The sequence below is a fragment of the Meles meles genome, chromosome 8, assembly GCF_922984935.1.
Source record: "Meles meles chromosome 8, mMelMel3.1 paternal haplotype, whole genome shotgun sequence".
Lineage (NCBI taxonomy): Eukaryota > Metazoa > Chordata > Mammalia > Carnivora > Mustelidae > Meles > Meles meles.
In genome coordinates this window covers 60,141,865-60,249,698 of record NC_060073.1, presented here as the reverse complement: position 1 = coordinate 60,249,698, position 107,834 = coordinate 60,141,865, and the positions used below count along the sequence as shown (strand labels likewise).

General features: G+C 55.1%; 1 protein-coding gene across 3 annotated transcripts; it reads left to right on the top strand.

Moving 5' to 3' along the window:
• Window positions 1-1,046: 1,046 nt before the first annotated feature.
• On the top strand, window positions 1,047-92,461 carry PDE2A (phosphodiesterase 2A). 3 transcript variants are annotated; one of them, XM_046015557.1, is made up of 32 exons: window positions 1,048-1,275; window positions 28,200-28,272; window positions 39,231-39,292; window positions 60,383-60,472; window positions 64,318-64,406; window positions 71,291-71,400; window positions 72,234-72,289; window positions 77,498-77,557; window positions 78,160-78,316; window positions 78,519-78,571; window positions 78,756-78,830; window positions 78,938-78,979; window positions 79,523-79,591; window positions 79,830-79,960; window positions 82,903-83,014; window positions 83,502-83,541; window positions 83,680-83,743; window positions 84,193-84,265; window positions 84,413-84,590; window positions 84,808-84,920; window positions 85,580-85,657; window positions 86,541-86,663; window positions 87,213-87,283; window positions 87,546-87,668; window positions 88,008-88,095; window positions 88,356-88,403; window positions 89,463-89,537; window positions 89,620-89,719; window positions 89,985-90,097; window positions 90,468-90,506; window positions 90,645-90,751; window positions 91,059-92,461. In XM_046015557.1, exons 2-32 carry the CDS (start codon window positions 28,254-28,256, stop codon window positions 91,267-91,269), a joined length of 2,769 nt encoding a protein of 922 aa, XP_045871513.1. In that variant the 5' UTR covers window positions 1,048-1,275; window positions 28,200-28,253; the 3' UTR covers window positions 91,270-92,461. The 3 variants fall into 3 exon arrangements, with proteins under 3 accessions (XP_045871510.1, XP_045871513.1, XP_045871512.1); XM_046015554.1 differs by lacking the exon at window positions 39,231-39,292 and having other exon boundaries at window positions 1,047-1,275; XM_046015556.1 differs by lacking the exon at window positions 1,048-1,275 and having other exon boundaries at window positions 28,118-28,272.
• Window positions 92,462-107,834: the final 15,373 nt, after the last annotated feature.

Below are 107,834 nucleotides of genomic sequence, written 5' to 3'. Positions count from 1 at the left end.
GGGGTCCTTTAAAGACTCACCTGGTATCCTCTCTTACAGAGATGCTCACAAATCCTAGACTGAGTCTAGGGTCCTCTTTGGGCATGACAGACACCGTGCTTCTGTCACACTACCAGTCATATCCTCCCCCCAAGCCCCCCCCCCCCCGTTGACTTGGTGCTTCTCAAGGCAAGGAACAGTCTGAGTCCTATCTAATGAAGTTGGCCAATGGTAGGTGTTTCTGAATGAAGAAGTTAGTGGAGGTGAGTTCAAGCCCCACACTGGCTGTAGAGATTACTTAAAAATAAAGTCTAAAAAAAAAAAAGTGCATGCTTCAGCATCAGGTCCCACAGTGTTCCGACTAAGCAGAGCCACCAAAAGTGGACTCTGTGACAAGGCTCTGAGTCCAAACGCCCTTAGCAAAAGTCCCCAGAGCCCCCTGTGTACCCAGCTCCGTGCTGGGGACACACCCCAGGACTATGATACAAACTCAGTAAGGGAGCCCAGAGGAGCTGGTTTTGCCTGGAGCGGGACCCTTCCATACTTGAGGAGGGCTCAGAAGTGTCCCCTGACCCTGAGGGCCTCCAGAATGGGGTAGTGCAGGGTCTGGATCCCACTCATCTGTCCCTTACCCCTAGCTCCCATTCTAGCCCATGCACAGTGCAAATCCTTCATCCTCCTACCTCTCTGAGCTCCTTTCTCTGCTTCTCTCTCCCTCGTTGTCTCCCCATCTTTACTTTTTTTTCCTTTTCTTTTCTGTCTTTGTTCCTCTGTATGTGTTTTCCCTATGCCTCTCTGATCTCTTTATATTTCCATCTTGATCTCTTTAAGGCTCTGATCCTGCTCTTCTCTCCTTCACGCATTTCCTTCCTGTCTGTTTCTGTCTCTGTCTGTTCCTCTGTGTGTGAATCTTTCTTTTCCTCTCCCAGCCAGAGTCTCTCTCTACCCCTCCCTCCCTCTCTGCCTCTCTGTCTGGGCCTCTCTCTTCCTCCTCCCTCCTCCCTCCCCCTTCTGCATTATCAGACCTGCTCCAACCTCCTCCCAGAGCCAGCCTAGCGGCAGAGGCAGTGGCAGCAGGAGAGGTGGGAGCAACTGGGGCAGCAGCAGCACTGTGTCAGGGTATCAAGTCCAGGCTGAGTTGGGGACAGGCTAACGCTGTCTACTGGGCCAGGCACAGGGCGAGGTGCCACCCTAGTCTGGCTGGGGAGGCAGACGATGAGGAGCGATGGGGCAGGCATGCGGCCACTCCATCCTCTGCAGGAGCCAGCAGTACCCGGCAGCGCGACCGGCTGAGCCGTGAGTACTATGGAGGGGCTGGGGTTTGGGTGAGCCCTTGCAAGACGCACTAGGGACAAGGGTCCTGGGAGTGCCTGTGAAGAGCTGGGGTTGGCGTGGAGCTGAGCCACGTGGGAGGATCGGGGATCGACCCTGCTCCTGGGAGCCCAGTTGCTGGACAATAACCTGGGGGGCCTCTGCACAGGGCTGGGGTGTCTGGCATCAACCTAGGGGGCGATGGGGCTGGGGTCCCATAGAAGGGGCTGGGGGAGGGGTTAGTAATGAACCTGAATTATCCTTCCAGGGGCTGGGGGTGGGGGAGGTCTGCAGGGAGTTCCAAGGAGCTCTGGGGCGGGGACGGGGGTGGGGTGGGGCGGGGGGGGGGGGGGGCACTGAGATTAAACTGATTCAGAACCCTGGAGGAGGATGAGATGTCTAGGACCACGTGTGTGTGTGTGTGTGTGTGTGTGTGTGTGTGTGTGTGTGTGTGAGTGAGAGAGAGAGAGAGAGAAAACAAACATGAATATGAATAAGAGTGGCGCTGGCACAGAACAGGGTCTGGGGCAACTGCCTTTCAAGGGATTGAGATTCACAGCCACCAGTTTAGGCAACTTTACCCCCAAAACACCCACCCTGGAGAGAGCCATGGGGCCTTTGTGGTCCTCCACGTGCTGGCGGGAGGGGGTGGTGGCGGGGCGGGGTTAGTTGTGCAGGTGGGGGGGGGGTGGTTCTGTGGAGGTGGCCCTCCACCATCTGAGGGCTGCCAAGGTGGGTGACAAGTAACGTGTGTTCCCAAGTCCGCAGGGGGGCAGGCCTCTGCCTGCACGTGAAGGTATGTGTGTGCATACTTCTGTGAGGGGCAAGGGGACACGTGGGGTGTGGAGGGGCCTGTGGAGTCCTGGGTGGTGGGATGGGCGGCAACCTGTCCGGATGCCTGAGCCGTGCGGTGAGACCGTGCGAGTTCATCTGTGCACGTGTGGGTGCAGGTTGCGCTGCCTGTCGGCGCAGGTGTGTGTATGTGAGAGTTTGTGCGTTGGCAGGCATGTTAAGATGTGCAAACAGAGTGACCCCTATACCAAGTGCATTGTTTGATTCCAGTACGTTCATGTGTGTGTGCTTATTTGTCCGCATGTGAATACTAGCATTGCGCTGTGTGTGTGTGTGTGTGTGTGTGTGTGTAGACATGGATGTCTGTTAACCTGAGTGTTCGAGTGTGGGTGTGTGAGCATGATGCTGGTGTGTGTAAGTGGATATTGGCGCTTGTGTGGCTGCTGTCCATGTGTGTCCATCTCCGTGTGTGTGTGTGTGTGTGTGTGTGTGTGTGTGTGTGTGTGTATTCATCCCCCTGGGCGTGGGTGGCTGTTGCCTTCCCCTGGTGGTTGAAGACACAGCTGGGACACTGTAGCCCACTGAGGCAGGGTGGGGGTGGCTGAATGTGTGACTACTCTGTGAGCCCAGGACAATTCATACAACAGCCTACGGGGAGAGGCAGGAAAGAAACAGGCAATAATGGTTCTGCCCTCTGGGGCCTCCTAAGCTTCCTAGACATAAAATAGCTTGAGAATAATTAAGCATAAAGATCAGGATCAAGCTAACAGGTGGGGGTGGAGTGGGAGCGCCATAAGCAAAGGCCCTGGGGGGGTGGGGGACGGGCCACGTGCCTGGAGCTGTGAGGAGGCTAAAGGGGGAGGCAGCAGCCTCATTTTGAAGGACTGGGAACTCCAGACCTCTTGGGCTTTACCCTGAGGGTTCTGGGGAGCCCGAGAAGGCTCCGTGTGGTAGAGGGACAGAATCAGGTTTGGGGTTAAGAAAGAAGCCTCAGTGGCACTGTCAAAGTGGAACTGGAAGAGAACGAAGGAGCAGGAAGACCAGGGTGGAGGCCAGGCAGGAGTGGGCATCTAGGAGGTCTGGGACCAGGTGGACCAAGGGGCCGATGACCAGGGCCTTTCTGAAGGGAGAAGTTGGAGGGCCTGGGCAAGAGGGTGGGAAGGGGAATGTTAAGGAGGCTTGGGCTTGGACTTGGGCTCAGGTGGGAGGAGTGGTGCCAGGACCTCAGGGGGTCAGGGTGTTGAGGGAAAAGCCCCTGGAAAGCTCAGGCCAACAAGGGAGCAGGAGAGATCCCCAGCGGGTTTCTAGCCAGGGTGCCAAGTGTTGGAAATCATGGAGTTGCCTCTTCCCAGACAGGGGAACTGAGGCTGTGGATTTGTCCACCTCCTCTGGCTGCAAGGCCAGGGCTGAAACTCCTCAGCAGACATGAACCTCGGTCTCCTTCCTCAGGCCCTGCAGGGGACCTGTTGGTTGCCTGAGCTGGTTCAGCTCAGTGAGAGTTAACTGCCTTTATGTTCCCTGCAGCCCCCAGTTGCCCCTGCCCACCAAGCAGCTCCTGCCACTCTTGCTGCTTCCCACTCTGGCCTCCTGTCCCCAGGGACTGCTGATGGCTTGGCTGGGATCTAGCCAAATAGGGAAGGCAGAGCTCCCAGCAGTACCCGCCTTCTGTCTTAATGGCCTGGGAGTCTCACCCTGAGCCAGGCTGCTGTCAAGTCAGTCTACACTCCCCAGGCTCCTGCTGCTTGTGCCTATACAACCTACCCACTCGGCATGCTCCCATTCTGGCATTGTTGTGTTTACCCATTCATTTATTCCCTCAACAGCAACTGTCCAACGCCTGCTTGCTGCCCACTGAGCTGGTCACTGGGGACACAGAATGGACATGGCCCCAGACTCTGCTCTCAGGGACTCGTGCTCTGATGAGGGAGGCAAGACTGGAAACCTACAGCCTTGTGGTGTGAATGGTGCTGTGCAGAGGGAGCCCCAGGAACTATGGGACCCAACCCCCCAAGCCAGGGCTTCAGAGGAGGAGACACTTGAGCTGTGTGTTGAAGGATGGATAGGAATGGCCCACGTGGGGAAGAGCAGAGGGAACAGCATGTAAAGGTGGGTCAGTGTGAGAACTTGCTGTGTGACCAAGGGACAGAAAGAGTTTGGGTCCTGGGCTCCTCTTCAGGGCCTAAATGCTTGGCTTTGTGTCCCTTCTCCATCCTGGGTCACTATCCTTCCTCCCAAGTAGGTCCAGGCCAGAGCATAATGGTTCAGGAGTGGTATGAACACATCCTGGGCAGAGAGCAGGGAGAGAAAAGCAGTCTTTATCCAACTACAGATGGTAAAACTGAGAGGCAGTCCCTGACCCCTCTCCAAAAATAATGATAAAGAAGTAGGCATAGATAAAAAAGGGAGTGAGGATGGACAACAGAAATTCCTACCAGCACAGAGGGGTGTGGAACCTCCTGGCTTTGGGAGAGTGGGCTGTGGGCATGAGGGTGAAGTCTTCTGGAACAGGAAGGGGAGTAAGGGACTCAGGCCCTCTCTAGCTCTGTCCCTCCTGCAGGTGAGTGAAGTCATCTGGGGAAAGGGGACGGCAGGGGCTGAGAGAGACAGGGGAGGGAGGTGAGGATTCACTCATTCATTTAGTGGATGTGTCCTGAGATGCTGCCCAACCAAACAGGCCAACTCTGCAGGGAGCTGGACACAGCAATGGCCACATGGAGGAAGGCCCATGGCCCCCCCCTACCTCTGCCAGTGTCTAGGGAAGGTCTTTCAGGGGAGGGGTGGTTGGGGCTGCCTTAGAAGGAAGAGTCACTTCTTCAGGCAGAATTGACAGCTCCAGGAAGAGCAAACGCCACGTGCAAAGGTCTTGAGGGGAGAGCAAGCATGGTTTTCTTATGTGAGCACTGAAGGAGGTCAGAGCGGCCTAAGCATGAAGTGCAGGGGTATGGGAGGGCCTGGGCAGAGATGAAGGAGGAGAGAAATGAGAATTGAGGTTAGACTATAGGAAGCACTTTCTTCTTTAGCCAGGGTACCCCCAGCAGCTTTGACCCGTAGGCATCATTGGGAATTTGCAACTTCTTGGTCTCTCCCAGAGACCTGCTGAGGGACTCCTCCTTGCTTGAGAATGAAATGCTCAGTGAGCAGAGCCCCTGAAAATGGGGGAGAGGCAGCAGTTGAAAGTGAGCCCCTTCCAGAAAGTGGCATGCAAATGAATGCAAAGTAATATGCAAATAAGTCAGCTTAGGCTTGGCAGCTTTGTCTGGGAGGATGAGACATCACCCACTTCCATACTTGACTCCCACCCTCTGGGCCCCCAGCCCCCAGCCCCTAGGACAGCCTGAACACCCTCGTCTGCTGCTCTGAATGCCCCAGCTTGTCTGAGCCACAAGGTTGTGGCCTCTAGGTTAGGGGCCACAGGCTCCCTGTCAGCACCCCCTCTTCTCGGGAAGTCGATATATTTAGTAACGGATGTTTTCAACACATTTATCTCCCATTGTTCAGCTGCCCGCTCCCTGGGAAAGGCCAGGTCCCCAGTGACGTGACCCACTTCTCGAATTCCCTGAAGTCACCCTTCTCACTGCCCTCCCTGAGAAATAGGAGGCAGCTGGGGCTTGATGCAGCAGAAAGGATTTAAGTCAGACATCTGGGAGGACGTCCCAACAGTGCGGTTGCTGAAATATGTGGACCCTGAGGTTTCTGGGTTCTCACTTTTTCAACGGCTATCCAGCTCCAAAGCCAGAGGAGGCTTGGAGAATAGAGTAGAAAAGGTAGTGGACAGGTGGAGGGTCAAATATCAGCACCATTTCTTGGCAGCTGTGTGGGCAAGCTACTTAACTTCTCTGAACTCTGTGAATAGTGGACTGGGAATATTAATACTTTCCTGGCTGAATGACTGTGAAGAATCTGGAAGTGGGGAGCTTCGTGGCAGGCATGCAGCAGGTGCTCATAAAGGTTAGCTGTTGCCATTATAAACCACCCACCCTCACCCACACTTTTAGAAAGATTCAGTGGGGGCCTGGAGGGGGAGAGACCAGATCTAAGAGCCCAGAAGCTGTCATCGTGTGGGAGACACAAGGATGTCTGAAATGGAGCCATGGAGGTGGGAATGCTGAGAAGTATTGATGCTCTGTGGGAGGGCCGAGGGCTTTCAGAGACAAGCAACCACCTCCCTCAGCTGCCCTGGCTGGTTAGGGTCTAACCCCCAGAGGAGGCAATGGGGAAAAGGGCTCGGTGAGGAAGGGGTTAAGCCAGCGGCCACACCCATAGAAGGCTGTGAGTCATTCTGGGAGTTGTAGTCTGGCATGAGTTCGCAGTAAGTATACTTAGTCCAGCCGCCTGGCGTCCAAATGCATACTGTGCTGTTGAGGCGGGCTGGGGACAGGCCCTGGAGGGGGCTGGGGGATGCAGGGCCCAAAAGTGGAGCATTGTCAGTCCCTCCCTCAGGACCCCTCAGTCTGCTGTGTGTTGGGCCATGCAGGTGGGGGTAGGGATAAAGGGATTAAGCCATAATTAGGACTCTTCACACATTCATGCAGAAGTTTACAGCTTCCAGAGCACTGTTTTCACATCTATGATCTCATTTAATCCTCACCACAAACCCAAGAGACTGCTGTTTTCTGGATGAAGAAACAGAGGATCCAAGAGGGGAAATAACTTGCCCAAAGGTATTCAGCCAGTGACTGGTGGAGCCAGGCTTGGAGCACATGTCTGCCCGCTCCCAAAGTTCCTGCTCTTTCTGTGGATTGTTCCAGATGGCAAAGGTCAGGCACTGAAGGACAGGCAAGACACAGACAATTAGAAATCTCAACAGAGGAACAAAGACCTTACTCAAGGGACAGAAGGCAAAGCCTGAGCTCCTAGGGATAGGAGGTTAAGAAGTGGATTAGGCAGACCCCAGACAACCAATTCCGGGCTGAGAATTTGGACTGCTTACCATGGCCCACCAGGCTCTTCCAAAGAGTTTGGAGCAGGCGCAGGGCCTGATTAGAGCTGGACTTTGGGAAGATTGATCTTGCAGTCTGGGCTGAATGGTTAGGACTGGAGAAACAACACAAACTGAGACTCCTGAAGTTCACCTGTGGTGCTCCCAGCACTTTGCTCCTCTTCCTCCGCCACACTTCTTCCCAGTTTCTTCCTCCTCTTCCTCTTCCTCTTTTTCCTTCCTCCTCTACCCTTGTCCCCTCCACCCCATCCTGGGGAGTGAGAACTATACCAAAGAGCTGTGCTGTAGCCACCTGTCTCCAGCAGGGGTTGCTGTTCTGCACAGTCAGCTGCCGCCTGGGTTCTCCTCCTGTCTGAAGAGCCAGAGGGAGGGAGGCTGGACAAGGAGTAGAGATGAGGGGTGGAGGAAGGGTAGCCCATTGTTCTCCACTCCCACTGGGCCCAGGGTGAGAGGGCACTGCTGACCTGGTATAGGGAGGAAAGAGGGCTGAGGGGACACCAGACCCCACATGGCAGGCACAGACACATGGAAGGAGATAAGCCAGAGGACAAGATATTTTACCTCCTCCCAGTTCTGGGACAAGTTTAGATTTGGAAGTGGATGTAGGAAGACAATTGCAGTTGGAGTCTGGGTTTCTACTGGATTGTGATTTGCTTGATCCTGAGATGAGGGCTAAGACTGGTTGGTTTGTGTTTCTGTGTGCGTGTGAACCTGAATGTGAGCTTCCCGTTGTGCATGTGTATTTATGGGTCTGAGAGTGTAAGGGTGTGGGGGTCAGTGTTTGTATAAAAGTGTGGACATATTCATATGTGTGAATATGTGAGTGCCCATTTTCCTGCCTGGTTATTGGTAAATGGTAATGTGTGTGTGAGTGTGTGCTCCTCTGTGTACAGTGTTATGCACACATGTTCTAATAAAACTGCCTGTGGGTTTGCGTCTCCGTGCATACGTGTGCCTGTGTTTCAGCGTAAAGGCAGGGATGTGTGAGCGTGTGTGTGAACCCAGCAAAGCCACGCCTAAGGTCTGGATACTCAACATTTTCTCTCCTGAGTCCCATCTGCCTGAAGGTAGAGACAGGGTACGTGTGGACTTGGGCTGGGGGGTGGCTGTCACGTGTGGGACTGGGCTTCCCTTGGAAGACTCTGGGACCCCCTCCTCGTCAGTACAGGCCCTAAAGGAACATAGCGTCTTTGTGTTCAGGCTCAGGTCCAGGGCCATGACATGGAGATGGTGGACAGGCCGTACCGGCACCCCTCTAGCAGAGCTTCAGGGGCTCCCAGCCCAGTTCTTTTCTAGAGATACAAATTCTGAAACCCAGAGAGGGCTAATGATTGACTTAGCATCACTTAGCAGGATTCAGGGTGAGATGGCAAGGCTTGCTGCCCAGAGAGGGGTGTGTCTGGTCTAGAAGGCTTCCTCTCTCCATCCTGCCTCTGGAGCAGATGGGGAGCTCAGAGTAGGGATCCAGTTCGTGGCATGAGGACACCTCCTGCACCTAGGCCTTTCCACTCCTCCAAGGCCTCAGATGCTGCCTTTGAAGTTTGTACCAGAGCCTCTGCCTGCTGTGAGACTCCTCCCGAGCACTTGTGAAGTCTGTCATTCCTGAAGCACGGTGATTCTGTAGAGAGGAGTCCGGCAGGGGAGTGGGACCACAGGGAGGGGCCTCATCTTTGCATCAGATGCTTTTTAAGGTTTTTACTATTCTAACATTCAAGGCTTTCCCTATAATCCTTTCTTGGTGTCTTAGTACTGAATCAGTGCTGGGATAGTAGGGGAGTCCTGGAAACAGCTTAGCTCAATGAGGGGGGGACGGGGCAGTCCCATGGGGAAGGGACTGCCCTAAGGGGGAGGGATGAGCTTCCTGTCCCTGGTGCAGGGAGGTGTGAACAGGGGGTCTGGGCAACCTTGTTAGGGAGACTGTAGATGAGAATCCTGTCCTAGCAGAGAAGTTGGTTTACAAACTCTTTGAAATCCCTTTAAGCTATAGCTGCCATGGAGGAGCCAGAGAAGGACATAGCTTGGCCCAGTGAGCACGGGGAAGTTTGAGCCCCACAGTGCTTTTCTGGTGGCCTGGGCAGTGGGAAACAGGAAGATCCCCTTCCCTGGGAAACTGGAGAGACTCTGTCTTCCTGGAATTTTAAGATTAGTGGCAGGGGGCTGGATTCAAAGACACCAGTGGGCTGGGGGTACGATGGGTAGGAGGCAATGGCCTTGCTGGCAGCACTGGCAGGGAGGGAGCAGACAGGCAGCTACCTTCCTTTGGGATGAGCTGTGGGGGGACTCTCAGGTTAGAGGCCCATGTGAGGCTCAGAACTGGGCTCTGGGTGGGATGGGGGCAGAGGCTTCCTGGTGCTGTGGGCTGAGCAGGGATTGGGTAAAAGAGCAGAGAAGCAGGCAGCCTGGTACCGCATCTTTCCCATGGCAGAGAATTCAGTTATCTTAAAACTCCAAGTCGGGTGCGGTTTGGGGGCTAGAAGGAGAGAACTAATGATCACAGAGTGCCCTTTCTATTTTCCAATTACCTTGTTTAATCACCTCAATAATCCCTCAAGGAGCTTGCACTGTTTTGTAGAGGGGAATCAGATGACACACTAAGGTGGTTTAATTGAAGGCACTTTAATGAAGCAACCGTTGTGGAGATGGGGCAGGATGAAGGGAGAAAACAGGGAATGTCGAGGTACTTTGGACTAACATCCATGAGGCCCAAGGGGCAAGGAGAGTGCTATAGATCTGAGAGCCAGAGCCAGAATAAAGGTATGCCCCCCAGAGCCTGTCAAAGGTGACAAAGAATAGAGGTCTGGAGGGACAAACGGTTGGTGGGAACCCAAAGTCCAGAGAGGGTGCCAACTTGCCCAAGGTCACACAGCTGGTTGGTCTCAGATGGAGCCAGAAGCCAGGCCCTGCTTCTGCACATGGATTTTGTCATGTTCTCTGAAGCTTGGTGGAATCCAGGTACCAAAGTGCTTTCTGCGTGCCTCTACAGGTGCCTTGTGGGCTGCCAAGAGTCTGGAGCTACTTCTGCCACCAACACTCTGCCCCCTACCTGAGCAGCACTGGGGCTGCTAAAGAATGTCATTGGCAGGGTTTGGTGTCCCGGGCCCCCACAGAGCCACATGCTCATGGATCCCACCCCTCCTCAATGATGCCGTCACCTCCCCTGTGCTTGGCACGCTGGCCATGGAGACGGGCTGGACAGCCCTTGTCGTCCCCTTTGTTAGAGGAAGGCAGTGGACATTAGGGGGTGAGCCCAGGGAAGGAGGAAAGCCCACGCTGGGCCCGCTGAACAGGAGACTTCCTCAAGGAGGTAATGCTGGGTTTTAGCCCTGAAAAATGAATGGGAGTTTTACGTGTGAAGGAGGAGAGGAAGTTAATTCTAAACAAAAAGCCAGCACAACAGCAGGAAGTCATGGTGGCAGGCCCCAGGCTGCTGGGCTGCGGGAAGGGCCAGTTGTGGAAGCCCAGTTCACCCAGGGAAGCCAGGGAGGGTGGAAGCAGGGGCATGGTTAGCTTTGGGTTTTTTTGTTTTTTTTTTTTTAAAGATTTTATTTATTCATCTGACAGACAGAGATCACAAGTAGGCAGAGAGAGAGGGAGGAAGCAGGCTCCCTGCCGAGCAGAGAGCCCGACGTGGGGCTCAATCCCAGGACCCTGGGATCATGACCCGAGCCGAAGGCAGAGGCTTTAACCCACTGAGCCACCCAGGCACCCAGCTTTGGGTTTTGAAAGCCCCAAGTGAAGGGTGAATGAAAGGGGCCAGGGAGGAGGCTGGTGTGGAGATGCAGGTAAGAGGCAAGATGGCTGCACTGGACGTGGCTGAGGACAAGTGAGCTGTGTAGACAGGTCGCAGGAGGACTGATAATCTCCACCCCCCAGCTCACCCATCTAAGCGTGTCCCGAGTTCTTCAGTGTCTGACCTCCAAAGCAGGGATGGGTGGCAACGCCAGACTGTCCTCCAGAAGCACTCCTCCCTGCCTCATCCTACCTGTGGCTTCCACACTTGAGTACCCATCCCTGACACCCATAAGCCACCCCTTCAGACTGAAGTCACCAAGAGCAAAGCTCTGTCTCTGCCACCTCATCTCTTGATAACACGACTTGTCCACTGCCAAGTCTAATAAAAGTCCTCCCTTTTAAGACCTTCATCCTGGAGTTTGATCTCAATCCTTTTTGCTATCCAGAGCCTGGGCCTTGGCCTCCCTGGGAGATGAGTCCGTGAGATGGTTCCCTCCTGGTGCTGGCGGGCAGTCATGGGCTTTGGCACAGCCAGCTCATCTGTGTGCCTCCGTGCCAGTGGGGACCCACTTTCAGCCTCCGCTGGGTCTCAGGTCGCTGACTCATTATCAGTGTTAACTGGCATCTCTGGTGCAGGCATCCCCCACCCCCCAGCTAAGTGCTTGACAATTGTTAGGTGCTATTGTGTGCAGCTGGACTCCAACTCCAGCACCCTCCTGCCCCAGGCTTCTCCTGGGTCTAGCTGCCTAAGCCAAGGAACCAAGTGTCCAGGCCACAGACATACAGCTCCAGGCATGGAGAGACAAACAGAAATAAACAAGAGAAAAACTCAGCAGACACAGAAGCCCACATACAGAGAAGCAGACCCTAGTACAAAGACATAGAGAGACCCACCACAAACACGCACATAACACAGACATCAATATACACTGAGAAACAGAGACAGGGTAAATCTAAAAAACTGACCTAATAATGGAATGAAGTGCGACACCTGTGCACATAACCCAGGTATCCACACATGCAACACAGACACGCATTCAGCACACAGAAACACTCACACTTGGCATAAATACGGGCTGCCCACCAGGTGGCCAGACAAAGCTACCTCTGGTTCCCCACCTGTGAAGCATTCTCACCTCTGGGTTATTGCACATGCTGTTCCCTTTGCCTGGAACACTCTTCCTGGATGCCTTCTTCCTTCTCAGGGTTAATTCCTATCCTTCTTTATGTCTTGGCATCCCTTACACACTCCCCAACCTTGGAGCTCTCCCCTGCTCCAAGGCATCACTGACTATTTTCCAACCAGACTTTGACAAGTTTTGGGAAGAAACTTTTGTCTGTGCCTGGTGAGGTGGCAGCTGTGGTTGTGAGTAGGCCATTAGGGCTGAGAAACCGAGCAGAGACAAATTTGGGATGGAGGGGGACAGAGTCAGGAATAACAATGAGGAGCTTTGACTGCTTGGGGCCTGAGTAAGCATTTAATGCATAGGCTGGCATAGCCAGATGTTCTTTGCCTCATTTTTTTTCCCGACTCTGCCTGATTTCTTTTGCGTTTCTTCTAGGCTTGCTGCCCAATCCAGTTCCCTCCTTCCCAAAGCCAGTCCTGCCTCTTGCCACCTCTCTGAGCTCACACACGCTCACTTGCCCTCTTGGCTTGGGTGTACCCTGCCTATACTTCTAAGCCTGGGGAAAACTTCATGATTCAATGCCTAGGGTCAGAGGCACAGCCTCCAGACACAGTCTCCTAACCCAGGCCACTTAGTTTAGTAAAGGGAGGCATAGAGTGGTGTGGTTATGAGCTTAAGTCTTGGGAACTGTCTCCTGGTTCAAATCTCAGCCCTTCTACTTCTTGGCAGCAGGACATGTGTAAGTTCTGCCACCTTTGTTCCCTCATCTGTGAAAGGGGGACACTAATAGGGCCCATCTCATTAGGGCTGCTGCAAGGATTAAATGAGACAAGTGTGTGGTGTACTTGGCATGCAGTTAGGCTCCCACTCCGGGCTGTGTGAGAGCTGAGGGAGAGCTAATGAGATCAAGGATGTGCAAGTGCACCCAGGAGGTGCCTAGTGAGTCCTTGCTAATTGGAACTGAGTGAAGCAAACATGTGTGTGAGTACCTACTATGTGCCCTCCATGGCTGGGTCTTTGCACTTCCCCTCCTCAGTATCTGCATGGCAGCTGATTCTGTACAGCTGTTACCCTATGGGGGGATCAGAAAGTGAGGGTGTAACTTCTTTTTTTTAATTTAAATTTTTACATCATTTTATTGAAGTATAACTTATATACAGTAAAATCACAGTTTAAGGTTTATGATTCAATGAGTTTTAGTAAATATAATATAGAGTCATATAACTGCCATTCCAATCAAGACAAGAGTATTATTGCCTCAAACTTCCCTGTGCCCTTTGCAGTTAATCATCTTTGGGGGTGGGGGGTTGACTTTTTACAGGGCTGTGAGAGGTGCTGGGTTTTTACTTGAGCTAAAAACCTGGACACATAGACTGGAGCTGCTTCTAACATGCTGGGCGATGCCAAGGAAATGCTCACCCTTTCTGGGCCTTTGTTCCTGTGGCCTTTTTATCTCCTGGCAGAGGTAATGAGGCCAGGGAGAGGACAGGATGCACAGGCCACAGTTTCCTAAGGATACACTCTGGGTCTGAGAGTGGGGTCATTTGGAAATGGTGGCCTCGGAAATCCACAGAGTGGGTGACAGGGAGTAGAGAGTTGGTGTTCTCACAAACCTGTCCCTCCTTGGATCAGGTGAGCCCTGTGGCCCTGATGGGAATGACTATTTGTGGGTCCAGACTGGAGCAGGGACCTGGCCAAGATGACTCCACATCTCTCCCTATCGTCCCCTTCCAGGGGGCTCTGAGAATTAGCAATTCCCTGAAAAGAAGGGGGGCACTTTTGTTCCCCAGTTCTGGAACCAAATATTAAAGCAATTATGTAACTAGCAATAAATTACTTAAAGTAGTGACTCACTCAGCTTAATTAGAGCAAGAGCAGGGAGGGATTAAGGTATTTTTAGAGCACACACCTCACTCCCTCCTGGGGGGAAGGGGAGGCCTCTGTGCAAGGTGGGGGTGGAGAAAGGGCTGGGAGCTCATGGAGGCACCCCAGGTGTCTGCAAGGAGATGAAAGCTGATCCTCCACCCCACAGAGGTCTCAACAAAGAGAGGCCAAGTCAGAGCAGTGGCAGGAAGAATTCAGATCAGACTCAAGGAACACTTGCCAGAGATGCTTATTGGAGAACTGGGACAGGTAAACTAGATTATGAACTCTTTGAGGGCAGAGACTAGGTCTGTGACCCGCCTGCCTAGCTGCGTGGCCTTGGGCAGGTTCCTTTGTTACCCCACGCTTCAGTTTCCCTCACCATCAAATGGGCATAACAATATCCACCTTCCTACACATTGTAAGGACCACGTGGGTGAATGTGCATTAAGCAAAGTCCAGTGCTGACTTAACAAGACAAAAATCTCCAAAGCGGCAGGAAGTAAGTCTGTTTTGTTCACTATTTTATCGCAAGCTCTATTCACAGGGCCACACATAGTAGTGTCCAATAAATGCTTGTTGAGTGAATACATATTAGTTTTATTCTCATTCTCCTACTCCAGATGGGTTCCTTGTTTCAAGGTTTGTGGATGATGGACCTAAATGAGAGGAGGGCAGAGGTGTCTTCCAGGTGGAGACTAGCATTTCTCCCCCAAGCTGAGGAAGAGACGATTTAGGACAGAAAAAAAGCGACTTCTAGAGACAGGCCTGGGAGAGGTCAGAACCACGGACAGCTCCGCCCTCCTAACAATGGGCGTGGTCTCCTGGTCGCCTGCGGTGCAGCTAGGATGGAAGGGCCCTCCTAGTTTACCCTCCACAGCTACAGGTGAGAAAAGGAGGAGCCGCTGTTCAGTCAGACTGGAGAGATCAGGACCCTCACTCAGGATCGCAGGGAGTTCCAAGGAGGGAGGATGAGTGCGGGATGGAGCATTCTGAAAAGCTTCCTGGAGGAGGGGAATGGGATTGGCTGGGAAGATTAAGGCAGAGAGAATATTCAGGCATCTGTAAAACAAAGTAATAATTTTGACCCTATAGGTTTTCTAGGTGGATTGAATGAGTTACTTTTTAGGAATGCCTGGCACATTTGCCTGCTTGGAAAGGGCACAGCATATGGGCTCATTTCTTTCCCTCCACCTCTTCTCAGCCCCTGTGACTTGAGGAGGGACACCCCCCTGCCTTACTGGAGACAGCAGGACCTGGATACCTGCTCAGAAGCTCTGAGGTACAGGGTTTCCTATTCCAGCCTTCACTGACGCCAGCTCTGAGACTGGACTGAGCTAGACACACAGTAGGTGCACAGGACAGACTGAGGGAAGGTCTGTACTCCTCCTTCCTATCAGGGCTTTGGAAGGCTGAGGGAAGGACACAGCAGGATTGGGGTGATGGAGTTTAATCTCTGATCCTCTCCCTGGCCCACAACCTCAAGACTCCTGCCCCTAGTGGTGGCTCTGATTAGTTCTGACTAGCTCTCTTCACACCTCGCTGGCCTCCCAGGGCTCCAGCGATGAATTAGTGATGACAGCTTTGCACCATCACTATGACGACCAGGCATGTTCTTAGCCTCCAGTCAGGGTGCAGTGGCAGAGGCCAGAGACCCCTTTGGCTCTGGGCTTTTGTACTGGTGTGTTTGACGGGGACTGGGGCCCAAAGGGGGAAATAGGGGGGAGGCAGCTGGAGATGGAGCAAGGACCAGGGCATGGGGGCTCCATCTGGAGTAGCCTAGCATTCCTTCAGATTGCTAGATCCAAAGGAACCTTGCGGATAGCCTTTTCTCTTCCTCCCTGCTTTCTTTTTCTTTTCATTCCTCCCTCCCTTCCTCCTCCTTTCTTTCCTTCCATTTTCTCTAAGCCTCATCCCTGTGCAAGGCCCTGAGCTGCCCACCTCTTCCCCCTATTCTGGGAATCAGGCCCAGCCCAGCCCTCACCCTTAAGAGCCCAGAGTAAGATGGGGACATAGACACATCCTGGCCTGAGCTTCAGAGAAGGTGTGTGGGAGCCACTGCTGGCTCTGCAAAGAGGGCTGCCTTAGCTCTGCCAGAGCCTATGCAAACAGCTTTGCAGAGGGAGTGATACTTCTGGTCCTGTTGAGTGAGATTTTCCAATGGAGAGACAGAGGATCAGGGGTGAAGAGGTGAACCGTGAGTCCAGAAGTGAAACATAAAGAGGGATGGGGAGTTGACAGAAATCCAGAGCAGCCTACTTGTAGGAGGTGTAGCAGGGAGCAGAGGAGGACTGGAGCCTGGGGAAGGACTCGGGGGCTGTGGTTACAATGAGGAGTTTGCGGTGTGTCCCATAGGGAAAGAGGAGCCCCTGAAGAATTGTTGTTGTTGTGTTTGATTCTGGAAATGGGAAACCTGAGGCACAGAGAGAGAAAGTGACTTGCTCAAGCTTGCTGAGGTCACGAAAGCCAACCAAGGCTATGGGCTCTGCCAGGATCCCAGTAGAACTCAGCTAGGACCTCTTGCCTCAGACTTGCTGGCCAGGACTTTTCCAGGTAACCACTATCTCCAAAAGGTGAGGAGGGCCCATGGATGACTTCGCCCTTAGTTTGAATGAAATTTGCATAGGCAAGAGCTGTGCTATGGCCCTCCCTGCCTCTTGTGTGTTGGTGGTAGTTGGGTAGGGCATCCAGGGAAGGACCTGGGAAGACAGAGGCTTGGCTGAGGCCAGCAAGAGATCAAGGTCAGAAATTGATTAGGGTCAGAAACTTGGGCCATCAGGCTTCCAGCCCAAGCACTGTGCTGCATTCTTTAATTTGCACTCTCAGGGATCTTTGTCTACATGGGGCACCCCCAGGAGGAAAGGGCATCTCTGAGGCCCTCACACTCTCCCTAGGCTCTGCTGTGGCTGGAATTTATCAGGGCAGAGAGAGACAGTTAGCCCCGTTGTCCTGATGAAAACACTGAAGTTTCAGGGCAACAGTGACTCACTCAGGGTTACTGAATAGGTCAGAGCTGAGCTGGGTCTGGCTGCCTGGCCCTTGGCCTGTCTATACTCCTCCACCTCGCAGCTGTCCCCTTGCCTCTCTTCCATCCCACTATGCAGCACTGCTGGGCCTGCCAGCTTTGATGGATGGTCCCACAGCTCAGCCTCCCTCCCATTCCTTTCCGGATGCTGGGCCGTTAGCCTTCTAATCACCAGTTCTGCCTGGTGGCCGCCAAGCCATCCATCTCCCCCCTACAGCTTTACCCAGCACAGGTGGGGTATTTTTGCAGGTGGGGGGAGGGGAAGAGGAGCAGTGCAGCTATTCCCCCTTCTCTGAGGTTGGGCTGGGAGTATGGCGGCAGCCCCTACTCTAGGGGAGTCAAGGGTTAGGAAGCAGCCTACACTCCTTTGCTGGAGTACCAGAAATCCCTCCTCCCAAGGATAGCTACACATGCATACATGCACACATGCTCACAGTGACATTAATAAAACAAAAACTCTCATGTGTCAAAAAACACTGTATGCCAAACACTGTGCCAGAGTTCTGCATGTGTATTCTCATTTATCGTGTTAGCTGGGTACTACTGCTAACTACACTATAGAGATAAGGAAACTGAAGCTCAGAGAGGTTAAGTGACTTCCACAGGTGCACATGGCCAGGAACTGGAGGAGCTGGGATTTGAACCCAAGTTGTATGGCTTACATCTTATTATTAGCAACTCCTTTGCTATACTGACTTACTTATATGTGCACACATGTGCACACAAACACAGGCATGCATGCACACACATCCATGTACGAACACAAGCCTCCATGCTGGCCCCTGTGCCACTCATCTACCCAGACCAGCTTCCAGAGGAGTAGGGAGAGCACTGGGCTGAGGAAGAGATGAGGAGTCTCTGCTCATTTCCCCCAGGCTGCCCCCAGAATCACCCTGGCAGTGACACCAGTCAGCTGGAGGGCTGCATGGAGGAGGCAGCCTCCAGGCATCAGGAAGAGGAGGCTTGGAGGCAACCAATCAATAATGCCTGCAGCTCTGCCTTCCAGGAACTGGGGCTCAAGGGAGTGTGGCGCCGTGGGTCGATGATCTGGCTGCAGCCCAGGCCCAGCAGGCAGGCCCATGTATGCGGAGTGTGGCTGGTGAGCGGTGGCCTGCTGCCCCTGTGCCCCCAGCTCCATGTGCTCTCCCCTTCTCCCTTTCTCTCCCCTTCCTGCTGTTGTCCTACACCTCCCTGTTTCTCCCCTCCCCACCCCCCAGAGTCAGCCCTGCAGCTGAGAATCAAACTGCCAGTTCCCAGGCACCTTTGTGCACCAACGGCTCTGGAGCTCCGCTGCTCCAGAAGCTGCTTCTGGGGTAGTTGCTGGGAGGTGTGGGGAGGGCGAGCAGAAAGGCCAGGGTCGAGAGAGCGGCAGGAGGTGGGGGCAAGCCCTCAGAGCCCTAGGAGACTATTGAAGGAGATAATGAGTGTAAAGTGCTTCACACCACCAGGGGGCACATAGTAGGTGCTTAATTAGACTGCGTCTTGATCCTCCCTCAGGAGTGTGGAGAGAGCAAGGCTGGTGCTGATGGGGGGTTGGGAGCCTCTGGAGGCACATGAGCTCCCAGAGCACCTGTCAGGCGCAGCGGACAGTGTTAACAATTCCTGGAACAATTAGCATTGCGGGGTGGAGGGGGGGATTAGTACCTGACCCCTGACAGGAGGCTAGCCTAGCCCCCATTCTGACATGGGGGGAGGGCATCTGGCACTGGGAGGAATGGTGGCCAGAGCAGGGCTGGAGACCGTCCCCTGCTCCTTCTGGGAAGGGCCCCTGAGCAGGCCCCTGGCAGACAGGCTTCCGTCAGTCACTTTAACTGGCACTGGCCCCCAGAGACCTGGATTCAGGTCCTGATTCAGGCACCTGCTGGCTGGTGGTAGTTAGTTAGGGTGAATCACTCTCCTTTGGGGGTCCTCAGACTTCTCATCTATAACAGCTTACGGTGAAGATCAAATGAGATGTTGCCTGTTAAGTGCCTGCCGCTTCCCTGTTCCCAAGGAGCTGGGCCACTTGGGGTTCCCCAGAGTCTGCCTTTCCTAGTCACACCCCTGACAGGGACAGGTGTGGGCCATCTCTCCACCAGATGCTGTCTGCTCCATCCTGACACAGGGTCCCCAGTGCCCTGACACAGGGTTGTTAAGGAAGAAGGAAGTAAAGGGGGTCCCATCTTAGCTTCTGTCATCTTCTTCACTCTGGTAGGGGAACACGCATGCCTCTCTATACTGGCCGAATGTTCAGGGGAAACACAAGGAGCGGTGGTCTGATCTGACTCAGGTGAGGGTGGGAGGAGCCCTGGACTGGGATTCCCAAAGCCTGCCTTCCCGTCGTTTCAGAGAGTGCCTCACTGTCTGACCTTGGGCAAGACCTGTCCCTGGGGGGTCAGAGAGACATGCGACCTCTGACCAGCCTCTTTTTGAGGGCCTAGATGATTCTGTGTTCTGGGGGAGAGGCTGGGTGAGGGGCTGGTGGTACAAGGCTGGTGCCCACCTACAGGCAGACCCAGGAGGCGGGACCAGCTCAGGACACCTGTGACTTTGGTGCCTTTGTCGTCCTACTGCCATAGGCTTGCCCCTGCAGTGCTCTGCTGTGCCTCCCGAGTCTCTGCTGCCCCGCCTGCCCCCTCCCTTCCGAGTCCTCTTTCCTTTATTATCTAACTCTATTGTCTCGTGCCTCAGGCTTATCTCCTCCTGTCACTCGTCCATCCATCTCTTTCTTCCCCTGTGGCTTCCTCCCGCTCTCTGACACACCCTCTCTGGAGGCGGGCCCTTCTGGGAGTGGATCCTTCCTTGCCAATTGTCTAAACAAGTGGTCTCCACAACTCTGACCAGCTCTGGTCTTCTACCACCTTCCTGTGTCTTCCTCTGCCTTTCGCTGTCTCTGGACTCCCTTTGCTTCTGCAAGTCTCTCTCTGCTCTTATCTCTGGGTTTCTGTCCTTTAGAGCCTGCTAGGTCCTGCCCCTTTGCCTCCGAAACCCCATCGTGTGCCCGGCGAGGGCAGCAGGTCCAGCCCTCCAGCCTGGAGCATGGAGTAGCCCACACACTCTTGCTCACTGGCTGCCTTGGAAGCCCCCGACAATGCCCTCCCGCCCCGCCCTGCGCCAGGGCCCCGTTGCTAGGCCCCGTGGCAGCACCTGGCTTCCATAGCGACGGCTGCTTAGAAACAAAACGCCACATCTCCTGGTCCCACCACAGAGTCTTTGCGAGTCTTTGCGGGGATCGAGCGCCTTGCGATCAATCAGGACAGGAAATGTGGCCGGCTCTAGGCTGCCTCCAGCTCTGGGAGGAGAGAGAAGAGGGAGCCACACACTCTGCCACTGGAGTTTGGGGTGGTTGGGGCAAGAGAAGCTGCCAAGGAGGGAGCATGGAAGGAGGCCCCCTGGGCTCTTCTCCCGAGTCAGCCTGCTACCAGGAGGCATGGTCTGCCACGGGGATTACTGTTCTACTGTTTCTAGCTATGTGACTTTACACAAATGACCTCATGCCCCAGGACCTCAGTTTTATCAACTGTCAAGTCAGGCTAATAATATCATAAGGATTAAATGAGAGAATCAACCAGGTGTGCCTGGCACTTAGAAGGTAGTCCCTGATGGCAGTCCTTCCCTTCTCCTTTAAAGTTGCCTGAGATTTAATTAGCAGAGAGGAGGGCAACGGACAGCCGTGTTAAGAGGGCAGAGGAATGCACCTCGAGTGTGCAGGGGTTCGCTGGGGCCCCTCTCTCTTACCTGGTATTCACAGAGACTAAAGCCCCCAGACCAGCAGGCTCTGAGAGTCATGGAGACCCTAGCCGAGTTCTGGCTTGTCAGGCAATTAGAATAATGGGGTCCTGGACTCCTGCACTCTCAGGACTCCAGGCTCTTGCATGCATAGAATCTAAGAAGCACAGACTCTTGAAATAAAGGGACTTTGATTTTCTTAAAACACAAAGCTCTGGGTGTTCTTGGAACCTCTCAAAGCCACAGACAGGGGCCTCCCTCTAAGATTGTTTCTGGACTGGCAGGGAGTTTTCAGGGCACGGAGCCTTGAGTCCCTGTTGCTTAGACTTTCTTGTGCCTTGGTATCTCTCATGGGCTCAGCTCTGAGCAACTCTGGTGTGTGTTGGGCGGTTGCTGGGGTCAGTGACCGACGGGAGCCTGAGATCCCTTTGGAGCAGGGCCAGCCCAGGAAGAGCCGGCAGAGGAAGCCAGGTGGCTGGTGGGCTGCAGCTGTCCAGGCGAAGCTGGGTGGGAGTCTGGGCAGCCACCCTTGGCCCGGGACCAGCCTGCCCTCCTCTATCTACCCAGGCTTTGAGTCAGGGCTCAGGAGGAAGCATTTCCACATGGCAGTCCTAGGGCTGGAGTCAGAGCATTCTTCATGGTCCCGCAGACGGGAAGGAAGGAGCCTCCAGTGAGGGAGACAGGGTGTGAGTAGGGGTGTGGGGGATGAGGGGGGGTGCTCAGTGAGGGGGGTGGAGATTAATGAAGGGGTGCAGGTTCAATGAGGAGGATGGGAGTTCAGTGAGGGGATGGGGCCTGGTGAGGGGGTGGGGTTCAGTGAAGATGTGGGGCTCAGTGAGGGGCAGGACTCAGGGGTGGAGCTCAGTGAGGGGGTGGGCTTCAGTAGAGGTTGCTGAGGAGTTTCTTTTGTTGTTGTTGTTTAAGATTTCGTTTATTTGACAGAGATCACAAGTAGGCAGAGAGGCAAGCAGAGAGAGAGAGAGAGAGAGGAGGAAGCAGGCTCCCTGCTGATCAGAGAGCCCGATGCGGGGCTCGATCCCAGGACCCCGAGACCATGAGGGACTCGATCCCAGGACCCCGAGACCATGACTGGAACCGAAGGCAGAGGCTTAACCCACTGACCCACCCAGGCGCCCCTGCTAAGGAGTTTCTTAGCACTGCACTGTCTCTGCACCACCCCAGGCTCTGGAGGATGGTGGTTGAGTTTAGGGGAGTCTGAGCACCTTAAACCCATTTGTCTTTCCCTGGTGTAGGCTGAGAGCCAAGAGCTCCTTTTCCCATCTCTTCCCAAAGCTGGAAAGATTGGGAGAGCTGCTGGGAAAGCTGGGATCTGCCTCTCCTTTTGCTCATCTTCCTTCCTGGTTTCCATGGGAATCGTGGCTCAGGATCATCAGGGTTTAACAGGATGGTGCTGTAGGAGGAGTCAGCACCAAGCAGAGCCACCGCACAGAGGAATGAGTTGGCTGCTAAGAAAGTGAGCTCCCTGTCCCTGGGAGTGTGCGAGTAGAGCCTAGATCACCAGTCAGGGTGACTTTAGAAAGGGGCTCAGATGAAGGAAGGCTGTGGGGAGGCCTCTTCCCTGGGACACGTAGGCTTTGTGTGATTGGCCCATATGGCCCAATCTTCCAGACATCCTTGTGCCTGTTGAGGGGGCCACGACACCTCGGGCTCTGCCCCCACATCCACCCTGCATTCTTACTCTGCGCCCGGCCCTGAACTGGACATGTACACGTGGACCTGAATCAGACGCATCTCTTCATGGAGGGGCAACAGGTCCGACTGGGGAGGCACACAGGGAAACAGATACGGTTGGGCAAATCCTATGTAAGGGAGCAGACCAGGCTGGAAGGAAGATTCTACCACTGATTTACGAAGTCAAAGATTTCTTTTTGAGCAGTTCCTCTGGGTTGAGCTTTGTTCTAGGTGCTGGGGTCACAGAGATGAACGAAAAAGAAAGAGTCCTGTTCTCTGGAGGGGGCAGAACAGTGGGAAGGCTGAACACCTGGCAGAGCACAGGGAGATGGCGAGTGCTGGTTGGTGGATCTGGAAGCCGTGACGAGTGTGGCCAGAAGGCAGCATAGGTGTGGCCTACAAGGAAGTCTGTTTGGTGGTGGGGGTTAAGGACCTTGAAGGGCTCCAGCTTTGTCCAGCAGGCAATTGGGAGCCATTGAGTGTGGGAGAGGCTGCAGAAAAGACTACTCCGGCAGGTATGGGCCTTGGGAAGGAGGCACAGTGGTCCCTGAAGGAAGCCCTGGGGCAGACATGCCCACCTATGCCTCTGTGTGTAGGAGTCATGTGAGCATGTGTGTAGGTATAGGAGTGTGTGTGGGGGGGTAGGAGTCTGTGTGTATCTGTGGGAAGATGGTGAGTGTGTGTGATTATGGTGTCCCAGGGAGGCCTTGTGTGGTGGTAGAAGGATCTTGGGGTTTGCAGATGATAAGGAGAAGATACTAAGTCCTAACTTGTGCAAAGGTCCGAGTCCCGTGAACCTCAGCCCAGATGTGAGACTACAGGCCCTAGGCTAGTCTGGGCCAGAATCCTGTGGGTTCCCTTAACCCTCTAGGGTCATGGACCTGGCCATCTGCTACAGATAAATGTGTATACAAATAACATGGAAATGGATGAGACTTCGGCTGACTCCTCCCCATCCCCAAATTCCCCTGGGCTTGAGTTTGCTCGGCCTGTGCTCTTCCCCACTCAGCTGCTCCCGGGGCTCTGGGAGCAGGACCTTTTCATCCAGAGCCAAAATCCATATTTTCCCAGCACCTCCCTGTGGCCGGATCCTTTCTCTGTGAGGGCTACCCCTACATCTGGGGCCATAGCCAAGGGACACAAAGAGCTGACCTGGGCTGGTGGCCTTGGCAGTGCCTCTTGTTGGCTCCATTATTTGGCTCCATTTGAATACATGTATACTCACACACTTGCACACATATTCACACGTAAATGCATGCTTTTGATATGTGGACACTCGTGCACACCTACAACTGTCCACATAAGCCTATGTGTGTACATACACACTTGCACCTGCACACATAGGCCTGTGTGCACACACATACATATACGCACGTTCCATAGACACACACACACACACACACATACACACTCAGCTATACCATGGAAGCATCACACATCCTCACAAAAAAATAAACTGACAAACCTGTAGTCATACTTTCTCCTGCCTTCACCCACACCATGCTCACAGGCCCGGGTGTTAGGCCTTACACACCTGCACACACACACACAGGTACCTAAGGGCAGCTTATACCCATGCTGTCGCCAGGGCTGAAGCATGCAGGACAGGCTATAGATGGACACACAACCTGCAGGGATGTCACCTCTTCCAGGCTCTTCTTGGATTGTCCCTTTGCAGGGCCCCTAGGATGGTAGAGTCCCTCAGCTCCACGCCCAAGTCACGGAAAGACTGAGTCATACACACTGTCTCCTGAGGAGCCTGCTACACTGGGATCTGGTCCTTGTTCACGGTCCTTGGGTCTGGCATGCCCAGGCAGGCCTGTCTGCCCAAGAAAGCTACTCTGTGCCCAACTCGGCCTACCTGGATGCTGCCTCCCTTCACCCGAGCTGCCTGAGCCCTCAGTGAGAACCAGCCTCACTTTTCTGAGCCGTCTGAGAGCCAGACCTTGCCTGAAGTCCCCCAGTATGTCAGGGCAGGCTTCCTTCAGATTTAAACCTGGGCTTCCAGGAGTCTGACCACAGTTAACAGCCACAGGAGGGAGGCATGTCAGACACCAGACAGGCTTGTGGAAGTAGGACTTGTGGGCATGGGGGGTGAGAGCAGATTGGGGGTCTGTTGGGGGTCAGCTGGAGGGATGGCCAGCAGGAAAGTCCGCTCTTCTGGCCCAGGTGAGGAAGTGTTTTGTGAACACGGTGGCCCACAGCGGTGTCAATATCGGGAACAGCAAAGACCTGGTTTCTGGACAGGGCCTGAGGTCTGGGGGGCCTGGTACCCAGGTTGACAAGCTGTGGGCTGAGTCACTTTTTCCTAAAAATACTCAGTAGCTGGGCCACGGGCAGTTAGAGTGGTCCATAAGGTGGGGCGATGAAAAGAAGGGTCTAGAAGGGCTGGGGCAGGCATTTCTGGGGCCGGACTTCCTTGTGACCGAGACGGACAGAGGGTTCAGGGACTGGGAGCATAGAACCCTCAGTCACTGCATTGTTGGGGACAAAAGGAGAGATGGGAAAATCTGTTTTTCTCACATGCTTTTCTTCAAGATGTGGAGCATGAATTTAGGGCACAGATTGGAGCCAGATGGGCCGGGTTTGAATTTTGGCTCCATTACTTACTGTGTGACTGTGGACAAGTTACTTGGTCTCTCTGTGCCTCAGAGTCCTTATCTGTAAAATGTGGCTAATAACAGATCTGACCTTATATTGTTCCTGAGGTGCTGAACTGGGAGGCTCATAGTAAGTGTTGGAAATAAATGTTAAAGCCCCTTGGACACACAGTCCTCCAGCTCCAGATATAAACACTCAGGCCATAAGAGTCAGCCCGTCCCTCGATTTCATGGGACTGAGGTCAGCCAGGAAGAGTATGTATCTGTTCTCAGACCTGGAGGCAAATTAGAATCACCTGGGAACATTTAAAAGTACCTGAGGTGGGGGAGTCCCAGGCATGAGCCCGGGTGAGAACCCAACACAGAATCACAGAATGAAGAACTGGCAGACAGGGATCCATGGGGGAATGAAGGAGTCCTAGCCTTGGACGAAGAGTCACTTCCTGGCAATGAGGGCTTGGGCATGGCCTGCCACTCTGCCATCTGGAGGAGCCTGGGCTGCCTCTTCTGGGAGCGGGCTGGATGGAGACTTTCAAGGATTACATGGCGGGATGTTTTCGAAAAGGTCTCTGTATGCCAAGCATCAAAAGAAGGAAGTTTGTTTATTAAATCTAGTGTATTAAAATTTCACGGATGGGGGCGCCTGGGTGGCACAGCGGGTTAAAGCCTCTGCCTTCAGCTCAGGTCATGATCCCAGGGTCCTGGGATCGAGCCCCGCATCAGGCTCTCTGCTTAGCGGGGAATCTGCTTCCTCCTCTCTCTCTCTGCCTGCCTCTCTGCCTACTTGTAATCTCTATCTGTCAAATAAATAAATCTTAAAAAAAAAAAAAAATTCACGGATGGGGAAAATGAGGTCCAGAGAGGCTCAGTGGCCTGCTCAGAATCCCACAAGTCTGTGGCAGAGTTAGGACTCAAACCCTCCGAGGAATGCTTGAATCTGAAGGATTGATGCAGAGTGAATCTGACTGAGGGAGACATAGAGCATGTACCTGGGGCCCCAGCCACTGAGCTGCAGTATAAGATGGCCAAGGAAGATTTAAGAAATAACCTGTTAGGAGGTGAGTGCTGGGAGGTCCTGCCTAGAGCTGAGAACCCAAGGGATAGTGGCTGTGCTGGGCCAGGGTTGTCACTTGACTGCGGGGTCTGACATGGCTTCCGCTGACGAATAGCTCTGTCCTGTGGCTGTAACAGATAGCCCCTCGGCACCTGTGTTCCAGCCAGGCTGTTAAAACCCAGGACTAACAGGTGCTCAGGATTTGCCAAGCATTTTATACACTGGGCTCAGACTCAGTCCTTCTGTATAGTCTTTACATTGGTCACCCCCTTTACAGAGCAGGAAACTGAGGCCAAGAAAGGAAAGGAGGCCCTTATCTGGGCCAGAACCTTTAAATCACCTTAGCCCATGCTGATTTCTAGGGTATTAAAAAGTAGGCCACATTGCCCCAATCTGAAGATAAAGTAAAATACATTGACTTGGCCTGGATCACTTATTGACAGAAAAGCTTTGCACTCCTCCCCACGTTCCCAGACGTGGCTCCCAGGAAAGACACAAGAATGGGGACCCAGAGGACTAAGGTAGCATCAAGGGAAGGTCTCCTGGAGGATGTGGGCCTCTGGTCCCTCAATGGTAAGCAGGCTGACAAGATCTGGAGGGCATCAGGGGTAGGGTGGCATGGGCCAGGGTCTAGAGGATGAGTCAGTCACCCATTGAGTACAGGAGGAAGTATAAGTTTAAGGAAAGGCGGCAAGAGGTTCAAAGCTGAGAAGATAAGTCAGGGCTAAATTACAGAGGGTCTGCTATGTCAGACTGAGGCCTTGGGCTTTCTGGTGTTTGTGGTAGGGAATCTTTAAAGGTGTCTGAGCAGAAGAAGAAGCATGTTCAGAGCTGGGCCTCAGAAACAGAGGTGGGAGAAATTCCAGCTTGGAGGGCCCCCCCCGGGTTGATGGGACAGAAAGGGCTTGGTCCAGCCTGTGTCAGGGGCCTGGACTGTGTCCAGGACCGGGCTCAGTGACTCAACGTGGAGGAAATCACTCCTTAGGGAGAAAGGCCCCAGATGAATCAGCCCCGAGAGGTGGGGAGGCTGGGGGCTCACTGAGTCACACTCCAAGTGGGGAAGGGGGGTGTTGCCGAGAAGGGGCCTGCAGTGCAGTGGGAAGGATTCAGGTCAGACCACAGCGAGGGCTGTCGGGGGACTCTGGCTGCCTTCCCACCTTTATCGGGCTTAATCCTGGCAGTCTTGTGAAAGAGATGGGAAAACTGAGGCCCAGAAAGGGGAGGGAATCTGATCAAGGTCATGCTGCAAGTCGCTGACAAAGGCCAGGTGTGATCCAAAGCACACCCTCCAGTCCAGACACGTTCTACCACCCCAGCCGATTTCACAGCAAGCGGAGGCTAGGAACTGGGTGGGTCCAGCAGGGAGCCCAGGTGACCCCTCCTCCCTCCGCCTGCCCCTCCACCTTCCTCGCCAGGCAGACGGCAAACTGGGCCGGGCCGCACTGCCGCGGTAGGACAGCAGGGGGCGCAGAAGCGTCGCGGCTACAGCAGGCGCCGGAGCACAAGAGGCCGCTCTGCGGAGAACTGCGCTCTGGACGCGCGGGTCCCACCGGCGAACTGTGGACTGTGTGGCCCCGGGGCCCGCACCCTCTCTGGCTTCCGGGGACGCCTACGCAGACCTGCCTGCCCAGTGCAGGGGGTCCGGGGTCCGGGGGGTCCGGGGCCCCTACCCCACTCTCGAGATGGTGCGCCTGTCCGTGTGTGCGCTCGTGTGTCTGTGCGCACGTGTCCCCCTCACAGATTGGCTACTGCCCCAGGTCTGTCCGTCGCCGGGCGACCTCTGTAATTCTCCCCGACTTGAAGAGGTGCCGGCCTGGGGCTCCTTGCATCGGGTCAGCGGCCCCTTCCCCCTCTACCCTCCGCCTTCCGCCCCTCCTGTCACTGCGCTGGTCTCTGGCTTGGGGCTCTGGCCGGGCCCCAGGACTTTCTAAGTGGGGGGAGGGGACGTGATCGTACAAGAGAGGGGCTCCGAGAGGCGAGGTAGCTATAGGAGAGGCGAGAGGCCTGAGGAGCGAGCGGAAGCTGAGAGCTGGCTACCTGGTAGGGGATCCTAATAGCGGACAAGCTGGAAGAGTCTTGAGAACGGAGAGAAAAGGGAGGTGAGAGCCAGGTGGTGAGGGGGACCTTGGGGGGTCCGCAGGTCGGACAAGCGGAGAGGCGCAGCTCGCGGCAGAGGGAGGGTAGGCGGGGCCGCGCGGTCGGGGGGCGGGGAGTGGGCGGGCCGGGGCGGGGCCGGGGCGGACCCTCGCGCGGACCCGGCGGAGCTGTCGCGGACGCGCTGACCGAGAGCAGCGGCCGGGCCGGCGGGCGGGCGGGCGGCTGCGAGCATGGTCCTGGTGCTGCACCACATCCTCATCGCTGTTGTCCAATTCCTCAGGCGGGGCCAGCAGGTCTTCCTCAAGCCGGACGAGCCGCCGCCGCCGCCGCAGCCATGCGCCGACAGCCTGCAGGTAGGGGGGCCCCCAGCGCTGGGCACGAGGAGGACGGGGTGTCGGGCGAGCGCTCGGCCGGGTCTTCCAAGGGGCGTACGGGCACCAGCTCCGTAGTCCACTCTGCCCCAGAACCCTCCTCAAAGTGGGGCCCCCTCCCCTAGCTCTGAATTCCACTCCTGTGCTGAGACTGCAGCCCATACCCGGAGCCCTTGAATCTCCAGCTCACAGTCCAGACCTCACCCCAGACTCTGAACCCCTTTGGATCTGGGACTCCACTCCAAGCGCTGAACTCCCAGTCCAGAATAGGACCCCAGTCCCCACGGAGAGCTCTGTTCAAACCTGGAACCCCCTGCCTTCCAGATGAGTGTATGACCCTGCCCAAACCCCTGAACACCTGAATACCCACTATATCTATGTATCTATATATCTATATCTATATAGATATATATATCTATAGAGATATATAGATAGATATAGATATATAGATATATAGATACATAGATATATAGATATCTTGGACTCCAGGTACACCCAGAACACCTGAACCCCCAGCTCTCAACCAAGACCTCTGTAAGAGCTGGAGCCTCACCCCAAGCCCCTGCACCTCTACTCCATAGCCTCTTCTGTGCCCCCACGCAGATTCCCACTCAAACATCTGGTCTTCAGTCCTCCCCTGGGACTCTACCCCAGGGTCCAAACACCTCTTTCTATCACAGTCTTTCTCTGCACCCCTTCCACCTGGTTCCTGCTTTCCTACCCTTCCTCCCTACCTCTTTTAGGGGTCTCACCCTCTCCTCTTGTTTGTCTCTGGTGTGGTGGTCCCACTTTATTCTCTGGTTTCTCCTCTGCTTTCTCTGAGTCTTTCTGGGCATCCTCTCTACCCCCCCCCCCCCGTTTCTCTCTTTTGGTCCCTTTTGCCCATATTCATCTCTCTTAGTCTGTCCATCACCCCACCCCCTCCATTTCTCTAGGTCTCTATCTTTGGTCTAGGGTCTCACCCTGTGATCATCCCTTCCCCCTTATATCTGCCTCTGCTTTGGGGTGAGGAATGGGTAGACTCAGAGTATGGGGCCAGTGTCCCCAGGACCTCTGCCTGCCCCATGTTGTCAGGCATGGCATGGTGTGGGCACTGGTGGAAGGGACTAAACATGGAGAGTACAGCTCTTGGGCGGTGCCCAGGGATCTAAGGTAGGTGGGGACTACGCGTGGAGCCCTGGGGTTCATAACTTATAACCCCCCATCCCCACCGTCCTGGTCTTGATTGGGGGCAGCTGGGGGCTTGGGATGGAGGAATCATGGGGGAGTAGACTGCAATCTGGAGCCAGTGACCTGTGGTGGGAGGTTTCCGGGACTGGGTGAGTCTGGGGTATATGTGTGTTTGTGTAGGATGGGCCACGTTTCATGTGTTGGGTGTGCCTCGTGTGTGATCATATGTGACGTGTCATGAAGTATTGTGTGTGGCATCACCAATGCGATAATTTGGGGGGGGACTCATGGGGGTTTCCGGTGAGTGTGAAGATGGTGCGTATGGCATTGCCTGTCGTGTGCAGCTAGGAGGGCTGTGTTGTGAGTGTGGAGTGGATGCTGTATGCACGAGTGTTGTGTGTCCAGGGAACATGTGTGTATGTGGTGTGTCTGTCTCCATGGGGTGGAGTTGCAGGGTCAGCCTGCATGGGGGGTTTTGTGGGTGGTTGCATATGTTCTTGGCTGTTTTGTGTAGCCAGGAAAAGCCACTGTGGGGGCCTGATGGAGGGATTCGTTGGGCATCTTGGTGGAGGGGAGTGGGGGTGGGGGAGCTGTGTGTAGGCCCGAGTGTGTTCGCAGCCTAGGCAGCTCAGAGTCACTGTGGTACACCCTGGGCTTCTTTGGGAAATGTATTTGGACCCAGGGGCTGGTGTTTGAGTGTCAGGTGTCTGTGTGATGGCTGTGTGTGCCCCTCTGGGTAGGGAAGGGTGCAGCAGCTAGGGCCGAGGGGTCCAAGGCCAGGGGCTGGTCGGCTAAGTGTGTGTGTTTGTGTGTGTCTGTGTGTCCATGTGCATGTGGGCAGGAGGAGGCGATGTGCCAGAGGCTTGTCTCTGCCACAGGTCTGCGTGTGTCCACAAATGTGTGACATTAGGTGTGCATGTCATCTATGCAGGGTGTGTCTCCATGTCTGGATAGTGTGTGTGTTGAATTTAATTGGATGTGTGTGTGTCTGTGGTTGGGGAGTTGAGTTGCGGTGTGTGAGGCGTGTGGTGGGAGGTTGAGTGTGTGGTGTGAAGTGTGGGTGTGTGAGCTGTGTGACTTTTCAGTGTGACATGTGGATTATGTGATCTTTTCTCTCTGTGAGTTGTTTATGTGTGGTGTGTGGTGAGGGGTGTGTGAAGGGTGTCGGTGAGCTAGTGGTGTGTGTGTGGAGGGGTAGGCAGTGTTGAGAGCTATGGAGTACGCGTCGGGGGCAAGGAAGTGTGTGCACAAGGTGTGTGGGGGTGAGGAATGAGGTATGTAATGTTTGGGCTGTGTGGAATCCAGCAGGTGTCCCATAAATGTTTGTGGAATGATGTGTGTGTGCAGGGAGGACTTGGCTGCCATCCTGTCCTTTCTTCCCTCCCAGTTAGGTCCCCAGAGATCCCCAGAGACGTTCTGTCATGGCCCACCCCAAGCTAAGCTGCCTCTACCCTTTGCCCTTCATCCTCTTCACGTTGACCAAGGCCTTTGTCTTGGGTTTCCGGTGGAGCAGGCGCTGGACAGGCAGGCGGCGGGTGATGTCGTGGTCTGGGAAGCTTTGTTCTTTTCCTTTGGGTCTGTGTCGTGTTTTGGGCTGGGCTTTGGAGGAGGGCGGAGAAAGGATGCACGTGTTGTAGGCTCACTGTGTTTACTACCCCCTCACAATGTGCCACAGCGGGGAGGGGTTCAGGCCCAAGCCATGGGGCCTGGGTTGTATCCCGAGGGATACCTCCTTGGCTCAAAAGCAGCTTGGACTGGGCATGGCACTGGGTGAATTTGCCAACTGTGAGGTCTTTGTCCAATGGGTGGCCCAGTACCCTTTCTGACTCACATCATTCTGGGGTGCCAAGCAGCCGGGAGCCCCCTTCTGCATGCCAACCTGTCCTTTTCTCTTTTCCGTGTGGCCCTCAGGGAGTGTCCCTGGGCTGGGAGTGAACCAGGAAGGCCTTAATCTATCTCTTCTTGTTGACCTCACATCTGTCCTCACAGAGACCCTTACCTGAAAAAAGAAGTCTGGTCACACTTTGGGGACCCTCTAGTCTGATAGAGGAGATGCCAGTCAGTAGGAGGACCCAGGTCAAACCCTCCAGAGAAAGCAATGGAGAAGACCTAGCAGGGGGCCTGCTGACAGGTATTTGGGAAGAAGAAAGGCCAGGCCTCCTGACAGTTGGAAGGCCCAGACTACCAGAGTCATCAGCGGAGGGGGTTGGGGCATCACCTCAGTATCACCTTCTGAAAGGTTCCCTGCTGTGAGTGAGCTTAAGCTGGGCCTGGAAGGGAGTATTGAGTAAGCAGAGAAGTGTGGCCTGGGGCTGAGGAAGGTTCTGGGTCAACCGGAAAAAAGGATCTTGACGGCAGTTGATCCTTCCCAAGCAGTCCTGTCTGGCTTTGGAGGGCCATCCCCGGGCCTCCAGCCTTCTCAGGCTTTCACATCACCTCTTCCCACCCCCTTGTGTTCAGCCAAAATGACTGTCATCGTCACCATCATCTGTTGTTAGGTGGCTCCTTCCAGATCCCAGGCTCCTTCCACAGGGTCTCATTTAAGAGATGAACTCGTTCGCTTGGCTACAGCATTTACTGTGCACCTACTATGCACCAGGTAGGCCCAGTTTGACACAGCAGGGCCCGAATAGGTTTCCTGGGGCTCCCACCTCCCGTGCTGGAGAAAGCCCATCTTGCCAGCCCAGCCACACTGTCAGCCCCCTAGGCCCTGGGCGCACAACCCTCCGGTCTGTTTCCTTAGCCTGACGTTTGCACGTGGTTCTGGGAGGCTCCAGGCATGCACCCCATGGTCTTGGGCTCTGGCTCCCAATCAGAACGCAAGCTCTTTGGAGACTGGGCCGGGTCTGCCCATCCCGTACGTCCTGAGCTGGGCTCGGCAGAGTCCAGATGGCCACATCGATCATCAGATGGTCATCACCCCCTGTCGGGCTGGCAGCCCATCTGCCATCTAGAGAAACCGAGGCCCAGAGCAGGGAGGGGACTCTAGACAAGTCTTTTCTTTAGACCCTCCTTTCACCAGTGTTACCAGAGACCAGAGGGGTTGGGGGACGTGCCTATGTTTCACAGTAAGGTGACAGGACACAGCAATTCTGTATTTCCCAGAACACAGCTCCACTGGTCACTGGGCTGGGCTCCAGCCCTGCACCATGCTGCTCCCTGGCTGGCCTCCGTGCTGCCTGTGGCGTGTAAACGATTATTAATGACCCCCCTGCCCAGGAGACAGGAAACGTTTCCCAGCCACAGCTGGGGACATGCTCCCGGCCAGCCTCCGCCTTCCACACCCACCCTGCCCCTGGGGTCAACACACATGTTATCTCCACGCTGCCCCAGCTTTCCCTGCTCCTCCTGCCCAGCCCCCGGGCAGCTTTTTCCTTTCCAGATCCATAGACAAGAAGAGACAGAGCTTTCTATCCCATGTCTCTGGCTTACCACTTTCTCCAACTTGATTCAGCTCTACCTTTTTCCCAGCCCCAGACCAGCCAGAAGCAGCCCTTCTCCTGGAGGGCTTTTCTGAATGCACTGCTAGGCCCGCCAGTGGCACTGTCTTGGGCTCTGACCATCAACTCTCCCTCCTGCAGACTTTGTTCCTGCTCTGCTGGTCCTGTGTCTGGGCTGGGGACTTCCTGTGACCTGTCCTCAATTGTTATCTTAAAACTGACACTTGGAGGATTCTCCCAGATGCCTCCTCCAGGAAATCCCCAGCCCAACCTGGGGACTCTGACTTACTCTGAGCATCCCAGCCTGCCTGTCCAGGCCACACACTGTGTACTGCCAGGCCTTCATAGGTGGACATTCAGTGAGTACCTACTACATGCCCCACAGAGACAGGAGGTAAAGATGAGTACGAGGTGGGCTTTAAGGCTCTGTCACACACAGGCCCACGTCTGAGCCACAGTGCATCTGTCCTATGGCCCCTCGGCGGACCTAGGTACCAGGGCTGACAGTGGGCAGATAATGGGGTGGTGGGGGCCCAAAGACTGATGTGGTAGGCAGTCTGGGGAGGGCAATGCTGGAGAGACTGAGGGGCCATGATTGGACAGAGCAGTGACCCCTGATTCAGCCCAGAGTAGGAGGGAGGGCAAGCTGGGGAAGTTCCAGGAGGAAACATATCTAACCTGAGAGCTAAGGGACGAACTAGGAGAAAGTTCTGGACAGAGAGAAAAAGTGAATGGCAAATGTGACAGCTTGCTGGTGACAGAGGGAGAGAAGTGTGGTTCTACAGTTCTGTGGACCCTGGACTGCCCGGGCTCTGAGGCCCAGGGTGGGGTGTGTGTGTGTGTGTGTGTGTGTGTGTGTGTGTGTGTAGCTGGGGACGAGACTGGTGAGGTCAGCAAGGACAAATTGTGTAGGACTTATAAGTGAAGAGATTTGGACTTTTTTCCAGAAGGAACTGGGCACTAGGGGAGAGAGTTGAAAGCAGGGCAGGGACTGCTCAGATCTGCTTGTTAGGAAAGCCTCTGGGTCACGGGGTGGAGAGCACACTGAAGTGGTGAGGCTGGCACAGTATGGTCCAGAGAAGAACAATGAGGCCGGGGCAGGAAGAGGCAGAGGATGGAGGGGAGGAGACAGACCCTCGAGGGTGGAAGAGGGAGCCACTTGGCTGTGGAGGTACAGAGAGAAAGAGAGGAAACGCTGCCCTGGGTGTCTAGGCCAGCTCTCGAGAGAAGACAGGGCATGAGGGCAGATGCCTGGGCCTGTGTCAGGGCCCTCTAAGGTCTGAAAGGTCTCAGGAAGGGTCTCCCAGGTCAGGAGCTTTGAGGCTAAGAAGAGACCAGGAGAACTGGACCCTGTTCTGGGCTCCTGTGTCCTCTCCTGCAGCATGGAGACTCAGGAACTGCCCTGGGTAGAGAGTGTTCGGAATTCAAAAATTGAAACAATCTGTGAAACATAATATTTAATAAAATTCAAATCCAAAATGTGTGATTACATTCCAAAACGAGTTAAAATGTAAATTTATGAAAATGCTAAACCTAACTGATGATTCTAGTATCAATTGTAAGCCTCAGTCGCTTCCCTCCACTTTGGACACAACTCCCCGGAAGCCGCTGACTCAGGTGTGACTGACCCCCACAGCAGCTCCAGGACCTTCCAGACTTGAGTTCAGGGTCCCTCCTGCAGGGAGCCCACCCTCTTTCTGGTGGCTTCAGGTGACAGGCATTTTGCTTTTCCTGTCCGCACCCCCACCAGGGAGTTAGCCCTCTAAATCTCCCATCTCTGGTTGTGTTTATTGAGGGGCCCTGGAGGAGGGAAGCGTTCCAGGAGATGGGGTATCTGCTACAGTGCCCAGTGGAGTGGGGTGGGGTCACAGGGAGACTTGGGGAGAGCCGGGAGGGGGCACGAGGGGAAGGGAGCAAAAATGAAAGAGCAGCACCACTCCAGCATGAACACGGTGTCCTACTGTAAATGTGACGCCGTTTCGGGAACCCCCGGATGTTATGGTCCCATCTTGCAGTCTTGGGGTGGGCATTGCTTGGCTCACACTCTCCATTTTCTGGGCTGCATTTTCTCACCTGGGAAAGGAGGAAGTAGGGGCCTTTTCCACCAAGGCGTGCATGAGCTCTGGCTCTGGGTGTGCATGACTCTAAGAACCCGGCGTTGCCGCTTTGTGGGCTTCTAGCCTTCCCCGACGCTTAGCTCCCAGCCGGAGCCGTGTGGAAGCGTGGTTGTGTGATTCCGACATTCTGGGACTGAAGTTGCTGAGACTCCAGGAGCCGGATAGGCGGGTATTCTGTGAATCCAGGATTCTAGGATTTGATGATTTGATGATTCAATGATTCTAAATGGGGCTGCTGGGAAGAGCTGCAGCCACCTGCCTCGTTAATGTTGATGTTAGGTTATGAAAAACATAACGAGAAGCAATGGAGAGAGCTCGGGTTGGAGGGTGGCCCCGCCCCGGGGGAGTGGGGGAGGGGAGGAGGGGCCCAGCCCGGTGTTGGGGGAAGGAGACCCTCTCCCGCCTGGGGCATGGATGATGGGTGACAGGACGAGGGGGCAATTCTCCCACCACAACAGAAGCCACATCTGTGCACGTGTGAGAGCCACCGCTCCCTAAGCTTGCAAGAGAAGGGTTCATTTCCTTCATGCCCCTGCCTCTGTTCTTCAGCTATTTCAGACCATGGCAGGGAGAGGAGTGCCCTTTCCTCCCAGCCCCTAAAGTCTCTGGGCAGAAGTGTCCACAGACGGCAGAGGAAAGAGGCCTGCTCACCGCCTACCACCACCCCCCCCCCCCACCGCCTAGCCCCGGCCTGAGGGGGAAAACAGGACATGAACACTTCCTGGACACGGACGTGGAAATGCACGAACCCCTGTTTGTGAGGGCCCCGAGCACAAAGGGCCTCCAACTAGGGCAGAGGCCAGGGCAGCCAGAGGAGACGGGTGGGCACTGGCCAGGGACCCATTGGCAACTCTGGTGGGGAGGATCCTTCTTCTGCCCTAGAGGTGGCTGTGGAAAGGGCTTGAGGAAGGGAAGTCCCAGGCCAGGGGGCCTGGAGAATGGATGACCAGTGGGTACTTGCCTTGGGCCCAGGCCCAGGGCCCAGCCTGGCAGGACGCCAGGCCGTTTGCCCAGCGGCTTGCTTGGGTTATGCGTGTGCCTCGGCACCTACACCAGGGTTGGTGGGGGTGGGGAGCCCTGGAGGCAGGAGAGAAGGCTCTTTGGCCTCTGGAGAGCTCATTCTAGCTGGGTGCCTCAGAACCCTGGGACCAGCTGCCTGAGTCTCAGCCTGGTGATCAGATCAGGTGAGGGAGGTCAGGAGCTGGCCCAGCTCACACAGCACAGCAGCTTCCCGACCCCCCCATGCTGGGTGCTCCCCCTTGTCTGCAGCTTCCACCTTTCCCCTGGAACATCTCGGGAACAGGAGCTGAGGCAGGACACCTGTTAGGGGGCAGAGCCCTTATCTGTCCCTCCTCCATCTTTGTCCTCCCGTAGGCCAGAAGGCAAGTAAGGTGATGACAGTGGCTCCCTGCTATCCCCCAGTGTCCATTGTCCACCACCTCCTGTCTTGGCCCGAGGATAGGGTCCCCACCTGCCCGACCCACAAGGAGCCTCCTGGTTCTCCTGTCCCTTCACTCAGCCCCTCTCTCATCCCGCAAGTCTCCCCCTCTGGCTGGCTGTATGTGTCAATCTCTTTCTGAAGATTGTTAGGCTTGGATGAGCCTCAGGAGATCATCAGGTCCCATGCTTTCATTCTCCAGATGAGGAAAGTAGCTCAGAGAGGGGAAGGTCCTGCCACACGGGCACAGCAGACTGTGGCTGAGCCCGTATCACAGAAGCACACTGGCCTCTGTGTCAGGCGGCTACGATGAGGCCTGAGGTTATGATAAGCTGGCAACTTCTCTCTTCAGCCCTGAGCTGTCCTCCCTCTTCTTGGCCCAGATTTCTCTCTTGTCTGCCACTGTGCCAGCTGCCTAGCTGACCCCTACCTTGGGCAAACCCTGCGCTTGGGATACAGAGCAGGTGGAAACCTGTGTCTCATAGTTAGGAGGCTGTCCTGGAACCTGGTGTTCTCTTCTTGCGAAGCACCACACGCCTCCACTCAAAGCCCTCCAGGACCTCTCTGCAGACTGTCTCCCTCTCACTAGCCTCTTTGTGACAACTGGGTTCTGTAATTCTATGTTTCTCCCCTGTGACAGATCATGGGTGAGTCTCCTCCTAGTCCTAAAGCCCTTCCTTCGGTGTCCCTTCCTTCTGTCTCCAGGAGGGGCTCGGCTTCCTGTGGCTGGGGTGGGGAGAGCCCTGAGGTCCCCAGAGGACAGTGGGACAATGGGGAGGCGGTGACAGATGAGACATTATGTCTTTCCCAAAGCAGGCTCCACCCTCCCCTAACCTCCTGGCTGGTGTCTGGGGCACAGCCCTGGCTTGTGGGACCACAAGGGTCCTGGTCTGACCCCATGGCCTTGACTTCTCAGTGTAGAGGTCAGAGGGTCAGAGTCCTGATCGCACTCAGCAGTTCTCTAAGTGGAGGCTGTGGAGCCCAGGTCCCCAGCAGCCCAGCAGCCTTGTGATGGGTGCTGCAGAACCCCAGGGTGGGTGAGCCGGACTGGCCGCCTGTGGGATGGGCAGGAGGGTGGCAAACACTGAGGCAGGGTGGGATTACGGAGGAACCGTGAATGCCTACCTTCCCATGCTGGAAGCTGGCGATGGGGAGCCAAAGAGCACGGGCAGGGGCTTCTCCAGAGAGTGGTAGAGAGGCAGAGGTATTCGGAGAATCACAGCTAGCACTGCCTCCTGTCAGGGGAGGAGGGGCTGGACCGGGGGAGCACAGTGGGTGGACCACTGGAGACCTCGGTGGAAAGGAAGGCTGAGGCCTGTGGACAAAGGGACGGGCTTGGGGTTAGGTATTTAGCTCAGCCCTCGTCATTTCCTCCGCCGGACATGGCTGGGTGAGCAAGGTCATCGCACAGAGGGAAAGAACAGGCCGGGACCAAGGCATAGCAGGCCCTACAGCAGACTCAGGCACGTGGGTGACCTGGTCACACCCTGGGCTGCCATCAGTCCCCCATCAAAGCCCAGCCATGTGGCCACAGTCACCTTGGGGGATGGCTACATCTAGACCATTGCCCCACACACAGACCCAAGCTTCCTAGGTGGCACTCAGGCTGGGCTATAGACCCTGGCTGAGTAGGGAGAGCCCACAGGACACGGGGACACCCAGACACCCTGCCACAGCCATACCACAAGCCTCCGCACGCCAGGTGCAGCTACTGTCACCCCTATGGTGACCCAAGGAGAGCCATAAATTCCAGCAGTCGTGGGCAGGTGTCCAGGGCCTGGGTGAGAAGAGGGGGGCAGGAGGCAGGGAATGCAGAACCTCCCCCCCCACCCCCATGCCAGACTCTGCCCTCCCCCCAGTTCGCTGAGTGCCCAAGGCTGTTTATTTCCTCACAGGGATGGGTGTCTCATCCCTCTCCCCCTCCCCGTCCCCACCACACGCTTCCAAAGCTGCCAAATCAAATCAGCCCCTGCACCCGCGCCAGGCTGGCATGGCGGCCAGCAGCTGACTGGAACGAAGCCAGGCTCAGAATATCCCTCCGCCTGTGCCTGTCCGATGGCTGGGTGTACTTATCGGGTGGGGGTGGGGAGGGGCAGTCAGCCCCTGGGCAGTGCCTTGGAGAGGCTGGGCTTTCTCGATGCCACCTGAGCCGGTAGGCTCCTGGAGAATGAGCGAGTGGCTCCTTGGGGTGGCAGCCAACCTCTGAGGAACTGTGGCCCCCGGATTGTGGGTGGGGGCGGCAGGAGCCCAGAAGACAGGGTGCTAGGAAGGGGCTTCCGGGAGCTCACACATATCATCATGACCACTGCCCTAGCAGGGAGCCCAGCCCAGTGACAGTGTGAACTCGACATTGCAAACCCCATTTTACACATGGGGAAACCGAGGCTTACAGAGGGGTGGTGAAGTTCCCTGGAGAGAAGTGGACATGGAGGGAGCCTCAGAAGGAGTAACAATGTGGTTGTTTCCCCTCCTGAGGAGGCCCCAGCTGAAAGAAGGAGCTCAGCTCTGTTCTCAGAGTAAAAGGCAGAGAATACACCAGTCAGAGGTACCCACCTGAAGTCGGGAGTGATATGGGGGTGGGGGGAGAAAGCAGAGCAAAATCAGGCAAGGCTCCCTGAGAAGATTCCCTGAGGAGGTCCCCCACTGGGAACAGGAACCCCTGGGCCTGCTAGAGGCTTGGTGGTGGCAGGGGGCGGGGGGAGGGCCCTCGGGCAGGCTGGGGAGAAGGGGAGAAGGCCTGGCAGGCCTCAGCTCCTGGCCTTCTTGTCTCTACAGCCAGCCGGGACCTCCTTGCCCAGGAGCCAGTGCCCCCAGGGAGTATTGCCAGCCGACTGGAGGTGAGAGCTCAGGGGAGGGAGAACTGGGTGGGCTTGGAGGGGTGGGGACACAGGCTGGGGGTCAGCCTGAGCATTGTCCCCACCCCTAGGAGGACTGGGACGCTGGAGCTGAATCCCAGCCCCGCCCCCCTCCAGCCTAGGGTCGCCCTGCCCCAAGATCACCTTCTCTGCCCTATTCCTGCCTGGGGCTCTCTCCCCCTGAGGAGAGATGAAGAGAATTTTTCAAACCCCTTTCTAGGGCTCCCCACCCTCACCCAACAGTTCATTGATTCTCTGCCCTAAGTGTTTTCTGAATTCCTCTCCTCCTCTCCATCCCTGCCCCCTGCCCCAATCCTCCTGGATGGCTCACCGGCTGGCTGCTTTCAGTCACCCCACTCTCTCCATGCAGCTGCCAGAAAGCTCTTCCTAACATGCAAACCTGAACTTGTTCCTTTTCTACTCAAAAATCCATGCTTCCCATCCTCCTGCTCCCTCTGCAGCCCCAGCCAGGCCATAGTCCCCCTTTTATCCATCCCGCCTCCTCAGAACCACTCCTGCCGCTCTCTTCTCCCTCAGCTTCCCATATCTTTCTGGGCTCAGCTCTAGCTTCCCCTCCTCTGGGAAGCCCTCCCTGTCCCTCTTGCTCCCTCCTCCGAGCTCTCCTGCCCTGGCAGTCAGATGGAACATTCTGATGTCTGTGTCATTAATACCCTGATTTCTCTGTTATGCTTCTCCATAGGTCTCCTCTCTGAACTGTGAGCTCCTTAGCCTGGGGACTGTGCCTTTTGCATTCCAGAGTCTCCCACTGCCCTCCAAAGGGTGCCTGGTGAGGGCTCAGGGAGTGCATTTCCTTTGAGATGAGGGATGCCCTCTGCAGCCCTGACCATGACTTTGGGGTGCCTCATGGGCATCTGCAGTGCTCAGAGGGGCCTTGAGCAGAAGCAACAGGGTGGGCTGGGGACTGGGAAGACTGGCACAGAGGAGGGTTGTGTGTCAAATTGGACCAACCAGCAGGACCAGCCTGAGCCTACTCTTGGGCCCTGGCCTGGCTGAGAAAAAGGAGGAGGCTCCTCTGGGCCAAAAGCTTTAGACACGCTTCCTTGTTCAATCCTCACAACCTCCCTGGGAAGCAGGGACTGCTATTATTCTCCTTTTATGGCCAGGAAAGCAGAGACACAGTGGGGTCACACAGTGAGTGCACGGGGCAGATCAGAGTGTGGAGCCCACACGTGTCTCGTGCCCAGCCCTCGCCCTCTTGCTGCCCTCCAATGAGATGGGAAAGAAGGCGCCCACACGGGGCCTGGTGCGCGAGGAGTTCAGCCGGGACACGGGGCCAAGTCCTGAGATTGTCCCTGCAGCTGGGAGCTGGGTGCGGGGCAGAGGCGGGGAGCGGGTGGCGCTAGAAAGTCATTATTAATTTATTTATGGTCATGGCATTCCCCACGGGGCAGAGGCTCCCCCCGCCCAGAGCTGGGACAGATGGTGTTCCTGGGAGCCTGCAGCATCTCAGCAGCCACAGCCACCTGCCAGGAAAGCCTGGATTTGTCATCTTCCCAGGAAGCCATGAGGGGAGAGGGCTCTGGAGAAATGGAGACCCTCCTTGGTGCTGGGAACTAGGCCCCAAGGGAAGGAGCCAGGCTTGAGCTCCTTGTATATACCTCTGGGCCCTGCCCCTTTGCCCAGGTCCCTGCCAGCTCAGGTTCGTCCCAACAAGTCCCACCAAGTCCCACCAGGAGGCCTCTGGGGAACATGCCCATTTGATCCCTTTGCTTCTGTTCTCTCCCCACATTTCCTTTGTCTGGTCCTCCTGCTTCCTCCCTCAGAGGGGGAAGGTTTTAGGCTGTGAGGCTAAGCTCTGCTGGGAGAGAGTGCTGAGTGCTCCCCAATACAGAAAGGGCAGGACTGGAGAGAGCAGGGGCTGGGGTCAGGCGGGCATGAGTTCAAGTCCTAGTTCCACCACTTTCTCGGTGTCTGACCTTTGGCCTGTTCCTTAACCAGCCTGGGCCTCAGTTTCTTCACTTGTCAAAGGGGAGAAGAAGATCCAGCATTAGTGGACCTAATCATTGCTATTGGCCGTAATCACAGCAGAGCCGTTGGGACAAGTTACAAAGTATGTGTGAGGCACCTGGCCCAGGGAGGGAGTTGGTCCCCCTTCCTGCTTCCCACAAGGGTGAGCTCCTTGGAGCCAGGCCTGGGCTGACAGGGGTGCAGCACGGGGCTGGGCGAGGGCTCTCGGAGTTTCTGGGGGCACGGCGCGTCCTTCTGGTGCTGGTAGCGCGACAGCTGGGGGAGCAGAGCTGCCAGCTTCCATCCCTGGGGCAGGCATCTGCTCAGCACCCCTCTTGGGATGGCTCCCTGGCCCCTGTGCCGCTGGCCAGCTGGGAGGAGGGCTCTTCAGGCTCAGACTGGAACCCTACTTCAGGGCCAGGTCCGTTGCTCTGACTCCTGAGGGATCAGGGGGTGGCAGTTCAAGTACTGAACTGAGCACGCTGGGTCCGTGCCCTCTCTGCCCGCTCTCGGAAGCGCTAGCTAGGGCAGGGGCTGAGAGAAAGGCGACACAGACGATGGCACGGGTATCCACACTGAGCACACTAATGTCCTGCCCAGCACTGCCTCCTCGCTTGCTGCCCATAGGATAAGAAGAGACCATAGGCCTTGGCATTGCCAGCCCTGCCTGCTGGGCCCCCTCATGTCTGCCCGTTGCTCCCAGATATGGCAGTGCTTACTCCCCATGGTACCCATTCTTCCTGGCCTCCCTGTCTTTGCTTGCACTGTCGCCTTTCTCTGGAACGCCCTTCCCTTCTTTCTCTACGTACTCCCTTCTTAAGTCTCAGATTAAATGTCACCTCCTCTGTGGAGTCCTCTCAGATTGCTCCCTCCACTCAAGTCAAATCAGTCTCTGCTCTTTTCTGGGCACTCACAGCCCCCAAGCTTCCCTGAGCTTACGGTTGGGTGACTTGTTGCCCGTGTGGTTATATATACTTTGTCACATAGTTATAAACACATGGGGGATAGGAACCAAGGCTGAGTCTCCTTTGTCTCTCCTGGGCCCCCGTGAGAGCTGGCACAGGCTTGGTTCATAGTAGGTGCTCAGTGAAGTTTCTTGTTTAAATGAGAATGGCTGTGTGAAGGTTGGAGGGGTTCCAAGAAAGGGGCACTTGCTGGTTTGGGGGCAGTCTTAGAGACTTCCTGGAGGAGGTGACCTTGGAAATTTGAAGGATGGGGAGGGTCAAGGCCATGAACTGAGGCCAGAAATCAGCTGGGTAGTCAGAGAGGTCCATGTGGTCAGCTTCTGTGAGTACCACATGAGGACAACTAGGCCCAGCCCAGGACTGGGAACAAGCAGAGAGAGGAGCCTGGAACAAAGACAGCCCCAGAGGAGAGGATGCAGGAGGCTGTCTTGATGCTGAGAAGCCCCTAGGGTCTCTGACCCTGGGTCCACTTGATCCCACAGTCTGGGGTGAGGCCGAGGCCACCCATGGTGAATAAATGGGTCCAGCGTGGTGGCATAGTGACGGGGGGATAGGGACAGGCAGGAGTTGGGGTGGTCCTATAAGGCAAGATTGCCATGGGGGCTAAGAAGGTCTTTGCAAGTGATAAGAGCAGGGTGTACAAGGGCATGTGGGCGGGATGCCATGTCTCCATGAGAGAAGGCCCAGCATGTCTGTGGAGCCCAGGAAATGGACAGAGGAGTGCGGGGATGAGGCTGGGAGGGCTACTTTCCAGGAGGCAGCACTTCCCGGCCTGTGTTTAAGATTCTTGAATGAGTGCTCCTAACTGGCAGAGGTGCCAGCCCCCTCCTGGATTCTGCACATCAGGATTAAGTGGCCTCAGTGATGCCCCGTGGCCCCAGAAGAGCTGCTGCCGGCAAGTTGGCCACAGCATCTGGCATCTCTGGGGGTCTGGAGTCCCTGCCATTTGGCTGTGCCCAATTATTGGGCTGCAGGGGCTCAGGCTGCACAGGGACTTGGGGCCAGGAAGGTGGTCTCAGCTGCCTCCCAGTCTATCTCTTTGTCTGTCGGTCTGTTCATCTGTCCTCACCCCTGACCAAACAAGGACCAGACGGAGATGGGTGAACACAGGTCCTACAATCAGAGAAGCCTAGTCTAAAGGAGGAGGTGTCAAGTACCAGGGACTCACACCCAGAAAAGACCCAAGCTCAGACTGGGCCAGGCATTGGGCAGACCAAAACCAGGGGGAGGTCCAGCCCCTTTGAGGGCTTGGAATGGTGGCTCAGAGAGAGGCAAAGACTGGCTCAGAGGTGCATAGCAGATCTGAGGCAGTGTTGGGGTCGATGCTGTGAGCCCCAGGACAAGGTTCCTCGGGCGCGCCCCCCTCCCCCGGGCCTGGTCCTTGGCTGTAAACACTGAGAGAACAAGTTCCGTTTCCTGGGAAATATTTATCTCAGGCCGTGTGGGGAGCGTGTGCTGGCCTCCCTGTGTCCTTCCTGCAGGCTGGCCTGGGGCAGGAGGTGAGGGGGCTTGGCAGCCGCCCGTGGGGGGCAGTCTATGTGGCCTGAAGTCGGGGCCAGGAAGGGAGTGTCCCAGGTTCCTCTTGGAGCCAGAATCTGAAGGCTGGAATAGGGGGAAGGGGAAGGGTAGGAGAGAAACCTGTTTTCTCCAAATCCTGCAACACAACCTACCTGGCTCCCATGTTCTTGTCTTTATCCCCAGGCGTGCTGCTGCTTCCCAGTTTCTACCTGCAAGCATTTGCTCCTGTCTGGGGCTCCCACCTGGGTTGCCTTTTTTTCTTTGCCCTCGTATTTGCTGGCTCTCACCTGGCTTCCTCTGGGAAGGCTTCCCTGATTCTCTAACCCCTTAACCCCTTGTCCTCCCCTTCTACCTTCTGTCCTCTTCGGCCTCCCAGCAGCTTCAGACTGAGCCCCATAGACCAGTTAAGGTCTTCTCCCAAAATGTTGGGAGGTAGACAGCCTCTTCAGACTGCCCAAGCGTCCCCTTCCTGGGCACCCTGGGAGTGAAACAGGGCCCAGAGGCCACCTTTCAGTAGAACCACCACAAGCCTAGGCCCATGGGGAATCCAGGTTGATTGAGTGAGGGAAAATTTCACGGGCCCTACAAGAATGGGGTGGGGTGGGCCCAGAGGGCCCAGGGTTCCCGCTGGCTGGCTCTTGGGCTTTGGGGCCTATATCCCAGGCTGGGCCAGGCCTGACTGGGGCCCTGACAACAGGAAATCCTTGAAGGAACAAGCAGGCTAAGGACTCTGAGCACAACAACAGGAAACAGCCTTGACATGGGGCAGCAACTCTGGTGATTGCGCCCAGTGGGGTGGGGGTGGGGGGAAACCGAGACACGGACTGGGGGGCAGTGGGTGTTCTACCAAGTAGGTGTCCCTGCACTTGTGATGCTGTGTGTTATCCAGTGTGCGTCCTCTGTCATGGGATACCGTGTGGGGAGTGAGTGAGTCAGAGTGTGCCACCGAGTGTGTGACACCGAGTGATACTGAGTGTGTGGTGCCACTCAGAGACTATGAGACCGGGGATGTGCCACCAAGTCCATGACACTGTGATCCCGTGTGACATGGACTGTGTGATGCTGAATGATACCGAGTATGCGACACTGAGGGTGTGTCACCATGAGGAGCGAATACGTAAACACAGATGGGTGATATGGTGTGATAACAGGTGTGGTCCTTGGGGCTCAGCCGTCTGACACTGAGTTGTGAAACCAAGTGTGTGCCCCAAGCGTATGGGATCCAGCGACGCTGAGCGCGTTGCCAAGGGTATGACATGGAGTGATGCCAAGTGTGAAACCCTATGCGTGAGGCTGCGGGACACTCTGAGCCTGATGCTGGACTGTGATGCTGTGTGTCATGGCTGATGACGACGTGAAGTAATAATCACACGACACTGTGTATGACGTTGTCCCAGGAAGACCCCCCCAGTGGGTCCAGGCAGGGAAGTGACACGGTCTGATGCATGATTTGGAGATTGCTCTGGCTTCTGAGTTGTTCGGGGTGGGGGGGGCGAGTTGGAGGGGCACAGAGGAGGTGGGCAGACAAGTTGGAGGCCACGGCAGCCACCCTGGCAGGAGATGGTGGTGCCGGGGCTCAGGGGACAGCAGAAGAGTTGAGAGAAATGGATGAACTTCCGAGATATGTGGGAGGTTGAAATGACAGAACATGCTAATGAATGAGCCGATGAGCCAGAGGAAGAAGCAGAGGATGGCTTCCAGGTTTCTGGCTTGAGGGCCAAGTGATGGACGGTGGAGACGTTACTGAGATGGGTGAGGACTGGGGGGAGGCCAGGGTTAGGGGGCTGCGAGAGGGCAAGGAGGCAGAATTGGAGAGATCTGTTTTTGGACAGAAGTCAGACATCCAGGTGAAGGTGTCCTGTGGGCAGCAGAGGTCAAACTGGGGATCTCGTTGGGAGGTGGCGAGTGTGGCTGGGATGACCTAGGGTGAGAGCACGGTGAGAGTAGGGGTGAGGGCTGAGGACCAAGCCCCAGCCGCAGGTCCCCAGACTCCATCATCTAGAGGCCTGGGAGGTGAGGAGGAGCAACCCGGAGACAGGGGAGGAGTGACAGGGGAGATAGGGGATACTGAAGGGTGGAGCCACAGGAGAGGAGAGGGCTGAGAGGGAGGGAGGTGGCTGCGCGTCAGGGAAGGTGGACAGGCGAGACCGTGCTGGACTGGGCCCAGCATTAGCCCAACAGGAACCACGTCAGTGACGGGGTGGGGCCTGAAACCAGCCAGCCTGGGTGGGTGCTGAGTGGGGGGGTGAAGACAGAGCACAGTCAACACTTTGGAGACCTTTGGTCACAAGGAAATGTGGACTAGGGGCGTGGTCACTGGAGGAGGTGTGAGGTCAAGGGAGAGTAAAATTTTTAAATTATAGAATATTTGAAATACACACAACAGTAGAGAGAGTAAAAACTTGCCATATACCCATCACCCAAATCTAACAGTTACCAAGATTCGGGCACATTTAGTTCATCTATCCCTCTCTATCTTACCCAAGCCCCCCCTTTTTTTTTTCATTTTTCTTTCCTGAAGTACTTTATTTTTTGGTTTTTAGTTGTGGTAAAATATACGTAACCTAAAATTTCCCATCTTAACCATTTTGGAGTGTATAGTTCAGTAATGTTAAGTACGTTCACATTCTCCAGAACTTTTTTATTTTGCTAAGCTGAGACTTATATCCTTCAAACAGCTCCCTGTGCCTCCAGCCCCTGGCAACCATGTTCCACTTTCTGTCTAGGAATTTGGCTACTAGGTACCTCAGATATCTGGAACCATACAGTTTTTGTCTTTTTGTGACTCCCTTATTTCACTCAGCAGCTTGTCCTCCAGGTCCGGCCATGCCGCAGCTGTGTCAGAATTTCCTTCCTTTCAGAGGCTCAATACTATCCTATTGTTTGTATAGACCGCATGTTGTTTATCCATTCATCCATCGATGGACACTTGGGCTCCTTCCACCTTTTGGCTATTGTGAATAATGCTGCCATAAATGTAGGGGTACAAGCATCTCTTCAAGATTCTGCTTTCAATTCTTTTAGATATGTACACGGAAGTGGAATTATTGGACCATAGGTAATTTTATTTTTATTTATTTATTTTTAATATTTATTTATTTATTTTGGGAGAGAGAAAGAGAACATGAGTGGGAGGGGCAGAGGAAGAGGGAGAGAGAATCCCAAGCAGACTCCATACTGAGTGTAGAGCCAGTATGTGGCTCGATCTCATGACCCTGAGATCACGATCTGAGCCGAAACCAAGAGTCAGATGCTTAACCAATTGAGCCACCCAGGCACCCTATTTTTAATTTTTGAAGACCCACCATACTGTTTTCCACAGCAGCTGTGCCATTTTACATGCCCACCAACAGTGTACCAGAGTTCCGATTTCTCCACCTCCTTGCCAAGACTTCTTTCCTCTCTCCCTCTTCCCTTCCCTTCCCTTCCCCCACCACCTCCTTCTTTCTCTTTTTCTCTCCCTCCTTCCCTCCTCTTCCTCCCTCCTCTCCCTCCCTCCTTTCCTTCCTTCCTTCCTTTCTTCCTTCCTTCCTTCCTTCCTCCATGGCCATCCTAATGGATGGAAGACTGGAGAAAGGTGATATCTCATTGTGCTTTGATTTGCATTTCCCTAATGATGCGTGATGTTGAGCATTTTTCCATGGGCTTGTTGACCAATTTGTATATCTTCTTTAAAGAAATGCCTATTCGAGTTCTTTGCCCATTTTTAAATGTTTTTTTCTTTTGTGTTGAGTTGTAGGACTTCTTTATATATTCTGGATACTAACCCCTAATCAGATGTACGATTTGCAGATTTCTTTTCTCATCCTGTAGGTTGCTTTGTAGTTTAAAGCAAATCTCAGACACGATGTCATTTCACCAAAGGTGGATTTTGTTTTTCAATGTCAGAAGGTCCTGGGTGATGCTGAAATGTGATGGTGCAACTCACAGCCAACTTGGAAGTGTGCACATGACACTACATGAGGGTGACATTGTGGAGCACTGGAGACATGACATATGACACTGGGGATGAGCCACCCTGAGTGAGGGCACAGGGATAGTACCACTGTGTGTGGTCCCGTGACACTCAGTGATGTATGACACTGTGGAAACCATGAAATGGCTGTGAGTCACTGAGTAGGTGAGTCATGCCACACGAAAGTGACAGCGATCCTGTCTCTGTGTCATCCAGGGGTGATGAGTGCAACACAGACGGGGACACTGGGAGTGAGAGGGGCCGTGGGTGTGCCATGGGCTGTGTGGGGGTGTGTGATCCATGTGGGATCAGCCCCAGCCTCAGCTGCTGGTCACCAGAGCAGAGATAAGGAGGAATGCCTGACATGGACGGAAGTGGGGTCCAGGCCAAGTGTGAGTCGGTGTGAGGCCTCCTCCTTTCTTTGAACCCCCCAGGAAGGTCTTCTGGAAGCAGGATGGTAACACCTTGGCAGAATGAGCTGGGACCAGCTACGAGCAAGGGCTGTGGTGTCTGGCTCTGACATCTAGAAAGTCATTCCATGTCTTGAGCCTCAATCCCCTTAAGAATAAAATGCAGCTGTTGGGGGATGACACGAAAGAGTGCTTTTAAGGGAACACGGTACCTGGCACTGAGCAGTGGCTCGGCGGTCTCTAGGGGAGCAGCAGTCCTCCCAGTGCCCAGGCAGCTAGTGTGATGGGAGCATTGCAGGTGTGCAGAAAGGGTGTGCTGAACGAGTGATGTCTTGTCCTCCTGTGCCCACAGCCTTCCTCTCCACCTCTCTTGTTCCTTCTGTCCCCTGCTTGGCCTGACCCCATGACCTGCTCCCAACCCACCCTCTTCCCAGTTTCCACCATCCTCACCTCTGTCAGTCTCCCACCCAGGCTCCCGCAGAAGCCTTGTTCAATTAGGCCGCTGCAATTTGCTCAAGAAAAAAACCTATAATCTGGTTGATCACACCAGTAGGGGATCTGGTCCAGGTGGGGAGGGTGGGGCTGGGTTGGGAGGTCCACACCCACAGCTGGGGGCACAGGTGTAGTGGTACCCGTCTCTCAGGACCCCCGCCTACTCCCTTGGACTCCATTCAGCAGCCAACAGAGTGCAAAGCTGGGGTTTCCCCAATGGCCTCTACAGAGGTTTTGGGAGGGTCCCTGGCCCTCTCCATGTCTCAGTTTCCCTCTCTGATAATGGGAGTTGGGCTGGGGGTGGGGGAGACGCGTCTCTGAGCATCTGGTCAGCCTAGCTCGCCTCCGAGTGCCAGCATAGTGAGCTCACCCCGACTGTGGCTTCTGTAAGGCCTTCTTTTGGGCTTTGGAGAAGGAGGGTGGATCAAGGGAACAGGGCCCCAGGGGAAGGGGAGGGGATGGGTGTCCTTAGAGCCTCGTCTGGAACCTGGCCACCCCAGTCCAGAGTCAGACAGCCTTTAGTCCCAGGCTGCACACTCGGAGTGGGGCTGAGGAAAGGGAGCTGCTCTTTGGGACTCACTGGCTGGGCCACGGCCTCTAACCTCCCCTGAGACCCGGCACAGGGGCTCCCACAGAAGTAGGGCACTGCCAACACCCAGCCTGGCTTCCCCCACCAGTCCATGTCCCTCAGGGCAGCAGTGGCCAGAGAGCTGGGGTCACCCCTCTCCTAACTCACACAGAAGTGGCCCTGCCCCCAGCTGGGAACCCTCTGGGGCAGAACATTTATGGTGCAAGGGTAGTCCTCCCAGCAGCTCGAGGAGAAGGCACTGTTTTACAGATGGTGAAACAGGGTCTAGGAAGGTTAAAAGATTTGTCCACTGCCACACAGGGGACACATGGCAAGGTAGGGATGTAGCCCTGGTCTGGCATTGGTGGTTGGAGAGGGGAGCGAGGTGCACGGGAGGCCGAGAATCAGACTCCCCACATGTAAGACACCAAGGCTCTCAGCCATACACTCATTCAGAGACAAAACCAGCCCACTTTCAGGGCACACAGGTGGGGGCACAGGTCCCCTACACACGCAGATCACTCAGGCGCAGATGTGGACATAGGGATACTCACACATTCACACTCGCACACACTCTCTCACAGAATCACCGATCCGTGGGTTTTCACCCAGACCTTCTTCTAGCGGCCTACAGGACGTAGTCTGCTGTAGTGCGCGTGGTGGCCTGCAGAGACACGCGTTCCAGATGGCTTGCGGGCAGGCCACACTCGTGCTTAGGGTACCAGCGAAGTGGGAGCTGCCCATAAAGTGAGTGAAAAGATCCGTCTTGATGAGTGTATCAGTTCTGATGTGTGTCCAGAATTTTGCAATCAGAGAAGTCACACAAAAGAGATTTTCATTTCCAAGACAAAATTAATATAAAGCCAGGGTCTGGACTCATCATCTCTTTACCCAGGTTTTAGGGCTCCAAGGGACTTGCTCAGATTCACAGTCCCAAGAGATCTTCTGGGCTCACGTGTTACCCGGCCCTGGACTGTGTATGCATGTGTGTGTGTGAGTGTGAGTGTGTGTGTGTGTGTGTGTGTGTGTGTGTGTGTACGCACGCTGGTGTACCCGCTTGGTGGCTCCCGGATCCTTGGGATGTGAGAGAGGGTAGAAGTTCCAGAGACTCCGGATGTTTGTTCTCTGGCTTCCTGGGCCCTCCAAAGGCAAATAACTTTGGATGCCAGACTGCCCGTCCCGGGCAGGCCGGGTGGGGTGTTGGGTCGTGTAAAGGGCTGGCTGCTCCCTCTGGAGCCCCACTGACGGGGACCTCGCAAGATTTTGCAGAGTGACTGAGACCTGTGGCCTGTGGCCAGCTTTCCATAAGCTTGTAGGTCCCCATCACTTCCCCTCTCTGGGGCTCAGGTTCCCCATCCAAGAAACAGAGGCAGGGAGGAGATGAGACTAGACTGGCTTCCCATGGAGACTGAAATTGAGAGAGAGACATCCCAAGCTTAAGGTGCAGAAGAGAAACAAAAGCGGGATACAGGGGGTGGAGGGGGCCAGTAGGGTCCAGGCTTCAGGGCAGGGCGCGGGGTCCCAGAGCCTGCCGTGTTTCTCACCCACTGCCCCTTCCCTGGAGAAGCCCTCTGCCTCAGAGCCTGGATCTGCTGGGGCCCAGCCCTTGTAGAGCTGCTGAGGGGAGCAGGGCAGGGCTGTGGGGATGAGAGTAGTGAGTGCTAGAGGACAGGGCCAGGCAGAGGAGCTGAGCAGACCAGGGCAGGACCTAGAAGGACAAGAGGGGAGGAGAGGCCCGGAGGTGGAGGAACGTAAGGGTGGGAGGAGTGAGGCTGGGAGAGTTGGGTAGAAGCTAAAGCATGAGAGCTAGTAGGAATAGGCAGTGGCCCCGTTGTGAGATGCTGAGCCCTTGACAGAGAGCTCCCAACAGGCCTGGGAGCTCAGAGCCTACTGTGCCCAGAAGCCATGGCAGTCTTATTCAAAGAAGGATTACAGTTTTAACAAAGCACTGCAGGTAGAGGCTGGGGTAGAGGCCCACAGAGAGGCCCCACAGAGTAGATGGGAGCCCAGAGGCAGGGGCATGCCTGAGATGAACCCAGCCCAGAAGATTCCTCACTCCAACCCCCAATAAAGGAGGACTATTTTTGGGAACAATGAAAGTGCTCACACATTCCTACAGGGGCAGGGAGAAGGAAGGGGGGCAGCCAGGAGCCAGTGCAGAAGGAAAGGGCCGACCCTAGTTTTCCCTCTATCTCTAACTTTGTCTTCAGTGTCTCCCCCTCAGTGGCTGGGGAGGTTTTATAACGCCTGGCCAGCCCAGCCTCCCTGTCCCCAGGGTCCCCTCCTCGTCTTGTGTCTATCCCTTTGCCTCTGAACTTATCTCTGTCCCAGTCTCTTTCTCATACTCCCATCTGCCCCCCCCTTCCCCCGCCCCACCGCCTTGGGATCTGGGGAACAGCTGGGAAGAGCCAGGCCCTGAAGATTGAGCCAAATACAGTCATGGGACCAGCAGTGAGGCTGTGGGAGAAACACATACCAGAGAACAGACAGACAGTAAGAGGGACAAACACAGAGAACCTGGGGGGAGGCTGAGAGGCAGGGAAAGAGCTTAGGACAGAGTCAGGGAGAGCCCGAAGGCAGGCCTCAATGACTGTGGCAGCTGCTCTGTGCTCTCTGAATTGTCCCGGGGGGATGCTCTACCAGGCTCACCCTCCCTCCACCCCCACCAGCACCCCCCAGCTCAGCCCTTCTTCCCTGCCCTCTGGAGGCCCACACTAACCCTAGGCCAGGCTGGTGCCATCCAGTATTCACCTCCCACTCTGGGCACGGTGTCTGGCACAGAAAGAGAGACAAGAAGCCTTGCCCCTGGCCTAGAGGAAGACACCCAGTCCCACCCCACACGTGAGAGGGGCTCAGCCCATCTCCTGGCCAAAACAGGGAATGGGAGGAACTCCAAAAATAAACAGTGCTCAGAAGGGAGGGAGCCTAGTGTGTCTTGAAGGGCCCTGAGCTGGACCGTGGGCCTCCTGACTCCAGGTGAGGCCCTGGGCAAGTCCTTTCCTACCTCTCCTGGCCTTAAGCTACCGCCATCAAGCTGGGGATTAGGCTCCATGAGACCTAGGGCCCTCTAGACACTGGTCCTGCAAGAATTCTCAGGAGGCTTGGGAGGAAGACAGATGACCCGACCCATCCAGGAAGGCCGCCTGGAAGAGGTGACGTCAGTCATGAAAGAAGCTGATAGTGATAGTGTTCCTCTCAGGGAAGAGCCCCTCCATCCTGACATGTTGTCCCCGGCCCCTTCTGTTCTGGGAGATGATCCTAAAGCACTGAAGGACCCTCTGGCCCATGAAGTTGCCTTGGAAAGGCTTCCAAAAGCTCTCAGCAGAAGGCACCCTCATTCCTCAGGCTCCTTCTCCAAAACAGTCACTGTGAGAGACCTGGGAAACGTTGAGAGCTCTCAGCTGTCTTTGTGGCTTGGGAGCCTCCAGAGGTTATGGGGTCCATCCATCTCCTTGGTGATGGAATGTACCCCTCACAGCCCAAAGGCTCGTGGCACTAAGAAGTCCAACTGATTATTTTATAGCTCAGCAAAGATCTGCTGACACCTGTGATGGGCTGGATGAAGCTGGGGACCTGGGGAGGAACAGGACACAACCTCTGGCCTCTAAAAACGCCCAGTCCGTTGGGAGAACCAGAAGGGAACTAGTAGCAATGTATCTGGCATGCCATGCCCTGGTTGGGGGGAGCACAGGACAGTGAGTGTCAGGGTCATATCTGCCTGGGAAAGTTCATGGAGGGAGACCCAGAGAAGGGAGACTGGTCATTCATTCATTTGTTCATTGGTTTGTTCATTCATGTATCCAGCCATTCCTTTGGTCATTATTTCCTGAGAGAGACTTTTCTTGACATTGGCCCAACGGGTCACATCTCTCCATCCTCTTCTGCTCAGGCCACTATGTCTGCCTTTCAGAGACTCCTGGATGGGCTTTGTCCAGCTCTGAACCCATCATGAAGACCATGTGAGGGGCAAGGCTGAGGAAAGTTTGAAGACATTTAAGGTCAAGGAACCCAGAGCTGGAGGCCAAGTGCACCAAGGCCTTACCTCATTGCCCCCATTCTTCTTATCACATCCTTGGGGATAGGGAGCTCACCCCTTCTTCCTTCCCAGACTTCTGTCTTATGGCATGACTGACTCTCAGCGACTTACATCTGCTTCCTTGTGACGACCTCCCTGTGCCCTGAGTCGAGGATGGAGAGGCACCAGGTGATCAGAATGACTGGGACAGCTGTGATGAGGGGGACGGTGGTGATGGGCTTTGGAAGAAGGCTGTGGCATCTAGGAGAATGTGGGTCATGAGGATGGAGGTCACTACTTACCCTGTCCTGTGAATTAGGCAGTTGAAGGTGGGGAAGCCAGGAGCCTGTCCTGCCCGTCTTGGTCTGATGTCCACCTCCCAGGGCAGTCTTGCCCTCCACACATTCAGCTCTTGCCTCCCTCCCTCTGCCTGCTCTGGCTGTCCCTTTATCCTCTCTGTTCCTGACCCCAGAACCTGTGCTAGGGATTGAGAGGTTCCAGGGAGTCAGGAGCCCAGAAAGCTAATTGTTCACACAAGCCTACCTTCTCTCCCCAAATCTGTCCTTCCTCCCATCCTTCATCCATCCCCAAACCTAGCCCCTGAGGAATCCAGGGGGCCTGGAACAATTGGAGGGCGTGTTGGAGGAGGCAGGATCTGGAGTAGAAGCTGAGTCTGACTTAGAAAGGGTGAGGGGCCCGGGAGGATCTGGTTGGCCATACTAGAGGGGAAGAGCCCACAGTTCGGGGGCCAAGCCCATCCGGGAAGTGGGGCACCCACGGGGCGGCGGGGGCGGGCGCCAGGACTGGGCTCAGGTGTATTCTACAGTGCACGTGTCTCCAGTGTGGCTCAGAGGCTGGAGACGCGGCCCTGTTGGAGTAACAACTGAAGCCGGAGTCTGCGAAAGGCGGGAGGAGGGGGGGGAGGGGAAATAATAGCAGGAGGAGAGAGGACGGAGACCAGAGGGGCGAAGGGCGGAGGAGGACGGCGAAGGGCAGGACTTTCCTGGGCTTGAGGACTTGGGCTTGAGGACTGGGCTCCTGAGCTCCAGGTGGCCCTTGTCCATGTCACCCCTGTGTCCCACTTTACTCTCTCCTTCCAGCAGCTCCGCTTCTCCCCTCCTTCAGGACCCTCCGCGAGGAGTCCCTCTCACTAGGCGGAAGCGGCGGGAGCCCCTCGGGCAGCCCGGGGAGGACTGGGCGGGTCTCACCTGAGCAAGGCCCCGCCCCTTCCTCGCCCCACCTATCAAACGGGAGGATCAAAGCAGGCACCTCCCATAATATTGTCCCAAGGTAGTAAGGTGACAGATGGTAACTACACTTACCGAGATGAGCATTTTGTAAGGTATATAATTGCCGAATCGCAGTGTTGTAACCTGAAACTAATGTAATAGTGTATGTCGACTATTCAGCAGTAACGCAAAACAAAACAATGGTCCCAGGGTTCGCAGGAGGATTGGAGGCGGTGTTTGCCCCTGGGTCTCAGAGTGTGGGCCCTGGGCCAGCAACAGCAGCAGCAGCTCTGAACCTGTTGGAAATGGCAATTCTTGGCCTCATCCCGGATGTACTGTACCAGAAACTTGGGGGTGAAGCTAGCAAACTGTATGGTAGCCAACCCTCCAGGGGACGCTGGTGGGCACAGATGGTTGAGAGCCCCTGGTGCCACCCCCCCCACCCCCCCCCACCCCCCCGCGGCACACGGTAGATGTTTGAGAACACTTCCCCCAAGCCTGACAGCCCACTCAAGCCAGGCTCTGACGTTTGCGTTACTGCACCTGCGGCCTGGGTCTCCATCTGCCTGTTCCTTCAGATTAAGTCTCCCAGGGATCACCACACCTCTATTCTCTTACTGCTGGTCCAGCTCAGCCTTGTTAAGGCGGAGGTCTAGGAGTGCAAGATCTAGAGCTCACAGGTAGCTCTTCGTAGAATATCTAAGGTGTGAATGTCTTTTAGACCCAGCTCCTTGAGCAGGTGACAGGCATGGGTGGGAGCGAGGGAGGGAGGAGGGCCTGCCTCTTGTTCTTCTTTATTGACTCTTGACTCTCTACAGGGCTGGCCGTGCTGTGAGGGCTGTGCGAAGTCACAGAGGAAGGTTGGAGTATGGGAGTTCAGGCCACGGTCTGAGGCCCCACCAAAAGTGGGGCTTCCATGCTCTGAGCCTTCAGGAGTTCTGTTAGTCACCCTGACACAGCAGCTCAGCCTGTTAGTCCTGGGCACAGAAATGGATAAGTTCTCCTTTGCCCTAGAAGGGCCCCCATTCTCCAGGAAGATAAGAGACTATATATTGATCACCAAAACAGGGGGCGGGAAGCAAAAGAGTGTAGATGGCATCTGCCCTGGCACCCCCGATTTCTTCCAACATGGCTGTCCTCCTGGGTTTCCCCCATTCTGTGGGTATCCATCTCGGGTCAGGTGCCTTCTCCCCAAGTTCTCAAGGGGACTGGCCTGGAGGTTTGGGAGAGGAGTGGACAGGAGAGATAGGAGTGGGTGGGGGCTGGAGTGTGCAGGAGAGAAATGGGAGAGAAGCCAGTGAGAGGAGAGAGGATTTGGGGTGGGAAATGACTTTGAAACTCATGGAGACATGACAGGAGAGCAGCCTGTGACAGAGATGGGAGGCATGGAGAGAAGAGAGATCCACTTAGAGAGGCTGGAAGAGACAGGGCCTAAGAGAGACACACAGTCAGGAGGGAAGGGAGGAGGCAGAGAGGGGCTCCAACACCCTGAAGATCTTGAACGTTGCCCATGCTTCAGAGAAGGGGATACCAAGGCCCACAGAGAGGCCCCCAGGCCACACAGGAGAACTAGCACACGTAGAGCTGGATAACTCAGTCTGTATGGCCGTCCCTGTAATACAGCTTGAGTCTTGGGGGGGACTTGACCATTGGGTTTGATATTATTACCTACTTCTAGGCCACCAAGAGGCATGATGAGGCTTCCTTCCAGAAAGAGAGGGGTGGGCTCTAGGCCCCAGGCAGTGGGGAGAGCAATAGGAGGGTTTAAAGAGGTGGGAAAAGACACAGAGCCTCATGAAGATAAGATAGGAGGGCAGCTTGTGACAGTGACCCTGACCTTCAAGATGGTCCCTGCATTAGTCCCTGCACAGGAAGCAGCAGAACAACTAAGGCCAAGGTCTCTGGCTTCATATGATCCTAGGCATTAGGAAGGAGTTAGAAGTAATTTAGGCTAGACCCTCCCCTCCTACCTCAACAAGTGCAGAAATGCTGATCTAGCCACAGGACTGGCCCCAGAAGAGCCCTGACTCCTAACAGACTCCCCTTTCTTGGTACCTGGAGAGAAAGCCCAGTGTTGAGGGGCAGGGGGGCGGCAGTGTCTTCGGTGCTGCCTGGCCCTCTCTCCAACCACAGAGCTGTGGGTAGGGAGCCAGAGAAAGCAGGAAGTCACCAGCCAGCTAGCCATTCTCACTGAATTCAACCACAAAACTCTACAACTATCTGTTGCTGAGCTGGAAGGACCCATTTTTACTAATGAGCAAACTGAGACCCAGAAGAGGAAAGGGGCCTGCTAAGGTCACAGTTTCTGTCATCAGTCTGGGACAGTCCTGGAAATTGCCGCTCTTTTCTTTCTTTTTTTTTCAATTTAATTTTTATTTTTTTAATATATATTTTTAAGATTTTATTTATTTATTAGAGATCACAAGTAGGCTGAGAGGCAGGCAGAGAGAGAGAGGAGGAAGCAGGCACCCTGCTGAGCAGAGAGCCAGATGAGGGGCTTGATCCCAGGACCCTGAGATCATGACCTGAGCTGAAGGCAGAGGCTTTAACCCACTGAGCCACCCAGGCGCCCCTTGCCGCTCTTTTCTACACACCACACATTCTCCCCTGAGGTCTGGGAAATTGCCTGGTGGTTATGTTGATATTTATACTGAGGTTTGTTCCAAAAAAACTGAAAGGGCAGGAAATGTGACCTCCTTCACCCCTCTCTGAGCCTGGGCCGCTCTGCGCGCTCATGTGTGTGTGCGCACGTGCACTCATGTCTAAGTATGTATTTGCGTGTGTGTGTTGTACATAGGGTTGTGTTTCTATCTGTATGCGGCCACGTTTGTGTGAGGGTGTGGCATGTATGTTGGACGGAGGCATGCGCGTTCTCAGCTGCTCCCACCGATTTTCCTGGGCTTTGGGATCAGAGCTGTTTCCATTCCTGAGCTGATGCAGTGGAGGTGAAGTTGCTTTGAGGTCTGGGGAAGATTCAGGGCTTGAAGTCCCCTGAGAGGCAGGTATGAGAATGGTCTTCCCAGTGGCTATTCCTGCACCCCACACCCCTACTCCTGGGTCAGGCGGGGCAGGGCCAGGCCAGGAGGGAGATGGACAGAAGGATGCCGGGCAGGGAGCCTCAGGCTTCATGGCCATGTCTGCTTCTAGCTAGCTCTGGCCAAGGCTGTGAAGCCCCTTTCTGCCACCGCCTGGACTCTCCTCGAGTTTCCTTTCCTGTCCCCCTGTCCCCACCTTTATCCTGCCCTTAGTCTGAAAAGTCACAGAAAGCTGACCAATCTGAAGAAAGGCCAGACAGGCACCCACCAATTCCAGTAAAGGACAGGCCAAGGCAGCCCCCAATCCAAGTAAAGGGCAGGTAGAGGAGCCCACCAATGGGAACAAAGGACAGACTATCCTCTCTAAGGCCCTGGGGAGGGAGCTGGGGGCCAGGTGCCCAGCTGGAGGCAGAACCAGGGCTGGAGAGGCGGAGACCTGGGCTGCGAACCAGCTCTGCCTGACTCCGCTGACCATAAATGGGACATTGCTCCTCTTATATCTTGGTCTCCTCATCTGTCAAATGAGGAGACTAAGCTGTCCCAAGCCTCCCCACCCCCACCTCCGGCCCCGCACCAGAGCTCACTCCATCACCTTGGCTGCTCTTCTCCAACTTCCACAATGTACACACATCAGACTCCACCAGAGGCCAAGAGCCCCAGGACTCTGCTTGTCTACCCCCCAGCCCCGCCTCCAGGCAGGAACAGGCTGAAACCAGCACCACCTTCTGAGGAGGCCCCGTCCTGGGAGCCGCAGCTTGAGGACCCTGGGTTGGCAGACTTAATTTTGGGATTATTTGGGACATGAGTTCTTTCTCCCCACTTTTAGTCTGCAGAATTGACCTCAAAAGGCCACTGTAGCCTACCTGTATGTTGTCCGCACAGCTGTCCCCCTGTCCCCACCTTCGTCCTGCCCTTAAGTCTGAAAAGTCACAGAGGGGCACCTGGGTGGCTCAGTCTTTTAGCGTCTGCCTTTGGCTCAGGTCGTGATCCTGGGGTCCTGGGATAAAGCTCAGTGGAGGCCTGCTTCTCTTTCTCCCTCTCCCCCTGCTTGTGTTCCTTCTCTCACTGTGTCTCAAAGCCAGAAGGAAGTGGCTGCCCCTGCGTGAACCTCTGTGCGTGCCTGGAGGGTGGCTTGGGTGTGCTGGGCGCTTCTTTGGAGAAGTGAAGGTCTGTGGCTGTGTGGCCTCACGCATAGGGTGCTGAGCACGTGTGAAGTGTGATCAGGAATGCCTAAGGGTTAAAGGACAATTAACCCAGTGGGGGGATTCTAATGTTCAGAACCAGCAGCTTCTGATGCCCAAGGGCAGAGACCTATCTCTGTGACCAAAATGTGTCTTCATCCTTGAGCAGCAGGAGGGGCTGGTGGGTGCCTGGGGTGTGGGGAGAGCAGTGGGAAGTGAGCATTCGGGGAGAAAGTCCACTGCAGCTGCCCACTCCTGGGAACCCAGGACTCGGTGGCAACGGGGATGAGGGGGAAGACTGAAGCCAAGAAGACACATGGCCAAATGCTGTAGCTGAAGTCTGGACCCCAGGCTTCTCCTGGACCCCAGCACAGGACTCCTCTCAGTGGCCTCTGAAAAATGGGCCCTGAGTCAATTCTTGCCCACCCTTAGGGACAGGCAGCTCACCTCCTCTCTCTCTCCTGGTGGCCTCTTTCTGTGTGGTGTGGCTCTGCCTAGGAAAAAGGTCCTTCTTCTCACTAGGCTGAGGCCAGCCTCCTTCAGACCTGTGGGTCTCCAGCCCATCCCTGGGGCCATAGAGTCATGTCCTGCTGCTCGGGAGAGCCTGAGAGATTGGAGTCAAAGACGGAGACCCATGGGTCTGCTCTGCAGTAGGCTGGGCACCCCCAGATCCTCCAGTCTCAGCCACATGCAGGCCTTGGTTTCTCGTTCCCTCCTTACGTGGGTCACCTGTGAATGAGTCTCATCTTGTCCTTACTTGAGATGAAGTGCACTGGAGATGATCTAATCCACCTGCAGAAGTGGGGGAATGGTCATCTTCCCTATTCGGGTTTACAGATCTTTATTAATATGGCCTGCAGTTCCAGCATTTTAATTATTACCGGCCACACATATACTATGGGTTCATGCGGAGCTTGTGATTCACTAAGACCCTCAACCTCATAACATTTTTATATGAATGGGGTCAAGCCATGTCTCCTTCCTCCTACGGTTAATCATTTTGCTTTTTGAACACAGACCCGGCCATCCACAGAAAAGAACTTCAAGGGCTAGTAGGGAGGGCATGGCTGAGTGGATGGTATGAGTCATGAGCCTGCCTTGGCCCTGGATCCCCTGTTCCATTACCTTTCTTTTTGATCCCTGCGGCTCAGCAAAGTTAATAGAGAAGCATGGACCTTTTTGGTCTCTGTTCCGGCTCTCCAAGGACAGGACTGTTCCTGGGATGGGAAGGCTGTGAGGCTGTCAAGGCTGGCTTCTCCTTCCTCCTCTATCCTGCCAGGGGCTGGCCCAACTGTGTTTCTCCCACCTGTGGGCTCATCGCCTGGACTGTTGCTACTCCCAACCCAGGATTCAGATTGGGGGGTGTTTGGTTGCTTATTTTGCTTTGTTTTAATATGGAAGGTTATGCTTTCCTTACTATGCTAGAATTGTCCTTGGCTAAAGGACAAGAGGTCTGGGGGTGAATCTAGACTTGAACTTTTAATGTACTGTGAGTACTTTGCTAAGCCCCTGACCCTTTTCTGAGCCCCTTTCCCCCGTTACTAAGAAGAGTGGACCTGGATACACTAGGACCATAAGACTTGTTGGATTCTGAGATTTTAAGATCCTGGGATTCAAGTGTCTGAGAGCTTTGGACTCTGGTTTAAGTGGGGAGTTTGTGCTCCTAGCTGTCTGGGCCATTGGGGCTGCCCTGGCCTGCCTGGAAAAAGCCCTCACTGCCCTTTCCTCTCTTCCAGGATGCTTTGCTGAGCCTGGGCTCCGTCATCCACATAGCGGGCTTCCGGCGGGCTGTCAAGGAGGCCCTCTCGGCTGTGCTCCCCAAAGTGGTAGGTGCCTTGGCCCACATTTCCCCCAGCCCCCAAACCCTTGCCCAGCTCCTTGCTGTACCTCACATAAATTTGAGAAGGAAGGAAGAAGCAGGGGCCCTGTACTCAGGGCTTCTGCTATGGAAGTGAAGGTTTTGAGTAAGTGTTCCAAGAGGGTGTCCTGAAAGAGAAGGTCTGAAGCTAAGTACCAGAGAATGAACTTGCGTAGGAATTCTGAAATGTCAGGGGCAGAAGGGAACTTAGAGCTTAATTGGGAAGATTGTGTCTCGAATAATGGAAAGGATTCCCCTGGGATAATAGCGAGAACACAGTGGAGTCAGCTGGGCATTGGGATATGTAGCAGAAGAGGTTGAGGGTAGACATGCCGGAGAACTTCCTTGATGCCAACTCCAGGAGTTGCTAGAGTGAGAGGCACAGCTTTATTGAATGAGTCTGTGAGTGGTGAAGTGTCCTGCCCAGAGATAGGAGGCTAGACAAGATGACCTCTAGAAACCTTTAGGCTTCTCTTTGACCTATCCCAACACCACAGACGGTTGTAGATTGAGGGTAGATGGAGGGCAGCTGCTTAGGCCCATGCTCACCCGGCCCACTTGGTTGTCTGGGCCCAGAGTGCCTTGCTGAGGGGACTGTGTTCCTCGTGAGGGGGGCGGTCTGAACCTGCCAAAGGAGCATGGAAGTCTTCCTGGAGGAGGAGACACCTCAACTGGTCCCCAGAGCCTGGAGTTTCCTCTTCCCTACTCTAGACCCAGCCAAGGGCAGCCTCTGCCAAAATGTGACACCCCTCACCCCGCCACTCCCCACCCCCACCCTTGCAAGTCCACCATATCTGAATCTGCTTGATTAATGAACCTCCAGATGCCCGGCGAGTTGGGGGTGACTCACCCAAGGTCACACAGCACGACAGGGACAAATGGGGCTTGGCACCTAAGCATCCCCATTCTCTCTCCTCAGCTCTGGCTTCTCAAACCTTCTAGAAGTTCAGAGCCCAGGAGGAGGGCTAATGAGTGAGTTTTATTGAGCGTGAAATTGGTAGGAAGTGGGTGGTGTGTTGGCGCCCCAAAATAAATCCTCCCAGAGAAGGATAGGACTGAGGCAACATCTGGCCTGGGATGGAGAAACATCTGGAAAGGAGGGGGTGGGGAGGCTAGCAGGTCAGCATCTGCAAAGCTGTCCTGGGCCCCTCTGTGGCCATGGAGGCTGCCCTGGGAGGGGTAAGGAGAAGGTGCTAAGTTAGGTCTCCACAGGCAGGGTGCTTGGTTGTTGTGCCAGGACAGATGCCCAGCACTGGATTAATTGTATCCCCAGAGCTGGGGGCTTAGAAGTTAGCTTTGGTCCAGGCCATTAGCTTCCTGGGACAGTGGGACATGTCTACCTTAGCTCGTCCAAGAGACCTGTATGAGCTAAAGGACCCCAACTTTGGGGAGCTGTGGTTTAACTGCAGGAAGGGTCTCAGCACACCCCCTCTCCTGGAGGCGTCCCTCCTCCCCCCACCCACTTCCCCCACCCCTGCTGGAGGGGTGGGGACATGGGAAGTGTGATCTGCCCCCGGGGAGGGGTAGATGAGAGGTAGATGAGAGGTCTCAACTACCCACAGGGGATGAGGGGAGGTGGGAGGTCTTCTCTGCCCCCAGAGAATTAGAGGGTCTGGTCTGCCCCCAGGGAGTCAGGGGAGGGTTGATGGGAAGAGTCCACTCTGCCCTTAGGGAGGGGTGAGGAGATGAGAGTGTCTGCCCCCTAAGAAGGGAGGGGAGAGGAGAGCATCTGCTCTGCTCCCAGGGAATGGAGGGGGTGGGGAGATGGAAGGGGTCTGGCTGGGTCCCCAGGGAGTCGGGGGAGATGGGAGACCTGCTCTGCTCCCAGCGAAGAGAGGGATGTGAAGACATCTCTACTCCCCATGGGGTGGGGAGGGGTGTGGGGGGAGGGGGGACACTGGGGGAGGGGTCTCCATACTCCCCCTCGGAGGAGAGCCACCGCACCTGGCCCTCTCATCAGCACCCATTGTGGCAGGCAGCCCCGAATGCAGATGGTGCTGATGTGTCTGCGATGGTTCCCTCCTTCTCTCCAATACACTCAGCTAATTTTAACCCAGAGGGCTGGGAGTGAGGGGGTGGGAGGCAGAGGGACATCCGGAAGCGAGGAGGATCTGTCCTCCCTGCCTCCTCACCCCCAGGGTAGCCACCTCTCTCTCTGTCAGGGCCAGGCTCTCCGTGTGACCCTGGGTGCTGGGGCTGGGGTGTCTCCTAACCTCTTTGGGCTGGATCCCTCAGGCCCCTCCCAGGCTGCTGCAACGACTAGAGGAGCAGACGGAAGCAGGATACAGATGAGAAAGAGGCCTCCCTCGCACTGATTTCTCCATCCCTGAGCTCCCTGCCCCAACCCTTCCCCTGGGGGACAGGGGGCCTCCAGGCCTGGCCAGTGCCTGCCCCTCACACTCGTCCCGGGCCCTGTCATCTCCAGCCTACACCACTGATGTACTGGCTCGGGTTCTCTGGAAGTAGGACTGAAACAACTCATGGGGCTGGGAGGGTGGGGGCAGCCAAAGACCCCCCAAAGTGGCTGGCAAGATTGTGGACTCTCACAGTGGTGGAAGGGCAATGGCTTCGACTGGATTCCACACTTACTGCCACACTTACTGCCGGGGGCCTTCAACACCCAGCTCCAGGGTCACCTCCTCCAGAAGCCCTCCCTGATAGCATCAGCAGAGAGGAGAGCACTCCCTTCCCCTCCCAAGAAAACAGTGTCGTCCCTCAAGACACTTAGCTGGGCATACAGGGGCCCCCAGCTGGGGCAGGGCATCCGCTGGGCAACCCTGGCCTCTGTGTCTCCCTCTGCACTCAGAGTGCGGGGCCTTGGGATGCTCACTGAGGCTGTGCTGAGTTGGGTGTGGAACCCTCGGGTAGCCGGTCCTGCTTGGAGGGGATGTGGCTTTTCACCCATGGGTCACTGAGGGCAACTGCTTCTGCCAAGACATGGCCCAGAACTGAGGCCAAGACAGCTCTGGGCCCTGGGAAAGGCACATTGACAAGTTGAAGACTTGACAAGCTTCGAATAGAACTTTGATCTCACTCTAGGGAAACATCATTCCAAAAGACACACCTGCTCCTATCTTTCAGGGCTCACAGCAGCCTCCCCCCAGCTCTGTTTCTAGACCCTGCTGACCCCAAGGCTATCTCCTGTGCCCCCTACCTCTACTGCCAGTTCCATAAATACTCTGTGCTCTTTACCACATATCTACGACTTGGCCCAGGCCCAAAAGCCATTCTTCTATGCCTCACCCTTTCCCCAAATATGTCTAATTTTCCTAGCAGTTCAGTTTAAGGTCACCTCTTCTAGGAAGTCCTTCTGGCTTGAGTCACAGTGTGTGGTTTCTCATAGAATTGTTTGTGTCTTTGAGGTCTGAGGTCATGGGGGAAGCTTCCAGGGCATTCTAAGCCCCTCCTGCCATACAGCCCTGGATGGACCACTCTGTTGACCACTCTGTTATGGTTCGCTGAGACTGGAGTCACAGCAGGGAAATCTCTTGGGGTGGGGGGTGGGTGGGATTTGTCTGCACCTTCGGCCCTTTAGATTCTCCCCCCAGCACTTCGGATTTGGGGTGATAGACAAGGAAAGCCAGCAGGGTCATGGGCCACTGCCTTCCCAGAACCCCTCCAGGAAGAAAGGGTGCTTACAGGAGATCTTCCACCCTGGCTTCAAGTTAGACCTCACCTGGGGAGTGAAAACAAACAGATGCCTGAGCCCACTGCCAGAGGATCAGTGACCTTGTCACCCAGATATGCATCAGCCCTGGGACAGAGCAGCTGGGAGGGCTCTCTGTAGGATCTCACGAGTGCCTTCTGTCCTAGGAGACTGTCTACACCTACATGCTGGATGGGGAGTCCCGGCTGGTGTGTGAAGACCCCCCTCATGAGTTGCCCCAGGAGGGGAAAGTCCGGTGAGCTATTCTGTACCCTGCTGCCTCTCCTACAGTCAAGGATCTCAGGCCTGGGGGACCTGCCAAAGTCATCTGGTCTGACTTCCCCATCTGCCCTTGACCTCAGCTTCCCTGCCAGCTGGGGTTCCTTGGCTGCGTCACTAACTCCCCATAGAGGAGAGAAACAATGTCTTTTCTCGTCCTGTGTTGCGGTAGTGGACAGCACAGGAAAGTACCCAGTGGTAGGTTTTCTTCTAGAAACCTAGAGAGCTCCTTGGAATTGCTACAGCTTCTTGGAAGGTCGGGGCTAGAGTTTATCATTAGATCCCCAGCAGGCTCTGAGAACTGCCTGGGAGGTCCTCACCAAATCCCAGAATGCTGGGACTTGTAGGAACACATGGTATCAACCCGGTGTCCGCAAGCAGGGAGATCAGAGACAGGTGTCCCACTGTGGGTTCTGAGCCCCAGTGCCTGGGTTCAAATCCCACTTCCCTTTTACTAGCTGTATAACCTAGGGCAAGGTACTCAACCTCTCTGGGCCTCAGGGTTCTTGTTTGTAACTGCCAAAAATGATAGTTACTTACCTCGTAGGGTTGTTGCAAGGATCAAATGAGTTTAACACAAGTGAAGCCCTTAAAAGGCATCTATTAGAAATGCTAAGCATCTGGTTTTGTTTTTGTCAGGATGGAATGTTGGAATCCCTGACCTTAGGCACATTTTGGGATGCCTGGTGTGCTATGGTCCCCTGATACTTCTGAGCCTAAATTGAATTCAGCCTCCTTATCTTCTACCACGAGATGTGTCCCAGGCCACGTACCTGGTGTGCGATAGAGCCAGGCCTGGGACACAGTCTCCTGGCTCCTGGCCATTCAGGGGACAGTCAGGAGAAGTGGAGCTCATCAGATGAGACAGTGTTGACAGGCAGGAGTGCTGGTCCAGAAGAGGTCAGGCCGAAGAGGACATGGTCACTGCCTTCTCAGTACCGCAGGGCCATTGTGGGCCCAGGGAGCACCAGGTCGTAAGCACTGAAGGCTGAGTGGGCACAGTGGGGTGTTACTAGAAGGCAGCACTCTACTCCCCGGTGGGGAGGGCTTTTCCAACAAGCCAAGGCCTCCAGGAATATGGCTTTTTCAGGTAGTAGCTGAAGCCAGCAAGGCACATGGCAAGACCTCCTTTCACGGAGGTCATGGAAAGAATTGCTATTTAGGGCTGCTGGAGACCCTGGTCCTGGGGATGCTGGTGGTCTTGAGGCCCCTGCTGGCACTTTGGACCCTGGATTCCAGGACACTGGCCTCTCTCTCCAGACCTTCCCCCTTGGACAGGCTGGTGCCTCTCCAACAAGCCAGAGCCTTCTCACATCCTGTTCTCCCATTTTGTTCCTCTAGGGGATGGGTGGGGGGTGACCCTCTCCTCTTCCTCTCCTGACAGCTCCTTCCCTCAAGCACTGTGCCATGCCACTCTCTGACTTCTACTGTCCCATCTATAAGATGGCAGGATAGGGCTGGCAGGTCTTCGGAATCTTAAGGAAGAAGAATGCTTATAATACTCCCTTTCCTTCTCGGAGCCAGCAGCCCTACTACTAAGAACGTTGCTTTGTATATGATCTTGCTCCACCCAGCAGGGCTCCTTCCAGTGGCCGGGGAAGGCCTTCCTGGGAGAGGGACGCAGGACCAAGGGCCCAGAAGTCAGGAGGGCTGCATCCTGCTGGGTCTGCCCTCCCTTCCGAGCCCAAGAAAGCTCCCCAGAGTCTTTCTGCTGTGAGGAGGGGTGGGGTGGGAGTCTGCGGTCCAGGCATCTTGGAGAGCTCTCAGATCTTCTGCGCCTCTCAGGATCCCCCAACCATCGCCCACTACCTTCAGATTCAGTAAAGCTTTTGGAAAAGATAAGGGGGGCACAGTGGAGCAGGGAGAGTGGTGGTGGAAGGAATTAAAAGTGAGTATTACAATGCAATTAGCCCAGAGTTCAGTGGAGATGGGGAGGTGAGCGCCTGCTCGGAGACTGGGCTCAGAAATCCCAGGAAGAGGCTAGCAAGGGGCAAGGGGAGGGAGGCAGCCCGCATCCGAGGGGACACAGAGTTCAAAACTCATTCAGGCCAGCAAGGATTAGGGGTAAAGGTTTACGTCAGTCTTCTCTCCTGAAATCTGTGCTTTGCCACACCCCCAACCCCACATCTGGTACTGAGTCCACCTCCAAGGCCGGGGCTAAGACCTAGCTAGGTATGTGGAAGAGGGAAGAGCACCGAAATGGGAGTCAGATGGGCCTGGAGTCTAGCCCGGCCCCCTCCCTGACTCCCTGTGTCACTTCCAAGCACCTGTCTTTTGAAGAGATGAGATCCTGGATACCCAGTGCTCTGCCCAGTGCTTGGCACAAGTCTGAGCTCAGTGGTTGCTGATTGCCCTCCACCCCAAGCCCCAATTTACTCATCAGGGTGAGAAAAATTTTACTTCCCTTCTGGCTTCAGTCTTTTTCTATAAAATAGGTGAGGCTGGGTGCAGGGTCCTTCCAGTGGTGACCCCTGAGATTCTGGCCCCAGTGGGAGACTGGGCAGCTGCTTCATCCAAAGGTGGGGCCCGAGACTCTGGCTGTGCCCAGTGGAGGGGGCACCACTCCAGGAAACCCTGGAGGGCTGGCAGGGCTGGGAAACAGCAGCAGGTGTGAATAGAGGTGGGTCATAAAGACAGATAAGGCTTGGGGAGGAAGAGGACAGGCTCCGTGTGGTGTGAGGACAACAGGGGAGATAGTCCAGGGGGAATGGGAAGACCCCTCGTGCCATTGTGCTCCACCGTGGGCTCACAGGTCCCCAGTTTCATCCCGACAATGTGGTTTGGGTTCCCTACCCCCTCGTGCTGCCTCAGGCCCTCTTCTCAGCAAAGTCCTTCCCAGGACGGCTCCATCTCAACCAGCCACACGTCCCTGATTTCTCTTGGCCAGCAGGAGGCGCTCTAGGAGGCCTGCTCCATATTGCCCCCGTCACTGAGGAAGCTCCAGTTTCCAGAAAAGGTGTTCCCGCCATGGTGGCCTCCCTCAGGGATGGGTCTTTCCACAAGAAGAACCGTGGGCTGGGAGTCCGGGAGACCTGGGATCCAAGAGGGTGTGGCTGAGACCCCACTGCCACCACCCTAGGCCAATAATTTCTCTGGGCCTCTGGGGACTCCTGGGAGACAGCAAGATGGAACACTGCAGTGTGAGGCTGGTCCAGCTCTGAATTCTAGGGGCTGGAGGGGAGGGCCTCCTGGAAGACTGCCTGCAGAAGGGCCTTCTGGGAACACTTCGTCGCCCTCATGTTGGTGCCCCTTCAATCTCCCAGCCTATTTCAGTCCCCCGCCCTGCTGCCTTCCTCCTCTTATTGTGTCTCCTGCCATCTTCAAGCCTCTCATTACCCGCTGCTGGTTGCAGCAAAGTCTGGGGCTTTTCAGCTGCCACGGGGACACCCCCGCTCACAAGAGCCCAGCTGCTTGTCTCCCTCTGCTACCATTTGGGGGTCCCAGGGCCCAGTCTTGAGAAATTTCTTCCTCAGAGCTGACCTGGTCCTCTTTCACTGCAGAATCTGTGTTCCTCTGATTTGTGTCAAGGGACACATGGAATAGTCTGTCCCTGTCTCTGGAGTCTCACATTCTGGGAGAGGGAGAGGAAGAGGAGAGGGTCCAGGTCCTGGCCTGAATCATAATTTATCTCTAAGAGAGATGAAAATTCAGAGTGAGGTTGAGGCCCGCGGAGGTGGGGGGGGTGGGGGTGGGGTGCTCAGTAAAGGTGATGGGGCCTCACCAAAGACGGGGCTCAGAGGAGTGGGAGGGGGCCTGGGCACTCAGCTCTTTCCAGGCCATTGACCCTCCCAACGGAGAGCTTTTTTCTCTACTCTTGCCACTAAACAAATAATTGTTAAAGGGATGGAACTGTCATAAAGTCCACGCCCGTTCCTCTCCCCACTCTGTGCCCATCTGTCTTTATCATAACTGGGGCAGCCATGACCACCCAGGCACCAGACCTGAGTCATTAGCCTTCAACCTGGACAGCTGGCCCCCGGGCGTGGAGTCCCCTCACCCCTCACCATCAGCCTGGCAGCTGGGTAGGAGGACAGAGGAGTCAGCAGGGGAGAGGAGGCAGGGTGGGGGAGGGCCCCTAAGGTGAAGGAGGAACCACTGGGGTGTGAGTATAGACAAAGCCCTCACCCCCACCTGGTTTGAGGAGACTCAGCCTGGGCATTTCCCTTTGCCTTCTAGTTCATGGGTATCTTTAAAACCTCTAGGAGGACAGCAGTTCCAGGAAGGGCTTGCATGGGTGCGGGCTGGGGTGAGCATGGCCCAGCACAGACCTGCCTGGGACTGTGGGATGTGGCCAGGCTGGGGAGGACAGATTGCAGAGCAAGGTGCCAAGGTGAGGGGACTCCTCTGGGTTTAGGCTCCTCAGAGGCCCCAGTGCTCCGGGAGAGATCTGGGCTCAGTCAAGGTTGATCTGCCCCAGCCTCGCCTCTCCTCTGCTGTCCAGGGACCACTGAGACTAGATGCCCTCACTGCCAGGACGTTTCCAGTCTCCCAGATTCTCCCTGTCCAGTGAGAGTTTTATCCAGCAGCTAAACTGATTAGGCTGAAAGCAAACATGACCTTCACCTTCCACTACTCAAGTCTATCCTGGGGCTCCCACTGCCCTCAGGATCATGCCCAGCTCCTCGGGACCCTGTCCAGGCTTGCTCCCTGCTGTCTAGCCACACTAAATTTCTTGCAGTTGGGCCATCGAGCAGCCAAACGTTCTTTCCCTCCTCTGAGCCTCGACACATGCAGGTCCCCCTGCTTGCACATCCCTTCCTGTCTGCCTTGAAAACCTCTGCATGTTCTTTAGGACCCAACTCAGCATTGCCTCCTCCAGGAAGCCTTCTCTGACACTAACGCCATGCAGGACAGTTGTGAGATGCATGGAAGGTGATTCACTCATTGGATGGGGGAGGTGAGGAAGAGGGAGGTAGCTGGGACAGTTTGTGGACAAGCTTACAACAGACCCGGTGGGTGGTTGTGCCTCTTTATGTAGTGGAGAGAACAAGTTCAGATTGGGACTGGGTGCCTTTGACGACATCAGGGACATCCAGGACAGGCTTCCAGGAGGCCTCTGGGTACCGGGGTCTGGAGCTCATGAGAGTGGGACCTGGAGTCAGGAGGCCATGAGCACAGAAGAGAGAGTTTTGTGCAGAAGAAAGGCGGAGGATGGACTCTTTCGTCAGGCTCCCGGGGTGGTGGTGGGGGGGGCACGAGGCAAAGGCAGCTTCTGGTCTGGGCGGGGGGTTGGGAAAGGGGGAGTGAGGTGTCAGGGGGATGTAGCCCCTTGGTTTACAGACCAGCAACATAAGGACCAGCACATCTTGTGGTTGCCCAATAACCATACTGCAGGAGGCCAAGTGGCTGGGTGGGCTAAGTAAGAGGGGGTTTGGCTGAGGGTCATGGAGGCAAGCCCCTGCCTCCAGGAAGCCCCAGTCTTCAGCAATTGAGTCATCAGGAAACATGGCTACATTGCTCTCCTGCCACCCTAGATTCCCATTCCCTATTCCCAGCTGGACAGAGCAGAGCTGGAGCCTAGCTCTCCAGGAGCCTCATGGTCCAGGGTGTGAGGGCTGGAAGGTAGGAGACACCACTAGTTCTTGTAGATTCTGAATCTACAGGAGGCCAGGAGTGAATGGATCCAGCTCAGAATGCTGCATGACCTTTACCAAGAGGTGCAACCTCTTTGCCTTTGATTTCTCTAGAGGCCTCAACCTGATCGGGAGACTTGGAGGCCACCCCGCCTCTCTTATCCTCATCTGGCCTTTGCTTGGCTCCCCTTAGTGACCCCGGATGCCCACACTGGCGTCCCAGCCCCCCCAGGCTTCTCTTCTCTTTAGGTCAGGCAGTTCCTACAAACACAATTAAGTGGAGGCAGCATGAGGGATGAGGAACCCAGGACATTTAATCATCGGGGAGGGACAGTTGGTGAAAAATCAGGCACTTAATTAAGCAGGAAGAGCTAGAGGCCAGAGGAAGGGTAGTATGTGTGGCGAGCGCAGATAGAAGCTCATTCTTCCTACACGACCTCCCCTCCCCACCCCTCCATCACACCTACGCCCATTCATGCCAATCCCTTTGGAAGTTCACCCCCCTCAGGTCTTTAGGAAGGTTCGAGCACATTAGTTAGGAGTATGTGCTCTGGTGCCAAGTGCCTGGGTTCAAATCCCGACTCTATCACTTATTAGCCCCGAGACCTTGGATATGTTCTCAACCTCCACCTGAAAATGGAAATGATGATAATATTGAATTCATGGGATTTCTGGGAATTCCAAGTTAAACCAGACACGTTGTTTGGACTGTGCATGGCACATGGGGAATGTAGTATAAAATTTAATCATGACAACTATCCCTGGAGTCCTCCTGTGCTTAGCACCGCAAGTTGCTGTAGAATGTTTTCTTTTTCTTTTTTCTTTTAATTGAAGTATCATTGACACACAGTGTTACACTAGTTTCAGGTGTATAGAAGGGCTTTCTGAGGGTAGAGATGGTTAGGATTCTACTCTCCTCCATACTCTTTCTCCCTGGGAGGCTCAGAGAGGTAGATCACTTGCCCAAGGTCAAGTCGTAGCCACAACAGGATTTCAGAGCTAGGTAGCCTAGCTCTGAGCCCTTGCTTGACTTGCTCTGGGGGAACTGTGCTGGGCCCCAGGGTTCCAGCAAGGGGCGCCAGAGGCCAGACTGTGGCTGCCTGCCCCTCTATGTGGCGGGTCAGCGTTCCCATCTCTTTTATTTGTGTCCTCCTCGTGTCCACCCTACAGCAGGTCAGATTGTCTAGATCCTTGCAGATGTGCAGGGTCGAGCCGGCTTTGTGTCCTCTGGTTGGGGCCTGCTCCTTTTTGATCCGGGGACTGAGAGCTGGGAGGGTGTCCTTTTCAGAGAGGCTGTGGTCTCCCGGAAGCGGCTGGGCTGCAGCGGACTGGGTCCCACAGACCTGCCCGGGAAGCCGTTGGCCAGGCTGATGGCTCCACTGGCTCCTGACACCCAAGGTAAGGGCCGGGACCTGGGCAGCGGCAGGGAGGGACTGTGGTCCTGCTCCCCAGATCACGTCTGTCTTCTAGCCCTGTCTTCATCTTTGTCTCCTTCTTTCTCTTGCTCTGTGTCTCCAGCAGTTCCTCCATCTAATTCTCTCTGTTGTGCTACTAACCTCTCTGAGGCTCAATTTCCTGATATGTAAAATGGGGATGAGAGAACCTGCCTTGAGGGGGTGTTTTGAGGAGGAGCAAATGAGATAACGCATGTTAAGGGCCTGCCACACACTAGGGCTCAGTGGCCAGTGGCCGCAGTGATCATGTGCTTGTGTCTATTGCTTGATGGGCTGCGTTGTTGTCATGCTCTCTCTGTCACTGTCTCTGTTTTTCTTTCTCTTCCTCTCCACGCCTCCTGTCCGCCATGTCTCTCTGCCTCGTGTCTCAGTCTCTCTAGGTCTCTGTCCTCTGTCTCGATGTGGAAAGTGCACAAGACTGGGAGTCAGGAGACCTGACTTGCTGTGTGATCTTGGGCAAGTCACTTCCCCTTTCTGTACCTCAGTTTCCCAATCTGTAAAATAGGGGTGCTCAGCCTTACCTGCTTCCTGCCCTCTCAGGGTTGCTGGGGGGTGGGGCTCACAGAAGAGTTGTGAAGTGAGGGGGCTTCCTTCCATGCAGGGGACATTGCTGTGGTTTTTCTGTTGCTGCCTCAGGACCCCCTGTCTCTCTGGGTGTCTCTGTGTCTCTGTGCCAGCCTCTCTGTCTGTGTCTTTGTCTCCCTCCCTGGGGCTTGGCTCTGTATCTCTGAGCCTCATTGGCCCTGCAGGACCACCTCATTGCCCTCTCCCCCTCAGTGCTGGTCATGCCGCTCGTGGACAAGGAGGCTGGGGCTGTGGCAGCCGTCATCTTGGTAAGAACAGTGTGGGGTGGGATTGGGGGAGAGAGGAACAAGGGAGGAACAGGGGATGGAGCCTCTCTGGGTGTGTGTGTGTGTGTGTGTGTGTGTGTGTGTGTGTGTGTATGTATGTAGAGCAGCAAGCTGGACTGGAGTGGGGGAAATGGGGATCTGGGAGGAGTCTGGGCTTTTCCCACACCCCAGCTCTCTGTCCTACCTTGAATGGGCAGGACGAAATCATCGGCCCTGTCAGCAACATTCAGAGATATGTACAAGCCTCTCTTGTACTTCTCTGCCCAATTGGAGCTATCTGTGCAACCCTGACCTTGCTTCCTCTTTGGCATCCTCCCTGCTGGGTTGGGGCAGGGGGCTGTGTCCACAGAAGGCCTGACAGACACTGAGGAAGGGTGGATGGATATGTTGCCGACAAAAAGAGCCAGTATGAGAAGGCCCGTCAGATTCCGGTGGCTGGAGCTCAGGAGCACGAGGGGGCCCACTGGGAGGGGCTGCCTGGGAAAGCATCCAGCCCCACCTCTGATGCTGGCGACGATGGGCGGGCTTCCTGGAGGGGGTGATGGAGGGGAAGGGGCTTCAACAGCAAAGGGGGGATGCGCTGCCTGGCGGGGCGGGGCTGTGAATGGGGGGAGCCCGGGGTAGTGGGAAGGTGGGCAGTCCGGCAGGGAACCCGAACCCAGACTCCCCCTGCCCTCTGCTGCCCCTTAGCGGAGCTCACCAGCTTTCTGCTCCACCAGCGGAGCTTGGCTGAGCCTAGCGGGGCTGGTTCAGCCACTCTTTCAGGCTCTTCTCCCATAAATCAAATCCTCCTGTCCTAGGAACCGAGGGTTGGCGCCCCCCAATGGCCATTATTGGGGGACCGGCTTCACCGAGGCAGCCACAGCCCCAATAAGGCTCAGACCTGGGGGCGCGGACAGATGAAGAGGGGGTCCTGTGGGACTCCTCCCGAGCTCATTAAAACGGAATTAAAGGTTTCTGAGGCGCCTGACCTTTCCGGAGCTGCTGGCGGGGGAGGGCAGTGGGAGTGGGGGCCGGCCGCGGGAAGGGGGGGATGAGGAGAGGAAGGAAGGAGTGCTTGGCTTGGTCTCCTCGGCGCCCCATCTGCCTGACTGAGGGAGCCGCCGGCCCCTCGGTTTCTCCCACAAGCTGCTCCCCCACCCCCAGCTTCTGTTCCCGCAGGGGACGGATCTGCTGTTGGCACAGAGTTCCTTCTCAGCGCGGCTTCCCTCCCTCTTTTGGTCCCAATCTGTGCCAGAGCCGGTGGCTTGGAAGAGGCTCAGGGCTGGGGGCAACGTGCAGAAGTGGGCGGTGGGAGGGGGTAACTCGGTGGCCCACCTCTGTTGAGGGAGAAAAGTCTGAGGGTGCCAGAAGAATTTCCTGTGGCGGTCTAGTGAGGGCGAGGTCAGAAGGGAAGCCACTCCAGGAAGAGGAGGACGTTCGGAGTTTGTTCATCTTGCTGGGAAGAGGATGGCTGCCATGACTGCAGCTCAGCTTGGCTCAGGTTGGACCCAGAGTCCAGGTTTCTGCCTTCACCTGCGGGAAGAAAGGCCTGTGTGTATATGTGTGTTGTAGGCTGCGGAAGGGGAGGCGGCCAGCCTTACTCACATTCAGTATACCCTAGAAACCCCTGCTCTGGGCATCCAGGCTGGGTGCTGGGGCAGAGAGCGGAGTGAGACCCATTTGCACCTTCTAGAAGCGGTCTTCTAGACGACTTCTAGAAGTGGTCAGCTTCAGGTGACCACTGGCCAAATGAAATAAATGCAGCTGGCAGGTGCTCTGGTGGCAGAAGCTGGAGCACCAAGGGGTGCCTCATAGTGGAGGTAGCATTTGAGTGGGGCTTTGGGGCATAGGTAGGAGGTTGACAGACAGAGAAGAAGGGAAAGGATATTCTAGGAGTAAACAGCATGAGCCAAGGCAGGGTGGGGAGAAGGGTGGTTGGGAGAAGAGTGATCCTGGTGAGGCTGAGGCTTGGGGTGCACGGTGCTGAGCAAGATGTCACCTGGTCCTCTGGCTGCCAGGAAAAGTTCCCAACAACTAGCTTCCCACCTCCTCAAAGGCCCCGGGCAGCTCTTTTTCTTTTTTTCTTTTTCTTTAAGAGCTCTTGAAAGGTGCTTAAATTATTCAGTCTGCCTCTCCTCCAAGCCTGTGCCTCAGGTAGAAGTGCAATTCCCCAGGACACCCCTCTCCCCGATGCATACACATCTGCTAGGTCCTGTGTCCCCCTGGATCTCACATGCTTCCAGAGGCGGCACAGGCTGCCCCCGACCCCCTAGCTACAACCAGATCCTGATGGCAGAGGGCAGAAGGGTAAAGGGGATGCCACAGGGTGGAGATTTGGGGAGGGCTGATTCACCAGCTCCATCCTCAACAAGCCCCACTCCTTTCTCAGACTCTGCTCTTGGTATCCATTTATCCATCCTTCCATCTGTCCGTCCATCCTCCCACCCATCTATCAGTCAGAGACCCATTTCTCGGGCATTGCCAGGCATGGTGTGCTAGGTGCTGCCAACAGAGCAGTGACTGACCTCTGGCTTCGCAGATCATACAGCCTGGAGGTGTCGGGAGACAGACATCAAACAAGTGAGCCAAACAGGGATAGAATTGCAAATGATGGCAAATACTGGCAAGGAAACAGGGAGCCCGGCAAGGAATATTTGTGCCTGATGGAGACACTGCGGGTGGAGGGCTGTCTGAGGACTGTGCCGACCAGGTGCAGGGCTGCGTGGCTGAGTGCTGGGCATCTGCTGCTCAAGGTGCCTGGGCGGTAGATTCTTCATGTGCAAAGAGTCCTTAGCTCTGTTCTTAGTTCTGGGATGAGAAGTCCCTGGAGAGGGTGGCCCTTGGTCTCTGGCATCGGATGCATGATTTGTGCCCATGCTTCCCTCCGGCCCTGCCAGCCACATTGGCTCCTTACATGAGGACGACGTGTTCATGCGATTAGCCACACTGAACTTGGTGAAGGTGAGAGGTTTGAGGGCTGTGCTGGGTTTCAACCCTCTCTGCAGCCCCAGTGCCCACAACTGAGTGTTCCCACGGGGCCCCAGACACACTCCCTGATTAGCAAGAGTAGGCTGCAATTGTGTGTTCCTGTGGGTGAGCAAAAAGCCATGCATGAGTGCTGGTGATTGTATGTTTGCCTATGGCGGGGGCAGGAGCGTGTGCATGGCTCTTGGCTATGTGAACCCAGGTGTCCTGTGTACGGGTCTGAATGTGTCCATATGGATGGTGTGTATGCTGTGGGTGTGGGTGTGTGGATGCCTTTGAGTTTGGGACTCTACTCCATGTGTGCCCACACGCCTGAGCATCTCCATGGGAAAGTGAGCGTAGGGGCGGGTGCTGAGGCTTTTCAGGAGAATGTGTGTGGGCTTGTACATAGGCTGGGTGGGGATGGGCTGAGGCAGCCCAGGAGCCTCTGCTGGGCTGGGGGGTGGAGTGTCCAAGGGGTACAGGAGATCGTCCCTGTCTCCAGTTTTCTGAAGCTCTCCTTCGGTCTCCCAGCTCTGTGTTGGGACCAGGCTGTGTTGTCAACCCAGGAACTGGTTGTCGCATAGTCCCGGAGGGGTCCCAATCTTCCCTTTTCCTGAGAGATGGGTCCAGGTGGAAGGAACAAGAAGGATAGCCTCCCCCATCTACTAACAGTAAAATACTGACATGTTTGTGTAAGCCATACACAAATCAACCATGCTCCCAGCCTCTTTCAACTCCTTGTCCTGCAGGAGTCCTAGATGGTAGCACTTCGTCCAGGACTTAAGCTGCAACAACCATCTCTGGTCCACAGATGCTAGAGTCTGCCATGGATCCCCAGTACAGTGAAGATAAAGTCCAATTCTTTCGCCTTGGACTCAAGGCTCTTCCCCCTGTGGCACTGTGGATCCTACCCCTGCCCTGTTCCTCCCATCCCCATGCCACCTCTTAGCCAGCCCTGCCAGGACACCCCTGGCTGCAGTGTCCCCTCTCTTCAGGCTCTACCTGTCCTCCCCATAGTTCAGTGCCAGTTCTTGAAGCCTCCATAATGCCCTTCCCCTCGGAGCCCCCACAACCCTGAGGTTCCCACCCACACCATCTGCCCTCTCCTACTTCCTCAGGTCTGAGGTTCTGCACCCCACCCACTGCATCCCCCACTCCATCCCACCCCAGCCAGACTGTGAGCTTTCCGACAACCTGCTGGGCTCCTCCTCTCCATCTGCTCCAGGCAGGGGACCTAGAGCAGAGGCGGATGGGGGCTGCTGCGTGGGGAGGGAGGATGAAGGAGGGACCCCAGTGCAGTCACCATGGGGAGCCCTGCAGGTGGCAAGCAGCCCTGAGTAGGCACAGGAAGCTGGTGACGCAGGGGGGGAGCCTAGCTGGCAGGACCTGCTGTGGGCTCCCAGACTGCCACCACCCCCCACCCCTCAGTTTTCTTACCAAGTGCCCATGCAGGGGTCAGGGAAGAGTGTTCACAAAGTATAGAAGATGCACTAAGGGTATTCCTCATGATTGACACGGGGAAGTTGGATGATAGACGATGGGGGATGGAAGGGCCGAGAATGGATCCTGAGGGGGGAAGGTATGGGCAGACTAGGGGAGGGAGTGATCGGTGCTCTCCCAGACTCTGCCACTTTCTGCTGTGTGACCATGGGCAAGGCAATACAACCTTTCTGGGCCTTGGTTCATGTGCAGGATGGAAGCTTGCCTTCTGGGCTGGTGAGAATCCCATACATGTAAGGCAAGCACTTTATCACTCCATTCATCCATTCTCCCAACCTTCCTCCCAAGTTCTTTAGGCTCGGCAGATGCATCATAAATGCTGAAACTCTTCCCTTACTGCAGACTTAAGGGCAGCTCAAGCCTCAGCTCGGAAAGTATGGAGCTGGGGGCTGAGGCTAATACCACTGATTCCATGATCAGCGCCTAAGGGGCTCCATGGCTGGGAGATGGAAAGGGGTCCAAGCTCACCCCCCCTTTCCCCCACTGGACACCTGGGTTGTGCTGTTAATGGGACAGTGTCTGAAAAGGCAGAGATCAGACAGTTTCTTTCTTTGGATTAGCCCTAGAAGGCTTCCTGGAGGAGGGGATTTTCCTGGAGCCATCTGCTTGGTCAGAAGGATAGGCTTATCGTTGAGGCCCACAGACTGGGGTGTGGATGTGTTGGTGGTGACAGGTGTATGCTGGGCATGGGACAGGAGCCTAGGGGAGGTCACAGGTGGTCCCCCTCTCATATTCCTTCAGGTGCACTGTGGCCAGCTGAGCGACAGTGAAGAGTGGAGCCTGCAGGCGGTGGAGAAGCATGTGAGTGGGGGTAGGGCTGGGTAAGATGGGGGCCGCTGAAGACCTCACCACAACTGGTAGGAAGATGATCTGGCCAGGGAACTGGACAGACCTGGGTTCCTGTCCACCATCTTTGGGTCTTGTGACTTTGAGCAAGTCACTTAACCTCTCTGGGCCTCAGTTTCACATCTGAAAATGAGGATAAGGATAGCACTGACTTGCTTATGGTACAGTGAGATAAGGCAAGTCAGATACCTTGTCAATACTTAGGAAGGACTATGTACTTAATGATCCTGAGACTGTAGGAGTTTGTGACTTTAACAAGGCCTTCCAACTCCCTGAGTGTCAGAGAAGCCGAGAAATCTGACCCCACCCCGTCTAGTAAGAGCCTGGAGGCCAGCCAGGGGGACAAACCCTGTCCCTAGCTGTTCAAGAACTGAAGGATGCTCCTGGGGCACTGGGAGCCCACGGGTGGGTGGAGCGCTAAGGGTTGAATTGTTTGGGACGGGGGTCGGGGCAAGAGCACCGCAGGACAACGGAGCAAAGGCGAAGGTCCCCAGGCGGCGGCCGCGAGCGTCGTACAGGTGGGGCGAGTGACTCGATGACCACTCGGCTTGTCCCAGGCCCTGGTGGCCCTGCGAAGGGTGCAGGCCTTGCAGCAGCGCGGGCTCGGCGCGGCCTCCGAAGCGGTCCAGAATCCCCAGGCGGCGGCGGTGATGGCAGACCAGAAGGGCGGCGTCGCGTACACCGACCAGGACAGGAAGATCCTACAGCTGTGCGGTGAGGACCCGGCGGGGGCGGGGGCGAGGCCCCTGAGCCCGACAGGATCTAACCTGGAAGGGATGGGCTTATGGGGTGGGGCACGCCCGGGATGGGGGGACCCGAGTGGCAAGTGGAAGGGAGGTCTACGGGCCGGCGGCAGGTGCAGCATCCCTGGGGGAGTCAATGAGTCTTCCCTCTGCCCCGCGCCTCCCCACTGCAGGGGAACTCTACGACCTGGACGCCTCTTCCCTGCAGCTCAAAGTCCTCCAATATGTGAGTGCACGTGCTTCTCCCCTGCCCCCGGTGGTCCTCCAGGGACCTAGGGCCCTTCTCAATCAGATTCTAGCGCCCCGCCCTCCCCTCCTCCTACCTGAGGAGCCTTGGAGAGGCGAGAGGGTGGGGAGTGGGGGTGGCCCCAGATCCGCGGTCAGCCGCTCCCTTGGTCCCTGCCTCTCAGCTGCAGCAGGAAACCCAGGCATCTCGCTGCTGCCTCCTGCTGGTGTCCGAGGACAATCTCCAGCTTTCCTGTAAGGTGAGGGCCCAGGTCCACTGTGGATTGGAGCGGGGGGCTGGGACCGGGGTCTCCGAGGGGAACAGCCTTGCCCACCCTTTAACCGGTGCCGCCACTTTGCCCCTCAGGTCATTGGAGATAAAGTGCTACAGGAGGAAACCAGCTTTCCCGTGAGTCCCCCATCCATCCTCAGTGTTGGGAGTCTGTGGGAGGAGTTAGGGCCAGTGAGGGGCTCCAGGGAGCTGGCCAGAGAGACGGGGATCTCTGCTAGAATCACTCGGAACCTGCTGGAATTATCTGGATCTTGGAATCTATTTAGAAATGTTATGAGAGACCACAACCTGTCATCAATGGGATCCATTAGGAGAGATCTCTTACAATCTATAGAAAGGCTTACTTGGGACCAGTTCACTTCTGCTGGAACATTTCTGGATTTGGCTCTCTTAGAATCTGTTGAGTTCCACTCTCTGTGGAGTTTACTTTTCTCTCTTCTAAGTAGGGAAGACCCTAATGTCATCCAAAGGGGATTCTGGTCAAGAGCAGAACTTCTCTCCACCCCACCTTCCACCCCAGCTCCCCAGTATTGACTCTATCCACCGTTTGGATTTCTGAAGAAGTTGCTGGAACTTCCAGACTTGGGAGGGGGGTTGAGTCTGAGGTCACCTGACCTTGGAGAGAGCTGAGCCCTGACTCAGCCTCTCCTCACTCCCCAGATGACGACAGGGCGCCTGGGCCACATGGTGGAAGATAAGAAGTCGATCCAGCTGAAAGATCTCACCTCTGTAAGCCATGGGCTGGCTGGACTGGGGGAGGAGACAAAGGGAGAGGGTCTCTGGGAGAAGGCAGCCTGCGAACAGGAGAGACAAGCCCCAGGGACTTTCTCCCAAGCCACCCCCGTGTTTAGTGCTTCCCATTCTGCAGAAGCCCCTTAGAACTGCCTGTTGCAGGGTGTGGTGGTGGGCTTGGGACAAAGCACATTCCCTCCCTCCATCCCCACCCTGACACCCCTCCCCTTTGCAGGAGGATGTGCAACAGCTGCAAAGCATGTTGGGCTGTGAGCTGCAGGCCATGCTCTGCGTCCCTGTCATCAGCCGGGCTACCGACCAGGTGGTGGCCTTGGCCTGCGCCTTCAACAAGCTTGGAGGAGACCTGTGAGTCTTGGTGGGGTGACGTGGATCAGGAGGTGGAGCTGAGAGGCTGGGCAGGGCTCTGCTAGGGCCACAGTGAGGGAAAGGCTCCAGGCAGGGGACACCATCCCAGCAGTGGTGGGCCAAATGGTTTGTTGGTGAGGAGCCTAGGGGATTCTGAAGGTGCTGCAGCTTCTTCTGGCTGAGACACAGGTCATTGGTGACTCTCCATCACCCATTTTGGCTTATTTAAAATCATGTCGAGGGGTGCCTGGGTCGCTCAGTCCATTAAGCTTCTGCCTTCAGCTCAGGTCATGATCCTAGGACCCTGGGATCGAGCCCCACATTGGGCTCCCTGCTCAGTAGGGAACCTGTTTCTCCTTCTCCCTCTGCCTGGTGCTCCCCCTGCTTGTTTGTTCTCTCTCTCTCTCTCTTTCTCTCTGTCAAATAAATAAATAAAATCTTCAAAAAAATAAAAATAAAATCATGTTGAGGTCCAAGTGAATTCCCCTTCTTTTTCCCACTTCCTCCACTTTGCATTATCTACTCTCAGAGAGAACTGGCCTTTCCCCTACTTGCCTTCACCCTCTTTTGGCACTTCTGCTGGAAACTGCCCTGATGGAGGGGTGGTGAGCTCTGGGATGGGTGAACTCTCTGGGACCCAGACAGCACCACTGACATTGTGGACAGGGGCAAAAGGGAAGAGGTGGGGGCTGGGATAAGCTGAAGGACAGTAGAGACACTGGCAGGGCAGCTCTAAGAATCCTAGAAAACACAGCGGTGGGAAGGGCAGGGTCAGGTAAAGAGGCTTGGGAAGCTATTCTCAAGAACTGAGGTCAGATTTGGGGTCTAGAAGTGGTATTGTAAATAGATTTCATGTCCTACTCCAGCTCATTACTTGGTAGGAGCTGCCTGCAAGAGTGGGCTGAGCATGGAGATTAGCTGAGTGAGAAACGGTGCTGTGACCAGTGAGCCGTGTCTGTCCTGGGCACAGGCTCCGTATGTGAGTGCTGCCACATGTGGTCCACTGCTCTCTCAGATTGTGCCTGAGTCACACAGGGAGGGAAGAGTGGGAGGTGAGTCCTGATTCCAGGATGCGGACATACTGACGAAACGCTTGGCCCCTGGGACTCCAGCAAGCAGACTAGGCTGTAGGTCCTGCAGAAAGTGGACACTGGGGATGCTGGGATGACTGAGATGTCAGAAAGCCTGGGCATGGTGTCTGCAAGGGTGAGGCAGAGATCTGGGAGTCATAGGCCTGAGGAGCAGGACCTAATGGCGTAGAGCTCTGCAGGCAGGGCAGCTAGGCCTGGGGAAGTGAAGATGGGGCTGAAGCAGAACCCATTGAGGCAGGGAAGATGTGGGATCTGTGTCATCCGTGCTTGGCGTCCTACTGGTGGGAGCATTTACATCGTTCAGCAAGCACACATCGGGCACCTACTGTGTCCAGCCCTGGACTGGTCAGGTGGCCTCAGAAAGGCCCCTCAGGAGGGGAGTGCAGAGGGAGGGGTTTCAGCAGGGGCTGTGACCTCTGGCTGCTGGCTGGGGGACTGGGCTCTGAGATGACCTTAGACCTGGAGGAGAGGTGGCATCAGAAGGGAAATGAGATGGGGCTTGGTGACAGCTCTGTAGCCATCTCTGGGTCCCACACATTTCAGGGAGTGAGTGCTGAATGAGTGTATGAGACAAGGTGGGATTCCACTCAGAGCAGGGATGGCAGATAAGCTGCCTGGAGCCCAAAGAACAGGGACCCCAGAGTTCCTTGAGCTGGGAGTGTGAGGGGGCTGGTGACCAGGGCAGACATAGAATACAGCTAAAGCACTTAGCAGACACCTCCCATTTATCTCTCTGGCACCAGTTCTGCACTGGGTGACACAGCCATGGTCCCTGCCTTCAAGATTTGAAGTTTATTTTCAGGGCGGAGAGGGAGGAGGGTGGGAAAGGTATTCTAGGCAGAGCGAATAGTGTGGAGAAAAGCGTGAAGGTGTGAAAGAGCCTGAGGTTTTCTCAGAATGGTGATGATCTCAGTGAGGCTTAGTATGAGAGACACCCATAGATATGGGGACAGAGGTGAGCGGGACCAGACTGAGGGATCTCACACGCTGTGCTAGGGAAGGTAGGGAAAGGATACAGGGTAGTGGGGACAGGGATCTAGACCCAAAGCATGAGGCAGCCAGCAGGAGTGAGGGATACCCTGGCAAAGGAGCACTGAGACCAGCCATAAAATGGGGAGAAGCCTAGGCAGGGAAATCTGGGGACCGAGAGGTCAAGATCTCAGAGGCATGCTTCTCCCCCTCATTCTTAAGGCCCCCACTTGGAGAGGCTAAACCATGTCTCCAGCGCAGATCCTCCCTAGCTTGGTCCATCCAGCCCCACAGAACTCCCTGTCACTCGGTGGCCAGATTGAATGACCTCAGCAGGACCAGGGGCCATCTTGCCAAATGGGAGTTAGCTCTGAGAGAGATGGGCTCCTCCTCACAGCCACGTTAGAATTTATGGCGGCACCAAATCACAGCCTGCAGAGTTGGAAGAGTAGGACTGACAGAAGCTGGACAAGACAGGATGGGACCACTGCCCCTCCCTGAGGCTGGTGGTCCCTGGGGAAGAGCAGGAGAATACCCAGCTCTGGCCCAAGCAAGTGTCTAGTCTGAGAGGGGAGACCCAACCTCAGTTTGGATAAATCCGAAGTCAGTGGAAGGGGACATAGCTCTGGCTTCAAGAAACAATAGTTTGAGGAGGAAAACACATTTTGGTCTGAGGGGGATTAGAGCCTTCCCCTCAGAAAGCCCCAGTCTGAGGGGGAAGCTGGCTTCAGCTGCCTATGCCGCGAGCAGCCCGGGTAGAGGGGAGTAATGGTTAGCTGATGCGTCTCTGAGTGGACATCCTGGGGAAATGGAAGCAAGGAGAAACAGGGAGGGAAGACCGCTGTCCACTGCCTCTCTGGTGACCCCCACCCCCTGCCCCAGGTTCACAGACCAGGATGAGCGTGTGATCCAGCACTGCTTCCACTACACGAGCACTGTGCTCACCAGCACCCTGGCCTTCCAGAAGGAGCAAAAGCTCAAGTGTGAGTGCCAGGTGAGTCACCTACTATGAGCTTCTCTTGGAGATGAAGTCACGCTCTCAGCCCCAGAGCGTCACCCATAGGAAAAAGCCCCTGTCTTTCTGGACTGATGGCAGGAAGGTTGGCTACCTATTGCCCTGGAGGCCGCTTAAAGTGGGAGGTGGGTTAGTGGCTCCTCAGGCCAGCCCGCCGTTGGCTGCAGGCACTGTGTGCGATCGTCCTCTAGTGTTCAACTTGGGTACTACAGCAACATCTGGGCAGCGGGAGCCCGATGTGAGGGAGAGCCTGAGACTCCAGATTACTGTGCTCCTTCACTGGGGCTGTACTTCCCACTCCTTCAGTTGGTAGCCAAATGATATAATTAGACTCTGCCAGTCCCCAGCATGACCAGAGAGCCCTAGAGGAGGAATGAGAAGACTCTGGAAACATTGGAGGCAGGGGGCTGGAGAGGGGGACCCCTCTGCAACGCCAACCCTACGATCTTCATTCCCTGCATTCCAGGCTCTTCTCCAAGTGGCAAAGAACCTCTTCACTCACCTGGGTGAGTGAACTGTCCTCCTCCATGCCCAGCTGTGGGTGGGAGTGGGAGTGGGCGTTTTGGGGAGGAAAGGTGAGAAGGCTTGTCCTTGGCACTCTAGCCTGGTCTCATCACTGCCGTCCACGCTTCTCCCACCCACAGATGATGTCTCTGTCCTGCTCCAGGAGATCATCACAGAGGCCAGAAACCTCAGCAATGCTGAGATGTAAGCGAATCTACCTCAGGGTGGGGCAGCAGAGGCCCCAGTCCTCAGGCCTCATCCCCTTTTTCCTTTTCCCTCTCCCCTCCCCCCAACAGCCTCCATGTGGGACCCTGTCATGTTTTGTATGATCCTTTATTTCATGCTTGTGTCCCTTACTAGTAACGTCCAATGACAGTGGAGGGGGGGCTCCCTTTGCTGGCTACGGATCCCCAGCTCCTAACACAGTGCCTGGCACACAGTAGCCGCTACAAGGAGGAAAAAAGAAAATCATTGGGGTGAATTTATGTCTGGAGTCAGCCAGCCCTCCAGAGGGTCTCGTAAGGGAGCACTCCTTCCAGGCTTCAGAAATCTGGGCTTTGCCCTAAGTCGTGAGAAGTGGGGGGGGGGGGGGGGGGGGGGGTTGGTCAGAGAGGGGTGTCAGGGCGCTGTGGACTGAGGCTATCTCCCCACAGCTGCTCCGTGTTCCTGCTGGACCAGAATGAGCTGGTGGCCAAGGTGTTCGACGGGGGTGTGGTAGATGACGAGGTGAGGCGCGGCCGCGCGGAGGGCGGGTGGGGCCGTAGTTCTGGGAGCCAGGAGTCCGCAGGGCGGCCAGGGAGCAGAAGGGACAGTCGACGGTCCGCTCCCTGGCGGGCCGCTGACTTCCTCCCTACTCCGTTACCGCCCCGGCAGAGCTACGAGATCCGCATCCCGGCTGACCAGGGCATTGCGGGCCACGTGGCAACCACCGGCCAGATCCTGAACATCCCAGACGCGTACGCGCACCCGCTTTTCTACCGCGGGGTGGACGACAGCACGGGCTTCCGCACGCGCAACATCCTCTGCTTCCCCATCAAGAACGAGAACCAGGGTGCGAGCTCCGGGCGGTTCCGGGAAGAGGGGCGGGGCCTGAGCAGGATGGGGCAAAGCAGAGCGGAGGGTTGGCGACCCTTCCCCACCGTCCTAGAGTCTCAGAGCAGAAAGGCCTTGTGGTTACCCAGGCCGGGACGTCTCTTGAGGAGACCCTGGGAGGGCAGACGCCACTGGACACACTCAGCGGCTGGTGCTAGCCCCTCTCTGGTCCCCAGAGGTCATCGGTGTGGCCGAGCTGGTGAACAAGATTAACGGACCATGGTTCAGCAAGTTCGATGAGGACTTGGCGACAGCCTTCTCCATCTACTGTGGCATCAGCATAGCCCATGTGAGTGGGGACAGGGCCTGGAGCCAGTGCAGGCCGTATTGTTATCCTCTCCTCATTGGCTTTGTCCAGAGCACGGGTCTGTGACTCGGAGTTCTTGCTCTGGACAGTGCCTGCTGGTCACCTCTGGCCTGTTTCCCATCTGAAAAATCAGGATACTGTTACTATTTACTATCTTGTCCTGTTAGCCTTCTAGGATCAGGGAACACTCCAGTTGTCATTATTGCCCATCCCTTCCCAAAGCAACCTCAACCCAAGCCCCTGGTTAGTTTCTTTTTGGGAAACATTGGGTCTCATTGTCCAGAATTGGCAGTTCTGGCTCGGGGAAGCCAACCACTAGGTTCCTGAGGCTCTCCCACTTCCTTGCTTCTCTTTCCCTGCTTTGGGACTCAGACTCCATGACTGAAGACTGGGGCAGGCTCAAGAGGGGGTGCAAAGTGCCAGATCAAATGCCAAGAAGACCTGGGGAGGAGGAGCAAGGGGAGGGAGGTTTGAGGGGAAATCGGAGGGGGCTCCCTACTCTGGGCTGGAGCTTGAAGGCTCGGACTAGGGTCAGCATGGGACAGGAAGGGGGTTCTGTCTGACCCTTTTGTCCCTGTCCTGGGCATTCTGAGATTTCATAGCCACTTTGCTTGAGCCCCATCTTTCCCTCTCTCCCCCAGTCCCTCCTATACAAGAAAGTGAATGAGGCCCAGTATCGCAGCCACCTAGCCAACGAGATGATGATGTACCACATGAAGGTGAGGCCTACACGGAGTCTCTGTCCTTCTTCTCAGAATCCCAGGGTCTCTTGCAACCCACCTGTTTCTTCCCCGCCTCCCAGTTCCTCAGGGGCCCAGGACCAGCCTGGGTTTTCTGATTGCCCTCTCTTAAAGATAAGATTAGACCCAGAGCAATGCCAGGCCTCCTGTTCTCCTGTTTTCCTTCAAGGCAGCCTCTTTCAAGCAGGTTCTGGTTTAGCCCCAAGGCTGGCAGCAGGACCCAGCCCAGGGAGGAACTTGGTTCAGCCTGATGTTCCCCACATCTGGGGAGAACTTCCACCTTAAGAATCACTGAAGGCTAGGAAGCTCACTCAGGGCCCTCTGCCAGCTCCCCTAGGTACTGTGGTCCTACAGTCCTCCACAGTCTTCTGATAGCCTGTCTCATTCCCAAACTCAGTTTCAGAAAAACGGTCCCAGGCTTTAGTTCAAAGTGTGTGGTGGTCATTTTCCTCTCACCTATGTCCAAATCAAAGGGTCCCAGACTTTTTGGGTAGGGTCAAAGCTGTGGTTGGAAGGACTGAGGTTAGACTCTGGGACATTCCCCCTGAGGAAGGAACCCTCAAGTTAGTGTCTGTGAAAAGGCTGGCGTTATTTGGGGGGGTATTGTGAAGGGGTGTTCTCTGTCTATGCTGAGGATAGGCTGTTACAGATGGGGTTTCTCACGGGCAAAGAGGCAGTAGGTGGGCTGCAGTCAAATGCTCTACCACTGAGCTATACCCCCAGTAGGTGGGCTGGACGACGGGGATCTCTTGCCCAGTGAGGGTGCATTTTGGGTGGGTCCCCCCAACCATGGGATTTTGAGGATGAGGACACTGGGTGGGGGTGGAGGTCATCCTCTAACACCCTGGTTGGTCCCCTCTAGGTCTCTGATGATGAATACACCAAACTCCTCCATGACGGAATCCAGCCTGTGGCTGCCATTGACTCCAACTTTGCCAGTTTCACCTACACCCCTCGCTCTCTGCCCGAGGATGACACTTCCATGGTGAGCTGGTCCTTCCCCGTTTGACTGTAAGAGGTGGAGGATGTCAGCCAGAGATTTAAGTTAGACGTGGACAGGAGCTTCCTGGCAAGAAGGTCATCACCAAAGACTAGAGAGCCTCCCTTGGAGATGGAGTGGGCATGTGGTCTGCCAGCATGGACCACGGGGCCTTCCCAGGGCTCAGGGGCTGGACTGGATGACCGCCCAAGGCTGCTCCAGAACCATCAATGCCCAGGGCATGTGGTCTCAGGGTTAGCAGGTCCTCCCTGGTTTTCTAAGATTTTGTGTGAACTTGGTTACAAGAGTTCTTAGATCCCATTTCTGAAAGCTCATGGCTCTGAGAATGCTTGGCTCTACCATTTCGTGGTTCTCTGGGGTTTTGGTTTTTGGTTTTCGGGGGTTTTTTTTGTTGTTGTTGTTGTTTTAATGGTTCTCTGGTTTAGATCTAAAGTGCTAAGATTCCAAAATTCTATAGGCTTCAAGAAGGCCCAAGGCAGGGGAATCATTTCAAAACTGACAGTCCTTCTGATCCCCTGCTTTTGCTCTCTCCAGGCCATTCTGAGCATGCTGCAGGACATGAATTTCATCAACAACTACAAAATCGACTGCCCGACGCTGGCCCGGTGCGCGCCCCAGCCTTCCCCTCCACTGGAGGGGAGCCCCAGGCTTTGCCTCACTCTGTCCTCTACTGTCATATCCATTGCCCCAGCACTCTGGGAAGGGGTCTCTGAGGATGACTGGGAGTGGCCTGGTGTGTCAGAGTGGGGCAATTCCCAGCCTCTGGGACCATGAGTAAAGGAAAGGAATGGGGCAAGGCAGACCCTGAAGGGCTTTCTGGAGAAGGAGAGCCTGAGGCCCCTCTGCTGCTCTCTCTCCTCCCCCCAGGTTCTGTCTGATGGTGAAGAAGGGGTACCGGGATCCCCCCTACCACAACTGGATGCACGCCTTTTCTGTCTCCCACTTTTGCTACCTGCTCTACAAGAATCTGGAGCTCTCCAACTACCTCGAGTGAGTGGCTGGGCCAACCTATCCTCCCTGCCAACGTCTGGCAGCTGCTGGAGTCCCCTTCCCAGTGTGGCAGGCCCCCGACATGCACCACCTCCTGGGATCCTCCTAAGGGTGTCGCGACGAAGGTTGCATAGTCCCGTTTTCCAGGTGGGACTTGCTCACAGTCACATACGCCTGGAACAATGAGCCTATGAAACTCCAAATCAGGGCTGCTTTCCAGGAAGGGGACCTAAGCGTCCTGAGCTCCTGTCCAGTGGCTCCCAGACAACTCATGCAGCCATTCTTCCTCTGGCTATGTGGGAGGGTCTGATCTCCCTCTCCCCGCTGCCTCCCAACCAGGGACATCGAGATCTTCGCCTTGTTTATTTCCTGCATGTGTCATGACCTGGACCACAGAGGCACAAACAACTCCTTCCAGGTGGCCTCGGTGAGACTCTGCCCTCCCCATAGGGGTCACCCTCCTAGACAGGGCTGTCTGGGAGTCTCAGCCCTGCATCCTGAGGGGAGGTGGGAGCTGCTGAGACCAGGAGCTGGTTTAGAGCTGGGAGGAGGCTCCCCGAGGCTTTGCAAGGGCTCTAAGATGGAAGAGTCGTAAGGGGCAGGGAGGACAGGGCAATGCCTAGCCTAATATGGCAGGCACTTACATCTGGATATGAGGAGTGATGGAGATTTCTGGGGTTCTTCCAGAAATCTGTGCTGGCTGCGCTCTACAGCTCCGAGGGCTCTGTTATGGAGGTACGACCGTTCTACTTAATATCCCTGTACCCATCATCCTCTTAAGGCTGGTGACTTACGTAGTTAGACTGTGACCCAGTTGCTCCCATTCCCAAGCCCTGCTCTCCAGACAGGCCCTGTGGACTGTCACCACCCCCCGTGCCCAGGGCATGTCTGGTTCCTTTGGCTGGATGGTTGTGGAGAGGTGCCGGTGTGGATGGGGGTGTGAGTCAGTCTTCGGATTCTGCCCGAGCCCAGGTTTGCACAGGGAGGACTTGTATTTAGCATGTTTCTCTTTGCGTGTCTGGGAATGCCCTGTGCATTCCGCTCCCCACCAGGCCTAGGATGGCTCTGCCCCCGTCACTCCCAGTTTTGCCTTAGGTTGTTTGAATTGGGTCTGTCCAGCCCATGCAAGGAGATGGAAGCTCCTTGGGGCAGGGACAAAATCTGAAACGTCTCTGAATTCTCTGCCCTTGGCACAGGGCTTCGCACACAGTAAAAGTCAAATTTTCAAGGTCACCTTGCCCCATGCTGCCCCCCCCACAACACCCCTCTGGAGATTGTCCCTGTTTGCATGCCCCTGGGAGACAAGGGGCTCACTCCCTCCCAGGAGGCTGCCTGGCAGCCCTGCTTTTGCCCTCTGTGCCCTGGGCTAAGCCTGCTGCTCCTCCGAGTGACAGCCCATCAGCATCAAGAGACAGGGGCCTTGCCCTCACCTCATCACTGCCTTTCTTTGTCAGCAAACAAATGTTTGCTGCATGAATTAGTGTCTAGGACTCTGGGGGATCATTTCAGAATCACTCCAGTTTGAGAGGCTCTCAGAGTTTGCCTGGTTGTGTCCCTCCATGTGACAGCTGAGGGACCTGAGGCTCAGGGCCTGCAGGGACTTGCCCAGGGTCACACAGAGGCCTGTAACAGAGCCCAGAATGGACACCAGGTCCCCAGACTCCCTGGGTCTGCCTGCTGTGCTCACCTTGGGGGGCTGGAGCTGTACCGGGCCTGCTACCTCTCTTGGGGTCAGCGGTGAACAGTGCCCCCAGTCCCCACTGGGCCCCCATTTCTCCTCTCCCCACTCCCCAGAGACACCACTTCGCTCAGGCCATCGCCATCCTCAACACCCACGGTTGCAACATCTTCGACCACTTCTCCCGGAAGGTAATGGGGTCAGAGGAAGAAGCTGAGGGAGTGGGTGGGGTGTCTGGCAGGAGGCCTTGACACTCCCCCCGCCCTGGTCCAGGACTATCAGCGTATGCTGGACCTGATGCGGGACATCATCTTGGCCACTGACCTGGCCCATCACCTTCGCATCTTCAAAGACCTCCAGAAGATGGCTGAAGGTGCCTGCTGTTAACCCCAGGCCTTGGGGTTGGGGAAGGACCACCAAGAGGGTGATGTGCCTGCAGAGCAGCTCCAGGGGTTTAGACAGCCCCTGCCCACCCCCCGCCCAGCACTGAGCCACCAGACCCAGGCAGATCCAGTACCCAGCCCTTTGGCTCCCATCCAGGGTGCTGGATTTCCTGAGCCACGCACGGAGAGTGGGCCCTGGGGTCTTGCCCTCAGACAGAGGGGCCTGGGTCCTTGACCCCATCCTCTCCCCAACAGTGGGTTATGACCGGACCAACAAGCATCACCATAGCCTCCTCCTCTGCCTCCTTATGACCTCCTGTGACCTCTCTGACCAGACCAAGGGCTGGAAGACGACCAGGAAGATTGCTGTAAGTGCTGTGCCTCCCTGAGAAGCTGCCTGCCCAGTTCTGTGTGGCTTCTATAGCCCAGACACCTCTCTGGGCCAAGCTCAGTCTGGCTCAGTTTTGGGGAGACAGAAACCTAGATCAGTTCAGGGCGACAGATGGGAAGATTCAGAGAGGGGCATGGACTCACTGGGTGTCACACAGCAAGTCAGTGGCTGGTGGAAGGGGGGCCGGAATGCAGCCACTTGATCCCATCTGGGGCTGTCCCCCTTCCAAACTGGGCCTGAGGTGGGGCTGAGGGCTGCCTCAGTTTGCCATCTTGGGAATGAGCTGTAGAGGAGCTCACGTAGACGGAGCCCATGCACAGAGTGTGATGAGAGTGCTGGCCTTTCAGGAGCTGATCTACAAAGAGTTCTTCTCCCAGGGAGACTTGGTAAGTGGGGCATAACCCTGGGTGTCCAGGTTGCGGGGAGGGTCCCTGGCCTGGGGCTGGGAAGGGCTGGGTAAGTTTCTTCCTGGTGCCTGACTGAGGGAGAAGAGGCCGGGCCTGACAACAACTTGCTGCCTATAGGAGAAGGCCATGGGCAACAGGCCGATGGAGATGATGGACCGGGAGAAGGCCTATATCCCTGAGCTGCAGATCAGCTTCATGGAGCACATCGCAATGCCCATCTACAAGTGAGAGAGTTCGGCGGGGGGGGGTGGGGGTAGGGGGGTGGGGGTAGGGGGGTGGCGCGGCTGCCGAGGGGATGGGGCTGGCTGCGGCAGACCCAAGAACTGGGCTTCCGAGCTCCAGCTGACACACCCCGCGGCCTCTGGGCCCAGCCATCCTTTTCCGGCCCCTACATGAAGCCTTCACTTCATGCTCTCCTTGAGTGTCCCATCCCAGGCCTCACATTCAGGTGCAAGTTCCACCTGCAGGATAGCCCGCATCGCCCTTGCTACTCACAGTCTGACTTCTGCCCCTGCACCCTTGCACCCCCAGGCTGCTGCAGGACCTGTTCCCCAAGGCGGCAGAGCTGTACGAGCGCGTGGCCTCTAACCGTGAGCACTGGACCAAGGTGTCTCACAAGTTCACCATCCGCGGCCTCCCGAGCAACAACTCGCTGGACTTCCTGGATGAGGAGTATGAGGTGCCTGAGCTGGATGGCACCAGGGTCCCTGTCAACGGCTGCTGCAGCCTTGATGCTGAATGAGCCCTGCCCCGGGACCCTCCCCTGCCCAGGCCTCCTCTTAACAGCCCTGCACTGGCTTGGCCCCAGTGTCCTGGGACCAGAGCCACAGGTCCTAGGTTCTAATCCAGGACTTACCATGGGACCCTGGGCAAGCACCGACCTTCCTGGGCCTCAGCTTTCTTTTCTGTATAATGGAAACAAGACTTCCAGCCTCACCAAGACTTTGTCATTTGCCCTCTGAGAGCACAGGGGGGACTGAGAAGCAGTGGGACCTGCTCTGCGGCCCTGACCACATCTTGGCAAGTCCTTCTGAGGCAGCCTAGATGGTTTCTCCTGGGCCCCATTCCTGCCTCACCCGATCCGGCCGTCTTCCCTCTTGCACGGTTCTCCTGCAAGGAGGGGGTGGGACATCTCAGTGAGCAGGGAGTGGGTCTTAGAAAGGGTCATTAATTCTGCTGGATGGCTAGAAATTGCCACGAGGCTGAAGGTGACCCTAAGGATCGCCACTATAATCGTGGTGAGCATTGGGAACTGGGCTGCCCGGGCCCCACACAGAAGCTGCCAGAGGGCCAGCTCAGGGCTCTGGGCAGAGGGGGCTCAGGAAGAAAGGATGGGAATGGTGGGCAGGAAGGAGCCCGGGGCTGGAAGACAGGTGCCAGTTGAGTCAATAATGCTTCCTCCTGACTGTGTGACCCTGGGCAAGTGACTTCCCCTGTGTGGGTGAGACAGGAGAGTGAGACAATCCATTTTCTAAGACCCCTTTTAGATCAAAGTCCCCTTGGCTCTGTGGAGTCCCAGGAGAAGCCGTGGAATGTCCCTGCAACCCTAGGGCAGAGAGCCAACCCTGAGTCCCTCAGGGGCCCCCTGAGTTTCTCCCCCTTAGCCTAAGTCCCTTCCCCCTCCCTGCAGCCAGAGAGGGCTGTCTCGGCCCTAGCAGGGCTCCTATCTTCTTCAAGGCCATATCTACCCGTGCCCTGGGGCTTGGGAGACCCCCATAGGGCCGGGCCTCTTGGGTCAGCCCGGCTGCTGGCTTCTCCCTTCTCTGTGTTGTTCTGTATGTGTTGTGGGGTGGGGGGGAGGGGGGCCACCTGCCTTACCTATTCTGAGTTGCCTTTAGAGAGATGCGTTTTTCTAGGATTCTGTGCAACTGTTGTATATGGTCCCGTGGGCTGACCGCTTTGTACATGAGAATAAATCTATTTCTTTCTACCAACCCTCTCCCATGGGGCTATTTCCAGATACTGTGCACGGGGATGGGGGAGACAGAATTGGGGCCAGCTAAAGCTCTTTAGAATTCCTCGGCTACCGGAGCCCCCACCCCTTGTGCTTAGCTCCTCTTCTAGGAGAGTCACAGACCTGTTTGGGTACCCCTTGGACCAGTCCTCTACCAGCCCATGGGGCTTAGAGGCAGACGGTGGATGAGGAGGCCTGGGCATGGAGCAGTGAGGGACATGCTGGCTGGCAGAGACTGTGAGCTGGCAAGAAAGAACTAGGCTGAAGCAGGCTGCCTAGAGCTTGTCCTAAACACTGTCTGCTGACCTACTGGTCATGAGTACCCACCCAGCCAGAGCCTAGACCTCTGAAACCCCTCTGGGCCTTCCCCATCTGTGTCCCCATAAGTCCTGCCGGGAAAGTGCCCCTGAGTCTGACTCTACACCAGATACAGCCCGAGTTGTGTCTGTGGATTTGCTTCCCTGCTTTTCTGGTTGTGAACATGTTTCTCTCTGCAGGGAGAGAGGCAGAGCCCAGACTGGAACAGCAGCAGGCTCAGATGGGTAAAATGTCTACACCCTGCCCTCTCTTACCTACACCCCCTCTCCTCCCCATTTCCTCTCCTGTTCATCTTGTCCAAATCAGTAAAGCTTGATATGTTCAGTGCTCAACACTGGGATTTCCTTTCCTAGGACAGGGAGGAAAGGAGGGCTGGGAGGAGATGGTTAGGGCCATCCTGTAACCACTGGTGGTGCCCCAGGTGCCAGCCTTTGGGACCACAGAGCCTATTTCTCATGGTTTGGTACCTGCTCTTCTGGGCTGGATGGTTGCAGGGCACCTAGCTTTCCCTTAGGAGCTTGGGTCCAGTCCCCTTCCCTACCCAGCCCCCGCTTGGGGCTCTCCCAGTCTGTCCCTGTCTTCTCTCAGCACAGGACCCAGGCTGACCAGTGGGCCCCCAGGTAGGGGCAGGTCAGTGCCCAGCAGGCCCCTTGCTGATAGGGGCTGGCTGTTCTAACAATGTGCAACTGACCCCGGCATCAGTGTGTGTTGACACAGGTGCTTCTCTGCCTGTGATTCCCCTCCCCTCCCCCCAACCCTGAATGTGTGTCCCTCTTCTACCAAGCACAGCCTGTATGCACACTGCAGGGATCTTGCTCCCCGTCCCTGCATCTGTTGTCTGTCCCCAGCTCAACCCTCCCTTGAGGACATCTAATCCCATTTGAGGCCCATGCTGTGACAGATCCTTCCTCGCCACCCAGTTGAGCGAACAGCTCACAAATATTTCTTCATGCCTTTGCTGAGGCCCAGAGCTAACTGTCCTTGTCACTGCTCTGGAAGGTTTAACAGCCTGGCCAGGGAGATATGGTCACAGGACATGACAACCCTATGGGACTCTTGACCATGGGGCCCCAGGCAGGATCACAACCCTGAGGAAAGGCAGGGAGGTCTGGAAGATGAGCAGGTATTGTTTTCCTGTGGGCACAAGGGGACAGGCGCTCCTGGTAGAAGGGACTGCTCATATGAGGGCACACAGGGAATGAAGAGACAGAGGGAAGATACCGCCAGACCAGGAAGGGCCTAGAATGCTAGGCTGGGAAGTTTGGTTTTACCTCAGGGGCAGTGGGGAAGCCAGGGAAAGTTTGCAGTAGAGGAGTGACTTGGACCTGAATTTTATTTTTTTAAAGATTTTATTTATTTGACAGACAGAGATCACAAGTAGGCAGAGAGGCAGGCAGAGAAAGAGAAAGAGGAGGAAGCAGGCTCCCTGCCAAGCAGAGAGCCCAATGTGGGGCTGGATCCCAGGACCCCGGGATCATGACCTGAGCCGAAGGCAGAGGCTTTAACCCACTGAGCCACCCAGGCGCCCCTGGACCTGCATTTTAGAAAGATCCTGCTGGGAAGCAGAAAAAGGAGATGAGGCAGGGATCCCTCTAGAGCTGTCTCAGAGCCCTGGGCTGGCCGTGGAGGGAGGAAGGAATTGAAGACCTGTAGGATTGACAGAATCTGGTGACCAATTGGGTGGAAGTAAGGGCCAAGGAAAGCCTGGGAGGTGGCCTGGAAGGTGGGTCCACACGGCCCCATGAACCACTCCCGGAGGCGGCTCAGGGCTTCTCCCACCCGCAAAGACCACCGGGTGTGGCGCCCCGGGCGGAGGTGAGCTGGAGGGAAGATGGGCGGGGCAGCTGTTTGGGGAGGCTAGAAGAGGGGCGTCAGGAGCCACGGGAAGCCGGCTGGGAGGAGGAGTCTCTGCGCGGCTCTCACCCGGCAGCTCTCGCCGGATCAGAGAACACTAGGCTTGGCCCCATAAATTCTTGTAGCTGCTCAGCCCTCCCAACTTAATGGTTTCATTTTACATAAAACCTTACTATGATTCTGGGGAGTAGATACCATTATCTTATTCTGCAGCCAAGCAGCTTGAGGTTCAGGGAGGTTAACTAATCTGCCAGGCTTGAGATGTGAGCCACGCCTGCCTGACTTCCCCTCCAATGGCTCTTTCTCTGGGATAGGGAAAGGAGATTCAGTAGGTCAGAGTCACTGTCTCTGCAGGACTGTGGTGGAAGGTAGGGGTGGTGAGCAAGTGGGGTTGGAACCCAAGAGAAGGATCTGGGATCAGTTTTGCTTCTGTGTTGCAGAGGCCGGAGGGCTGAGACGGAGAAGAGGTGATGGTGTGGGTGGTCTGTAGTGCAGCTCCTGGCCACTAGATGGCACTCAACCCTTGCCTCACCTCCTCCGGTCCAAGACAGGTGGCGTGGGGGGGGGCGTGGGGGGGGGCGTGGGGGGGGTGGGGGGGTGGGAGGGGACCAACCTCACTCCCATCCACTCACATACTCTCCTGTCATACTCACACAGAGAGATGCGTGTTCTCTCTCTCTCTCTCTGTCTGTCTCTCTCTCTCTCCCTCTCTCTCGCAGACAGACACAGACTCACAAGCTCATTCTACTGGCACACTCTTGAGTTGACTTTACACAGTCTACAGGGTGTACGCTGTGCAGACTCCATAGGGAAAATGGGAAATGTTTCTTGGGGGCATGTAGCCCCTTTAGCTGCTCTTTGAACAGGACTGAGGTCCGCCAGTCTTACCAGAGTGAGACCCCATGTCTAAGGTGTGTCTTCCTGCTGAGTGGCCTCCTTCTACGGAAGGATCCCTGGGGAGGCAGGACCAGCCTTGAGATCTGGCGTGGGTGGAACCCCTTCTCTGGGCATAAAATAACTAGGAAACAGCACTGTGGGGCCTGGTCCTGTGCTGATGAAGCTGGAGAGTCAGGACGGGAGCAAGCTGGAACGTGCAGGATTCTCGGGAGGAGGCTGGGCTCAGGGGTCTTGATGTTTGGATGGGAGGACTGCGACAAGAGGTGAGGGCACTACAGATACACCAGGACCGCGGGCTGGGTGGTGGGGAGGTGTAGGGTCTGTGGGCAGGGCCTCAGCCTTTTCTCACTGCTCATCTTCCCAGGGCTGCCTCCTTGAGATGAGGGGGCTGCTGGAGGTGGGGAGTGCAAGCCAACCACAGATGCCACAAGGTAGCCGGACAGGGTAGGGGCAGGAGAATGGCAGGGAGATGCTATTTTCTTAGCCTCAGCTGCAGTGTCATGGAAGGGCCTCGAGCAGGGAGATGAAGGGGTTAGAGGCCTGCTCTGAGCAGGAGCTGGGCTCCATAGCTACAGAGGAGCCACGCGTCCAAGCTAGACTCTGGATGATGTGTGAGAAGAGAAGAGAAAGTGGGTTGACAGGGGAATGAGAGAAGCAGGGAAGCGGAGGCCACATGGCTTGTCTGGGGAGGATTTAGAATGTCAGGAGAGGCCTCTATCTGACTGAAATTTGCACTGCTGGGTTCTCTCTCCTGAAACACAAAGCAAGAATTGTTCCCACACACCCAGTCCCTCCAGGACTTTCTTTTCTCTCCTGGTAAGGATGAGCCTAGGATTCTTCCTTGGGGTCTCAGTTTTCTTGTCCACAAACTGGGATGATGAGGCCCCTCTGGAGGCCGTCAGGAGACAGGAAGGTGTGCTGGAAGGGAAGCCACTCTACTTCTAAGGAGTTGTATGTGAATGCAGTCTGCACACAGACGCCATGGCCACATTGTTCTCTGAGGGCTAACTAGCATGGGTCTATACAGGAAGCAGAGCACACCATGCCGTTTGAAGACTGGCGGGTCAGGTGTGAGAATGGGAGGTGTTGCCTTTCCTGCCAAGATGGCGGCCACTCTCCATTCCTCAGTCATCCCTGCAGAAACCACAGAACTGGGCAAGGAGCATGGAATTCTGGGAACTAACAATTCTGGATGAGCTGGGGAGAGATTAAAGTGAGAAGCTGGGTTGGAGGAAAGCATTTGCCTCTCCCCATGTTGCCTTGGAAAGTCCACCACTGCCCATCCTCTCACGTCTGCACAAAGTCCTGGTGCTTCTTTACCCCCCTTTGGGCAGTGGCTGAAGGAAAAGAACAACCTCTTAATTGGGAGACTCTTCCAAAGACGGGTGGGAATTACTATCTCCTTTAGTGACAAGGGAAACTGAGGTCCAGAAACTCAGCTGGCAGCAACCTTCCTCAGAGCAAAAATTGCTTATAGAGCATCCACAGGGTCAGATGAGGAAATCGAGCCTCAGAAGGACAGGGACCTCCAAGATCATACAAAATACAGAGGCAGAGCAGAGCTGAGTACCGGCTGCCATTCCCTGGCCAGAGGTTTTTGCCCCTGTTCCAGGGAGGGCAGTCTTTGCTTCCCTGAGTCACTAATGTCAGGCCTCACGTCAGCCTTGCCCCTCTGCAGACCCGGCGCTGGTGAGCTGGTTTGTTCCTCCCACATCCCAGTGCTCCTGCATCTGCCTAGTGCTGGGGTCAGGGAAGGAGGAGGCTGGTTAGAGCAGTAGGTGCCCTTTTCTCTCCACATCTGCCTCTGAACATCCATTGACTCTCAGCCCAGACTCTCCAGGCCGTGTGTGCCGGTCAGGTGCATGTGCTTGCTTTCCTCCCACAGACCAGGAGCCTCTCGAGGGCAGGAAAAGATCTGCGTTGGCTCAGGCTTTCCATGTCCCCACTCAAGAGTTGAGTGTGCTGTAGAGGCTCAAAAGAGCCAAGTCAGGGCTCCGGAGCATATGTGCTGCTCACGACTCAGCTGAACGCTTCGGAGAGACCCTCTGAAAATCTCCAGAATTCTCTCTCTGTGCAGCTCTTCCATCTCTGGTACTCTGCCCTGTAAACGCTAGCCAGCTGGATCTCTTCAGACTCCCAACTCCATCCTCTCAACTCTGGGAAATTTCCAGGCTTCCCTGAGGATCCCCTTCCCTGCTGCACTGTAACCTAGAGACTCTCTCGAGGCTGTAAGTTGGGCAATTGTAGAGGTTACCACAATTTTCCTTTCTCTTATGATCCCATTCCTTGTCTGGTACCCGGCCCTTTGAAAACCTTTATTTTGTATATTTTGTCCATGATGTTGTTATTTCAAGGAGGCTGGTAAATCTAGCCTTTATTACTCTGCCTTGGATGGGAGTGTGCGTCTATTTTACTCAATTTGATTGAAGAATAGTACTCCAAGTATGATGTTGACAGCCTTTTGGATATTAATATGTTGGCTGTTAGGAGCAATGTTCCCAGCGGTGTTATTGTATATGTGTATATTTTGAACACTCCGTTGTATGAATATCTATTTCTCTATTCTGCTGTGGACCTGTATCTTCAGGCTTCCATCCAGAGCCATTCCTTCCTACCTAAAAACACCCTTTTAGTGTTTCCTTTCGTGCAGGTCTGCTGCTGCTGAATCCTTCTGGGTTGGACTAGTTTGCAAATGTCTGTTTCTCCTTCACTCTTTTTTTTTTTTTAAAGATTTTATTTATTTATTTGACAGACAGAGATCACAAGTAGGCAGAGAGGCAGGCAGAGAGAGTCGAGGGAGGCAGGCTTCCTGCTGAACAGAGAGCCCGATGCGATGCGGAGCTTGATCCCAGGACCCCAGGATTATGACCTGAGCCAAAGGCAGAGGCTTCAACCCGCTGAGCCACCCAGGTGTGTTGTTGCCGCTGTTGAAGTATAGGTTGGGAAGTCTTTCCTCCAAGCACTTTGGAGATCACATTCGATTCTCTTTTGAGTGTCATTGGTTCTGATGAGAAGTCAGCCAACAGTCTTGTTCTTATTCCTTTGAAAGTCCCCTAATGTATCTCTTTCTCTGGCTGCTAAGATTTTCTCTTTGTTTTTGGTTTTCAGCAGTGTTATCACAATGTGCTTATGTGTGGTTTTCTCTGTATTTCTCCTGTTTGGGATTCATAATGCATCTTGAATCCATGGTGATTTTCCCTCCCCTCAATCCAGTCTTCGTCAGCTACGGATAAGTACATTTCCGTTAATTCCCAAAGCATGCTAAGAAAGTATTCTACAAAATTTTCCTGAAATCCTGTGATAACAAGAGAAAAATAATAATGCTGATATGGGAGAAATTATTTTATATTTGTATTGACCACTAGATTCTTATCCTTGGGGCTCACACTCACACCCCCCTCAGGGGAGGAGAGGGTCACCAGTGGCAGATTTATAACCAAGGATCTGTCCCTGACCAGATATCTCTACCTAGAAAAAAGGCTTTCTACCCTCTGCCTCGGGGCTGGTGAGAAGGAAAAGCTACTTTGTCTCTGTCTCTCTGGCTTAAGTTTGCTTCTCATCAACACTTACATTGTAATTAATGCATAACACCAGTATTTCATGGTTTAGAACTGCACCTTATCAGAATAGGATTTTGGAATTCCCTATGTGACAGTAAGTAGATCCCTGAGTGCTGAGTTCAAGCTCAGTGAAATAAAGGGTAGCCAGCGGGCAGCCAGGGCTCCCCCTCCCTGGTGGATTTCTCCCTCTTGGCTTTGACCATTAGGCTTCGAGCACACCTGTACGACAAGTTAGAGAGGCATCAGTGCATCACACTGTACCTCTATCTCTGCCAGCTCATTTGCTATGTCAGTAGTGAATTTCAGTGGTGAATCAAAGTGGAAGTAATCTTTTTTACCTGGTCTGGGTTACTGTCCTCACCAATCTTTGCACCCAGGCAAAATCCGTGACCCGACCCAGCTCACTTGTCCATGTATTTTTCCTGAATCCCAGATACAAGCATCCAATTGCCTGATCCTGTCTAGATTGCCTTCCTGTGGTATAGAGGCTGAAAAACCTTTCCCGTATTCCACACCAGCTTGGGTTTCATGTAGGACCTGGGTTCTACCAGGAAGGCGTCCAGAGGTCTCTGAGCAGCGTGGCATTGGCATGCTGGGCTGTCAGGAGGTGAGACATGGGAAGCCAGACAAGGGAAAGGCCACGTCGTCTTCCCGACCCCCACAGAGGCCGCCACTCCACCAGCCAGTTCCCCATGTGGTGGCCAGAGGCCACTGACCATATTGTTCTTCCACTCCAAGCCTCTGGTGGTGGCTACCTGGAATACAACTCACCCTCTGAACTTGGTCTTGACCACATGCATTTCCCTCAAATGCCTCAGATGCTGTTTGGCCCACAGCTGCCTGAAGACCTATACCTGGGCCTGCTCTTCCCCTCCTTTGGGTCTTCCTCGCTTTCACCCTGGCTTCCCACCTGCAGGGAGCCCTCTGCCACCCAGCTGTCACTGGCATCACAGCCCCCGACATCTCTGTCCCTTGACCGGTACCATGTGCGCTCCCACCTCTTCTAGTCAGTTGGCTCACAGGATGAGGGCCAGAGCTGCCCTGAGGATTAGTATATTCTCGGCTTGGTCCTCTCCCAGGGTATGCAGTAGGCATCTAATGTATGAGAAGGAAGGAGGAGGAGGAGGGGAAGGAGAAGGAGAAGAAGAAGAAAAGAGGAAGAAGGAGATGTCCTTGCCAAGACATGGAGGTGGACATTCATACTGGACATTGATGACTGTCTGCGGGTAGATAGATTCCCCTGAAAAGCAGCTGTGATGAGACACCCACGGAGGGCTTTCTAAACGGCAACTCTTCACATAGGTGCCAACCAACAGGTGGCTGCATAGTGATGTTTCCCCTTGAAAACCAGTTGGGCGTTTTGGCTGGCCCTGACCTTCAACTGTGTAGCACTGAACCTGATTCCCTGCTCCCTCTACTTAACCCTATGTAGGTTATGCTGTGTACAGCTTGGAGCGTCGGCTGATAGAGTCCTCTCAAAAGCCCAGATCCTATTGGTTGTAATTGCCTGTCTCCCCCAAGAAAACATGAGCTCCTTGAAGGGAGAGACCGGGTCTGGCTTATTTCTAGATCCTTAGTACCCAGCACAGAGCCTACGACAGAGCAGCACTCAGCAAAAATGTACTGACTGCTTAAATGAAATGTGAGTCATTGTAAATCCAATCCGAGTGGCTGCACACATTGTGGGATCTGGGGCTGGCCTGTATCTTGAGGAGTATCTTGGTCATGATCATGGATGTGCAAGAGTTAGCTCATTCAACTGAGGAAAATAGTTTGCTCAGTAAAACCATGCTTGCGTGACGAGCAGTCAGGCGTCTGGTTGGAGGAAATCATGTTCACAGTAGAGTCATGCTTGCATGACCAGCGCTGAATATCATTCAAAACCAACTGGCTTCCAGAACACAGGCAGGCTCCAGGATGCAAAGTGATATTCACCATTAGTGAAAGGCATGTAAAGGACAGAGAATAGTCATTGCATTTATACTATACCCTCATCAAATAAATTCTAAAATGTCACCAATGGAAAATTCCTCCCTAAGGAAATATCCCCCCCAATTCCCCTAAGCATCTGTTTTCATCTCTTAATACAATCTGTGACTCCTTATTCCTGGGTCCTCTTAGGGACCAAACACAGGACCCCAGATTTGTGTTCTTTCTTATTTTCTTAGCAGTTTTTTCATGACACTCTTCTAAGTTGCTAGATGGGTTTCTGTGGCCCCTCTTGGCAGCTGGTGGGTATCCCACCGAGGGAATGGGTTGGGCAAGGTGGTTAAGGGCGTGGCATCTGCCATGTGGCAGACCAGGTCAGATCCTGTCCTGCCATTCTTTGTTGTGTGACTTTGTGTAAGGACTTAACCTCCCCTGAGTCTCAGTGTCCTCCTCTGTACAGTGGGGATAATAATAAGCCTTCTCAAAGCTGTGGCAAGGATTAAATGAGAAGAGGCATGAAAGCCTTTGGCCTTTGTCAAAGCTGCCACTGGTGTGAATTTCAGGATTCCATGGGGGTATGTTTATGGGAATGAGGAGGTAACTTCATCTTTGGCAAAGGCTGAGGGGTGGGAAGAGAGCTCCCGGGAAGAAGGCTTCGGCCTTAGAGACAAAAAGGGCAGGTTCAAAAGAGTTTGGAAGAAGTCACCATGGCATTCTGGGTTAGTGTATTGAATGTGTCCCTCCCCAAAATGTATGTTCAAGTCTTAATCCCTGATTCCTGTGAATGTGACCTTCTCTGGAAATAGGGTCTTTGCAGATGTGATTCAGTTGAGGTCATTATAAGAAGGAAATGTGGACACGGAGACACACAGGAAGGTCATTTGATGATGAAGGCAGGGATGGGATGATGCCAGCATAAGTCAAGCGACACCAAGGAGTGCCACCAACACTGGAATCTGTGAGGAAGTGGAGGAAAGGTCCCCTGCTAGGTCCTTCAGAGACAGCATGGCCTGCCAGCACTCATTTAGGACTTCTAGGCTCCAGAACTATGAGACAACACATTTCTGTCATTTGAAGCCACTCACTTTGTGGAGATTTATCATCTCGGCCCAAGGAGACAACCACAGGGAGTGTGGCCGGGAAACGGTGCCTCAGGGCATAGGGCACAGTTGGATTGGAGGGAGGGGGACACAGCTGACACCAGAAGACTTTGGTGTCTTGAGTCTGCTTGGTAGGACAGTCCAGTCACTGAAGACCATCTGGAAGGCACACACAAACGTCTGGCTTCCTTGCCCTGAGATGAAACATCGTTGATCGATGCTCCATATTTCCTTCTCTCACCAGACGGAGACTAGGGTCTTAGACCCAATCCACGTTCGGCTATTCCCCTTTCCTGTCCTGCTTGCCTCACTCCCTTACAGGTTGTTTCTGACAAGCACTCCCATCTCTGTCAACCACGTGGTCACTATCCCTCAGAGTGGTTCCTGACAAACTTGCCCAGCCCAGCCTTGTGCTAGCTGCTGGGGGTGGTGGGTAACAGAAGCACTAAGGCAGGGCCCCGCCCGGAGCTCAGGGTTACCTAGTGCAACATTAATTGATTCATCAACTAGTTCGTAGTGAAACACATGTTTATTGAAAACATACTATGTGCTGTCTCCGATTGGGCATTGGAAAGGCAACAGAACCAGACGCCGGGCATGCCGGGATGGCGCTGTCGGTTAAATGTCCGACTCTTCAGAGTCTGAGATTGAGCCCTGTGTGGGACTCCGGGCTCAGGGTGGAGTCCACTTGAGGTTCTCCTGCTCCCTCTGCCCCTTCCTGCGCTTGCGCTGGCTTGCTCTCTAAGCAAACAAATAAATCTTAAACAAACAAACAAACAAACAAAAAAAACCCAGACACCAAACTCAGGCTAATTGAGCGATAGACATTATTTAATAGACTTGTAGGCAGGGGTGCCTGACTGGCTCAGTCCATAGAGCATGCAACTCCTGACCCCTGGGTTGTGAGTTCAAGCCCCGTATGGGGATTTACTTAAAAAAAGTTGGGGGGCACCTGGGTGGCTCAGTGGGTTAAAGCCTCTGCCTTTGGCTCAGGTCATGATCCCAGGGTCCTGGGATGGAGCCCCACATTGGGCTCCCTGCTCGGTGGGAACACTGCTTCTCCCATCCCACTCCCCCTGCTTGTATTCCCTCCCTTGCTGTGTCTCTTTCTGTCAAATAATAAAATCTTTAAAAAAAAAAAAAAGGCAGACTCACAAGCAAATGTAAAATGGCAGTTGTGCCAACGGGGCCATTAAGAAAAAGGAGATGCTTTAAGAGTCTCTGACGGGTGGATCTGACCTGGTCATGGTGGTTGGAGGGTCTTAGCAAAAGGAGAGCAACCCAGGCTAAGGCCTGAGGTGAGTAAGAGCAGAGGAAACAGCAGAGGGAGCAGAGGGAATGAAGATCCTAAGGCAGGAGGCAGCACAAGAAGGAGGGTCTTAAGGAAGGTCAGCGGAGGGGGGTGGCTGGGAGACTATGGACTATGAGAGGGAGCTTGGAAGATGAGGCAAGAGAGTCGGGCTGTGTTAGGAGTTTGAACTTTACTCCAAAAAGAATGAATATCAAGGGTTTGCAGTAGGTGGGTGACCGGCTCAGAAACCGAGACACGTTTTCTGTGCTGTGGCGGCAGCACAGGCTTGGGAAGCAGCTGGGTGCCTGCGCAGGTAGAGAGCTCCCGCAGCAGCTCAAGTGAGCATGTGACAGTAACATGGGCCCAGGCCACGGAGGATGGAGAGAGGTGCACGGATCGGAGAGACGGCCTGACCGATGGGTTGGAGGTGATGTCTGGGAGGGAGAAAGGTTGGTGATGACTCTTAGTCTCCTGGTTTGTGCAACTAGATAGATGTTGGTGCCATTTGCTGGGAAAGGCGCCCTGGAAGAGGACCAGATTTGGAGGAGAAAACCCTCAATTCAGGAAAAGTTCTTTGTAAACCCTATGGTTGCAGGAATATCAGCTGTTACCACCCACTCATTAAAAAAAATATTGAATAAATGCTTGCTATCTGCTGAGCCCTGTGCCAAGTGCTGGAGATGGAAGGGAAGGAAATTAGCATTCGATGCACAACTCTGCAAGTCAGCAGGCTAGCGAGAGGAAGGTGGGCATCACGGTGTGACAGACTTGGTTTTGAAACCTGGCTCTACAGCTTCCTAGCTGTGTGACCTTGGGCAAATCACTTAACCTCTGGGTGCCTCAAGAACATCTGTAGAATGGGATTTACATTCCTGTCCCCTAGAATGTTCTGTGGCTCTAGGGACAACACAACCCAGTGCCTTTAGCTCAGTGCTTTGCACAGAGTAAGTGCTTAATATAACGATGCTCTTGTTCGTTCCTTCGGTGAGGCCTGGTCCTTTGTCATTTTATCTAATCTCTACCCCAGCCTCCTGAGGACAGAATGATCATTGTATCTCATTTTACAGATAAGGCAGCTGTGCCGATTGCCTACCCAATGGCATTTCCCCTCTTCCTCGCCGTGAGAAAGCAGGGTTGGTTTGGGTGTTCATTATTCCATATTCCGGAAAGCTGACCCCCTCTCTTGCCTCAGGGCATAAATCCTGATTAGTCTAAACTAATCATGGTAATTCCATTCCCCTACCCAAAGATTGATTTAGCAGTCATGTGTCCATTCCTACCCGGTTAGGAACTTCGAAGTTGCCCAGAAATGTCCCCGTTTTAGTTCTAGTAGTGCTAAATGCCTGGAAATCTGTCATTTCCAGGCAGACTAGGATGGCTGGTCACCCCAATGGCCAGTGAGACCTGAGGAGACAACTTCTGTGGGGATGGGGGGGGCATCTGGAAAACTTTTTCTTTGCTAAGAATAAATGGTAAAGATCTACACAGGGGAGGACATCATGCCCTTCTTTGCTGGAAGGCTTTGTTTCTCTCTACTGTGTTTGGAGCTGCTGTTTGGAGCCATCCTGTGACCAGGAGAGGAGATAAGCAGCAAGCTGAAGATGGCGGGGTAGAAAAGTGGAAAGCACCTGGGTCCTTGAGGACCACTGGCCTGTAAGCACTTAGCTCAGGGTCCTTGCTAGGACAGAAACAAACTACAATACCCGCTAATATCTATCCCCTGCAGCCCAAAGCATACTGAGGCAAAATGGCACCCAGCTGGAAAGGGACAGAGCTGGGTCTAAAACCATCTCCATCATGGTGTTGATATCTTAATATTAAACTCTAGGACACAGAGAGAGAAGTGTAAGTTCTGCAAACCACTACATTTGCCTAGGACAGTGTTTCTCCAAGTATATTTCTTCCATGGGGTGCTCTCTGCACAAGGATTCCATCATCAAATGGGTTTGGGGGACATGACTTGCTGTACGCTTACTGCCATGTATTAATTTTGGGAAGTCCTACAGGAAGGAAATCTGTTTATCTTGGATTCACTGGGTGTTTTCTCAAAATAATTTCAATGTGGAGTTTTTTGTTTCTTTTTGTTTTTGTGAAGCCCCATTGATGTCCCCCAGGTGTTCCATAGAACACAGTTTGGGAAATGGTGAGGTAACAGAGGCAAAGGCTGTCTGGAGGGGCTCCTGGGTGGCTCAGTGGGTTAAAGCCTCTGCCTTCAGCTCAGGTCATGATCTCAGGGTCCTGGGATCAAGCCCTGCATTGTTGGGCGGGGGGGGGGGGGGGGGGGGGGGGTTGTCTCTGCTCAGCGGGGAGCCTGCTTCCCCACCTCTCTCTCTGCCTGCTTCTCTGCCTACTTGTATTCTCTGTCTGTCAGATAAATAAATAAAATCTTAAAAAAAAAAAAAAAGAGGCTGTCTGGAGAATGAGACCGCAGCAAGGGGCTCTGGGTTGGAGCCTTGGTTTGCTTGCAGTTGGATATGATTACAGTAGTGCCCCCTTCCCCTCTTCAGAGTATCCTAGTTTGAGATGATCAGCTGTGTCATTACTCGTCTCTGGGCAAGGAGGAGGGCTTCCTGGGAGAGGGGGAAGTGAGCGGCTCTTCAGGATCAGGGATTGGGGTCTCCCCCACCCCCCAGCAGAGAGGTGTGGCCAGAGCAAGCCTCGCCCCTGGGGCTGGGGCCAGGGCACCGAGTGGCAGGAAGACTGAGGCTATGGAGTTCAGCTGTGGCATGCGCTGTACGTTTGACGTTTGACTCGGGGAGGGAGGTGGGGGTGGCAGTATGGGGCCATGAGCCTGGGTGGGCAGAGAGGAATGACAGGCTCACAGGTTGCAGTGACACAGGGATGGCCTGGGCCCAGAGGCCGCACACAGCACCCACAGGAGGTGTGCTCTGGGCCAGTTTTCTCCATACTCCAGCAAGCAGGGCTGTCTTTTGGCTTGGGCAATGGGAACCGGATGCTGGATGTAGCACCCATCCGGGCAGATGGAGGCGTAAAGGAAGGTAAGAAAGCAGCCCAGGCCCGAGTTTGTTACTCCTGTCCCTCCAGTCCCAAGCTGTTCTTTTGTTTGCTGTCTGTGTCCCTCATTGGACCTGAAGCTCTATGAGGTCAGGCTCCTTATGTGTTCTGCCCACCGTTGTATCCACAGTGCCTGGAGCAGTTCCCCATCCATAGCAAAGGCTCAATAAATACATGTTGAATAAATGCATGAGAGGGAGAGAAACATCTTTCTAAACCAGAAGGGCATTAAGACTTAATGAGCCTCTACGGTGTGCTGGGGGCTTGCCAGCAGGCATCTCCTTTAGCTCACCTTGGAGGCAGAGATCACCGACGGGCTAACTACGAGCCAGCAGATCCCATTCCTCGGCTGAGGCCCGGTTCAAGCCCCTCCACCTGCAGGAAGCCTTCCCCATCTAAGCCACTTCCCCTTCATCAGGCTTCCCCTCCTCTGAGCTTGATAAAATCCAGCTCTTAACTGCGTGCTGTCCGGCGTGGCGTTTCATCCGATATCCTCCCACTTGATGTGAACCCTTCAAGAACAGAGGCTACATCTCTGTTTCTAAGTCTTCCCCCACAGCACCTAGAGCTGAAAAGAACAAAAAACAAAAAGCAACTGCATGTGTTTGTTAATTGGTAGGTTTACTTTTTTTAATTTATTTTTTTTCAGCGTAACAGTATTCATTGTTTTTGCACAACACCCAGTGCTCCATGCAAAACGTGCCCTCCCTATTACCCACCACCTGTTCCCCCAACCTCCCACCTCCAACCTTCAAAACCCTCAGGTTGTTTTTCAGAGTCCATAGTCTCTTATGGTTCGCCTCCCCTTCCAATTTTTTTTTTTATAAACATATAATGTTTATGTATGTGTGTATGTATGTATGGCGATGTGAATCGCCAGGTTTACACACTTCACAGCACTCACGATAGCACTTACCCTCCCCAATGTCCATAACCCCTTCCCCCTCTCCCAACCCCACCTCCCCCCCAGCAACCCCCAGTTTGTTTTGTGAGATTAAGAGTCATTTATGGTTTGTCGGTAGGTTTACTTTTAACACAGGTTCCAGCATGACCTTGACCCCGGGCACTCTTCTGGCCCTTAGTGCTGCTGCTCTGTGTATTCTGTCTCAGTTAGGAGTGCTTTCCGCTCCGTGACAGAACACCTGACAAGCAGCGTCGTAAACAATCAAGTCACTTAATTATCTCACGCAGGAGAGGACTGGAGGCAGGCTGGAGGCAGGCTGGGGCAGTGCTCCCAAGATGCCAGCAGACTCATACTTTCTGCTCCGCCCCCTTGAGCATGCTGGCTTGTCGCCTCATGGTACAAGGTGAAGTTTTAGGCTTCACATCTAAATTCCAGGCAGGAAGATGGGAGAAAGGGAGGAGGCTAGCCCAAGTGTCCTTTTGCTC

Coding starts and splice junctions, on each gene's coding strand:
- PDE2A (XM_046015554.1), top strand. CDS start 1,205: ATGGGGCAGGCATGCGGCCACTCCATCCTCTGCAGGAGCCAGCAGTAC. Junction 60,473..64,317: donor CGGCTGTGCTCCCCAAAGTG/GTAGGTGCCTTG, acceptor CTTCTGTCCTAG/GAGACTGTCTACACCTACAT. Junction 64,407..71,290: donor CCCCAGGAGGGGAAAGTCCG/GTGAGCTATTCT, acceptor TGTCCTTTTCAG/AGAGGCTGTGGTCTCCCGGA.